General features: G+C 35.9%; 17 protein-coding genes, 1 long non-coding RNA gene, 1 other non-coding gene and 2 pseudogenes across 23 annotated transcripts; 14 read left to right on the top strand and 7 right to left on the bottom strand.

The window, feature by feature from the left end:
• The first annotated feature begins 210 nt into the window (after window positions 1–210).
• On the top strand, window positions 211–2,878 carry LOC108990505 (IAA-amino acid hydrolase ILR1-like 4). The gene is made up of 5 exons (XM_035689052.1): window positions 211–699; window positions 1,079–1,204; window positions 1,520–1,834; window positions 2,014–2,142; window positions 2,298–2,878. Exons 1-5 carry the CDS (start codon window positions 346–348, stop codon window positions 2,664–2,666), a joined length of 1,293 nt encoding a protein of 430 aa, XP_035544945.1. The 5' UTR covers window positions 211–345; the 3' UTR covers window positions 2,667–2,878.
• A 1,280-nt stretch (window positions 2,879–4,158) lies between these two features.
• LOC108990504 (IAA-amino acid hydrolase ILR1-like) lies at window positions 4,159–7,028 on the top strand. Its single transcript, XM_018964496.2, has 5 exons — window positions 4,159–4,787; window positions 5,143–5,268; window positions 5,346–5,660; window positions 6,220–6,348; window positions 6,440–7,028. The coding sequence occupies exons 1-5, from the start codon at window positions 4,431–4,433 to the stop codon at window positions 6,857–6,859; spliced, it is 1,347 nt and encodes a 448-aa protein (XP_018820041.1). The 5' UTR covers window positions 4,159–4,430; the 3' UTR covers window positions 6,860–7,028.
• A 480-nt stretch (window positions 7,029–7,508) lies between these two features.
• On the top strand, window positions 7,509–9,186 carry LOC108990511. Of its 2 annotated transcripts, none has more exons than XM_018964502.2 (2): window positions 7,509–7,809; window positions 9,089–9,186. In XM_018964502.2, exon 1 carries the CDS (start codon window positions 7,595–7,597, stop codon window positions 7,784–7,786), a length of 192 nt encoding a protein of 63 aa, XP_018820047.1. In that variant the 5' UTR covers window positions 7,509–7,594; the 3' UTR covers window positions 7,787–7,809; window positions 9,089–9,186. The 2 variants fall into 2 exon arrangements, with proteins under 2 accessions (XP_018820047.1, XP_018820048.1); XM_018964503.2 differs by having other exon boundaries at window positions 9,092–9,173.
• LOC108990510 lies at window positions 8,835–11,770 on the top strand (annotated as a pseudogene).
• Window positions 11,168–11,703, top strand: LOC108990513. The gene has a single exon (XM_035689915.1). The coding sequence runs from the start codon at window positions 11,353–11,355 to the stop codon at window positions 11,533–11,535; it is 183 nt and encodes a 60-aa protein (XP_035545808.1). The 5' UTR covers window positions 11,168–11,352; the 3' UTR covers window positions 11,536–11,703.
• Window positions 11,771–12,882: 1,112 nt separating the features above from the next.
• On the top strand, window positions 12,883–17,767 carry LOC108990509 (bifunctional nitrilase/nitrile hydratase NIT4B-like). The gene is made up of 5 exons (XM_018964501.2): window positions 12,883–13,619; window positions 14,633–14,812; window positions 15,473–15,766; window positions 16,624–16,905; window positions 17,049–17,767. The coding sequence occupies exons 1-5, from the start codon at window positions 13,139–13,141 to the stop codon at window positions 17,198–17,200; spliced, it is 1,389 nt and encodes a 462-aa protein (XP_018820046.1). The 5' UTR covers window positions 12,883–13,138; the 3' UTR covers window positions 17,201–17,767.
• A 10-nt stretch (window positions 17,768–17,777) lies between these two features.
• Window positions 17,778–20,278, bottom strand: LOC108990508 (uncharacterized protein At5g41620). The gene is made up of 3 exons (XM_018964500.2): window positions 19,437–20,278; window positions 19,194–19,319; window positions 17,778–19,098 (listed from the first exon to the last, which is right to left on the bottom strand). Exons 1-3 carry the CDS (start codon window positions 19,920–19,922, stop codon window positions 17,785–17,787), a joined length of 1,926 nt encoding a protein of 641 aa, XP_018820045.1. The 5' UTR covers window positions 19,923–20,278; the 3' UTR covers window positions 17,778–17,784.
• Window positions 20,279–29,336: 9,058 nt separating this feature from the next.
• On the top strand, window positions 29,337–34,332 carry LOC108990515 (lysosomal Pro-X carboxypeptidase). 2 transcript variants are annotated; one of them, XM_035689842.1, is made up of 10 exons: window positions 29,337–29,906; window positions 30,211–30,400; window positions 30,566–30,699; window positions 30,898–31,010; window positions 31,102–31,222; window positions 31,362–31,517; window positions 33,072–33,227; window positions 33,361–33,429; window positions 33,715–33,764; window positions 33,907–33,977. In XM_035689842.1, the coding sequence occupies exons 1-9, from the start codon at window positions 29,529–29,531 to the stop codon at window positions 33,760–33,762; spliced, it is 1,365 nt and encodes a 454-aa protein (XP_035545735.1). In that variant the 5' UTR covers window positions 29,337–29,528; the 3' UTR covers window positions 33,763–33,764; window positions 33,907–33,977. The 2 variants fall into 2 exon arrangements, with proteins under 2 accessions (XP_035545735.1, XP_018820058.1); XM_018964513.2 differs by having other exon boundaries at window positions 29,338–29,906; window positions 33,350–33,429; window positions 33,907–34,332.
• Window positions 34,333–36,305: 1,973 nt separating this feature from the next.
• Window positions 36,306–41,114, top strand: LOC108990514 (transcription initiation factor IIE subunit beta-like). The gene is made up of 5 exons (XM_018964506.2): window positions 36,306–36,533; window positions 36,834–37,097; window positions 38,204–38,335; window positions 38,480–38,596; window positions 40,475–41,114. Exons 2-5 carry the CDS (start codon window positions 36,840–36,842, stop codon window positions 40,820–40,822), a joined length of 855 nt encoding a protein of 284 aa, XP_018820051.1. The 5' UTR covers window positions 36,306–36,533; window positions 36,834–36,839; the 3' UTR covers window positions 40,823–41,114.
• An 8,284-nt stretch (window positions 41,115–49,398) lies between these two features.
• On the top strand, window positions 49,399–52,066 carry LOC108990503 (B3 domain-containing protein At2g36080-like). The gene is made up of 3 exons (XM_018964495.2): window positions 49,399–50,380; window positions 50,814–51,031; window positions 51,915–52,066. The coding sequence occupies exons 1-3, from the start codon at window positions 49,627–49,629 to the stop codon at window positions 51,963–51,965; spliced, it is 1,023 nt and encodes a 340-aa protein (XP_018820040.1). The 5' UTR covers window positions 49,399–49,626; the 3' UTR covers window positions 51,966–52,066.
• Window positions 52,067–56,789: 4,723 nt separating this feature from the next.
• On the bottom strand, window positions 56,790–57,502 carry LOC118348131. The gene is made up of 3 exons (XR_004801283.1): window positions 57,375–57,502; window positions 57,169–57,272; window positions 56,790–56,999 (listed from the first exon to the last, which is right to left on the bottom strand). It is a non-coding gene; the product is annotated as an uncharacterized LOC118348131 (long non-coding RNA).
• Window positions 57,503–59,660: 2,158 nt separating this feature from the next.
• On the top strand, window positions 59,661–61,820 carry LOC108990506 (annotated as a pseudogene).
• Window positions 61,529–73,030, bottom strand: LOC108990507. The gene is made up of 18 exons (XM_018964499.2): window positions 72,912–73,030; window positions 71,318–71,810; window positions 70,839–70,930; window positions 69,986–70,150; window positions 69,498–69,891; window positions 68,598–68,716; window positions 68,426–68,498; window positions 68,123–68,343; window positions 67,991–68,035; window positions 67,674–67,770; window positions 66,421–66,612; window positions 65,771–65,874; window positions 65,532–65,622; window positions 64,818–64,967; window positions 63,063–63,188; window positions 62,552–62,722; window positions 62,071–62,130; window positions 61,529–61,976 (listed from the first exon to the last, which is right to left on the bottom strand). The coding sequence occupies exons 1-18, from the start codon at window positions 72,950–72,952 to the stop codon at window positions 61,863–61,865; spliced, it is 2,748 nt and encodes a 915-aa protein (XP_018820044.1). The 5' UTR covers window positions 72,953–73,030; the 3' UTR covers window positions 61,529–61,862.
• Window positions 73,031–76,786: 3,756 nt separating this feature from the next.
• On the top strand, window positions 76,787–78,427 carry LOC109004842 (probable F-box protein At2g36090). The gene has a single exon (XM_018983548.2). It carries the CDS (start codon window positions 77,042–77,044, stop codon window positions 78,173–78,175), a length of 1,134 nt encoding a protein of 377 aa, XP_018839093.1. The 5' UTR covers window positions 76,787–77,041; the 3' UTR covers window positions 78,176–78,427.
• Window positions 78,428–78,855: 428 nt separating this feature from the next.
• LOC109004843 (mRNA-decapping enzyme-like protein) lies at window positions 78,856–83,686 on the bottom strand. The gene is made up of 8 exons (XM_018983549.2): window positions 83,414–83,686; window positions 83,119–83,159; window positions 82,932–82,981; window positions 81,991–82,135; window positions 81,573–81,629; window positions 81,103–81,217; window positions 79,632–80,120; window positions 78,856–79,270 (listed from the first exon to the last, which is right to left on the bottom strand). The coding sequence occupies exons 1-8, from the start codon at window positions 83,570–83,572 to the stop codon at window positions 79,214–79,216; spliced, it is 1,113 nt and encodes a 370-aa protein (XP_018839094.1). The 5' UTR covers window positions 83,573–83,686; the 3' UTR covers window positions 78,856–79,213.
• A 1,722-nt stretch (window positions 83,687–85,408) lies between these two features.
• LOC109004841 (casparian strip membrane protein 1) lies at window positions 85,409–86,257 on the bottom strand. The gene is made up of 3 exons (XM_018983546.2): window positions 85,995–86,257; window positions 85,746–85,869; window positions 85,409–85,624 (listed from the first exon to the last, which is right to left on the bottom strand). Exons 1-3 carry the CDS (start codon window positions 86,255–86,257, stop codon window positions 85,409–85,411), a joined length of 603 nt encoding a protein of 200 aa, XP_018839091.1.
• A 1,685-nt stretch (window positions 86,258–87,942) lies between these two features.
• LOC109004844 (probable UDP-N-acetylglucosamine--peptide N-acetylglucosaminyltransferase SPINDLY) lies at window positions 87,943–107,279 on the bottom strand. 2 transcript variants are annotated; one of them, XM_035689396.1, is made up of 19 exons: window positions 107,026–107,279; window positions 106,060–106,497; window positions 104,455–104,616; window positions 104,178–104,353; window positions 103,734–103,809; window positions 96,916–97,044; window positions 96,667–96,786; window positions 96,461–96,529; window positions 96,294–96,375; window positions 95,125–95,219; window positions 94,745–94,809; window positions 93,186–93,384; window positions 92,355–92,549; window positions 91,738–91,832; window positions 91,495–91,630; window positions 91,163–91,380; window positions 89,229–89,356; window positions 88,595–88,792; window positions 87,943–88,516 (listed from the first exon to the last, which is right to left on the bottom strand). In XM_035689396.1, exons 2-19 carry the CDS (start codon window positions 106,468–106,470, stop codon window positions 88,362–88,364), a joined length of 2,709 nt encoding a protein of 902 aa, XP_035545289.1. In that variant the 5' UTR covers window positions 106,471–106,497; window positions 107,026–107,279; the 3' UTR covers window positions 87,943–88,361. The 2 variants fall into 2 exon arrangements, with proteins under 2 accessions (XP_035545289.1, XP_018839095.2); XM_018983550.2 differs by having other exon boundaries at window positions 87,943–88,792; window positions 107,026–107,260.
• Window positions 107,280–109,450: 2,171 nt separating this feature from the next.
• LOC108989575 (vacuolar protein sorting-associated protein 55 homolog) lies at window positions 109,451–112,567 on the top strand. Of its 2 annotated transcripts, none has more exons than XM_018963228.2 (5): window positions 109,451–109,593; window positions 109,950–110,001; window positions 111,690–111,729; window positions 111,897–111,981; window positions 112,139–112,567. In XM_018963228.2, exons 2-5 carry the CDS (start codon window positions 109,969–109,971, stop codon window positions 112,320–112,322), a joined length of 342 nt encoding a protein of 113 aa, XP_018818773.1. In that variant the 5' UTR covers window positions 109,451–109,593; window positions 109,950–109,968; the 3' UTR covers window positions 112,323–112,567. The 2 variants fall into 2 exon arrangements, with proteins under 2 accessions (XP_018818773.1, XP_018818772.1); XM_018963227.2 differs by having other exon boundaries at window positions 109,484–109,862.
• Window positions 112,568–119,124: 6,557 nt separating this feature from the next.
• LOC108989571 (NAC domain-containing protein 90-like) lies at window positions 119,125–121,667 on the top strand. The gene is made up of 3 exons (XM_018963221.2): window positions 119,125–119,556; window positions 120,228–120,529; window positions 121,011–121,667. Exons 1-3 carry the CDS (start codon window positions 119,391–119,393, stop codon window positions 121,350–121,352), a joined length of 810 nt encoding a protein of 269 aa, XP_018818766.2. The 5' UTR covers window positions 119,125–119,390; the 3' UTR covers window positions 121,353–121,667.
• Window positions 121,668–129,090: 7,423 nt separating this feature from the next.
• On the top strand, window positions 129,091–129,184 carry LOC118348381. Its single transcript, XR_004801472.1, has one exon. It is a non-coding gene; the product is annotated as a small nucleolar RNA Z266 (small nucleolar RNA).
• A 1,265-nt stretch (window positions 129,185–130,449) lies between these two features.
• LOC108989570 lies at window positions 130,450–131,706 on the bottom strand. The gene has a single exon (XM_035689372.1). The coding sequence runs from the start codon at window positions 131,485–131,487 to the stop codon at window positions 130,852–130,854; it is 636 nt and encodes a 211-aa protein (XP_035545265.1). The 5' UTR covers window positions 131,488–131,706; the 3' UTR covers window positions 130,450–130,851.
• Window positions 131,707–139,876: the final 8,170 nt, after the last annotated feature.

The following is a 139,876-nucleotide window of genomic DNA, read 5'->3' on the forward strand; positions in this document are numbered from 1 at the left end:
GCCAAAACGATAGGAATCTCAAAATCTTCCTGATACGACACGCGTATAGACTATGGAGAGCATGTAGACTTTTGTACTCCGACTACGAGTCCACGACAAAAAGGACAAAAAAGCATTCACAGAAAAGTTAAAAAGACAAGATGAAGGAGGCGCTTATCCAACGGTGAAACCAAATTAAAATTTAAAAATGACTTGGATCGGTGTTCCTGCTTGTCCGGCCCAGTTTACAGTTTACTGCTTTTGGCGGACGTGGGCTTACATTTGCCCTCTTTCTTGTTAGTGACCGACCAAACTAGACCACGTATTGATCTTCCTAACCTCTCTTTTCTCTTTCTCTGTTCTCCAATGAAGCGTCTGCATTTGTTGTTGTTGTTGTTATCGGTGTTTTTATGTCGTATAAAATGGGCTCTGGGGAGCGGTTCGGGATCGGAACTGACTCAGTTGACCCGGGAGTTGTTGGTTTCGGCCAGGGAACCGGAATTCTCGGATTGGTTGAAAAGTGTTCGACGGAGAATCCACGAGAACCCGGAGTTGGCCTTTGAAGAGCACGACACGAGTCGACTTATTAGATCGGAGCTGGAGTCGCTTGGGATCAAGTACGAGTGGCCGGTCGCCGAGACTGGGATCGTGGGTTCTATTGGGCCCGGGGTGCAGCCCTGGTTCGCTCTTCGGGCAGACATGGATGCTCTCCCTATTCAGGTTTTCTTCTTAATTACTTCTCCCTGGCATCATGCTGGACGCTCTTCCCCACTGTTGGATTTATATTCTCTTCAGAAAAAATGGCACCTCTATACGTATTAATTTTTTCACATTAAGAAGCTTTTACGAATATATTGGCATTCCCAAAATTAATGTTAATCATCTAAAGCTTTATGAATATAAGGAAGATGACTATTTGCATTTTCTTTCATGTTCGCCTTGAATGTATTAAGCTTGATCCAACGCTAACTGCAATCCAGTGAAAAGAAAGTTATGTAAACCTCATTTGAGTCATTTCTATTATGTATATATCAGAATTTCTTATTATGGATGATGGTTTCTTGGCTAATTTATTGAATTTGTCACATTAATTTGGAAGGAATTGGTAGAGTGGGAGCACAAGAGCAAGAACCCAGGAAAAATGCATGCTTGCGGCCATGATGCTCATGTGACAATGCTGCTTGGAGCCGCTAAGTTACTTCAGCAGAGAAGCACTCAATTAAAGGTACATTAGCAATTATACGTACATCTTACAACTAAAGACACGACGGTCTAGTTCTGGATAGACCCTAAAAAGCGTGAATTCAAATTATATTATTCTTTTGAAAATTGAAGAATTAGATAATTATGAAGCGACCACATGCAACAAAATCACAATATTGAAATCAATAAGTAAACAAATCTGAACAATAATTTTGTTGAAAATGTGGAAACTTTTCAACAACATAAAAAAAAAAAAAAAAAAAAAAAAACCTACTGTTGACATGTTGGATTGTTATTACTGTTGACGTGCTGCATTTTTTCAAAATGTATTTGAAAGGGCACTGTTAAGCTTGTTTTCCAACCTGGAGAAGAAGGTCGTGCAGGAGCTTTTCATATGTTAAAAGAGGGGGCGCTTGATGAGATTCAAGCCATTTTTGGATTACATATTGCACCAGCATTACCCACTGGTGCAATTGGTTCGAGACCTGGTCAATTTCTTGCTGGCTCTGGCAGGTTTTTAGCCACAATCCGAGGGAAGGGTGGGCATGCAGCTAATCCCCACAAAACTAGAGATCCAGTTCTCGCAGCATCATCAGCTATTGTCTCACTTCAACATGTTGTTTCCCGGGAAACGGATCCTCTGGAGGCAAGGGTAAGTTCCCTTAAGACTCTTGAACTGTATAATGACCCACGAATGCTCTGTTTTTGTTTTCTTCTCGTTCGAGATGAATAATTCAGAGACTTGGTCTGATCTTCTCTGAAAACTCTTGAAGTTCAGCATGAGAAGTATAAATCTAATCGCAAATTATTTTTCATTTGAACCTTTTGCAGGTGGTCTCTATTGGGTTCGTTGAGGGTGGCCGGGCAGAAAATGTAATCCCTGAGACAGTGAGATTTGGAGGCACTTTCCGGAGCATGAGTTCAGAAGGTTTACTCTACCTTATGCAAAGAATTAAACAGGTATCTACCTGTTTGCCTACAGTTCAAGATTAAAAATACTATGCATATATATAAAATAAGCGGAAAGGGTGGGGAAGAGTAGGTGTTTGTTTTGAACAAAATACAAAAGAGTTGCTATCTAAAGAGAGTATGGTGACAATTTTCATCATTAACAGGTGATCGAGATGCAAGCAGCAGTGCATGGATGCAATGGCACAGTGGACTTCATGAAAGATAAATTGAGGCCTTATCCGGCGACTGTCAACGATGAAGCTCTGTACAAGCATGCAAAAAAGGTCGGAGAACATTTGCTTGGGGAACCCAATTTCCATCTTCTTTCAATGTCTATGGCAGCTGAGGACTTCAGCTTCTACTCACAGAAGATGCCTTCTTCATTTTTCATGATTGGGACCAAGAATGAAACTCTAAAACCAGGTGGACAGTTGCACACACCATACTTGGTTCTTGACGAGGAGGTTCTTCCCATTGGAGCAGCTCTCCATGCTGCCGTAGCAATTTCTTACTTGGATGGCCATCCTGTTTAGACTCCATAGATACTTTGGTGTGTTGCCTCTACGACGATGGAAAACCACCAAAGGAAAACATGTATTCTTCAATTTGTATCTGGTTCACCAGATAAACAAATACTCGATGATACTTTTGAGATAATGTCACACGAAGTATTCTAAAAATGTTTCGTTTTTGTGTAAATGTCAAAACCAAGTGGGATTAGAACGTTTGCAAATTTGCAATCAAACTAAAGGAGCCACTGTTGTACGAGACATCAACATCTATGCTTTCATTAATATTTATGGCCATCGCACAATCCATTCCTACTTGTCAAACGCACTCCTGTTTTGTTATTGATGACGAGGCTTTCCCAATAGGAGTTGCTCTTCACGCTGCTATTGTGACCTCATTCTTGGATAGCCGTGTTGTTCATAAGAACACTTTTATTGGATTAGTTAAAAGTTAAATTCAATGAATATTTAGTTATTAAAGAATAAAATATACTTACATTGGATTAGTCAAATTTTAAATATTTAAAATTTAGTAACAGTGATTTTAAAATTTTTTTCCAAATTTAAAAATTACTATACTTATATCAAATATAAATTTTATTAATTATTTCTCTATTTCTTTCTTTCTATCACATATTTTATCACAATTAATATATTAATTTGACTTAATGATATATTAATTTAATAAGAACATGATTATTAATTAACATATAATAAGTAGAATAATAAAATATGATAAAATTAAATAAATTAATAAATAAAAAAATTAAATATTTTTAAAATTATTAGTTATTTGTTATCATATAATGAATAAATGTATAATTTAATGTGAATAACTAAAACAAAATTTATCTTATATTATTTTATTATTATATAATAAAAAAATAGTTATTCTAATGTGGAGATTTATGTAGATAAAATAGTTAAAAGTTAAATTTCTCTTCTATTTATCAAAACTGTCGTTTAACTTAGACTAATCAATGATAGTGCTCTAAAGTATTCATAAAACTTGAATTTATTCTGACCGGGAAAAACCTAATCATTTTGAAAACCAAAAAGATGATGCCACAAAACATCAATACAAACTTCATTAAACAAAACAACCAGAAGCGTGTTTCAGTCCTATCAACGAAACTCATAAAAACGTACGTAGTAGATATGTGAATGCGAAAGTTGTCCCCCGCTCTGTTTCAGTAGCTCAATTTTTACTGAATATGTAGCAGATTTCTAAAGATTATCCGATGCCGTGAAAATGTGAATTATCTGATCAAACAAATTGAAACCGTATGCAAAAAATTCCTTTATAATGGTAATTTGAAGGGGATAGACATGCCTAGAGATTCTTAAATCTCTAACTTTTCCAAAAATGGAGAAAAGCCAAAAGGCATGTCGTGAGTTTGAGTAATGCTGTGCAATCAGAATCGCACCAAATAGCAAATGCAATGAGACTCGTGACTTTTCAGTTTTCTGGATGGACACGTACAAGAAAAAAAGACAACGTAGATTGGGGTACTAAAATTTTTCATTCGAGAAAACCGAGGGAGTGAAGTGTTGTGTCAGTCAATTATCACTCTACAAATAGGGCATAGCTTCCAAATGAGGGCGGACAATTCCAACACTAGGAGGTTCCCAACCCTCTCCGCAATTGAGAAAGAACAGCTTACCAACGCGTAAGCCTTTCGGTTCAGAAATCCAAGTCGTGTACAAATTTGAGCTATAAAATTTCCTATTCACCACGCGTAAGCCTTTCGGTTCAGAAAGAAGTGTGTTTTCAAGCTGAAACGAACAATGCAAACCATGGGTTTGACTCTGTGCTTGTTACTGTCAGCAGTTTTGTACCAGTCGTGGGCACTGGAGGAGGCTGGTTATGGCTCGGAGATGGAGATGCTGAGTCGGGAGTTGCTGGAATCGGCCAGAAAGCCCGAGTTCTTTGAATGGATGAGAGGGTTGAGGAGAAGAATCCATGAGTACCCAGAGCTGGGGTTTGAGGAGCACCGGACGAGTGAACTCATTAGGGCCGAGCTTGATTTGCTGGGAGTAGGATACAAGTGGCCTGTTGCCAAGACTGGGGTGGTGGCTTTTATTGGGTCTGGGGCTAAACCAGTTTTTGCTCTCAGAGCTGACATGGATGCCCTCCCCTTGCAGGTTCACACACACACACTTTCTTCTAGATTTGATTAGTCGGTAGTAAAGTTTTGTATAATGTTTTTGTTATTATTTTCTCTAAGAAATGGGGCCCCATTACCAATCACCTCATTTTGACAGACAAACACAATCACGTACTTGTTCTATTAAAGGCTGAACACTAAGCCCCTCCAAAAAGAGGCAAAAAACGTTTATACTTGCCTCTGCTTTGGTCATTAGAGCTTGGATAATGGGTCATTAAGCTGGCTATCCCATTATCCAAGCTCTTGACTATGTGTATTTCAGTAGCTATTCATTTAACAATCCGTTCTATTAAACATGTGTGATCTTTAAAATCAACATTACCTTTTGGAAGGAATTGGTAGACTGGGACCACAAGAGCAAGGTTGAAGGCAAGATGCATGCATGTGGTCATGATTCCCATGTAGCAATGCTACTTGGAGCAGCGAAGTTACTCCAGGCCAAAATACATCAATTGAAGGTACATCTAAAACTCTTGCAATTATGGGCAAGGGAAAGCGATAAATTGCTAAATTGCTTTAAACATTTCTTTCTCAGGGAACTGTGAAACTAGTTTTCCAGCCAGGAGAAGAGGGTTATGCTGGTGCTTACCACATGTTGCAAGATGGCGCTTTAGGTGACATCGATGCCATATTGAGTATACATGTCCTCCCATCATTCCCGACCGGTGTCATTGCTTCAAGGCCTGGTCCAATGCTTGCAGGTGTTGGGATCTTCTCGGCAACGATTCAAGGTAAAGGTGGACATGCAGCGGGGCCACATGAGACTAGGGACCCAGTTCTCGCAGCAGCCTTCTCAATCATTGCTCTCCAACAGATTGTATCTCGAGAGACCGATCCTCTTCAAGCAAGGGTAGGTTTTTTCTTCCCCTCTCTATTAGATATATAGGTGGTGCTAATGTGACTCCCAGCTTTTACTGTTGGGCATCCTACTAGTACAATTTTTTATTTTTCTTCCTTTTTCTTTATATTTTTTAAATATATTTAAAAAATAGAAAAAATACACCAATATAGTAATAGTCACTTCCTTAATCAATAAGTAATAAAAAAATTAAAAAAAAAATTAAATGCATAAACGGTCAAAATGAGACGGCATAGTAACATCATTCTAGATATATTGCCAATTAGAGCAAAATAGATTTGTTCGTTGATTTGGTGCATAATGGAGTGTATCTGAGTTTTACATACCGAATTCAAATTTGAAGTATATTCTAATGCAATATATACACATCCAAGTTTATTATTCTAGTCCCTCCAGAACCATGTTCAACAGTTCCACAATCATGTTACAACTAAACGTATGTTAGGATCAAATTTGTCCAATACCCCCACCAATCCTGTTAGAATCAGAACAAATTGATTGACAGCAATAGCCCGGAGTAACTCTAATCAATTCAACTTAAATCATATAGGTGGTTACAGTTGGGTCCATAAATGGGGGTCGAGCATGCAATGTAATTCCAGACTCTGTGAGGATCGAGGGAACTTTTAGGAGTTTGAGCACCGAAGGCCTGTCTTTCATCCAGGAAAGGATCAAAGAGGTAAAACTGCACTCCTCGTTTGTCCTATGTAATTTCTTTCATTATCACACAAGTATCAGACATGCAAGTATGCGAGATGTCCCATTCACAGGTCATAGAGGCACAAGCATCAGTGCATCGATGCACAGCAATGGTGGACTTCATGGAGGACAGACCAATGCCTTATCCCTTAATGGTAAACGATGAAGCACTGTACGAACATGCAAAGAAGGTTGGTGAAATCCTGCTTGGGGAACCCAATGTGCAGCTTCTCCCTGTGACCATGGGAGCAGAGGATTTCAGTTTTTTCTCACAGAAATCTGCTGCTTCAATATTTGTGGTTGGTATAAAGAATAAGACTCTGAAATCAGATCAGCCCTTGCACTCTCCTTACTTTTTTATTGATGAAGAGGCTCTTCCAATAGGGGCAGCACTTCATACGGCTGTGGCGATCTCATACTTGGATAACCATGTTGTTGAGACTCGCAAGAAACAGGGGTTTTTTCCAGCTTCTCAAAATGAAGAGCTCTAAATAACATCAATGGTGTAATGCCATCTATTACAAGAATGATAATAAAACAATGAGTTGTTGTATCAAGAGTTGTTGATGAACATTTAGCATTGTAAATTTGCAATTCTCTTCCGGACAAGTTACAGCCACGTAAAGTATAAACTATTAAGGAAATGATTGACAAGCACTATATCTTCAACTTTTCCAAAAGTGAAAATCAGACCAGGGAAGTATTATGCCTTATTTGTTTTCGTATATGAGATAAGTTGAGATTAAAGTTAAAAAGTTGAATAAAATATTTTTAAAATATATTTTTTTAATATTATTTTTGTTTTGAAATTTGAAAAAATTGAATTATTTATTATATTTTGTGTAGAAATTTAAAAAAATTGTAAAGATTAGATTAGATGAAATGAATTAAGATCAACTATAAAAACAAACAAAACCTTAGATAATTTAGATTCCCCCGGAAATATATTGAATATTGATGGACCCTTATTCAATAAGATTGCTTGTAGCAACTAGCAAGCTTTAAAATGAGATAGGGAAAGCCTTGAAGGACAAAGTTGAATCAGGCTTCACTTAAACAAGGCCCAATCGACATCACGAAAACTGCTCTAACACAGGTTGAAGGAGCCCATTTTCCCCACACACACTCCCTAATAAAATTCGTGCCCACTTCGAGCATCTCAGTCACACTGCTCCCGACTCCTATCGAGACAACTCATCGCAGCTCAGAGTCAAAGTAACAAACAGATGGTGTTGTGGTCGTACCCACCCACGCCCAAGCAGCTAGCCGTGAGCGTCTGCTTCTTCATCGCCGGCGCCTCGCTATTTGCCGCCGGTGTCCACCTCTCCTTCGCCAATATAGGCCCTCAACAAGCCCGTGCCAAAGCCCATAGCAAGTTCATCAAAGACCGCCTCAGGAAGCTAGTCGACGACGACTAGCATTTTTGAAAACCAATCGCTTGGTAAATCACACACACACACACACACTAGAATCATTGCAACTCAGAAGCTTCTTACTATTTTCTATATGTTCTGCCATTACAGTGATCTGGGCCTCAACTTTTGAATTGCCGGCGTTTTTCGGTGTCATCTAAAATTTTAAATTGCTTGCGTTTTAGGAAAATACAACTTCGGGGTCAAGAAAGAAAATTTGTGGGTTTCACTTCCTTCTGATTTTGTTAGATAAAAAAAGGAAGAAAAAACACTTTTTTTTTTTAATCTTGTTAATTGCTATGTTGAATATTCTGCACAATAATGTCGAATAAATGGGATGATGAATTCAGTGATTCACAGACCATCGATCTGGAAAAAATGACTGTCGTTACGAGTTTTCTTCAGTTCTACAATCCCCGTTGTTTTGTAGTGTGCTTGATAGAGCAATATGTCAATTATTCCTTGAAGATTTTCAAACTGTACAAGTTTTCTTTTGTTTTTAAATTTCTATAGTTTTCCCATTTTTGGTTAAAAGAGGAAACAAGACTTCTTTTTTGTTTTTTGAAGGATGGAAACAAGACTAAAGGTGGGTGTGTTAACTTAAAAAATTAGAGCGGAGCTACTCTGCTGTCCATCACTACCGCTAGTTGTTTTTGCAACTCTTTCTTCTTCTTCTTCTTCTTTTTTTTTTTTTTTTTTACATTTTTTTTTTCGCAAACGGTCAAGTAGAGCATTAAGAAATGGTGGCATGGTAGCTTTTTTAATAAAATTATGCCGTCCTGCTCACTGTTGAGAAAAATGATATTGATAATTTTTTTAATTATTATATTTTTCTCATCAGAAAAATATATAAAATAAATAAATAAGGCATCTCAGAGTCGTGGCTTTTCTGGACACGTACATGGAAAAAAAAAAACAACGTTGGACTAATTTGTGAGATGAGAGATAGGATGTGTTGAAATGGTTTGTGAATAATAGTGAAATTTGTAAGTTAAAATTTATGAATAGTAATAAGATGAGTTGAGATTGTTTTTCAATTCAAACCGGCTGGGTATTCTTAAAAAAACAAAAAAAAAAAAAAGATTGGGCAACTAAAGGCTTTCATGGGCGGACAAATCCAACTCCCAATCCCAACCTTCTCCCAAATCGAAAGAACAGCTTACTTAAGGCATGTGTACAAATTTGAGCTATAAAATTTCCTACTCACCTACCGCTACGCGTAAGCCTTTTGGTTCAGAAAGAAGTCTGTTTTCAATCTGAAACGAACAATGCGAACAATGCGTTTGACACTCTGCTTGTTAATATCAGCAGTTTTGTACCAGTCGTTGGCACTGGAGGAAGCTGGTTACGGCTTGGAGCTGGAGATGCTGAGTCGGGAGTTGCTGGAATCGGCCAGAAAGCCCGAGTTCTTTCAATGGATGACAGAGTTGAGGAGAAGAATCCATGAGTACCCAGAACTGGGGTTTGAGGAGCACCGGACGAGTGAACTCATTAGGGCCGAGCTTGACTCGCTGGGAGTCGGATACAAGTGGCCTGTTGCCAAGACTGGAGTGGTGGCTTCTATTGGGTCTGGGGCTAAACCAGTTTTTGCTCTCAGAGCTGACATGGATGCCCTCCCCTTGCAGGTACTCTCTCTCTCTCATACACACACACTTTCTTCTAGATTTGATCAGTCGGTGGTAAAGTTTTGTATAATGTTGTTGTGATTATTTTTTCTAAGAAATGGGGGGCCATTATCTATCACCGTCATTTTGACAAACCAACACAATCACGCACTTTTAGAAGGAATTGGTAGACTGGGACCACAAGAGCAAGGTTGAAGGCAAGATGCATGCCTGTGGTCATGATTCCCATGTAGCAATGCTACTTGGAGCAGATAAGTTGCTCCAGGCCAAAAGACATCAATTGAAGGAACATCTAAACTCTTGGAATCATGGGCAAGGGAAAATGGTATATTGCTAAATTGCTTTAAACATTTTTTCTTCAGAGAACTGTGAAACTAGTTTTCCAGCCCGGTGAAGAGGGTTATGCTGGTGCTTACCACATGTTGCAAGATGGCGCTTTAGGTGACATCAATGCCATCTTGAGTATACATGTCCTCCCATCATTCCGGACGGTGTCATTGCTTCAAGGCCTGGTCCAGTGCTTGCAGGTGTTGGGATCTTCTCAGCACCGATTCAAGGTAAAGGTGGACATGCAGCGGGGCCACATGAGACTAGGGACCCAGTTCTCGCAGCAGCCTTCTCAATCATTGCTCTCCAACAGATTGTATCTCGAGAGACCAATCCTCTTCAAGCAAGGGTATGTTTTTTCTTCCTATCTCTGATCTCTGTTATTTATATTACCAATTAGTGCAAATTAGATTTGTTCTCTGATTTGGTGCATAGTCTTGTGTATCCGAGTTTTACATACCAAATTCAAAACTGAAGGATATTCTAATGCGATATTTACACATCCAAGTTTATTCTAGTCCCACCAGAACCATCTTAAATAGTTTCACAGTCATATACCAACATTTCTGATCAAATCATTACAACTAAACATATATTAGGATCAAATTTGTCCAATATCTTTAGTCATTCTGTTAGAAGCAGAGGATTTCAGCTTTTTCTCACAGAAAACTGCTGCTTCAATATTTGTGGTTGGAATAAAAAATGTGACTCTGAAATCAGATCGGCCCTTGCACTCTCCTTACTTTTTTATTGATGAAGAGGCTCTTCCAATAGGGGCAGCACTTCATGCCGCTGTGACAGTCTCATACTTGGATAACCATGCTGTTGAGAGTCTTGAGACTCGCAAGAAACAGGGGTTCGTTCTAGCTTCTCAAAATGAAGAGCTCTAAAAAAAATCAATGGTGGAATGTAAACTATTACAACAATGATAATAAAAAAATAATAACAGCAGGGAATGTGTTGTCGTTGTATCAAGAGTTGCCTATGAACAAGTACTGTAAATTTACAATTCTCTTCCGGACAAGATACGGCCACGTAAAGATAAACCATTTAAGGAAAGGGTTATATGCTCAAGGAAATGATGATATTGACAAGCATTCAACTTTTCCACTAGTGAAAATCAGACCAAGGAAGCATTAGATAATTAACATAATTTAGATTTGAGTACTGCTACTCGGTTATTTTAAACTTACCATTCAAATGATCCTCTTGAAGTGATACAAAAGGGTGTTAAAAATTATAAAAAGAAGAAGACTGAGATCTTAAGTTTCCTCTATCACTTTTGTCTGTTTTATTTTATTTTTTCAATAATCCACCTGGTATCATGGTACTATGTCTAGAGGATCATTCAGATGATCAAATAGAATTATTATTGAATATTGATGGGCCTTTATTTAATAAGATCGCTTTTAACAAGCTTGAAGGACAGAGTTGAGGTGCTTACCTGAATTAGGGTCGGCTTAAATAAGGCCCAATTGACATCACGAAAACAGATCTAAAACATATGGGATTAACTATTTAAGCCCATTTTCCCCACACTCACTACTAGCTTCCTTGGTCACACTGCTCCCCGACTCCCGTCGAGAACACACCGTAGCTCAGAGTCAAAGTAACAAACAGATGGTGTTCATGTGGTCGTACCCACCCACGCCCAAGCAGCTAGCCGTCAGCGTCTGCTTCTTCATAGCCGGCGCCTCTCTCTTTGCCACTGGAGTCCACCTCTCCTTCGCCAACATAGGCCCTCAACAAGCCCGTAGCAAGTTCATCAAAGACCGCCTTAGGAAGCTAGTCGACGACGACTAGCATATTTGAAAACCAATCGCTTGGTAAATAATACTTGTATACTACAATCATTGTAACTCAAAAGCTTCGCACTCTTTTCTTTTATATTTTGCTATTACAATGATCTGGGCCTCAACTTTTGAGTTGCCGGTGGCATTCTTTGGTGTTATCTCAATTCTAAATTGTTTGCGTTATAGGAAAATACAACTTATTGAAGCAGCATGGGGGTCAGTCAAGAAAGAAAATTTGTGGGTTTCACTTCCTCTTGATTTTGTTAGATAAGGAAAATGGGAAAAAAAAAACTTTCTCTTGATCTTGTTAATTGCTATGCTGAATTACTGAGGGTAGCTCAACTGGTCCGGCTTTGGCTTTGCTTCCCAATGGTCACCAATTCAAGTCCGGCCTTGGAGGTTTACCTGGTCGTTAACTTCAGGCCGGGATTAGTCGAGGTGTGTGCAAGTCAGTCCTGACACCCTCGATTATCAGAAAAAAGAATATTCTACATAATAATTCTAACTTACCAGCAGCGCAGCTCTAAGCTTATGCCAACTGCCAAGACTAAAATCTACGATCACAAGCAACCTAGCGATGGAGAAATTCAATGTCAATGGAAGAGATTCTGAGAGAGTTTTAGAACCTTACATCTCTACAAGATAGACATAATATTCACCCAATCCAACTCTCACAATATCAAACCTTCACAATTTGTATGTCACCCCAATTACATCATGAAATGAAAGCACTCCCAAATGACTTGAATTCAAATCCTTTGCAACAGATGGTGTAGAGAACACTCGCAGAGAAAACCTCATTTCTCAATCTCTTTTTTTGGATCTCTCATTGAGCATACTAATGCGCTATTACTTTAGTGTCACATTGCCAAAAGGATGGAAATAAATTTGTGATTAAAATGTCGTGTATCAGCACAAAGTCAGCTTTGACTTATATGAATAAATGGGATTTGGAATTCAGTGATTCACATACCATCGATCTGGGAAAAATGACTGTTAAGTGTTTTCTTCAGTTCTACGATCCCCGTTGTTTTGTAGTGTGCTTGATAGAGCAATGTGTCAATTATTCCTTGAAAATGTACATGTTTTCCCATTTTTGGTTAAAAGAGGAAACAAGATTTTAATGAAAGGTGGTGTGTTAACTTATAAAATTATGCTGGCCTGCTCACTGTTTAGAAACATGATATTGATAAATTAAAAATAATAATAATTTAATTTCCAATAACATTTTTTTATCATAAGACTGTGCTAAGAGTCTCTAATGGAAGGCTTTAATCCTTTCTGTATTTTTGTTTAGATGCATGGCATCATTGGCATGTCAAATTTTTGGATGAACGGCAGCTTTTCTCCACTGTGAGTTCTCTAAATGCTCTAGACCTTGCCCATCGAAGCTTTGTAAAAGAAAAAAAACGTGACATGGACAAGAGACATGGCTTGGACTTTGGAGACAGAAAATTGAGAAACATAAAAAATACATGGGTCCGATATTGAAAATTTGGAACTCTGAAGCGGACACAACTTGATGTGCCCAGAAACGAAAAGACGTGAACTTGCTGTGAAAGTACATTTGGTGCCAAAAAGCTGGAAAATTTTACAAGACATCTGGGAGATCGATGGAGGTACAACCCCAATCCAGCGCAGAGAACGTCGTCGGGGAGCTTCCTTTAAAGATTATTCAACAACAACAACTATCCCCAGAAGAGCAACTGCTAAAACGGCGGCGTCTCACTGGAGACCGACACACCAAGGTCGAAGGGCGCCACAGGCGGGTCCGGATTCCGATTACCTGTTGCCCCGGTATCTTCCGGCTGACCGAGGAGTTGGGACACCGTTCCGACGGCCAGACGATCCAGTGGCTCCTCAGCCAGGTTCGCCCAGACCTTGTCCTTTCCCCCAACTCGTCCCTTTCTCGCCCGGGTCACCACTCGGCCTCCGCTGACTCCGTTCCTGGACGTTTTGATTTACCAATATGTACGTCGCGTATAGACGAAGATGATTTGGACCAGAAGGCCGTTGCTCTTCTCCAGAGGCTCACGGTCAGGGCCACGGTGGTTCAGGCTTCAACGGTGTTCTACAATACCATTGCTACTTTGGGTAACTGAGTCTCTCTTTTAGTCTCAGCTCTGTTTGTTTCATTTTCTGAGTTTTTTGTTCCAATGTTTTTGTTTGGTTGCCCGGTAAGTGTGAAAATGTGTGAAAATGAAAGAAACTACTTTATTTGTCCCAAGAGAGAATGCTTGGGTTCTGCATCGTGGTTTTAAACGTCTCATCATGTGGGACCAAAGTTTTCCCTCTTCTCTGAGCAACTAAAAAGAAAATGATTGTTTTGTATTTGGTGATTGTCAAAGAAAGGTTCTGGTGTTTTTTATGTGGTACCATTCGAAGATAGATTCTGGTTTTCTTTTTTACCATCGTCAGATAATTGCCCCCTTTATTTCAGGCATGAGTTTAGGGGCTTGCACATTCACGTGTGCCGCATGGCTGAAAAATTCCTGCAACTTAGGAGTCATTCTCTAATTAGTCTGAAAATTTTTAATGAAGGAAGAATGTAAAGTAAATTTTAGGACAGTTTCGCTTGGTTGGTTTTAAGGAATTCACAAATTGCTTAAAATTTGGGCTATTTAAGGAAGACGCCCCAGGAAAAGGATTTTGTTTAATATTCTTCTGAATAATTTACACTCTATTGGAGAGAGCATGATTTTGCTTTATGTCTGCAGTTGAGCTTATTTGAATTACCATGATCCCTCAATTTTCAGTTTGAGAAATATGTTCTTGATGTTTCCAGTCCACAAGCAGTTGGCAGTTTACATCTAGCCTTATGATCATATACGTCCTAATTATGGGTTTTTTCCTCATTTGCTTTGCTGTCGAGGAAACTATTTTTCAATATATCATGATAACAATGCTTTTGAAAGTGTTGGTCATAGTTTTATAATGTACTTTGCATTGTTGATACAAGCATAGAGACAGTCATGTGCTAACATGATCTGACAAGAGCTAGTTCTGTGTCTTTCAAAGCTCTGCCAGAATTTCATAATTACAAGTTAAGATGGGAAAGTCATCGCTTTCTAGTAGCATTAAACCCATCTCCTGTTTCTTGTGAGTAGATAAGGCAGAGAGGTTGATTGCCGGGGCTGCTGCATATGGATCACAGCTAGTTGTGTTTCCGGAAGCCTTTGTTGGTGGCTATCCACATGGGATGATGTTTGAGGCTTCTACAGAAACCCATCTAACCCTGGAAAACAAGGAGTTCCAGAAGTATTTTGCCTCTGCTATTGATGTGCCAGGTGCAATCTCATTTGGTTTATAAGCTGTTGCCTCTGACACAACATTATGTGCCAAAGAAACTTTTTCATGAGATTTGTGATTCTTGATGTAAATTCCAGTAGTGCAGACCCTAAATTGCCATATGCAACATACAAAAGAGTCCTATTAGTGCTTCTCTCTAGCATGTTTTGTTCGATTGTTTCTACCACATGATGTCCTTATCTGGGGCGGTGGGGGCAGGAATTTATATGTTATTCCATACAGAAGGCAAAACCTCTCTCTCACACTCTCACTCAACACACTTGCTCAATTGTGTTTGTGTGGATCAATAAATATAACCTAAAATTAGGTTTTAAGTTTTCTTATACTTGTGAAAAAAGGTTTCAAAATATCTTAGCTGCATAGTTGAGAAATTAGTTTACATAGAAGTTTTGCGTTTATCATCAACACATGGATACATGTATTCCCTCAATTGTGTGGTGTTGCAACCATTTTTATCTGGTCAGTTTTAAAATGATCATTAGTCTGGTGATCAAGGCCGAACAACTTTATGCCTAGCAATATTTTGAGCTTTGGCATTACTCGCAGTAAGATTTTATCTTATAACCAACAGAACTGGCTACCCAATGTTATTATATTCTTCTCGTGGCTGAACTTATTCGGGGAATATGTTTATACAGGTCCTGAAGTTGACAGACTTGCCAAAATATCGGGTAAATATAAAGTTCACTTGGTGATGGGTGTAGTTGAGAGAGTTGGATACTCACTCTTTAGTGCTATTCTGTTTTTCGATTCCCTTGGTCGTTATCTTGGAAAACATCGAAAGCTGATGCCAATGGCATCAGAACGTGCAGTGTGGCGGCCAGGAGAGAAATCATTGCTGCCTGTTTATGAGACTTCAATTGGAAAAATAGGTGGGCTTATATGTTGGGACAATAGAATGCCTTCTCTAAGAACTGAATTATATGATAAAGGTATACCTCTTTCATTGGTACGTTTTTTATCCTTCATAGTTGTTTATAAATGAGCTGCTATTGTTATTGTATGTCTTCTCTGTTGTCATTTAATTTAACCATTGTTATTGTAAATACAAAGAAATGGCTTCTGTGTATTTGAACTGTGTGCGGTAATGTGTTAATGGGTTAGGATAGAGTACACTTTTGATCCTTCAACTTTCATAGAGTTTTCAATTTATCCTGGTCTTTTCAATTGCACCCTTGAACTTCCAACATGATTTTGAGATTGTTAGGTCAACAGGGTACTGATTTAATCGCATTTCCTAGGCCAGCACTTGCAATGTTTTTCCATGTGTTGCCAACATGGCGCATCCATAGCCGGTTCTCCAATCCTAATTATATGATTTTGGCTCAAGTGTTGACAACTTTTGTCAAACTCCAACTCCTTGTCAATTTGGTACTAAAAATCGTGTTAGGTTGCTATTTTAGAAATATATGTACAAGTTTGTTTAAATTACTATTTGAGTCAATTGTGGATAAGTTTCTCAAGAAAAAGTAGTTTGAACAAAATTGTTTTTTTTACATTTTTTTTTACTTTAAAAAAAAAAAAAAACTGTCCATATCGACTGTCGAAATTGACTTACAAGTATATCTGCACAAGGCTCCTTGTCAACAATATAACCATTCATTTTTCTTAAAAGAACAAACGAAAAATCATATGAAAAATAAGATGAATAGATTTTATTTAATCTTTCTTTTATTTTTAGTTAAGTGCGCCACCCATTGAGTAAAAATCTTGGCCCTTCCGCTGTTGAAAAGCTTCCTCACAAACTTTAGTTCTGAGCCTTTTGTCTAATCCCTCTTCCACTCTATAGGCATTGAAATATATTGTGCACCGACAGCAGAAGCAAGGGAGATATGGCGGGCATCAATGACCCATATAGCCCTAGAAGGTGGCTGCTTTGTTCTATCTGCAAACCAATTCTGCCGAAGGAAAGACTATTTTCTTTCAACAGAATGTGTTTCTGAAGGTTCAAATGGCGATATATCCCAGGATAAAATCGTATGTGCTGGAGGTAGTGTTATTATATCACCGTCAGGGACCATTCTTGCCGGACCTAATTACCAAGGGGAATCCCTCATCTCCGCTGATCTAGGTAAGAATTTATAGTTGCATGACTGTCAACAGTTTGGAACTGCCCAAATTGGAAAAAAGTGAGGCATTTTTTTGTTGTTTGTGGAAGAGATTGACCGAAGTTGTTTATCCCAATCTCAAAAAAACTACTCTTTGATGTTCCAGATCTTGGAGAGATTGTTCAAGCAAAGCTAGATTTTGGTGGAATTGGGCATCTCGTGGGACCAAACTCAGTCAAGTGGACTCCGGATAAAAACAATTCTAATTTGTTAAGAACGCCCGTGAAAACAGAAGTTCCCGATTTGCAGCAATGGTGACTTTGCTTAGTAGGTCATTGGAGTTTTGGAAGTAATTTCCCATAGTCTTTCCTTAAGCCAAAGTGGCTAATATCAGCTTCGTATATCACCTTGGGATGTTAGAAGATGTACGTACTGAGGTTGGATAGCGGTCACCATTTTTCATATACGTTTGAAGGAATCACACTCGAATTGTAGTTGCAGCTTGGCCAATTTTGGTTCTAGTATAGTGGGGCTCTTGCTAGGTCCCAGTCTAGATTGTACAATAACAATGCTCAAAGGGCCAAAATTACGATATATATATATATGCCGTTCAAAGGTCTGAAAGAAAGATTGCAAAAATATAAAAACAAAAACAAAAAAAACAACCACCACCCTATAGAATAGACACATTTCTACGAGCAGACAGCGTTCCCTTGAGCAGGCTACGAGGCGTAGCAAGCATACATCAAAACCATAGCCATCGTTGCTATCTCATGTTTTCTCTCGCATTGGCCTTCAATTGATTCTTCTTCCAAACTACTATCTCCAGCGCATTCAGCATCCACAACCGCCAACTATCACAACCTGTCAAGAGGCTGCAAAGAATGAAGGCTGATCATTCTTTACCGCCTTGATTTTCTTGCACCGTGACCTTCACCTCTGGCTTCCGCCAGCCTCGATTTTAAACCAACTCCCATCACCACAGCAGGTCGCTCCTGAGCCGCATTGACATGATCACGGGAAGGCCACGGTGGCCCCATTTGCCGTGTTGGACTGGCATAAACTCTAGGTAGTTTCAAGAATCTCTCCCAGTCTATCCTATCCGTATTGTGTAGTTCAACACCATCCGACACACTCCTCTGCAGAGAAGTGCTGCTCCTGGGTCCTCTCCCGGAGGTAGTAGACTTCCTCCCTTTGATTTCTTCTTCATCGATTTGAACCATTCTTGGATCACGACGAAACCCAGAAGCATGAGTCCACTTATAGCTCTTGTTATGGTTGTCCATATTCAGTTCTATGGAATGAAGATCACTTTCAGCTGAGTCTTCTTCTTCTTCACACTCTTCTCCATCTTCTACTTCTCCTCCATCCTCTTCTTTTTCTTCGCTGGAATGGGTACCAACTCGAGCTCTACTTAACAAGGCAGCAATCATGTCTTTATCATTCGGATGGCTCACAGAATTACGCCCTCTTTCTTTAGCTCTTTTGGTCCCCATAAAGGATTCAAGTTGATTCCTCAATTTATCAACAGCTGCATTTTTCTCCTCGAGCTGATGTTTTGCCTCCGAGAGTTTCATCTGAGCTCTCTCCTCGTGTAAAGCATCGGCCAATTGCATCATTCCCCTTTCCTCCTCAACCTCTTTACGAATTTTTGCAGATTCTCTCTTCATTTCTTCCATGTGGGTTTTATCTTCGCCAACATCCCTGGCTAATTCATCACACACTTTTTCTACTATTTCTCTCGCTCTCTTCTCGCTCTCGAGTTCTTTCACAGCCTTGACAAGTGACGTTTTCGTCTCTGCCAGATCTCTCCCGAGCTTCTTGTTCAAGCTCTCAAGCCGCCGCCTCAGCTTCCTCTCCACCTCGAGCTCTCCCGCAACAGACTCAATGGCAGCCTCAACAACTTCCTGTTCTTTGCTTTTCCACGCCGCCTTCTCTTCGGCAAAACACTTTATCAAGTAGTTGATCTCGGTCTGGTCCAAACGCTGCTCTTGGATAAGTTGATTGACCTGCAAACGTGCCCTCTCTAGCTCAGCATGTAAGGCCGAGATTAGCGACATACTAGAGGAAGGCCGATCTTCGTGACCCCATACACGGTTGATTATCTTGAGTAGCTCCTTAGATGTGGTTAGAGCATTACTAACATCCTTCAAACGGGTCTTCCCACCAACTGTGGATGCACTAGGAGTCTGCGCTCGAGATCTGCTGCTCTCAATCTGCATCAATATAAACATTTTCACACTCGGACCACGCTTACAAAGTGAAAAAAAAAAAAAACAAACAAAAGGAATTTAATTTGAATGATCTGTACCTCCATTAAACTGGCATTGCTAAGAGCATCTACAGCTCTCACATTGTTCTGATCGGAAAGCCTAAGCCTCTGAGAAATAGACGGTGTTCCCCTCCGTCGGCTACCGGTTCCCGACCGATCCATCCTCTACAAAACGAATCCGTTGAGTAACCATTTCCTCATTGACAGAAAATAGAAACAACATCACCCCAACAAATTAACAATATCACGAAATTCAGCGCATACAAAAAAGGGAAATCGGACCTCGGAAACGGGACTGTGCGACGGATCGGACAAATGAGGAGGCAAGGAGCCCGAGTGCATGGACCTGGCCGCCCTCTCTCTAGCTCTCATGGCCGCCTCCTTCCTGAGCCGCCTCTCGTCCGAGCCTTCCCTCACACTCGGAGACGGCATCTCATTCATCTCCCACAGCGTCGCCGCCAGCTTCCTCGCCGACACAGGGGCCTGCAGAGGCGGCTGCTGTTGCTTTGTCCTGCCGCCATGGCCCGGGTACTTGGGCGACTCCATGGACCTTCGGAACGTGGAGGACGACGGAGATCGAGACGAGCTCATCAGCCTCCATGTGGGCATGGGCGTACTCGATCCGCCCCTCTTGCCGCCCACCACTATCGCCCTCTTAAACCTGTAGTTCTGGAGTATCGAAGACGAGGACGACGCGGACGACGTGCACCCTCGCTTTCTGATCTTTCCAGGGATCATCAAATCCATGCCTCGGTTTTGCCTTGGCATTATCACTCTAATGTTTCAGGAGAATCTAGCTAGATCCGCAACTTCATGCTCCGCTCAGTTGCGAAATGATGATTTCGGAAATTTGAAACTCGAAAGAAAAAAGAATACGTTGGTTTTCGCCAGAAGAGCAGGAAAAGAAAAGAGAATTGTGGGAGTGAGTGTGAGAGTGAGAGGCTCTGAGAGGAAAAGGAAATGATCAGCACTTGAGAGTTGAGAGAGAGAGAGAGAGAGAGGAGGGGTTTTGATGCCTCGCCGATCAGTAGTACAGACTACTGCGGGTAGTAAAGTGGTTCAGGGGAACGAAAGGGATACGGCTGGAGGAACAATCAGATGCAGTAGGGATTAGTGAGCGTGGTGACGTGTCGCTGGAAGAGCTCTCGTTAAGACACGGAAAATGGGAACAATCGTGCGGTTGTGGCGAGTCGTTACTCCAGGAAAGAGATTGGGCGACAGGGATGGTTTGAAATCAAAACTGGTGGAGAAGTATCAACGAAAATTCGGTGGAGTTTTGGACTTGGGATGGGCCCCTGAGTTCCAAAATTAGGGCAAGCTTTGAATGAGAATAGACCATAATTTTAGGGAAGTCAAATCTGATTTGAAACTATAGCTGTTTCTATTTCCTTAAAAAAAAACTAAAAATTATGAAATATTTATACTTTTATATAAAATTAATTTTGTTTGTATTTTTAAATTTATCATTTTAAATTAAACGATAAATGGTCGAGTCTTACTGTATTTACAGATGTTGGTATATATTTTAGATAACAATAAATGGTTAAAGTTGGAGCAAAAATTCGTTTGTTTTTTAAAATGAGAAGGTTTGAAATAAAAATTAAAAGTTAAATAAAATATTATTAAAATATATTTTTTTAATATTATTTTTATTTTAAAATTTTAAAAAAATATAATAATTAGATAAAATAAAAATAATTGTGAAAATTAACCATAAACTTATAAAAATTCTGGTTTTAAAGGGAATGATCCTCTCAAATTTTGAGTGAGAATGAATAAAGCTCCTGGTTTATCATTCTACAACACCAATTAATATAGCACAATATGATTGTATGAGGTTTCTTTTTTTATTGTTTTTAAATTTATAGCCAATGAATCATTCATTTCAATAATAAAAAGTTCTTATATGATATTGTTTCTATCAAGCCATATAGCTTGTAACACAAAAGAATGACAAGATCCCCACCACATATCAATATCCTCAACATTCCATGCATTCCTTGCTAATTAATGCATTGCCACATTGCTTAGCTTGCTGACATGTAAAATCTGAACTTGTTGAAAGCCCCTCAACATGCGACGAATGTCTTGAATAAGAAAGTAAAATCTGTTAAATACTTAGTTTGCAAGTTCAGAGCATTTACAAGAATTAAACAATCAGTTTCCACATCAATTTTTGAACACCTCATTGAGTACAAAATTGTAATCTCCTCAACATTGCACTAACCTCAATAAACTCCGAAGAAGCAACTTCTCTTTCTAATTTATTGTAAGCAACAACCACATTACCTTGATAATCTCTAAGAATAAGCCTAATTCCTGCCTTGTGATGATCAAAGCAAATTGCACCATCCACATTTAATTTCAAAAAACAAATGAGGGTGGTGACCAACAAATCAATTTTGTAACTTCCTTGCTAAACCCATCAAAGACTTGGACCTGTTTATATGCAAACTGCATGGATATGGCATTATTAATCACCGTAAAACATTAATGCTCAACATGCTTATACAAAATTTGATTTCTGCAATACCACAAAGCCCAACAAATAACAATAAAAGTTTCTAAAGCTTCAACACCACCCTTATCTTTTGACATGTATAGCCAATTCCCAGGATAAACCAGGTTGAACACTTCTCATAGAAGGCAAATATTGCAAAAAAAAACATCATTTATTATTGAACAAGAAAATAAGGCACGGGCTGCATCTTCAGTAACTAGATTATAGAAACAACATTTATCATCATCCATAATCCTTCTTCTTCTCAAAATTTGAAAAGTAGGCAAATTTTCTTAACAAGCCCTCCAAGCAAAAATTTTCATTTCCATACTTCCAAAAACTCGAAATCTATCCACCTCTTGAACCCTCACCCATATTTTGAAGATTAGCTAGCTGCAACCAACAATTTATAACCACTCTTAACAGAGTAATTACCACATCTTTCTTAAGTCCAATATCAAGAGTCTTCTTGAGATAAACAAATATTAAGTTTTATAATTTGATTTGCCAACGTTGGATTAAAGAGAGCTCTAACAACATCCATATTCCACCAACTTGTACTATCATCAACTAAATCATAAACCATAAGATTATCATCTATTGTATGCCCCACTGCTTGCTGAATCTCTTATACCTGACAACCAGGTATCCAAGGATCTTGAAAGACCCTTACACTCCTCTCATTCTCCACTCTCCACACTCCACATACAACCAGATTTTAATAAAGGAAGAGTACTGAAAATTCATTTCCATACATAAGAAGCATTAATAACACTTTTGGAATCAAACAAACTACAGTTTGGAAAGTACCTTACTTTAAAAATCCGATAGATAAGAGAATCCCGATTTATTAGAAGTCTCCAACCCTGTTTTGCAGGAAGTGCCAAGTTAAAATCACTACGTTTCTTGAAACCCAAACCTTCATGAAACTTAGAGTCACAGAGTTTCCCAACTAACCCAATGAATTTTCTTCCCCTGAGCTTGATTTCCTCACCAAAATTAGGCCATCATCATTTATAACTCACGACACAACTTTTTGGAAATAAAAAGCAACTCATAGCGTATGTCGGAATAAACATAGCTACGTCTTTTAATAAAACTTCTCTACTTCCTTGTGAAATCATATTATCTTTCCAAACATGTAGTTTTTGCCACAAACGATGTTTATTACCAAAGGCCATATGTTTTGATCTCCCAACCATTGGTGGTAGCTCCAAATATTTCTCATATTGTTGTGTAGTACTTCCACCCCAAAGCTACATAATTTCTGCTTTTAAGTTCTCTTTGACATTTCTACTAAATACCATTGAGGTCTTCTCTTTGTTAATACACTGACCCGAGGCCTTTTCATAATTACTCAAGAGTAACTGAATCTTTTCATTTGTAACAACATATGCTCTACAAAAAATCACACTATCATCCATAAATAACAAATGATTAACTCTTAGAACACCTCTACAAATTCTAACACCTTATACCATACCAGGACCTTCATTCATCTTCAATAAACTGCTCAAACCTTCAGTACAGAGAATAAATAGATAGAGAGACAGTGGATCTCCTTGTCGTAGACCTCTACTAGGAATAATAAGCCATTTTGGACTTCCATTCACAATAACTGAAAATATAATAGTAGAGACATACTTCATAATAGTATCAATTAGCTTTTGTGCAAAGTCAAGAGCCCCCGTCATTTTTTCTAAAAAGCCACATTCAACCCTATCATATGCCTTGTTCGTATCGAGTTTTAGAGACAAAAAATCATTTTTCCCATATATCTTATTTCTAAGATAATGTAAAAGTTCATAAGCAACTAAAACATTATTAGTAATTTGCTCCCTAAAACAAAAGCACACTAGGTATCCGATATGACCAAAGGTAGAACTTGCTTTAGTCTATTTGCAATAACTTTAGACATGATCTTGTACAGTACATTGCAAAGACTAATAGGTTGAAAATCAGCTACTTCAACAGGGTCAGACTCCTTTGGGATTCAAGTAATAAAAGTATGATTTAAATCCCTTGGAAAGACTCCAGAATTCAAAGCATGCAACGCAGAATCAATAACTGATTTACCCATCATCCCCAGTATTTTTGAAGAAGATTGGAGACATTCCAACAGGCCCCAGAGCTTTTGAAGTATGCATTTGCTTGATAGCAACTTCCACTTCTTCGACTACATAAGGTCTAGTTAAATCCTCATTCATTTGCTCATTAACTTTGCAATCCACCTCTGGCGAAATATCATCTACATCAACACGATCTGCAGCCGTAAAAAGATTCTGAAAATACCCCACAATCAAGTCATTTCTGTTTCCCATTCTTCCAAATACCCTTCCCATCTTGCAGCTATAAAATTCTGTTCTTCCTCCTTGTTGTAGCTTTTGTATGAAAATATATTGAATTACTATCCCCTTTTTTTAGCCACAAAACTCGAGATCTTTGTTTCCACATTATCTCATCCCTCTCCAACCACCTTTGAACATCCTCACGTGCACTTTTATGAAGTAACATAGACTGACAAGTTGGATCAATTTCTTGAATACTTTGCAGTCTCAATTTGGCACTAGGAAGCTCCATTTGAACATGAACAAAAGAACTTATATTCCATCTTCTCAAATCAGCTGCACATTTCGAAATACACCCCATCGCTTGATTAAGAGAAGCAGCTCCCTCTCCACCAGTCCACACCCTTTCAATTATGTTAGAACAATCATTTTCACCCACTCACATAGCCTTAAACCTATAAGGTTTGTCCCCACCCCTTCTAACTAACCCCCATTAGTATCCAACCAAAGTGGGATATGATCCGAATAAGAGGTCATTTCATGTTAAACCGTCAAATTCAGAAAAACATCACACCACCCAGAATTTGCAATAACCCTCCATGATTATATGAGTTGCTAAGGATAGAAAACACTTAAAATTATGTTCTTTTACAACAATTTGTGTAACTTGGGATAGCAAAACCTATGAAGGAGAAAATCATTTGTTCAAAAGATGAGATCATTCTCATGAAAGTGTAGTATTATTTGAAGGTTTTTACATCACGTATCATCCACATAGCATAATTTGGTTTATAAGATTCAAATTTTAATCAAATTATGTCAGTGAATAATGTGTAATGTAAAGACCTTCAAATAAAATTATTTTTATGATAATTATGCTTTTTAAAATGATTAGAATGAAGTGTGTAATAATTAAAATATGCTATTAATTTACCATAAACGAGCTTGAACTTGCAGGCCTGTCTTCCTTTGCATACACTTCTCGAATTAATTTTGATATTTATATAATCATGGGCCAAGTTAAGCTCAGTTGTATATTAGCTTCAATAAATAACACCACCCGATATTCCTAATAGAACTACTTTTAGCTAAAGCGAAGGTTCGTGATTTGTTAACCCAACAACTCAATCAATTCTGATAAAGAATTTGTGAAGGGAGTAATCCCCAGGGCCGGGCCAAGAGGAGCAGGCTCAGCCCACAGAGCCTAAGGATAAGTGCTAGGTTGGGTAAAGTCGACCCAGGAGGAGAAGCGATCAGGCAACACGCGCTGGCCAAATGATGGAATGAAGAATTGTCTAATAGTACAACTGGCAGACATCCAAGTACAATCCTTATCCCTGAACCCTGGCATGGACAAATCTAAAGAGTGGACGCATCTGGCTTGGGGCCATGCTGCATTTAATGAAGGACGGAAATGAGCATGCCACGACAAGGAGCCATGCCACATTTAATGTATCCCTAGGTTAAGCATGCCACCACAATCAAGCTTGGCAAGTCTGTTGCACAACAGGAAGGTGGCAGGGACACACAGCTCGAATACGGAGCGACACACCCACAATCAAGCTTTTCTAGGATCGCCTCAACCAGGTATATATACCCCCTCCCTTAGCAATGAGAGGTGTTTGAAGATTTATATACTTCATTTTTTTCACAATCCATATAAGGATATCCCATATTGACTTTGGCATCGGCGGTGTCCCCCTACCACCCCGAAACTCTCATTTCATCATAGTTGCAGGTGAGCGAATCGGGTCCCTGTGGAGTTGCTCAGGTAGCAAAACACGACATCAACATAATTGTATTCGATTTAGACCCGACCCCATCACATTAGATTTTCAACAAAAAATCAGTGTTTAAAATAGGAGAAAAATAAATATAGAATCGTATTTATAATTATCAGCATAGAATCTTTATTCAATATTAAATAATTAATAAATTTATTGTTCTAGTCTTAAAGTTTTAACTCCAGAATATCCAATTTCATTTTTTTTTTTACATTGTAAATATTTTAATCATTTTCCGAAAGCTTCATCCCGTGAACATTCACAAAAATACATCGATAACTTTCCTTTTATTTTGAGTGGGGCATAGTGCTACTATGCCGCCCCACTCTTACCGCTGGGCGTACTGTTCAATAATTTTTTTTATATATTTTTTAATATATTTAAATATTTTCAAAAAATAAAAAATACACCAATATACTTAAAATTACTTCCTCAACAATTCAGTAAAAAATATATATATATTTTTGACAAGCAGTCAAATAGAACTATCAAAGTGGAGAGGCATACTAGTTTTATTCTTTTATTTTTCCTTAATCTCGCCTAATTTATTTTAATAAAAATGATAAAATATTGTTCAATAAATGTACCCGACAATAAATATTCACAAATAAAAAGGAGCGTAATATTTTAAACACAACAAGACTCATACGAATAATTCAACGATTTTCACCTCATTTTGTCATCTTAATTCCAGTATAACTAATTATTTTTAGATATATCACCTCAAACAGAAGTGGACACAAAATTATGATCTTTCTCTACCAATCAACTAAATCAGCAAGTTAGTGGAGAATGTACATCAAAAGTCTTATGAGATGGAATACTGGGCATTCAAAGCAAACATTAATTCTAGACTATTTATTTGATTGTATTTATTCCACATGATTTTCCACAAGTATCGTCCAAGTATAACTTTGATTTTAGAGAACTTCCAATAGATTCTTCATTTTATTCTTTCAAACACATCACTAAAACTCATTTTTTCTATTTTACTTACTGACTTTTACAATATGACATACATCAATTTATCTATTTTTTTTTCATATAATTTAAATATTATACTTTTTAATCTTTTTTATTCATTTCAAATATTTTCTCTAACTACTAATGATATCTTCATATCTTTTGATATTTGCAATATCTTCTCATATACAATATCATATAATTATGTCCAATTTTAAATTAATCTAAATTTATAAGTTAAATCAAAATACAAATTAATTCAAAAAATAAAAAAGAAGAGATTATATAATAAAAATATATTCATTCTCAATAATTATATAATGTGAATAAAGATAATTGAAGAAATGCAAAACTTAGCAAGAGGAGGGAAGATAAATTAATTAAAAATATTTACAATGATGAATAATATTCTCTACATCTAGAAGTTTACTGTAGCAAAATGTAGAAATATCTTTAAAATAGAAGATCCAATAAAGGGCATTTTTTAAAATATTTCTTTATATTTTAAAGAAAAATATATTATAAAGGTTATATTGTGAGTGCTCTAAAAGTGCTAAAGTAAAGATATTTTATAAATAAATTTACATATGATTTTACGTGATATATTAAATTTATTTTATAATATAAATAATTTATAATTTACAGATTATTTATAAATTTATTTTTGTAATAATAACATTTTGTACCCAAAAGAAATGGCCAAATAATAATTCAGAGTAAGCAGAAAGCGAGGGACCATCAAAAGAACAGTTGCATGAAGTAATATAGAAGCAACAAAAGCTGTGTACTGCACCGAACAGAGACTACCACAAAACTTTGATCAGTTTGAAGGTCGCAACCAAGGGAACGCAGGACAGAGTGAAGCGTGGAAGAACATGGGGACATATGCGTGGAAAGAGAGACAAAAAAATAACAGAGGCATGCAGACAGCTGCTTTCCCGTTCAAAACAAACTAACGCAGTTATCGAGGTCCTGTCCTGTCCTCTCCTCTCCTCTGGACCGAATGTATACTAGTCAAAGTGACCGATGATCATCGCATGCTCCACTGGCGAGGCTGAAAGTCCAAGAAAATTCCTATATATATACATACATTTTTTTTTGTTTTTTTGTGTAAATGAAAATTCCTATATATAATCGATGTTAAAATAAATATATATTTTTATGATGCCCTGTGTCGGGATCTAACCACATTCCCTATAGTATAATATAGATCCAACTTAGAAATAATACATAAAAATATTGTATGTTACATTCTGTCTCTGATCTCTATTGCTATATACATTGAAAAAATGAGCTAATTAATTATTTAAAAAAATAAATAAATATAGATAAAAGTCACTATTAAAAATATCTATTTTTCACATATAATGTAATATCATATAGATCACACATCTCCTCAAATGAGTGTTAAAAATAATCTAACTAAAAGCAGTCACGCAGATTAAAAAGATTCATCGAAAATAAGAGCTAATAAATTACCAACTCAGATTCAACGGAAATAATAAATCTCACCCAGATTTTGTGCAAAGCTTGATTGGAAAGATTTTGTGCAAAGCTTGGTTCAAGGAACAGTTTCAATTTTTCTGTAAATTTTATTATTAAATACATTGTAACTTTCTTTGCTTAGCTTTCTCAGTTTTCGTATATAAACCAATCATGTACAACAATGAAATGTGTGTTCAAAATTCAAAAACGAACAAGGTACGTCGGGACCATATATACCCTCTTTAAGAGCATCTTCATTAGTTTGGTCAAAATTTAATGATAGCTAAACTTTAATTAATATGTGCCAACAAACTACCACATTGAATTAAGCATTACTATAAAATTTTAGACTTCAGTTATAGTGATTCTCTAAATTTGTATGTGAACAGTAGGTTAGTCAAATATTAAAATATTCAATTCTCACTCCTCTCACAAAATATGTAGATATTTTTTGTACAAAAAATCTACTCAACCTCCTACTATTCATACAACCTCCACACTCCACATTATTTTTAATTTTTATTATTTTTTTCTTTTATTAAATATTTATTATATAAATAATGAATAAAAAATTTAAAATAATTTAAAAAGAATAAACTCAAAAAAAAAAATTTTAAATTTAAAAAATTTCAAAAAGTGTGGAGTGTGGAGTTTAGTGGAGGTTGTGTAGCAAAGCTCTTTTTTGTAATTAAGAAATTTAGTTCGATTTATTATTATTAAATATAAAATGTGATAAAAATAAATTAATTAGTTAATATTAATTAGAATATTACTTATTAAGTTAATTATAATATAATTAATATTAATATTAATATTAATTTAATATTTAATAAATGTGATAAATATTAAATTAATTTAATTAGAATATAATTATTATTAATATTAAATTGATAGAATTATAAAATGCGATATAAATAAATTAAATAAAAAATTATTAAATTAATAATATTTTTTTATTATATAAAAAATAAATGATTAATCTAATATAAAGATTAAATTTAAATAAAAATAAATAAATATAAAAAAATATGATATTAATTAAATTTTAAAAATAAATTTGACCAAAGCAACGAGATGGCATCGAGAGGGAGGAGCTGGCCTACCTTGTCTATTATTGGTTGTCGTTTTTCAGTCCCAGACCCAGTTCCACCAAAATCCACTGAGCAAGTTATCCACAATAACGCCCAACCTCCACGACTCTTTCCTCCTCCCATTGATGTTTCTGTAGACTTTTGAGGTCTTCCTCCACCCATTCTACTTCCTCTTTACGAATGGACTATTCATAACTCTCTCTCAATTTCTATCTCTGGTTTCTCCGCAGAACACAGATAAAGTCGTAAAGACCCAAGGGAAAATGGCAATTGTGTTTGCATTTCTCTGGTTTTCTTTCTTCACTCTGTTGTCTTGTTCCGTCTCAATTGCCAAAATTGGACCTGCATTTCCTTCTTCACTCATTCGGCCGGAGCAGCTCTCGCAGCTTGCAACCAAAAACCAGCTTTACCAAACAAAGTACTTCACGCAAATACTTGACCACTTCAATTTCAATCCCCAAAGCTATCATACCTTTCAGCAAAGGTATCTGATCAACGACTCCTACTGGGGTGGTGCTCATAAGAATGCTCCAATTTTCGTCTACACGGGAAATGAAGGAGATATAGAATGGTTCGCTCAAAACACAGGTTTCTTGTTCGAAACGGCACCCGATTTCAAAGCCCTTCTTGTTTTCATAGAGGTAATTGTGATCTAAACTGAATATACGCTTAAAAGTCATTGAAACATTTCATTACTTACAATCAAAATTGGTTGCTGCTATTTATGCAAGCTTTGATCATTCTCGTCTATGCTGTTGGTAAGAAACCAGATTCAGCAATAGCCCTCTGACTTTGAGATAGATAGATAGATAGATAGATAGATAGATATATGAGACTGTTGGTAAGAAACCAGATTCAGCAATAGCCCTTTGACTTTGAGATAGATAGATAGATAGATAGATAGATATATGAGAGAGTGCCTTGCATATTATTGATCAATTGCAGCATAGATTCTATGGGAAATCCATGCCATTTGGGGGCAACAAAGATATTGCTTATACAAATGCAAGTACACTTGGATATCTGAGCTCGACGCAGGCTCTGGCGGATTATGCCACTTTGATCACTGATCTAAAGAAAAATTTGACAGCAACTGAGTCTCCTGTGATCGTGTTCGGAGGTTCCTACGGAGGAAGTAAGCCAACTGCCAATCCAATCATCTATCCTTGTGATTGATTTGTTTTCGTTTTCCCCCGGCCATACCCACCAAAATAGAAAACTTTTGTAGTTTTGTTCCAATATTTTTTAATTTCTGGTTTTGGGATTTGTGATAATTTAATTGGTTCGTTGGTTTTTGCAGTGCTAGCAGCCTGGTTTAGACTGAAGTACCCGCACATCACCATTGGAGCCTTGGCCTCTTCTTCGCCTATTCTCCATTTTCTGAACGTGACATCCCCATACAGCTTTAACAACATCGTCAGTCATGACTTCAGGGTATATATATAAACACTCTCTTATCTCTCTCTAAGCCACATCGAACTTATACAAAGAGAAGTATTATAATCACAAAAATAAAAAAAATTTCTTGGAATTAAAAGGAACAATTAATTTATTATAAATAATAAAGATATATAATATATGATTTGATATCGGAGCATTAATTTTCTTTGCACGTGAAATCTTAATGATCAGAGCGAGAGTGAGAGCTGTTACAAAGTGATCAAAGGCTCATGGCAACAAATTGAAGATAGGGCAAATCAACAAGGGGGTCTCGACGTTCTCCGTAAATCATTTAGAATATGCAAGTAAGGATCATTTGCATCCATTAATACTTCTGTCTAATCTTTTTATCTTCATTATTAATTTCTTTTTATATCTTTTTTTCCCCTTTTATAGAAAGGTTGATATTGTATATTTAGAGAGTTGGCTTCTTACCGCATTAACTTACACGGCCATGACCGATTATCCAACTCCTTCGAATTTCTTGAACCCCTTGCCAGCCTATCCAGTGAAACAGGTACTATAATTTTTGGATTACACTCATCTATTACATTTTAAATAAGTTTTTTATTATTTATAAAATTCCTTAAAACGTGATAGATTTAAATAATAGGGAATTCTTTATTGCTTTTCACTTTTGCTTTATGGTTGTGCAGATGTGTAAGGCGATTGATGATCCATCGACTGGAAATGACACGTTCGCAAAGTTGTATGGTGCAGCTAACATCTACTATAACTCCAGTGGATCTGCCACGTGCTTTGATCTTGAAGATAATTCTGATCCCCATGGCCTCAGTGGATGGTCCTGGCAGGTACGGGATATTCCTTGACATCAATTCCACGTTTAAGATGCATTTTTAAGACGTTCAAAAACTGGTGTCGTCTTTGGATGTTGATCAGTGCTTCCTTGCTCCAACCTCCCACCGGGCTGTAAGAGCATTATTTTAGTTAGAATTTTAAGTGTTGACTATAACATTTATTTTTGATTAGGTGAATTTATATTAAACTAGATATTTTAAAGTTAAAAAAATAATATAATATTATATATTTCAATAATATTTTACAAATACACTTTATATATTAATTAATAATTTAATTTTTATTTAAAATAATGTAGAAAATAGAATTATATATTAATTAATAATTTAATTTTACTTTCATATTTTAATTATTATTAATAAAATATAATAAGGTAGAAAATAACAAACTATTTATCAAAATTGAAATGAATAATATAAACTTTAAAATAAGTAGATAATATAATAGTTGTTGGAAATGATTAAAATATTACTTTGATGAGTGAATAGTGTCTAGCTAAAGATGACTAGAGAGTTTAATTTACCGTATCTCATATGTTGAACTTTAGTGGTTTGGCTATTTCAATATAGAGAATTTTACTCATACATAGCTAAAATATAAAGATGCATTGGCATTTGACTAGCTCTAAGCGGTGGTTCTATTTTTTCTTTTTCTTTTGAAAAAAAAATAGAATATATTATTAAAAAAATTAAAAATTTCACTTAAATTTATTTTTATATACTTTTTTTTTTTTTAAAGAGTGTAAAATTTGCAAGTCTAAAACTCTATAAAAAGTCAAACTTATGCCTAGTATGTACAAGTAACAACCAATGAATGTGATTAACAATCATCAAAACCCATTGAATCCCGTGAATCAGAGAATTCCCAAAAAAGAAAAAATAGCAAATAATATTGTAAAGTAGATATTCTATGAAGGATGTAAAACACATCCATAAGTATGAATAAAAAATCTTCATCGATAAAGAGAGCAGGTGGAGAATCTAAGAAAAGCATGTGCAGCACATGCAAAAGTTGAGTCTAATTTGAATTGTTAATAATTAGTAATTATCAACATTATCTCTTTGAATGCTGGAGCCGAGCCCAAAGCCATGCATAACGTGGAAATTCCTTTCCCCACAAGTTTCAATAATAAGCTAGCTAGCTAGCTAGCTCTTTCATGGCCCCCCGACAAAAGTTTTGGTATCCAACGCAACTTATAAGAGGATGTGTGTTTGCCAAGCAAGGAAAGTTGTTTACCCTTTCTTTCTCGGAATGTTAAAACTTAAAGTTGATATTATTCATATCATACTGTTTTATATAACAATTATTTTGCCTGCAGAATTTAAGCAATTTCCATTTTTCATATTCTAAAGTCACGCACACGCACATGGTAGGTAAAGATAGAGAGGAAGGAAAGCCATAGATAAACACATGTCTAGGCTATTCGATCTACTGTTGAAGACATTGCCCACTGCATGCTTTGTCCTATGCTTTGTGTCATATCAAGAGTAACAGTAGTTTATTAACATGTCACTTATATATAAGAGTTAATTAGGGATTATGTGCAGGCGTGTACAGAGATGATAATGCCAACAGGTGGAAACACTGAGGAGAGCATATTCCCAGCTTCAGAGTGGCTTTACGAAAATCGAGCTTCTTACTGCAAAAATATGTTCGAGATCGAGCCTAGACCCAATTGGATTACTACCGAGTTTGGTGGCAAGGTGCATGCCAGGGGTTATATCATTTAAAACACGACTTTTTTAGCATCACTCATCATATATATATGTTCCATGTTTGAAACACTTATAATCTGCCCTTTGGTCCATCATGTTATGCTGAGCAGGATATCTACAGGGCTTTGAAAAGGTTTGGGAGCAACATTATCTTCTTCAATGGCTTAAGGGATCCTTGGAGCGGTGGAGGGTACGATATATATCTCTCAAAATCTCTTTTCCTATTTACAAACTCATGATATATAATTAAACACACCACTTATTATATATGGAATCCATTACACTTAATAATAAAAGTAAAAACATAAATATCATTTTGTATTAAATATTAATGTAGATCAAGATTTCCACATCAGCAATGTATTGATGCATGGGTCAATAAACAAGTTTGTAAATACTAGATTTTTTCATATGATATTTATTGCTTATATATCTTACTACAGCTTTAATTCTATTCACATATTTTTTTTTCCAGGGTGTTGAAGAATATATCCAAAAGCATAGTTGCTATTGTTGCAAATGAAGGTCAGCCGGCCTAAAACTCTCACATACTGATCAATTCCACTAGTTCAGACCAAACATCTGATCATGTAGGATTTAGCACTCACGCCTGCGTACTCATGACATGATTTTTCATTGTTGGCTTTGAAAAAACAAATGGCAACAGGGGCTCATCATGTGGACCTGAGGTTCTCAAGTAAAGAAGATCCAGAATGGCTCAAAGATGTGAGGAAACAAGAAGTGAATATCATTAAAACATGGATCTCTCAATATTACAGTGACTCGGAATATTTCCCTTCCTAGAGGTCAAGACTCCAGACCAATGCGTTTTCTCAGAGATCGAAGGTCCATGCGAGGCAAATTTAAATAATTCAAAGTTGACCGGACAGTATGGTCCATTTTACTTTCTTTTTATTTTATTTTATTTTAAAAAGCAATTTGGAATGGATGCAGGGTTAGAAGGTTGCAGAAAAATTTTTACAAATAGAATTAGAAAAAAGATATTTGCAACCATGAATTATGTAATGGTTGCCTAATCGTTTTGAAAAAAGTGAATAAAACATAAGATTCACATGAAAAAAATTATTATTTTAATAGTGGACTTCACTATTTTTCAAAGCGATTATGTGGTGTTTACGCACTTCACAATTTTATGTAGAATTACTCATTTTGCTAGCTACTTTAAAACTCAACAACGTGTAAATACTAAACGCATTATTTATAGTGTGATTCATTACACTTATAATTAAAAATAAAATAAAAAATTCTATATCTATATACGATCCACTCAGCGAGAACACTTTCTTTATACTAGTTAATTTGGATTGCTTTTATATATATTGATAATGGGTTTAATATGCTAATAAATAAATTTGGAATGAGAATATATTAGGAGAATTAAGTTAGGACTGATAAAAAATTCGAAAATCCGACTCCGACTCCATTCCGACTCTGGTCGGAGTTGGAATCAGCTGTTTTTTCTCTTGAGAAGTCAGAGTCAGAGTCGGAGGTGGAGCTGAACTGACTCTAGCTCCACTTCGATCCGACTCCGATATTATATATATTTTATAAATATATCTGTTTTTTTAATATATTAATTATTAAAATATTGTATATAATTATATTTTATATAGTTAGTTAAACTCCATACTATACTAACTTGAGATCATTATTATTAAATAATATATTTATACTATAATATATATGGACTAAATTGACTAATAATAGTTTATATGTAAACATCATATTATTACTATCATGTAACAATAAATTACTAATATATAAATATAATAACAATGTAATACTAATCAACTAAGTTACTAATGTATAATGACATGTAATACAAATGGATAAACACTAATGAGTAATATATAACATCATAATAACATGTAATACTAATGTATAATAACTAAAGTATAATAACATGTAATAGTAATGCATAATAACTAAAGTATAGCAATGTATAACAACTAATGTTCCAAAATATAATATATAATCACTAGTGACTAGTATAATAAATTAAATATAGAATACTAAGTCTAGTCTATAATTAAGTTAAAAACTAATATAATAATATGTAATATTTTAATAGAACAATATGTAACTAACTACTAACATATAAACATGTAATACTATTATACTAATATATAATACAAATTATACTTTAGCTATTAATAGAAATAAGTTAGACATTAATTATAGTAAAAGTATAATGAGTTAATAACATGTAATTAAACACTATTTATAAAAATTATAGTACAAGTCTATAGACGATAACGTGTAATTAATCACTATAATACAAGTCTATAGATTATAACATGTAATTGTCATGCCGGCCGCCGCCTCAGGAGTCAAGCCCTCACCCACACCCATTCAATTTCACTCTCCTCTCTCCCTCCCTCCCTCCCTCCCTCATAATTTATTTTCCTTCATGCTTAAAACAACCTGGCCTCCACCCTGCATCGCCTGCGAGTCTGCGACCGACAGTCCACCCCCCCAATCTCTCTCTCCCTGCGAATCTCAGGCCTCGTTTGTATTCGTAATCCATCTCAACCTACCTAAACTCATCTCATCTCATCATTACAACTTTCTCAAATTCTCACACAAAATATAATAAACAATTCAACTTTTTCAATTTTCAAAATAATTTTTTCAAATTTCCACACAAAATATAATAAATAATTCAACTTTTATTCTACAATTCACAAACCATCTCAATCCATCTCTGAATCCAATCCACTCCTCAATCTCACCCTGCGAGTTGCGACAGTTGTAGGTTACAACATATTTATTGGTTGTAATCTCATTTCATGGTCCTCCAAGAAATTGAAATCTGACTCCATACATAGCCTCAAAGCCCATGAACTCATTTGTGGGCCTGTGGTTTCGACTAATTAACCCAAAGCCCATGACTAATATGGCCCAATATATATTTATCACTATTAGTTAATATTTTATTATTATTTTATATAATTATTTATTATTATTATTATTATTATTTAATATTTTATCATTAATTTTTATTAAAATTTACAAATCATTCGAAATCATCTCACTCGAAAACGTAATTAATTAGAATTTTTCTTAAAATAAACTCTCTCTCTCGCTCTCAAATTTCCTCTGTAATCTGTCTCTCTCAACTCTCGAAGTCGGAGATCCACAAGGACCTCAAAGGCTTCACGCTGATAGCTAGAGCATCCCGACGGTCCTGTTTCGGGCTTTCGGCTCTGCTAGCTGACGCTGCTGACCCCTAATTTGACCTGCCGCATTCGAAAATCCGGATACCCACGAAACGTAAGTTTATTTTTTTATTTTTTTACAATTAATCTACTCAACCTCCGGTCTTCTCCCTCACCCAGACCGGTCTTCTCTTTTTGAGACGAGTAAAAATTTCTTTCAATTATTAATACCGTCTAGTCTTTCTTTGAATTTTCCATGTTATGACACAAGTTTCATTCAAGCCATTTACTCGTTTACATTTTAATTCTTGCCAATTTTACCATATTGCGCGTAAAAGCTTTTTTTCTTTTAGTTCATAGTTTTGCATGTTAATGGTGGGTTGTAGCAACACATACTAAAAGTCAACTTTTTTAGGTTTATATGGCATTGCAAGAACAATTAGATAAATTCAAGAAGCAGCAAGAGAAATGCCAGTCAACCCTCACAAGCATTGCAGCATCTAATAAGGCCACAATAAAAAAATCCACGTTTGTACCTGCAGCACCGTCAGCTAATGCAAGAACCCCTGCTCCTGCTGTCAAATTTTCTAATGACACAGAGAGACTTCAACATATCAACAGCATTCGGAAAGCCCCTGTTGGAGCTCAGATTAAGCGTGTTATAGATCTACTGCTAGAGGTTTAAACCCAACTTTTCCATCCTTTATATATCCATATGTATTGTTACCTGATGCAAATATTTATTCCTATTGTGATATTTGTGTTTCTCATGGCTGCGATGATTGGAAGGCTGTGAGTTTCCTTTAGAAGACAGTCTATAAGTTTTTTCATTGATTTTTCTTCAAAGTTAGATATTTTTTAATCGATCTTAGATTTGTGTAACTTTATTTTATAATAAAAAATGCAAGTTGTGGGATTTGAGCTTTGCTAAATCTTGAGCCATGTTACAATGGATTTAGTGGCCAATGAGGAGTTGGAGGAGACTCCAATACTCAACACTTATGGAAGGGTGACGATGGCTTGTGAATGGGAGGGAGAAGTTCTTGGAGTTGATGTTCCAAGAAGTTTCAATTTTTACCAGTCCACTTGGGAGTATTAGCCAATATGTGGCCTAGCCTTTCATTGCATTGTTACACTATTATTGATATATCTCTTTCTCTGTTTTTTTTTTTTCTTTTGTTGATAAGAAGTGGTATTTCTCTTTATGGCAATGTTACAATTATTTTGCGTACCAGTGACCTGAATTGGGGAAATTAGGCCTTCATAGGTCCTTTTTTGAAGAAATTCAGGCTAAAGTCATGTTTGGAAAAAAAACAAGATGGCTTAGTTCAGAATTGTGTTATTATCTGTGACTCTACTGGTCTCTTTGAGGGTGGTTGTGTCATTTTCCACACAGTACCTTTTTCCTCAAATAATTGGGCAGCCTTAAAGCCTTGTTCGTATGGCCTTGATATTATGGGAAAAACTGATAATACTTGATAGACAGTCGTACTCCCAATTGAAGGTAATTGTAAAGTCTATATATTTGTGGGTAATCTGTGGTTATGGTTTAGTTTAAAATACTTATAGGGTGTGTCACCCCTTGATGCAGGAGGAGGAGGATCGATAGATGCTGAGTCGTTGAGATATCTCAGCATCTGTCAATCCAAATGCATCAGCCCTCCCCCTTCTGATTTATGAGATCATTAAATGTCAACATGAGTTATACTAGTTATACTGTTATAGTGGCCTTTCAGGACTAGATAAAGCTATTAACAAACAATTTAATCCTGTTCATGTTTGCAGACTAGGCAAGCCTTCACACCTGAGCAAATAAATGAAACCTGCTATGTTGACACGAATGCCAACAAAGCTGTCTTTGACAGTTTGAGGAATAACCCGAAAGTGAACTATGATGGGAAGCGTTTCTCTTACAAGGTAAACTGATAAACTTACGTTGTTGCCGCAGACTTTTATAAACTGATACCTTTTTGGCTTTACCATTCAAGCTGTAAATAATCCTTTTTCTTTATATCTCTTTCATGGTTGATGGCATTTTGACTTTTCTTATTTCATATGCAGTCCAAGCACGATCTGAAGGACAAGACTCAACTTCTTCACTTAATAAGGAAATTCCTGGAGGGCATAGCAGTCATTGATCTTAAAGATGCATATCCAATGGTGATGGAAGACTTGCAGGTACATGCAATATGTTTATGTCTCATTTTGTTTTATGAACTTCTACTTCTTAATATTCACATTTTGAGAATACCAACAGAATTTTGTTTATAGTAGTCTCTGGAAAACCAGGGTTTCTTTTAACCTAGGGGTGTGCCTTGAGCCTCCCATTTCTGTAAGGGGCAGTTTTGCTTCTAACACATGGGAGAGGAGGAACTTGGGAGGTGCATGGTTATCCCTAGCCTATAAAAAACTGATTGATAAAGAAAGGTTGCAAGGAAAGAGTCTCATATTTCATGGAAAGCTGCTGAACAAACCTTTGAGTTCTATTGATTTGATTCTCTTTATACAAGTCACCAATTTGGTTCAAAGGTGGCTGGTAACAGTTTAATGGTGGGATTTGAAAATCCCATCAATTAGTGATTTCCTGCATTCCCTTAAGTGTCAGAGTTGCTAACAAGGTGGAACTGAGAACTCTTTTGCTTAGTATGATGAAGCAAAAGGTTCTAGTTTTTGAATTGTCATCAATAAAAAAGGAGCAAATTCTGTAATATTAATGTGTTAAATGGCCTTAGAACTTACCAGGAAAAAAAAGGTGATAAATGGCCTTGGAGATCAAGTCAAGAGTATATCATCATCCTGGAAAAAGCTTACTATATTGGCCTTATATCCTAAAAGTTGCATGCCCAAGGTGGGACTCAACACATATCTACAACAATCCGAATATCACGAAGTATTCCTGCTTTTGAAAGAAGCCATTGAAATATCTATATGTTTTTTACCTTTAAATGTTAGATTAGATTAGTTTCACAAATAGATTTTCCCTACATAAACAGGAAGTGTGGCTTTGGAGGTGTATTTTGGGAGTGAGGCGATTCCTCGTTGATTTTCTTTTGGTTTTTGTATGTCCGCTTATTCTGCTTGTCTTTTAAAAAAAGGAGAGTTGTTTTTTTTTTTTTTATAATATTTCTTTTATTGTCTATCTTGCTTGTTCTCAGTTTCAGCTCTGAGGAAATTCCTTCTTTTATTGATTTTCCATTTATCTTAAAAGCAAAAGCATCTTCAATTTTCAACAAAAAAAGGTCATAGTGGTAGTAATGGACTAGTTTTTTTTATTTTTTATAAGTCAAGTTTAGTAGTACACTGACTTTCCGAAAATTCTAAAAATGTCTATATAGGGGAGCAGGGTGTTACAGTATGCCTTGGATTTCCACTTGACCTAACAAATGACACCAGTATGCCGTCCTTGTCTCTTCCCTAGACCAAAGGGAAAAAGGGAAAAAAAAAGGTTATAACTCGCTATGGTATAGCTTCAAATTTAACTAAAAGTAACTACAACCACTATCTCCTACACCGAGAGCTTCCTCTACGTCCATTCCAGTAGCAACAGCCCATGGCCATCCCCAAGTCCCACCTCCCTCAACCAGTTTCAACGTTGATGACCAAACCAAGCACCATCCAGCCCAAACGCCCTTACTTCATAAACCCGAAATAGAGTAAATCACTAAATCAGTGCCAACCGACCCAGCCAAAAACCAGCGCAAGTCCCTCCATGTGCACGTCCAATACCCTCTTATTCCACACAAGGCCCACTACTTACCGCCTCCCACAGTTGTCTTGAACCAACGAACTGCTGTTTTGCATAAAACCACTCCTACACAACCGTGACCAGCAAGCCTTCCACATATGACCGACATAATGCGTTGGAGAGAAAGAGAAGCATACGGTAAGAGTGAAACGTCGAACAGGGGCTGAGGAAGAAGATGAGAGGCTTAGGGCAACCCTCCAATGGACTAGTTGCCTATAACGCGAAACATTATTTACACATTGGTACTATTACCTATTTCTCTTCCTTTAGGCAATAAAAATTTGTTGAATTTTTTTTTTCTTCCTTTTTAGGCTTTGAAAGCTGCGGGTCAGATTTGGCTGCTATCAAACTTCGATTCACAGGAAGACATTGCTTACCCAAATGATCCCAGGGTGCCCCTTAAGGTGGATGATGACCTCAAACAGCTGTTTCGGGGAATTGAACTGCCTCGTGATATGATAGATATCGAGAGGGATCTACAGAAGAACGGGATGAAACCTGCCACCAACACTGCTCAAAGGAGGGCCCGGTCAGAGGTTCATGGCATTTCCTCAAAGCAGAAGCCAAAGAAGAAGAAGCACGAGATCACTAAGAGGACAAAGCTGACCAATGCCCATCTACCAGAGCTTTTCCGGAACCTAGAGAATAGTAATTCCTGAAGTTCGGACAAGCGGTTGGTGAACCTTGAAAGGAAGATCAACAGCAGGCTGCGATATATATAGCAAATGCTCCTATGCCCACTCGCATGGGGTTATGTTTGTAGATATCAAGTGTTCTAGTACTGATAAATCCAAATTGATTCTCTTTCCAGATTTGCATACAACTGTCCATTGCTGTTGTACTCGAGCTCTTGTTCCATCACTTTGATAGCTAATGTAAAAGCCAATCTGGTCCAAACTTATAATTTGAGATTTCCCCCAAGTAATCGTAATTTTATTCGTTTGCCTGGAACTGGAAGAATGCTGTGGCTCATCATGTTTATGTGATTTCTTTCTTGTCTATTTTGATTCCTTTATGCAACACGAACACGTGTGTGATCCTATTTGAAAGACGAGCAATTTTCCTGTTTTCTCTTTCAGATGGAGAGCGGTCCATTTGGAATGTTACGACAGCCCAATCAACGAGCGTTTAGAGTGCACTATCTGAAAATCTACCATCTTTTTCCGACTTTGACCCCATCTGTCTTAAGTGTATGTATTATTATGCACTTTTCAAGTATGGTTTAGATGTCTGGTTGCACCCAACCAAATGAACCACTTTGATTAAAATTATAAGCGATTTTGTATATTAATACGTGTATTTATTCAATATGATATATCAGAAAGTAAATTTTATTAAAAATAATATTAATTTAAATTTAGAATATAAATACAACAATATTAATATATAAATTAGTACGCAAACTTGTTTATACATATCAAAACTCTTATTCATTCATATCCATGGAAAAAATAAAGTAGGAAATGAAATTTGGTTCTAGAACGTGACAAAATTGCACTTGTTATCTACGTGTCTTTGATGTTGTCTATCTAGAAAAAAAAAGGAGATATTACTGCATTTATTTGTATTTATTTTTCAGACCTGCTAATCAGTGACATATCAGAGTTTACTTTGACATTTCCAAAAAGTTCGCTCTGTATTTATTAATCTTGGTCCAATTAGTTTGAAATCTTTATAAGCTACACAAGAAGGCTAGCTAGGACAAGGAATTTATAATATTATATGCATATACATGAAGAAAAATGGAAATTGGAAACCCTGGGCAATAGGAGTCGTGTTTGGCTCATAATTAGGATGGAACCAGATCATGAGACCCTCGGTTTTCTTCAGTTTGCTATCCAGTTCAAAGTTAGGCCACGATTAAGACAGGTCGGTGCATTATTCAGCATTCGGGGAAAAAGGGGGGGTCTCGATTTGGCACTTTAGTAACTTATTACTAAGTACAACTTTGTGGAACATTTATTTGCAGGTTGTCCCACCAAAAACAAAAAAATCCCTAACAAAACAAAAAAAACACCTAATTAATTGGTACATCTATCTCTTGAGTCCATTCTGTTTAATTGGTCATTTTCCATTTGGTGTTGACCTCCTCAATATTCGTTACCGTCTATTTTCATGGTCGGCAGAATTCTCAATTTTAGATATGTTTTATGCAGTGTTATCACATCTTTTTTAATTTAGACCCACATGTATGATGTCAACAACTCGCTTTATGAGTATTGTTCAACAACATTATCGAACTTATTGCCTGGAATTCGCAATGGGCAAAATGGAAAGTTTTTCCTCCCTCCGTGAATTACCTAAACATATGTGTTAACGCTTAAAAATAGTGCAACAGTCCGAAATGGAAGAAAGATCCATTCTCGGCCCTGCTAAGGTTGTTCTGGGCCTTGACTAGTGTTGTGTGGAGCCCCCGATGATAATTTGGTGTGGCTGTACGATGTCTGTGTGTACGTCTATGGCAGTGAACATGATTTAAATGCAGATAAAATAAATAGAGGGAGACACAGATTTACGTGGTTCAGCACTGGGTCTAAATCCATGGAAATTCGAGGAGAGAAGAATCCACTATAATATACTTGTTTACAATTTTTCATAGTCTCTCGTCCTCACTATACAATGGAGATCTGGTGTTCCTCCTTTCAGTGGAGTCTCTGTGTTGAGGTTGAAGAATGTGAAGTCTCTCAGAAGCCTAGCCAAAAAGTCCCCTCAAGTCATCTGGTTATTTCTTCTTTTATCTTATGCCCCTTGCTTTACGTCCCTTCACATTTTCTTTGTCACTTTTCCTTTATTCTATATTACTTCTCTGACACTTTACACTCCTTCAATTTTTTGTCATAATTTCCTTATCTCTTCTCATTCTTCACTCTTGATGAATTTTTTCCATTGAGCTGGGTTTAAGAAATACCATAAGTCTGTTATATTTTTTCCCTTATAATACAATTAGTATATTTTTTTTTAGATCGTTCAGAAATTCTCATGCTTTATCATTAATTTCATTTCTCTCTTTATCCTAATTGTAACACCCTTTTTATTAGACATTCTTTTTTTCATAAGTGATGACTAATCAATAAAATTGAAATATCATAATCTCCTTAAAAAAAAGCTTATTGCCATAAGCTGGGATTTGATGCAAAATATGACAACGAACTCTTTTGTTGGTGTGGACTTCAACACCATTCAATATACCACGGTATGCAGAACAAAGGGTTGTGAATAAGAGGCTATTGTTGGTTGAGTGCGTGCCGCATGGCAGTACCTCACGTGAATAACAATATTAATACATCTTTATGATATGTGTGTCTTTTGCTTGGTTTTCCTTTTTTCTTTTACACCACGTCTTCTACAAACACAGGGTTGGTATTAAAACATGTTTATTTTTTGGGCGGAATTAATTTTTATAAAAGTCTACTTTTCAAAAGGGCAAAAAAAAAAAAAAACCCTTAAAGTCTGGCAAGCCAAGGTACGGGTGCGGCCTGGGTCGGTGGTAAGGGCAGGAGAGAGAAATGAGAAGAAAGCATGCATGAGGTTAGAATATTTGTTAGAGATCTAGCGCATGCTTGAGAATGAGAGCCCCTCCACAGATAGATAGATAGAAAGAAAGAAAGAAATGTCCTATAAAGCATGCACGCTCATGATGCATTTACCCTTCCCTTTCCTTCCGCCATGCTGTCAATTGAGCTCCTTTCGCAACAAAGGGCCAGCACTTGCACTTGAACTTGCCAAATTAAAGGGACCATTCTACTACTACTACTACTCATCCCTACACTAATATTGGTCCCAACACCTACAATTCCTACATGCAAGCATCACATGCCACGTGCCAATTACCCATTTACTTCACCATCTTAATTATTATGCTCTTAATTAACTACCTAATGTAAGGAAAGCGCGCCACCTACCAACAACAACAGTCAGGATGAATACAACATCTAATTGGTTTGGATTCCTTATTATTTATTGCTTTTTGAATAAAACTTTCATCATAAATATTATGGGATTACTCTATATATTCAAAATCTATTTTTTCAGTGCGATCCATCACACTATAGAAAGAAAGGACCCACTTTTCCCTAAAAAATAAAAATAAAATTGATATTGTGGGCCCCATGCCCCGCATGCATTCTGATGGACTGGAATTGAATTCATGAGCCATTTAGGGCCAGGCCAGAACACCAGGAAAAGAGGAGACGTGGCCTCTTCTATATATTTTTGGTTGCAACCGTTTCTTTTTGAATTATATATATTAAACTAACGGTCTAAATTCCTTGAAAGTTAGCCCTAGGAAATAGTTACTTTGTTTTTTTTTTTTTTTCATTGATAATTAATATATTTTATTGTATTGGAAGTTAGTGATCTATGATGAGCTAGCTGCATTTGGGGTGTATCCAGTGTGCCACAAAGATATTTTGCCTGCTTGAACGCCGATTTTAGAGTGGGCCACGTACATCGTGATAGGGCGGTGTTAGGGCTCTTGAAATATTAAAATAATAATAATATTAATAAAAGAAGACGACTTTGCACTTGCAGACCACTTAATAATTTATTGGGGAAATTCATTCCTTGTCCGATATGCATGCCAGATATCTTGGTGGGGTTCTGGACATGTGTTGCAATTTTAAAGACAACAGTGTTATTTATCAACATAACCTTTCCAGAAATAAGGCCGGCCGCACTGCAAACGCAAACATTATTATTATTATTATTATTGTTGAGAATAATTGACCAATATTAAAGGGGAGCGTTAAATTTATAAAGAGATTATATAAAATTAATTTTATGAATTGATGTGGTTTTATTTGAGTCGTCAAATTTGTATTATAATAAAAATAATTTTTTAATTTAACAGACTAAGACTATATATATATCAAGACATACTAATTTATAAAATTATTTTTATATAATTATTTTATAGGTAAAGTATTTATGATATTAAAGCGATATATTAATATTGGTTGAAAAGTCTAGCTAGCTATCAGTTTTCAAATCACACATTGAATGAATTTCTCTTGAAAATTCAAAGCTACTATTTCAGCTAATAATTTGTTCCTCTTCCTTTTTTTTTCTGTCGCATATTACAAAGAGAAATCAAACTCAATCTCTAAAAGCTGATGATCAAGACAAAAAGTACTGATCTAATCTAATATGATATTGGAAGTAAGTTATTCTGTGCTGAAACTGGAAAGTGGAAAAGAAATTGATCACTAGAAATTTAACTGATGACGATCTTCATTGAATCATGAGGTCTAGCTCCAGACGATGTTAAAATTACCCTAACGACATTATCATCATACACACACACATATATATATATATATATAATACAATAAATAACACTAAAATAGTATCCTATCTAATAACTATATAAGTCAAGGTCTCCTGAAATTAATAATGCAGTTAATGGAAATGAAAAGGTGCTGCAAATGTTTCGGCCACCATGCACCTGAAATTAGTATATATATATATGAAAGTCTAAGATAGCGGCTCCATGTTGATCTCTAGTACGCCTCAACTGTTTGAGAGTCATGTATGGACCAACTCGTGACACGTACGTACGTGATCCCTATCTATCTAGGGACTAAGTTCCCGACGTTATAGAGTTGAAAACGTGAGTATCTAGGACAGTATAATGAGTACTACGCTTGACATGATATATTAATTTGTTCAGGTTAGGAGAAAAAAAACACTTAGGGGTATAAAAATTTAGATTTGGTATTCATTTGCATTCTTGGTCGACATCGAATCATGGATCACATGATCAGGTTGTTGGCGGCCTCTTGGATTGCTAATTAGTTCCTAAATTCAGGTTGTTGGCCAACTTGGTTCGCTACGATTTGTATCAAGGGAAGTCATGTAGGTGATATTTGTGAGAAAATTCATATGTTTAATTACCTTGATTAATCACCCAGGTGTCATATATAGATCATCATCGATTATTCTTGAAATTAATTAAGACTGTAGTACTCTCCTTTAGATTATGATACGTTGTACTTGGAGGCCTTTCAGTGCAAGTTTGGACTGTAATATTGCTAGGCAATGAACTGATACATGCAGCCTGAAGCTGCATTTAACTCACTTGAATAGCATTTCTCACAACATGCATGAATAAGTTCACGTATTTAACTGATCGATCGTCAGGCGTACGTACTACTTTAAAAATATTTCATATCTTTTTTTCAAGGAGAAGTACGTATGTATGCAGTATAAATGGGAGATTCAACTTCAAAAAGAGACCGATCGATCATGGACTTTAATTAATTAATGAGGTGGAAGCTAAGCAAGGTCTCATGCACAGATTCATCTTACGAGCTAAGAGCATTGGCATTGGCTTCATCAAAAACTTAGCCAAATGTAAAATTTGATGAATTTGATCAAAATCTAGCTGCATTGGATTCATCAAAAGGATAGATGGGAAGTTGCGAGCTACAGTAAATTCATAGTATCCTTCAAATTTGAAGTGTTACTATTCATCAAGCAAATGTATTTTTTATTGTGTTTTAATCTTGCAAGTTGAATGCCATTGGAGTAAAATGACTTGACACTCTTCCTCCCATTTGTCATTGGAGTAAAGTGTAACCGAATGATTTTTTTTTTATATATTTTAAATTTCTATTTGAATAAGAATTAATGATTTTTCTAACTGATTTTCTATTTCAAGAAAAAATTGATTGAAAAAATGTATTTGTTGGATAATTAAGTTGAGGAAAAAAATTAGTTGGGAAACAATAATTTAAATATAAATTAAATTATTAATTAACATATGATTAGTGTAGTTCTAAAAAATTAAAAAATAATATTATTAAAAAAATAATATTATATTATTATTTTGATGAATCAAATGATTAATCCAATGTGGAGTTTTGGCTAAGAAAGTTTTAGATTTATGCAAAACATGTAATTTTCATCAAATTTTGAAGATGACTTTGATGAAGCCAATGCCAATGCTCTAACTGGCTAGCAGCAGAGAGTTTTTACGTACTGGGGAATTGAGGAATAGTACTGTACGTATATGGAAATAATAAATGCTCTTTCAATTCTATGACAATATATATGGTCCCAGCTTCATCGATCCGTGTCGTCACTACTAGTACTTTCCTTAGAAATCTCATGGGCCTGGCCTGCATGTCTTGTTCCCCCAGTGATCTCTGAATAAATTACTACAATATTTTTCCAGATTAGAGAAACCCTCCACAAATTGCATGGCAGATTCCTCACACAACTTGTGTGGATTTCTGCTCTCGGCCAAACAATATCTTTGAGAAAGTTTGAAGTAAAATTTTAGGTTACCGTACATTAATATGAAAATTAAGTAGCGTCATGATCATTTGCAGCTTTATTTTTTATGAGGTTATAACTGATAAAACTATTTCATTGATTTCGGTTGGTTACACAAAATCAAACTATCTCATTTCATCTCGTATAATTATTATAATTTTTTTAAATTTTTACATAAAATATAATAAATAATTTAATTTTTTTAAAATTTAAAATAAAAATTATATTATAAGAATATTTTATTCAACTTTCAACAAAATATTTCATATCATCTAATCTAAACTTTATAAACGAATGAACCCTAATTAATTACGTCAAGTAAACATGATAATGTTTGGTACGTACGTATTAGCTCATGTTTGGAACTTTGGACCGACCGAAATTGAAGACCGAGACTTGTAGTTGCCATGGCTCATTACTGAGCTAAATTGCATGATCATGACAATAACACGAGAATAAAAAGGAACAGAACCTCAATTATATAAATGTGATTCCAACATGTACGTACTTAAATTACAAGTTTACAACTGCCAGTCCAGCCTTTTTGTTTGTAGGGATGAAAAGAGTGTCTGGATCTACCTCGAAATTGAGGTGGGTTTTGTCTGGATCTGCAACTCATACAAAAGATATATATAATCTCTCTTGTAATGATAGAATACAAATATTAGCATGCAGGAGGGAAAAACGCCCAGACAGTCAGACGTATGTGACTACTGTTGGTGTGAGAGAGAGAGAGATTGGAGTTTGAGGAGAGGATTCAAACACGACGGCCTCAAAGGATGTTGTCAGCTTTTCTCCCATTGGACAAATCTTATCTCATCTCTCTGCTAATTATTGGAAAGGTAAGGGATCTGTAGATTTTAATATATATTTAATTTATTTGCTCTTCTCTTTCTTTCTTTTTCTAAAAAAATTATATATAGGAATGGCCAAACATAATGCTGTCATGCACGTGACAAATATACAATTAACACAGAGATGGGTGATCCAAAAATATCACCCACCCACCCCTACACAAGGACCACTTCGATCGGAACAATGCCCTTAATAACCATGCAAGTTTTTTTTTTCACCAAATTATAAATAGTACTCTCCATATAGGAGGGGAGCAAAAGTTTTTACCAGACGAATCAGAAGGTAGAGAAGAAAAATGCCTTAAAGAAAAGAGATTTATTATGCATGATCAGTTACTATTCATTCTCACGTTTTTATATTCTAATTTTTTTATAAAATATAGAGATATTTTTTATAAAATATTATGAAGATGTTTTTTTATAAGATATGAGATATGAGATGTAGAATAATAAATAGTGACTGATAAAAATAATTTTTTTTAAAAAAATATAAACACAAGACCAACTACAGCTTGTTACAAAAGCAAGCAAGCTATAATCATAATCTCCAAGACAAGATTATGGCGGGAATATTAGGTCAGAGTACTCAATTTTATCGGCTTAATTTTAATTAATTATTGATCATTCGAACTCGAATATGTACCATAATACGTACCAAGAGATCAAGAAATAAATAAATAATTAAGGAACATCAATCCTTTATCGAGAGATGAATTAGTAAAAAATCATAGACATGAGCCCCATAGATAAGGCTATGATATATCTATGATCTATCTGCAAAACAAAAAGTGGCAGCTAGACGGACTGTAATGTCAGGGCGGTCCCACCATCTGATTTGTTTGCAAATGTAGTAACATGGGGTGTGTTCTACCGAATTCAGTAATTCCTATTATTATAGCTTAGAGCAAAAAAAAAAAAAAAAAAAAAAATCCTTTTATTATATTTGTCTGTTCAAGTTCTTGGGGTGAAAAAAGAAGACACCGATGATAAGAGAGGAAGGATTCAAGAAAAGCCATGTCAAAATTACACTGAAAAGAATGATTGAATATTTTTTCATTACTACTCAAAAAACCTTAAAGTACTCTCGTACTTGCATTTTTCCCCCCCTACTTCTCTCTCTCTCTCTCTCTCTCTCTCTCTCTCTCTCCTTGTCTTGTCTTTGCAGCTGCATCAAATAGTTCCCACAGTTTCCACATCAAACCCATAAGCATCACGCCTCTCCAAGACAAACCACCCCCTCTCTCTCTCTCTCTCTCTCTCTCAAAAATGTCTATAAACCACTTGTCTACGGATCTTCCAGAAACACTCTGGTGACTCAACAGCAACACCCGCTCATGGAGCCAATCCCAAATCATCCTCCATCTTCTTCGAAAACCGACCCTTCTTGGAGCCCCGAACTCTATCAGCAACAACGGGCCTGGCTTAACTTCCACAATTTCCAAGAACCCACGTCCATGTTCCGCCATCCAATTAATACCCCCATCGACTTCAACCTCAACCACGACGACAACGACGACGATTTCGATGACCAAATCCCGGAAACCCCTGCCCACCAAAAAGCAATCTTAGAGCAAGAAGAAGAACCACAACCAGCCGATGAATCCGAAAAAGAACCCATGTTTGAAAAGCCATTGACCCCTAGCGACGTCGGAAAGCTCAACCGCCTCGTCATCCCGAAACAACACGCTGAAAGGTATTTCCCACTCGGTGGCGACTCGGGCTTGTTGCTGAGCTTCGAGGACGAGTCCGGAAAGTACTGGCGCTTCCGGTACTCGTATTGGAACAGTAGCCAGAGCTACGTACTGACAAAAGGGTGGAGCCGCTACGTGAAGGAGAAGCGCCTGGACGCAGGCGACGTCGTTTTGTTTGAACGACACCGGACTAATGGCGAGCGTTTGTTTATAGGGTGGAGGCGCCGAGTGGCCGCTGCGCACGATAGTGGTGGTGACAATGGGACGTTGATGGCCGCACAGCACAGTAACAGTAGTGGAAGTGGGTCGGGGTGGACCAGAGTGTTCTATTCTGCGCACCCTTATCCTACGCATCATCATCATCCTCTCCCATACCAACCTGACTGTCTTCATGCAGGTGTCATGTCTTTCACATTCTTTTCTAACCCTATCTCTTTACTAGCGCCCACAAACATCCCTGGAAAATAAAATAAAAATTTAACTATATATTTCAAAGATTTTTGGAAAAACATAAAACCATTTACTTATTTATCATATTTGTAAGAAAAAGAGCATTATACGAGCACATGAAAGTGCGTGGAGGACACCTTCCAAGTACATCAGACGAAGGTGGTCGTGTAAACTAGTAAAAGTTCCAGTGACGCGTGTTACACACGCGTTACAGTTATCTTCAGATGTATTTTACTTTAAGTTTGCCAGTAAAAACAAACGTTAATTCGAATAAGATTATATATAATACTAGCTGAGTGTGTTTTACAGACAAGAAATGGAGGCATTACATGCACGAACATGCGGTTCGGTTAAATATTAATATTTCTATATTATTACAGGGTCCCCTAATCAGAGCCAAACGACGCCGACGGGGAGCTCGAGGGTACTGAGGCTGTTCGGAGTGAACTTGGAGTGCCAGCCCGAGGAGTCCGAGCCATGCACACCTGACGGCTCGTCTTCGTCGAGCCAGGGTCCAGCCTACCAGCATCATTTTTATAATCACCATCATCAACCAGCTGCTAATTATTCTCATTCACATCCTCACAGTACTCACATGGTATGTACGTACGTACGCCAATTATTTTAATGCGATATTAATTAAAATTGCTATGTAGCCATGACTAGACGTAAGACGTTAATATTTCTCTGCTAGGCTTTCGTTGTTTCCTCTAATCAGACAGGTTAAACATCAACAATAATAAAGAATACTTGAGTACAAATTAAAGCCGTTCATAGAATGTTTGACACCTTTTGTCTCAAGCACATGCGAGTTTCGGATAATCTGTCTTCATGAAATTATATTGTTCAGTTGGTGAAACATTTTGAGAAGATCGAATTATCGGGTGGGTGGGTAATTATATATATATATATTACATCTACAAAACTAAAACGGTCTTGTTTCTTCCCAACAAACAATGTTGCTCGTAATTAGCTAGCTAATTAAAACATATTTTGGTGACTAGAGTATTGGATCTATGAATTGAGGGCCCTATAAAATGTCATTTTATATGATTGCTTACAGTGGCTCATGTTGAATAATTAATGTAGGATCAAAGATATATATATATATATCCATGATTTAAGAGAAAAAAAAACACTTCCTTTTTAACAGAGTGTAATCACAAGGTTGCAGGTTCCCAAACCAAACTTTTACTTTTACTAGTTGAGGTTGGTTTGGTTAATCTGGTAGCTTTTGCTTTCGGCTGGTTACAATTTGGAAAGTTGAAAGTGATAATTCAGGTCACCATTCAACCTTCCAGATTACTTGTATATAGAAACAATAACCAAGCCACAGCTGACCAAATAATTGATGGCCAACTAGATGGGTCATGATAGCTTTGCAGGCAAGCTAATTCCCGATGGATGATAGATATCCTGCACATTTTCTTTGTCAATAAAGTATAATTATGATCAGGTAATGTGTGGGAATATTGTAACAGGATATCACTTTCTCCCAAGATGTCAACCAGATGAGAAATCGCCGAGGATAAAGATCTGTGGATGTGACGCTCTGGAGTTGGATTGATTTATCTAACCTACTTGAAGGGTCCCAAGAAAAAAAAAAAAAAAAAAAGGAAAAAAAAATTATATACAGATACATAAAAGTTGGAAATCCCAGATTTTCCGGCCATCCATCCAAAGGCAACGAGTAAGGAAGGAACCAAGGCGGTGGGAGTGATGGGAAAGAGACTGCAGGAATGCAGACAGGGAAGGAGGAGGGATGGGGAATTTGGGACCCACCAAAAAAAGCTGGGAGTGCTGACGTCACCCATCGCCAAATGGGAAATTTGGGTACGTTGAAAATCAGGGAATGTGGAATCTACTTGCTACTGTCGAGATTCTGCCTGAGATTTTTCAGAGGGTCTCATCATAATAATGGAAGGGTATGGTGGTGGTGATGGTGGTGCTCGGTGGGTGGGTGGGTGGACTTGAATAGATTGGTGACAGCCCAGTTGTACTAGCCCACTCCTCTCCCTCTCACTCTCTGTATATCTGTTTTTAATTATCTCCATCTCCAAGTGTACGTAAACTAGGCTGTCTTGGGTGCTCTAACTGGAATTAGAAGAGTGACAAGCTGAAAGCATATTTTTTTTCGTTGTTGAAAATTCTCGTCGCAACTTGCAAGGACAGAAGGCTGGCTAAATTTTTCTGAACACGGTGTGGGCATGATGTTGATGGGGGTTTGGTAATCTTCAATATTGTCTTCTGCATTCAAATATGTGGATGAAAAGGGATGAGATCCAAATGATAAGGAAACAAATTTATGTAATGAAATAACAGAGTGCATAAAATCCGGCTCATACATGCCAATTGACCGTGGTCCCCATGGAAATTCCATTGCATTTTGTTGATAGTTTCACTGTTAAATTTGAACAAATGAATCCGGAAAAGTAACTGATAAACGATAATAAGGTAAGCAAGGGGTGTACATGTGTGTGTGTGTGTGTGTGAGAGAGAGAGAGAGAGAGAGTAGGGAACAAAGTAATTTCAAGTGCAGGCCCTAACGAAACTGTCTTCATCGTAATAGGAACAAACAGGATGTTCCACCAATCATGGCTAGAAACTAGCAGCAGCCAAGCTGGCCTTTTTTGTCCTTAACTTGATAAAACAAACCTCTGAGCATATTGTTTCTATCACTTGGAAAGTGGTTACAAAGAAGGCAAATCTCAAGTGAAGCAGCAGAACCAACATAATTATGGGAAATCTAATGATAAAACAGCTCGGAGACGAATGAGAAATCAGGTGAGAAATTATGTCAAAATGCAGATAATAAACCACCCCAGAAATGACACTAATGTCACTGGAATTTAGCTTACTGTTCTGAAAAGAAGATAGGCATTTCCAGCCATTAAACCAAACTCCAAACATGCAAATGAAGAGCCTGAGATTGTCTTGAAAGTACTAATATCCGATTAAATAGAGGAAATTTGGAAGGACAGTTGATTCCGGACTCTAAAAAATCCTAAGTTGCCGAATTCCATAATAGCATCTGGAATGAATATTAGTAACTGCTTGACCACGTTTCATTAATCTTCCAAGAGTGTGACTCGCCAGAGTCGTATCTCTACATCTAATAAGAATATATATCCGTCAGACTTCCATGCATGGGGTATGATTCTACTTGTCAAAACTCCTTTCCCTCACAAATTAAAAAATTCCATCACTTCCGGACTTATGGCTACCTTAACTTTGACTGAATTTACCCACTTCAAAGACTATTTGGGCATTGATGTTTAAACACCTTGACTACAGGTTTTTAACTTACATGAATAAAATACAAGAAACTTGAAAAATGGTTGGATGCAATAGCCCTCAAGAATATTGCTCGTGCAGAACAATATAAAGCTTGTCCTAAATGACAATATCGGTCAGCAGCCAATCAAAGATTGAGCACATCAGCTTGGATTTGATCGCTGATATAGTCCGCTAATTACACCAATCTTTTTTGCCAGTTAAACAGCTTGACTACGGGTTACCAAGTGCTGAATACAAGCTTTTAGTTTGTGTGCATGTGTTCTGAATCCTGATTCATCTTGCAAGCATGCTAAGCATATGAAAGCTACAAAGTGCAGAATACCTGTTTGAATAACTGTGTCGTGTGATTACCAGAGCCCATAAGATTCAGACAAGGGAGATTCCAATTGACCTTGGACGGCGATTGTGTCCAATGTTTAGTGGCTCTATTGCTCTGCAAATGAAGGGTCCCCAGATATGCGTTGTTATCATTGGCCTATAGGCAGTGGCCAATCAAAGGAATGAGGGGACGCTTCCTGTATAATGGGGTTGTCCTGCCAGACTCATTCAATCTTGCATGACTCAGTACAGTACAAATATAAAAAGCACCTTGTGAGTATTTCTTCATCCCACTTGGCTTTTCTTCATCTGATACTTTATTGCTTTTGGGCTCTTGGGTCGACATCACCTTCACCTCCCTTTGTACATACAGTAGGAAAAAAGAGCGTCCTTTTGTGACTTAAGTCTAATTCCCCAGAGAATTAAAATCAAGCAATGATGTTGATATCAGGATAGACACCATCAGTAATCCCAAGAAACCAAAAAAAAAAAAAAAACCATGCTAAAGAACTTTTAACTTATTAGCAGTAACTTTTTTTGCCCAGGAAATTTCTTAGAAAAAACTAATAAACATTAAAGAAATCAAACAACAGTAGGAAAGAAAAAGGAGCATCCTTTTGTGTCTTAATTCTCCTTAGGAATAAAAACAATCCATGATGTTGGTATCAGCATAGACACCATCAGTAGTCCCAAGAAAGCACAAAGACGTGCAAAAATATCTTACCCCCCCCCAATTTTGTATAAGAAAAAAATAAATTAAAGATTAAAGAAACCAAACAACCCTTATAATTTTGAATACCATGTAACTATGGTTTAATACCAAAAAAAAAAAAAAAAAAGAGTCCGATTTCTACCTATCTTTGGGAAAAATTAATCTTGATATATAGCTGCTGCCCAAGGATCCATTACTGATTTGTAAAATTAGGTGTAGGCTATTGGTCATTGATCATGAATTCCCATAATAACTTTGTGCGAAGATTTAAAAGCAAGAGCTATGTGCTTTAAAAGACTTGAAGCAAAACCCAGCCGCGAATCAGGAAGGAACTGAGATGTGTCAACCCCACAAACCACGTCACTTAGCAAGAAGCCCACAAAACAGTCTCTGTAACGATGCGGGCCAATAATATAAAGTCGAGATATTAATAATTTTTATTGAATTTAAATTATATTTAATGGTTTATATTGGATAAGTCTATGAGCGATAAATTATTGAGTTTGATTAACAGTTTTAATTAGGCTTAATAATTAGGTTAAATCTCATTTATTATTTATTGAACAAGTTAGACTTATTTTAGAATTTAAAGATTTGGCCATTATAAATTTATTTCAATTTAAAATCATCACTGATTGAAGTCTCCTATGCAGTCTCAGTCACTGCAAATCTTATACCAATTGAACTACTAGATCATGTTTTTAAATTCAAACTTTCTTCTTGAATGATCATGATCGAGTCCAACTCGAACTCAAACTTGTCGGCATCTTGTTCCAACAAGGATACAACTCTATAAGTCATCTTCCCGTTAAAACTCTTTGACCTAATCCAACTCAAATTGGTCGTCACCCTCTTCCAAATCTCTCTATAAATATCTCACTTTCGTATTATTTGGAAAAAAAAAAAATCATAAACCTCTTAATCCAACATCGTGATCAATTTTATGTCGGAAAGTTTAGGAAGCAACACTACAAGATAAGTAGTTTCATCATAAATTAGAATTAGCATACGTTAACTAGTTATATATATTATTATTAAAGCCAATTCTTTCAAAGCTAGTTAGTATTTACGTACCACACATGTTATGATATTTGCAAGCACGTGATTTATCATGTTTCATTCCGCATATTATAGTTATGTATATATTATACATTTCACGTTGTATAAGACACGTAAGTTTTCATAATATCACGTGTAAGATAAGCTCATAACAGTTAATCAGATAATCATTCAGATTCATGGTACCAATGTGATTTATGAATGGGCTTGTAAGCCACGGATCTAAGCATAGTCCACCATAGTATGTTAGAATATTATTAGCGGCTCCTTAAACGGCCGCAAGATGTGGGGTCGGTGCACAACCTTGCACACAAGATTAAGTATGTGAGCCAGTAAGATAAGTATGATAAGTTGGTTAATTCAAGACAATGTATGCATGACATAAGCATACATATGAATGATCATGATTTTAAGTTTTCAGTATAAAATATTTTTTGAAAAATCTTATATTAAGTATGTTTACGTTATGATGAGTTTCTTACTGAGTTATTGACTCATTTTAGTTTGTTTTTATGTTTTTAAACCACTCCAAGTTAGGATAATTATGACAATAGAGTTGCAGGATAAGACTTAGTCCAAGGAGGCATAACAGTTGCCTAGATCATGTATAGAGATTTTAAGTTATGATTTTTATGGTAAGGGCTTTGAGAAATTTTTATAAATACTTCCACGCACTCTCTTTTATAATCTTAGTATTTTAATATAGAATTATTTTATTTATAAAATTTTTGTACCTGACGCTGCTTTTATAATAAGAGAAAATATTTTTAAGTTAAAGATTCAGTAGTAATACTCCGGTCTCAAAAATTTTGAAAGTGACTATTATTAACTGTAGAGAGCGGGATGTTACAGTCCCTTAGTGACATCACTAAGGTGGGTTAAGTGCCACCATGCAGTACATAGAAAGCAAGCATATAAGCCAAAGCATGAAGAAATTTCTAATTGTGGGGCCTTGATTTCCATTCAATCATCCATATCACGCGAAGTCATTTTCAGTATTCTAAAACCTCCACAATGCGTGTACTTAAAAAGTATTCATCCTCACCTCTCATGGCCCGATTTGTCTGCCACATGTATTCTCTCTAAAGTCAAAAATGGTGTCCCATTGTATCTTCTTCAATCTTAAACAGAACTTTCACTGAGAATTCATCTCATGAATCGTGAAGGATCCTTTGAAAGGCTGAAAACGATCCCCGCATGGTAGCAGCAGCAACAAAAAAAAATGTTAGGAAACAATCCTCACTGAAGCAAGATATCTTACTCATAACCCAACCAAAACATCAAAAAAAAAAAAAACATATAACACAGAAGCATGAGTTATTAAGCAGAGAAGGATCAAGAATTCTCACACCACTAATGGTTGCATCTGTCATTATTTGGGAAACAGTTGAGAGCTTTAACTGAGCAGATCCTTCTTCACCCACCTTGTCACCCGAAACTTTAGCTGGAAGTGCTACACATATATACTAGATATTTCACATTCATCATGATATATAGTTGTACAAGCAAGATAATGCCATTACCATTCCATTGGCTGGAAAAAACAAATCCTTACCAGTATGAAGCTAGCATGCAGATCCTAACACCAATTTTCATCCAACTCAAGTGGAAAAATAGATTCCAGCATTACTATGGACGATTGTTCATACGGAAGACTGTCCAGTACTATATCAGTGGCTCTCGAGTTCTGCTTTACATTAAAGTAAAAATGACGACGAAACAACTTCTTTCTGTAAAGCTTGCTCCATTGCTTGCTTCTAAAGGAAAGGTCATGGCCAGAAATGGCTAACGCCTTTGTGACGCACTGTGCAAAGATTTATCGTTCATCATTGCTGAACTGAACTTGTTATTTCTGGCATTGACAAACCTGTTATGGTGAGGGCAAAGATTTATCGATTCGCATGCTGAGCACCTTGATAGCGTATTGCCGATTTCTCCATCGCAGGCCTTTTTTCCTTCAACGGCGAGTCGTTTAGTTTCCATAACAGTGTTCCAGGCTCCAGCAAAATGGCCCGCTGTTTTTGGGCTCAAGGACCGCAACCCTTTTACACGCGTTCCCGATTCGTCCATTTCAATTTATAAAGAATCATTTTAGAGTCATTGCAATTTGAACTTTGAATTAACACAACAAATAATTAAAATACTTAAATTATTTATCTAAAATAGATATAGATATTATCTATTTTAAACAAAATGATACAAACAAAAAATATATTTTGTCTTTTATTAAAATGATCATTTTTCCTCACTAGAAATTTCGGAATTGTATTGTTATTTTATGTGATCTCAATGAATTTTTTATTATTATTTATTTTAGTTGGTATTTGTTTTTCGAAGAACACCCTTAATGAACACTTTTGTGAAAACTTATAATATAGAAAAGAGAAGTGTTAAACCCATAAAAAATATTTTGCAATATGATGTAAACAATATCAAATCACGTTAATCTATATCAAATCATCTTAATTTATAAAATTCATTTATTGTACTAAGCATTTGTCATTTAAAAAAAAATGTGTGTGAGGGAAGGCTCACTCCTGTAGTGCCTATGCAAGCCAAGGCCCATCTCCGAAGGGCCCAAGCCTAGGAAGGCTGAATCACAAAGCCCGGGCCGAGTAAGGAAGCCAAGGGCTAGGGACAAGAGGGTCGGGAAGTCAAGTAAACACGGGACCAGACTATCCGAGCCTGTCCATTCAAGGTCCGGGAGGATCAAGGTCAGCCAAATCAAATAACCGGGCCAGGTGGGCAGCACATCATCAGGCCCCCAACTCCAGAGTCCCGAATCCCAAGCACAAGCCAACCCAGATCGATGTCAGGAAATCCGGCGCATAGTGGAGCGTCCCATGAGTCAAGGACAACTCACCTGCAATCTGACATCTCCTGACATGACAGAGAAGTGGTGGCCGCGTAGACGTAGGACAGCAGACACTGTGCAATCTCTCATTAGGTCGTAGACTAGCCTCCCACGAGAGCGACAAAGATGAGTGGTGGCAGGTCTGGCATCTGACACACCACGATCTCCCTCAACGAAAGGGCCTGATTTAGGTATAAATAGGGATGACCTCCTTACGAGAGGGGGTCGATTCAATTTGGGTAACTCTTATTCTGTATTGTATTTTCTCTTCTCCAGAGAGCATTCAACTGACTTAGGCATCGGAGTGATCTCGGAAGCCACGAGAGCCTCATTTTCTTCTTAGTTGCAGGTTTCTGGAAGCTTGGGCCTTGCGGAACTGTTCGGACTGCGGAACATGACATCAACAATGTGTTTCTAATGTATTCAAACTAGACATGAAAAAAGTTACATGACAACAATTTGATTTTGGAAGGAAAATTCGTTTCTTTCTTATAATGTTCAAATTTGATGTTGGCGATTAATGGATAAAAGAGTATTTACCATCGGTTAACTGGATGAGTCCTAATAAGATAGGTGAGATCATGTGCGTAATTGTGACACTTCAATGAAAAGATAATTTCAATTTTATTTAATTATTTTTTATTTTAAGTAGTGGTAAATTAATTGTAGACTAATTGTGTAAGTTTATCATTTTTCTTATATTGATCCGACTTTTATACTCATTATTCTAAATTTTATTTTATGAAAAATTATAAACTTTTAATTAGTCTATAACTAATTTACCTAAAAGATAATTAAGTAAAATTAAAATTATCTTTTAATAAAGTGTCATAATTATATTGATTAACTTAAAATAAATTATAAAATAATCGTGTAAAAGAGTTTTTAGGTATCATCGTCACCCTCAATATAATTAGCGAGAAAAAAACGCATCATGACGTCGTCACTCTGAGTCTGTAACCTCTTCAACCCCTTCTTCCTCTTCTTTTGGATCTTGAACGTCCCAGCTCTCAGCAGGAATTACCCATTGCACAAAAGCTCCAGCTTCTGATCCTCTTCCCCAATATCTTAATCAAAAGAGAACTAAAATTTGCACTCTTTTTTCTCATTCTCCTAATCTCTTCCGTTGTTATTTCCAGTCTTGTAAGCCCTCTTGACCATCAGTCCATTCTTCGATCGCATCGGTTTCTGATCGCAATTTCTTCAGAACAGACAAAATCCATCTCTAGAAGCTTGTGATTATTCGAAGGGCGCGCAGGTGGATTCGGGACGAAAGCCACCCTCTTCATTCTTACACTGAGAACTGCCCATTTCTTGATCTCGGCTTCGGGTGCAGTCAAAATGGACGAAAAGATGAAGATCGAATACCGAAAATGGAGATGGAAACAGGTGGGCTGTGATCTTCCAAGGTAATGGTTTGAGAGTGGAGTTTCGGAATGCCTGTTCATGCATGCCATGCATATTGCATGGATGGTTGCCCTTTTCTCCTTCTTTGTCTTATCCCTGTTGGGTCGGGTCCTCTTTCTGTATGCTCAAACTCTATAAACCTAGAACTAGCTAGCAAGACTCCAAGAATTTTTGAATGCCATTGTCTGAGAGATATTCAAATTCAAAAATATATTTGTTAGCTCAATCCTTAAAATGTTAGGACTAGAAATGAAGTGTTTTTAAATCATTTTGTTTTGTGAATGGCGTACGTCCCGTTAACTGGCTACTTATAACCAGGTGACTCTGCATGTTATTTTTGAGTCTATAAAATTTGAGGGGAAAGAGAGAGAGAGAAAGAGAGAGGAATCCTTTTCTTATCCTTTTAATTGCAAAATGCTATGCACAAGACCATTTTGGTAAAATGTTGTGTCTAAGCATCTCAGATTCAATGCAAGCTGTGAGCTCTTGGAAAGAAGCCGAAATGGACGTATAGTGTTTGCCGGTGATTCTATTGGAAGAAACCAGTGGGAGTCTTTGCTATGCATGCTTGCACAAGCAGTCTCCAACAAGTCCAGAATATATGAAGTTAATGGAAATCCCATAACCAAACACAAGGGCTTCCTCTCCATGCGGTTCAATCATTACAGCCTTGTCGTTGAATACTACAGGCACCTTTTTCTGGTTATCACCTCGGAACTCCTCAAGTCGAGTTGGAATCACCATTTGGGTTGATGAGTTGCACTGGTACTCAAAACGGTGGATAGGAGGAGATGTTCTGGTTTTTAATGCCGGGCATCACCGAACGAAGATTGAGATCATGTACGTAAAGAGTTTCCAATATTTCCTGCTACCCGTGATCAAATATTCGACATTCAAGGCCGAATTTGCTCTTGCTTAATCTTTTGATGACCCAGAACATGACACTCTTGTAATCATTTTGTTGATAAGTGACAGTCATACATAAAGCTGAGATAATTAATGGTAAATGTTTATGACTGTTCTTCTGCGTTTCAGGGGCTGCTATTTCCAGGAAGGAGGCAAAAGTAAATATGATAATGAGTATGATGGAAGCATTCCGGAAGTCTCTACAAACATGGAAGTCCTGGGCATTACGAAATCTTGATCTAGAAAGGAGTCATATATTCTTTCGTAGCTATTCCGCTGTGCATTACAGGCAAGTCTCGTAAAGCAAATAGATGTATAATCCCAACTAGGGCACATCTTCATTCATGGTATCTGTAGGCAGCAGACTATCTGTGTACACTAATTCATCACCAGTTTCAAACCCCGGAGGCGCCCTTGATTACGCAATGAATCATGAGCTCCGACTCAAATGTTTTGGCGTGTAAAATTGCAGGAATGACATGTGGGATGGCAGGGGTTGATGCGATAAAATTATGGAACCGGAAACAAAAACTACACGATGCTGGAAGCTGAACCACTGAATAATGTATTCATCTTCAATGTAATTAAACAGATGGATAATGGTAACAGGACGATCCATTACTTAAACATCACCTGTCTAACAGACTTTAGGAAAGATGGTCATCCTTCAAAGAATCGCGCGCCAGGGACTCCAGCTCTAGCTTCACAAGACTGCAGCCATTGGTGTCTGCCTGGAGTGCCAGACACATGGAATGAACTTCTATATGCTCATCTGTTGTCGAAAGAATTCAGAACCAACTGAGATTAACGTTTAAAAAAATAATACGACTGCATAATCGATAACACTGGCTGTACATAATTTGCATTGGGTTCTAGTCAGGCTAGTTCCTCTGAATTTTCATTTGGATTTTCTTCACTGGTTTCCATCTCTTTGACTTTCTCAAGTTGCCTCAATAGATCCAATCTTTCGGGACCATACGTAGATGGTATCTGCCAAAAAACATAACAGTTGACTGGGACAAATACAGGATTTTAATCTCACGAAGATTTAAAAAAAAAAATTACTTAGGGTCAAGCCACACACCAGTGCCGGTACGTATCTCTGAATGGCAGCCAACATGGCCGCATGTCCAACTGCAGTAACCTATAAACATATGAAACCACCAATAGATTCTTTTTTTCTAAAGCTGAAATTACATGTGTATTCCGTCATTTAGAATGTACACATACACAATCTGTAAAAGACATGACTATAAACTTTGCAAAAACATTAAAAAAGAACTATTTTCTCATGATCGTAGAATCCCAACTCATCTGAAATGATGTGGCAACAAAACTACTCAAGTTTGTGGGACCAAAAAATGGTCCCACTCACACGAAATGGAAGGAAAAAAGAGGCATGCTAGTCCAAAGAAGTGAGACTAGAAGTTAAAACCTACAGCAAGAATTTTGAGCTATATAGTGAATAAGATATTATAAAAAACCTGGAAAGTGAGAAATAAGAATGCAATGTTTTTTTTTTTTTCCAATGCAATCACGAGGGAAATATTTCATTTTAAACTCACAGGAAGAAGCATCAAAACGCCAATTGGAACAACTGATGCTAAGTCGGTCATCGTTCTTCTGAAAGCTTTCTTTTCCTTTCCAGTCAATTCATCTCCTACTAGGACACGTCTGAGCAACCCCATAGAAGCAGCAACATCGATAGCTAGAAGCTGGGTTCCTTGCCAGACATCCTGCTCAGTAATAGTTTGATTATGATGTGTTAAAGCTGAGACATTCTCATACAAACAGGCAAGGAGAAAACAGTCTAGTTCTTAAATTACAAATAATACTACTAATTCCAATAATCAAAATTCAGTGGCCCTGGTAGCAACAGGGAATCGAGAGGTAGTGCATGTCTAGGCTATCAAAGTAAAAGTAACATCAAAATTTTAAAATCCACATTCTTTAAGGGGGGGCACTTGAAACTGCAAGAACGCATAATGCAAATGACTAAAAAATAGTGGTAGTAATGTATACTGGTTAGACCATGAACCATATTTCAACTGATGAAAAACCATAAGATATCCATACCGTGCTGGTTTCTTTCAGCTTGACAAATGATTTTTCGATGATACTTTCTTTCCTCTGGACCTGGACCAATTGAGAATCTCTTGCATCAGCATGATACTTATCACCATCATCTGTAACGTTATACTCCTGAAAAAAAAAAATCATATCTAATTAGGAAACTTCTTTTATAAGTAATAAAAGATTTTATTGAAACAAATGTATACGTGAAGCCCATTTACACAAGAAGTATACAAAAGAAAACACCTAAATACATTCTAGAAAACGGAAAGTGACATCAGAAAACCATGAACGGAAAGACCATTGTTCCCTAAAACTGAAAGCCAAGACAGTAAGGAATGAACAAAGAAATTCTAGATTTGTTCTAAAGAATACTCTTTATCATTAAAACACTGCTCATTCCTTTCCATCCAAACACGCCACATAAGACACAAGGGGATCATCTTCCACGCCGCACCCACTTGAGAACAGCCATGAATCCCATTCCAGCAAGCAAGTAGTTCGACCACTCTCGTTGGCATCACCCAATCCAAGCCAATTTTGCAAAAAACACCTTTCCGCAAAGCCCTTGCCACCTCACAATGCAAAAGGAGATGATCCACTATTTCCCCATTCTTTTTGCACATGCAGCACCACTCCATAACAATAATACCTCACTTCCTTAAATTGTCCAACGTCAACATTTTCCCAAGAGAAGCTGTCCAAATGAAAAAAGCCACCTTAGATGGCACATGTGACCTCCAAATTCTCTTCCAAGGAAAGGAAGGACTGTCCTCAAAAGACAATAGCTTATAATACGAACAAACAGTGAATTCTTTACTCCCCTTCAAAGTCCACAACATCCTATCCATGACATTACCATTAATCCTCAGTGAGTATAAAAGCTAAAAAAAGTTGAAACTTCATCAATCTCCCAATCTTGAACTGCTCGAGTTAAACAAATACCCCACTGAATCACACCATTAGAGCAAGAAAACAGATCTGAAACAGCAGCAAAATTATCCGAAGCCAATCTAAAAATAACCGGAAACATACTGTTGAGAGCCTGCTCACCACACCAAATATCAAACATCAGCAAACATATCTAATTAGGAAACTATAGCCTCAAACAACACGAATGGCTAGCAAAGAACTAAAATTAACACCAAAGCATCTACCTCTCACTCTCTTGCACCCACCAACACAAATGCATTATAAAATAAGGGTTAGATTAGGTATGCACTTTAGATGCACTTGTGTCTTCATCGAAACTAGCAGTGCCTGTGCATCACATGACTCAAAACAACCATATATTTACTGCAAAGCAACAATTTCTCAGAGAGTCCGAGATAATTATTCATCTTCATCACATGTAAGCAAAGCCAAGGACTTTTGGCAACGTCATGGACCAACAGCTGACCAACCTTAAATTACTATAACACATGGTCCCACCAACCTTCATATTATTCTGAAAATTTTTGGGAGAAGGCAAGGCAAAGTTTTTCAGGAGTCGGCCTTTTGGAATTTATAGGAAGAAGAGCAGTCCATTTTGCTATCAAATGTAAAATCCTGCATTGAAATTAAAGACATCGACACCAACGCATGGCCCAATTGCCATCAGAAGCTCAAAAAGTCAACAGAATTTACTGGGACTGTAGTCACCTTTAACCTAGGCCCCATCCAACATTCACCAATCCAAGGAACTCTACCTCGTAATGGCAGATTTGGCTATATTTGTTCTGTGCATCTGAGTATCTTATTTAAGAGTTTGAGATATACCTCCTCATTATCTGATTGATCAGTACTTCTTTGGACACGATTTTCCAGTTCTATTAGTTCATTCCTTAGAAGTTCAAAACGCCACATTTCATTAGATTCTGAGTCCGGAACATCAATATTGGAAGAAGTCTGCCCCACACATTCATTTTCCTGCATGCAGAAGAAAAATAAAATCAGATAATTTCCACTTCAATAAAGCACACCATCTTAAGCATAATACATTTTTTAGGTACCATATTAAGCATATTATATTAACTACCTAAGGCAATGTTATGTCAAAAACCAAGTGAACAAATTGTTGGGATGCTGGGTTAAAATAACTTGAAAGCTGAATTCATGTCATAGCCCTTTTAGTATTCTTCATTGCTCAGCTGAGACTACTGAGTGTGAAAAGAACCCTATTAGCTATCCTTTTACTTTAATAAGTCAGTCAATAATCTACGCATAAATAAATAAATACAATGTAATCATGCACCCAAACGCATTATAGGAATGGCAGTCATTACAATTTAGTTGAGCTATACAACCTGCCCCTGACCAGAAAGAATAGACTTTTTAAATATGCAAAACATATCTACCGAACAGCAACCATAGTGCTTTCGTATACAAGAATTCCTCAAATGTAAATAATGCATTTGGCTATTCCCCCACAATGTTCTGTGATATATGCGCAAGTAATTCACATCATATACTCGTGTTAAAAGTGGGACATACGGATCCATCCATAGTTGACTCTGGACCAGGCTTCATGGCTGGAGGGCGCATAAAAAATGAGCTCCACAATCCATCAGATTTATTGAAAAGTCTGGAACAAAATATCTTACTGAATAAGTTTAACTTAATTGAAGAAGAAAATACAGTATATCAGGTCACCTTGGAAAAATCAAAGGTGGGGATTAAATTCCAAGCTTGGAGCATGTGAAAGAGCCAAACCTAGAGTAGCAGTTCCATACCTGTTGCTCTTGCCCAGCAATACATTAGTACTATTCCTGTTTTTTACTTTCAAGTACGGTTGCTTCCCACCCAAACTTGTCTGGGAATTACGGTCTCCATCTCCCTGGATAATAAGTACAACAAAGAAACTGAGAAAATATACAAATTTCAACAAGGATGGGTGATATCACACAACAGCTGTATAGACATGATCCTAACTGATGAAGAATGTGACTGACGAGATCAAACAGAAAGGATTTCTACTGAACGTTTTAAAAAAGACATAAAAAAACATTTTAAAAAGAAAGACCCGTGTAAGCTTGGCAGAAAGCAAGGATCGCAATCTGAACATGCAAAGAAAGACACATGCTGAATTGGTGGTTTTCATTTTCAAGTAAAACATTATTCTCTTTTTTCAGACTTCATTGAAATTTAGTGAAGTATAATGTGATCATTTGCTACATTTAAGAGTTTATTTTATGTTCAATAAAATCTTATGACTAACTAACAGATTTATTGGTGATAAAGATACAAAATTAATATCACTAGCCATCCAAAAATTACATCATTTTACTCTCAAACGAATCTTCAAGACAGTGAGAAGGTCAAGTGAAGTGCAGTCACTGGTTTCAGTCATTCTTGAACAAATATCAGATAACCAGAAGAAAACCTGCTGAAGGGAAGCTGCTTTCGCTCTGAAGGATGCCTCAAAAAATTCAGCCTCTTTTTTTAGCTTCCTTATTTTCTCAAGGTCAGAACAAGCAGCTTTTAGATGCTCTTTTCCAGAACTGGAACTTGATACATGCAACTCTTGAAGCAACTTTTCTAGTCTTATAAGAGCTTCTTCTACACTCTCCAATGCCTGAAACAAGAAGTCAATTTCACCATATCAAAAAAAGCCTTTGACCAAATCCAAATACAAGGACATAGCAAAAGAACTTTTCGAACTGGGACACTAATGGAATTTACAAATCCATTTATTGGGCCCATCAATAGAAAGGTGAAACACCAAGGGTGAGATTAACTAAATGTATTTAGAAATTTACCATAATGCAAAGATTGAGGTCCACTAAAAAACAATGCATTGGCACATATAGTGAACTTTCTGTGTATCATGTTAAAAATTAAATTCATAAAGTGTTCACTTCTTTGTTGTGTTAAATCTTTTTCTATGCTATACATTTTTTCATGATTTAATTGGCTTTTCATATACCTGAATGGTGTAATAGGATACCAAGAATAAGTCAGAATGCCAACACTAAGTTAACCTAGGTCAATTGATTCCGTAACTAAGACCCATAAGCAAAAGTGTGGATTCCAGAGTGAAATAAAGTTCACGTTAACAGCAAATATTACCATTGAAACAATTCAATCGAAAGCAACAATGGAAAAATGGAAAAGCAAGACAGTAAATGCAGATTAAGTGATGAAGTCCCAGACGAGCCAAAGTACCCCCCTAAAAAACTCGTGTTTCTGCTCCTTATGATGCAATTAACTCACATTTTCAGTTAAAAGAATCCTAAATGGCATGAAAACTTCTGCGATGACTTTCCACACATAACTCACTGCTCAGGAATAGTCAATCTCCTCTTAATAGCTCTTTTAATTAGAAACTGAGAAGTTCTCAATTTTCTCCATGCCATGATTTGTTCAGAACTGCAAAATCAGTTGCATACTACAGTATCAATATTCCATTTCATGTCTCATTCCTCTGCAAGAGTTGGACGTTTAGAATCCTGATTATTGTTTAGCCCAAGAGCAAGATGGTGACTATTAAGAATGTAGCTAAAGCACACAAAACAAATATAGATCCTTGTGACTAAGGTGTTCCTAGGTAATGCATCAATTCATAAGGGGCAGTTGTGACTTCAACATTAGCATGAAGCCATTAAATACAGAGACCATTGAATGGAAGAAGCCAACCTTGTCAAAAGAATCCGACTCTTTCTTAGTTGGCAAATAAGTCTTAGATCCACTCCTCTCAAAAGAACTCTTATTGTTGCTTTCCACCAAGTTATTCCTGCATCACATAATTGAGAAAATATGATCTACAACTACTTGTTGATTTTTAAACAAAATCCCTTGGTCCATTTGTGCTCACCATACCTTGTTTTACAGGTTTTCTTTTGAATTTTTGACACAGATGAGTGAACATGTGAACCTGTGTGTCTTTGTGTATGCGCACAAGCACGCGTGTGTGTGTGAGAGAGAGAGAGAGAGATCTGCCTCCATTTGCTTACTTCAACATTCCCAAATCTTCCATGCACTCCGTCAACTTGTTGTGCCTAGAGAAATAGAAAACGTGTCATATTTGCATAAACCACATGCAGCACTTCATAGTTCAAATATTGCATAAACATGAGTTCAATTACCCTCTAGACAGGAATTTTGCTGCCTTGACGTTAGAAGGTTTCTCCAGCCATTTACTGTGTTTGATAAAGCTCTGCATCCAATGAGAGCAAACATCAATTATTTGGGAGATAGCTTCAGCATTGGGAGGACCTTCTCTTTTACTTTTATGGCCGTGTAACTGTCCTTGGGTGCCAATGTTTCCTGGATAAAAAGGCAACCAATCCAACTCTTCGCAGACTACCTATGGAATTCAAAGTGTGATCAAATTCCATAACTGAACCATGAAAGATATTTTTAAGATCATAATAACCGTACATCCTAACCTCAACATACAATTGATACGAACTTATTGATGAAAGCTGAGGATAGTATAACACACTGCCCCCGATAAGGTACCTACAAGAAAGAATAGGACAATTAAATAGATAACCAAACCATAGAAGCAATATCAAACTTAAGGGAAAATAAATAAATTTCAAAGATCAGAAGATATACCTAATGAAGCCTTCAATAGGATCATCTATAACATCATAACCACTAGCAGATAGGAAGGACTTTGTACTTCTGCCCAAGGCAATAAAGAATCCAAATATAGCCAAATCCCTCTCCAAAATCTGTTGTAAATTAACATTGAATATCAATAACAGCTTCTACATTATTAGAAAAATGCATTAAGATTTACTCAAAAATAGGCAAGTGGGAATTGAGAACTCCCATTTCTGTGCTATTCTTCTTATCTATTCTCCTTCCTCTACACATCCTATACCATTATATTTCTACCAAACTAAATGCAGATTGGTTATTACTTTGATTCTTAGCCAATCAATGCTATTATTAATTATGTCAAAATATGATTATGGTCCTGAACTATGCTTTAGATTCAAATTCTATCCTTGAACCACCAATTGTTCTAATGTAGTCCTTGAAATTTTGTAAATACTTGATATACCCTTACTTTATCTCACTGTTACTATGCAAAGAAAGTTGATATCAAAGATTATTTTGCAAACGAGCATTTGCAATGTCGACGTGGCATGCAAAACCACAAATTGGTCTCACATACTAGAACATATGAATTTCATATTTATTGAAAGTAAAATAAGAAGAAAATGACCCTCAAATCTGGGCTCTTACTTATTGAGCCACATGTCCCTTCATATGAGGAATTTTAGATTAATATATATACTTAGGTTGTGCCTCCCTGCCCCTTGAATAATATTACCTTCCCAAAAAGACTAAGAGTTATACCTGTGACTTACTTCAAAATGGTGGTTTTAGTCAATAAGTTCATTACCTTCATATGCATCTCAAGTTCAAACTTATCAATCAATAAGCAAACCTTTTAGACGGGTGAAAGGCAGCATGTTGTCTCTAAAGCTATAACCTAGCACTAACCTCAATACTTTCAGATGTCGTCAGTCTTGACCATATTTTCTCCCTATCTATAGCCCGTTGCAGTTGCTTCTGTACAAGATTTACCCAAAAAATGACCTCTTCTGAATTCCAATCATTATTTACCCTACATGCTGCAGCTCGAGGACCAAAATGGACAAGAAATTCTCTGCATAGTCCAATATCCTTCATAGAATGGTAAGCCTGGCGTATAGGCATAAAATCAACCAGCAAGTCCATCAATCTACCAGTTATTTCTGGAATCATGGAAAAGAATTGTGGACAAGAAACTTTTGCCGGTCCAAGTTTTGTAATGGCAGCAATGCAAGTAAGGGCAAGCATGAGGAGTGATAAATCAGTTGCATTCCCTGATCCCAATGACATACCTTTACCACACCTGGAAGCAAAATAGAATGAACATCATTTCTAAGGTAACTTCAAACTCATCATGCAAAACCTCAACATGCAGTAACTTGAAGATGACAACATACACAGCAGTGGCAGCAGTAAAGCGCACATTCCCTTCAAAATAATTGACAAAGGACGTCACTGACACTGGAACTTGCTTGGACCAAAACCATTCAAAAGCTTCAGGTTGCTTGGCTGATAATTTATCCCTGATTAAGCTCTCCAGTGGAGCTGATAGCCGTAATAAACTGCATTGACAAAAAAAAAATAGACAATAAAAAAGCCTAAACAAAAACTGAAAAGCAACATATAGATAAAGAAAGGGGGGAAAGACAATATAGGTACTTAATGCCATAGACTACAATGTTGACGGGAGTCAATGACCTCTTTAAATCAGATATTTTCAAAGAAAAGATAAATCCAACAAAATTAAAAGAATAACACTCACGCACATTATGAAGCCTACCTTTAGAGACCCTGCCTACAACAGGATACAAAATACAAGTTTTCAGAATTGACTTATGTCAAACTTGCCAGTTACTTGAGAAGGGAAAGGTGTTTTGTTTAATGAGTAGGAAAAACAAAGGAAAGTAGATGAAGCTTATCTCCGAAATTTTAAGACCTCGCATTTGATTTCAAAATTGGCTCAGGCTGTGGAAGACCAACAATCAAACCTTGCCACTGATTAGTTGAGATGTAATAAAGTAAATGCCATTACAATCCAAAGAGGGGAAGAAATTTCAGATCCTTAACATGTGACAAGAAACACTATTTTCATTAACAAAGCAGGCATTGATATCCATCAATAGTTTGCCAGTGAAAGGCATGATGGCTTTACACTGACAACAAAAACTCCCAAGTTTGGCATGCGTCTGAAAATCGATAGCTACTGAGCAACATAAGAACTGATGATATGAAACAGAAGCAACTTGCTACCTCCTTTGAACAACACGATTTATATCTCTGTCTCTGCCATCACCTCGGGATGAAATCTCACTTGCAGCTTGCAATAAGGAATATACAGAAGCCTGAAAATTTTCTTGAACCTTCAGATAGCTTATATATTATATCAGTTTGAATTAAGTAGCAATTGATAAATCAGACCCTAATACAAAGGGTTCTGAATTCAGGGATCTCTTATAGTTGATCACATAGAAAATCTAGAAATTTCACCGGGTTACTTTCATGATATATCAACAAGGAATTTCAAACCATTTTATAATGTAAGAAGTAACAACTCTACCAAAGGAAATAGGAAACTTAAATTGCATTTTAAAGGGAAAAACGCTAGTTCTCATAGATATGGATAACAATTTATGAAGAAGAAACATATATCAAGCCACTGCAAGAGTACACACACATAAAATGAAACATTTATCAAGGCATAAATTCCAAAGAAAGTTTCACGGCAACACCTGATAAGACAGTGTTTTCATCCATGCATTCCTGTCTACACCAAGCCAGGCAGTTGAAAGCCAAGATATTTTTAACAATGAATCCTGTTGTTTGATTGCCAACTCAAAAATCCTGGCAGCCTCATGCAAAGACTGGACAAGTCCATCACTATAATCTTCACCTTGAAGTGATTGACTTAGTTTGGCCCTCATTCCATCCATCTCACCACTCGTAGTTGCTTGGGGACTTCCATTGACAGTTACACCATCATCAGCAGATGCAAGAGGACAGAGGTGTCCCATTTTTCTTGATTTATGAGATGTTAAATAGTTGTTCCTATATCCCACTGACCGGTGGTTAAAACTGTAATTATTCCTCTCCAACGAAGCAAGCCTTATAGCGTATCTCTTCCTCAAACTACCCCAGTTTACCAGGAGGTGATCCAAATTAGCCACTTGTTTAAAGGAAGTGCAGGTTCTAATTGGCTTCCCCGATAGCCATGGATCTGAAGAGCTGCAAATACATAATACGACAATAAGATGCAATGTACACAAATAATTTAACAACAGGTGAACTTTGAGGGGATAAAATGGGATGCAAACTAAAGGGATAATGGCTAGTCCTGTAGCTGTGGGCACATAGCTTTCAAAATATAAGAACTTGCAGCTGCTTCAAGAAGTTATCCTTGGTGTGCTTATCAAAAGCCAACAAATAAGTCGATACCATTTCAAGAAATTGATTTAAAAAAATTAAGACAGAACTTGGTTACCAACAGGCTACAGGGTAAAGCACTCTAAAGAAGCCGCAAAAAGCCCCACAAAACAGGGTCTGAGTCCAAATCTCATACATTTAGACCCACAGTTAAACCTTTTATAGCATTTCGTACTTTTGTGTAGAAAAAAATAGGTAAATCCTTCTTCTTATAGGTTTTTCAAAGTAGCAAATGGAATGTCCTGTGATACATTACTTTAATATCAATGCGGGAAGCATTACAAATACAACGTTGTTTTGTTTCAGCACAATCTCTCGTTCAATCAAGTCACTCGAACTTGCCCATAACCCCAGCAAAGTTCCACAAAACATCCCAAGTGTAGTACAACAGCTAACAACGTACATTACAAACCAAGCTTTAAGAATACACATTATCTCGTTTGATCTGAATTTAGTCCCAGATTAATTCCAAGACAACTCAATCACGAAAAATTAAGGGAAAAAAACCTTGGAATTCACGATTTTCGCTTTGGTCAATAGGGGACAAAGAATCACGAACGAAAAAACTCAGCCAAATAATGCGCAATTAATTTCGAAGCCAAATAATAGGGAAAGAAATCAACCAAACTAGCTCGCTCAAGGGATCCTAGACACAAACGTACAGTAGGAAGTTGTATGTCCCCCCTTTTTACTCTTTTACTCTCAGCCAGTTTCTCAGCAAACAAACTATAAAACTTCAAATTGGAAAATATTAAAAAACATATAAAGAGTGAGTGAATTATTCTAAATCACATGACCAAAACCCAGAGCTTCCTTATATTACTTAGTCCAAAGGAATTGTAATTCCGTGAGTCATTAAAACGACACAAACACCCCTGCAGGAAGAGAAAGAAAATTGAGCACCTTGAATGGAGGAAGCTGTCATGTTGCAATTTAATCGACATATTTGAAAATAAGAAGGCAAATCTGCTCCGTTGCGCAGGAGCAAAAGCAAAACAATCTAAAATAAGAGGAGGTCTGGGGAAAATACGGGGATGAAGGTGTTCTTGGCCAGAAGAAAGGAGGAGGGGAGGGGGGGCGACGTGGCAAAAGGGGTTTATCCTACTACGTGGAGAATCGAAAGATCACAAAACAAAAACGTTGGGTTCGAATTCGGGGAATGCAATTTGCATGCACTTCTTCTGTTACTTTTTAACCACTCTGCTCGGTTAAAATCTAACTTTAGTCAAATTTAACTAACAATATATTTAAAATACCCGATATTAAATTAGATATGTCTATATAAATTTAGATATTAACTACAGTAATTCGTTAAATCTGTGTATATTCAATAACATAGCTCATTTCTCACTCCTCTACCAAATATCAGGTGTTTTTTATAATTAAGATATTTGATTCGATTTATTATTATTAAATATAAAATGTGATAATAATAAATAAATTAATTATTATTAATTATAATATAATTATGATTAATATTAATATTTAATATTAATTTAATATTTAATAAACGTGATAAATATTTATATTAATTTAATTATAATATAATTATTATTAACATTTAACTAGTAGAACTATAAAATATGATAAAAATAAATTAAATAAAAAACTTATTAACTTAATTCTATTTTATTATATAGAGAATAAATAGATAATTTAATATAAGAATTAGATTTAAATGAAATAGATAGATACAAATAATGTGATATTAGTTAAAATTTAAATTTGTATTGAGCCAATTAATGAGAAATGCTCTTAATAGCACATTTTTTCAGGCCTCGTCTCGCATAGCACCTCACCTCCGCCCAAAACCCAAAGCCCAATATTGGGAGTCTCTATGACGGATATGCATTATCTCGAGTCCTTTTGGTTTGTAAATTAATTTTTATAAAATATTTTCATAATTAAAACATTTTTTTATATTTTCTTTTTCTCTCTTACTGTACAGAGAATGCGACACCAACAATTTAAAATTTTGGAGAATGCCATTATGCCACCCTGATTATATGAGAAATGATATATTGTGTAAGTATTGTATAGTTATTTTAAAAAAAATGAATAAATATAAGATTTACATAAAAATATATTAATTTTTTAATAGTAGACTGTACTCTTTTTCAAAACGACTGCACGGCGTTTGCGTATTCTACAACTATATATAGCATTACTAAAAAAAAAAATAGAAAATTGAAACCGGAAGTTTCTTCTACTCCTTTTATGTTTGTACTGGTTTTTTTTTTAATAAATCATGTAACACTACGTGATGATACCAAATCAATGAAACAAAATTAGCAATTTAACTGTAGCATTTATCTAAAAAATTAATATCAAATCTAATCCTTGAGATATTTATAATTAATTATAATTTTGTTGAAATATATTAGGATTTATGCTTTTATAGAACTATAAATAGTATGGGACCATCATTTTTAAATCTTCGGGTGAGTTTGGATCTCAAACTCATCTCAACTCATCTCAATTCATCATTACAATTTTTTCAAATCTCAACACAAAATATAATAAACAATTCAACTTTTTTAAATCTTAAAATAATAATAATATTAAAAAATAATATTTTATCATCTCAACTCAACTCAAATCACTTCAACATCCAAACACACCCGATCTCTAAAATCTAATCAAAGTACCAATTCAATCTACTGTGCAAAGCATTAGTCAAAGTTGATTGTTTCTTCTCTCCACCAATTTGATTGGAACAATTCGCCGCCTCACCAACTGTCCCATGTCGTTCACTTATTTTAATAACATTCAATGCCTTTATTCCACACTTTTTTTTTTAATATGCTGGTTAAATTAGAGTCTAATATAAATATATTACACATAATATTAAATATTTATATGAATTTCGTATTTATTCAAAAATCTCATGTAAACAGACTTTAGACCAGTCCTCATGACCTTAAGTTAATCGCTTGCTCGTAATTACTTTCTCTTTTCGCTTTCATTTGTGAGCATGCATCATTTTCAGGATTTATCAATATTAGATTATCTTTTTTATATTTTTATATTAATGGCAGTTCAAGAGTCATCTTCATGTGATTGAGGACAGAAGCAAAGGATCCAGCTAGCTAACTATTTGATACGATCTGCTCGGAAGAAAAAAAGACTTCAACATAATTTGATAATAGAGAAGTGATATAGCTACAAACATATCTCACAAAAATAAATTTACAAGCTGTCATGACTTCATATGATACGTTAGATCTATCTTACAATACAAATAATTTTACAATTTAACATACCACATAAAATCTTGTCAGTTTGTAGATTTACTTTTATACAATTTCATTGTAGGCACTTGCCATATAATATTTTTTACATGTTTATTTTACTTTTCATGTGTACACAAATATTGAATACATCACATTAACTCACAAGTAAAATATTTTGATTAAAAATATTTGAAAAAAAATAAATTATTTTTAATGGTTTTTATTTTTTATTATTTTATCAAATTTGTATTTATATAGGAACAAGCTGCATGTCATCCTAATTAGTAGAAGTAATGACAGCTTAAAAGTCTACAACCATATGGGCGCAAGCAATTGACTCAAACCTTACCTAATATATACCAAAGATAATAGAGAATACAGATCTTTTGCTTGGGAGTTAGGTCGATTATAGTACTAATCCTGATATCATCATGATCCACGCCCTAATCCTATCCTTTCTTACAAATATTGAAAACGTCTTCGTTACTGAACCGTAATTGGTCATGGATCGGGTCGCTATCAAATGAACCGCCACGATTTTATAGTCCACTCTCACGTGGATCTTAAGATAATAGAAAGATGTATATGACAAAACTATATTCATTTTTATTAGCTTATTATTATTATTATTATGGCGTGTAATATATTTTAATCTATTATATTTGCAATTGCGAAATCAAATAAGAGTATGATTATAATTTATTTTGAAAAATAAATTTTAAATTTTATAAATTAAATATTATGATGTAAATAATATGTTCTAGACATACTATTTTAAAAATATAATAACTTCTAATAGAACTAACAATATTAAAAAAGAAAAAGAAAAAGATTGTAAATAACAGCTAGAAAAAACCAGTTTAGAAGACAAACCAACCCCTGCTAATATATATAAATAAACTTCTCAAAGTGAAAACTGAGGAAGCAGGCTGAAAATGACCTCTGACCATCTAAAATGTCTTCATCCACGAGTTTCTTATTCAAAGTTTGAACCAAGAACAGCCAATTTCCTCCTAAAACGTGTTCTTTACTCAAATATATATATATATATATATATATATATGCATTGCCCAATCCATGTCGAGTACATACGATAAGGTTCACCAAATTAGTACAGAACATAAATAACACGATATTACCATAATAGAGTATTAAATCAATCACAATCTGGTTAATGAACTTCTGATCCAGTGGTACTTGTCCCCTACCCTTCATCTCAGTACGATCGCCAATACCCTCCCTACACGTCAATCCTTTAATAATAAGGGTATAGAAATGTTGTTAGATACAATAATCAAATGTTGCAATGTTGTGCAATTATTTTAAAAAATAAAATTTTTTATTTTTATATATTTTTTATTTTTTTAAAATAATTATACAATTTTTACGATTATAAATATTATTTTTTTAATAAAATAAATAAATTTAAAATTTAGGTAAAAAAATAATTTTTTAATAAGAAATCTTATTTGCAAAATTTAGGTAGTAGCTTAAAACTCAAAAATGTATCTAACCTTACCAATAACAATAACAATCCCAGTCAAAAGTTGTCGTATTAAACACTATTATAGATTTCAAACTTTCCATTATGCTTAGACCTAATTAATAGTTTTGTTTAAAAAAGTCAAAACAGTGTGTACAAGGACCAACTGCAGTCTGCACTGAAGTTGGGGCAGCAGCCTCGTGATTCATGAGAAACTGAGGAGACATTCAGTTCACAACAAAATACCAGTCCTTTCAGTCTCTCACTCCTTACGTACGTAGGTTCCAACTTCCTACATATATAAACCCTTCTTACCCATGTTTCCTTCCATTCTCCTGTCAATCCATTTCCTACCAAATCTTGTGTCCGGAAAACGGTGTATTCTGCATATATATATGGCTACCTCGTCCACTTTTACACCACCCTTTCACTCCACCACCACCGTCGATGACTGCGGCACCACCACACTCTCCGCCGTCCATCCGGATATTATTCAGACTAATATCTTAACTCGCCTCGACGGGCCCACCCTAGCCTCCGCTGCCTGCACATCCTCCCAGTTCTATGCCCTCTCTTCCGAAGAAAACCTTTGGACAAATATCTGCCACTCCACCTGGCTTTCAACCAAAACGCCGCTTCTCCTTCACGTCATCTCCACGTTCCCCAACGGGTCCCGCTCCTTCTTCTCCGACTCCTTTCCTCTCCTCACCAATTCGGACTCCACCCCTGCCGCTGATTATTCCTCGCTTAATCCCGAGTACCATCCGACCGAACTCGTCTCTGCCATCGATGTTTACTACAAAGGAAAGGTTGTTTTCTGCAAGGTCATCGAGACCGAGACCGTGACCGAATGGTTCCAGCGCTCGCCTTTTCGGCTCGATCTTCTGGACCCGAAAGACGTCGTCCCAACGCCGATACGGTTCAACGGCGGTGAGGAAATCTGTCGTGAGCTTACGGATGACCTTACGCTTAGCTGGATTCTGATCGACCCGAACGGACGGCGGGCGGTGAACCTCTCGAGCCACAAGGCGGTCTCGGTGGAGCGGCACTGGCTGAGCGGAGACGTGCACGTACGGTTCGTGACAATCCTGGCCGGTAAAAGAGGCACCGCCTCGGAGTTGGTGCAGTGCGGGATTGTGGTAACATGCGGTGGGTCCGAGGGAGGGGAACTGCTGGTGAGGGAGGTGAGCTTGCAGGTGGAGGACATGGATGCGATGCATTTGAATGGGAAGGACAGTTTGGTAATATTGAAGAGGAGTTTAGAGGGCGCAAAGGTAAGAAGGGGAAGGAGGGAATTAGACGAAGGAAGGAAAAGATACCAAGAGTATTTGGAGAGGAAGAAGGAGAGGAAAGAGAGAAGGTTGAGGACTGAAGGGGCATTAGACATGTTGTGTATGGCATTAGGGGCCTTGGTATTTTCCGGCTTCTGGTTGTATGTCTTGTGCAGATAAAGTAAACATTCCTGATTCCTCGTATGTATTAAAATTGTGAAAAACGAGTAGAATGCGAAGAAAATGAGTTATTTTGTTGTTGTGAAGGGACTGCCTTCTGATTGTTGTGAAAGACTCTTGGTCGGTATGCATGAAAAAGGCGCTGCGGGTTACGTGCTGATGTGGCAGTTGTGTCACCGCCATGTAATTTCCTTTTATTTAAAAAATAAAAATAAAAAAAGACAATCGGGACAAAAGCATAAAAAGAAACATTAGCCATTCTTTTGTCCGATTGGGTCAAAATAATTTCCGAGAAGTGATACAACATCAACAACTAAATCAGGCTTTCTTAATATAATAATATTTGTTTAAAAAATTTATTCATATCAAATTTAAGCAAAAGTAAAGAGAAATTTGAAAAAAATTATTACTTCATCGAGTGGTTGTTCAGAAGTTGAAGATAGGTTTGTGCTTTATCATCTGTTCCAAGAAATTGGGCGTCACTGTCATGATCGTGACCCACGAGCTATTGGGATACGACGCACAAGCCATTAGGATATACGACCCCTCCCTAACTCACTCATCAATGCTCGTCCCCAATAAGTTAGCGGAGGCTTTGGACACCGCTAACACGATCCAATACAATCTAAAGAACTGGCGTCAAACAAATAAAGCTTTGCTTACCCAAAAAATGGACCGACTTCGAAATGAAAACAAATCTCTATTTCAGCTGTTACAAACATTCTACTTAACGGAAGATAATGACATGAACAGAACCAATCAAGAGAGTACCACCACCCTTCCAATATGCAAGGAAACGAACTTCTCAAAGTTTACAAGCATCCGAAAGCCTGAAGTTCTAATGATGTTAGTCCAGAAGATATTATACTTCCCTCATTTGTGAAACTCGAGTAAACAAGCTATATACAGAACCGACCCTACACATATTTTAGACCCATCGACATCCAGAAGGAAAAATCACTACTGCTCTAATGGTACTAATGGATGGTTCACCTTCAAAATCTTCAGAAGGAAAGCTCACCAGTTCTCCGAAGGTACTCATGGATGGTGCACCTTCACCAATGCTTTGTAAAACATATCAATAAATTGATCGTCCTGGCAAAAGAACCGTTACATGAGTCAGCTGGTAATTTCAAAATTTTAAGCTAAGAGGCTTGGCATGTTGGGATTGAAGACATTCAAGAATAAAGAAGCACGCGCCTAACCACTTGCTAAGTTGCAGGCTACAGTTTATGCACTAGGCAACTTATCATAAACCAATAACCCTCACCATATGAGCACATTAATGCCTTGGCATTATCCTATATAACATGGTCATCTACAATGCGTTCCAAAATGGTTGACTTACTATATGAGCAAAATTATCACGTAAATATTGGACCAAAATTATACAGTAAATATGGGAACGAATTAGATAATGGGGGAAACAAAGAAAAAAGAAGCTTAATGGAAACACCTGAACAAGCATCAGAAGGGCATCACGAACTTTATCTCTGCTAATAAATGGTCCATCAATTTGAGGCGCAGAACTAGGAGTAAGAGACAGTGGTGGAGTGGGTGGTGGAAAGGGCTGAAGCATAGGAGTGCCATATGGGCGCTGCAAATTCAGAGGAGGATGCAGAGGAGCTGTTGGCACTGATGAAGAAATAGGTGGGATCATCAATGCAGATGAGGAGGAAGTGGTGGGTGAAAAAAATGAAGAGGGCTTCAGAAGATTAGTGACTTGATTGCTGCTTCTGATTGGATCAAGTGTGTCTTGGAGGGGGGTTGGATTGGATGAAGCCAAAAGAGAGAGTGATGGTACTTGTGGAGTTGGTGCAGGAGAGGAAACAACATTGGGCAAGTGAGACGATAAAGGGAGAGTTGCAGAAGAATGATAGATGGGCTGTGAAGAAGGTCTTGAGTTAGCTAGGTTTAAACCACCGCTTCCAATATTTGTAGCTGCCTGCAATAGTACGAGTGAAAAAATCTTGTCAGAAACGAGACCAAACAAGTATGATATTCATTCCAAAGGAAAAAAGGCAAGAACGAGAAAATTAAGAGCATCTCATGTTAGCATGCAAGCATACAGTATCATGATTGAAAAAATAAAAAAAACTTACAGAATATAGTATGGAACATCCAAGCCAAGCCATGATTTTTATGTAAACCAGGAAGGAATAAATATATTTATGGAACCACATATCTTTATAGCAATAAATTTATTTTTCTTTTAATAAGTAATAATACTTGATTAGAAAAAGAAGAAGCAAAAGGCACATCTAGGTATGCGGTGTGTATACATTGTATACAAGAAAATCACCTATCTAGAAGAGGAAACGATAAAAGAAAATCATAAAAAGAGCTGGCACATTAAAGTCTACAGAGGCTGTCCAGAGGAATACGGTATTAAAAAATAAAGAAAGCTTTCAATCACTCCCAAAAATTTATGCATTACATCCACCTCAGGCTAATTCAGTGTCTTTATAATGCATGGAAAAGCCCAACGACGGATAAACTAATTTTACAGTTATACCATATAATGCATGGTTTTTTCTTTTATTTGCAAAAGCAGTAAAAGCTTTCAGGACAATCTGAAAGACTATCTTAGATCCCATCCACAATCATTACACACTTATTTCATCTCAGGATGCGAGCGAGCAACAAATTCTTTTGGCTAACAAAAACAAGTTCATTTGACATCTTCACTACAACCCCAAAAGAAAAGAAAAGAAAAAAGACTATAACAATGTGCACGAAAAAAATCCTTGACAATAATTAGAATTAGGCCTTAACAGAAAAACTAATGATTAGAGACTAACTCTCTAGCTACAAGTTCAATATTCAGAAATGGAGTTAACTGTCTCAAAAAGAACAATACCACTGCTCCAAACTAATGTTAAAATTGAAGAGAGAATATTAAGAATCAATGGTAAACTAGAACATACACCAAAAATGCTCTGAAAGGAAGAATCTTCGGGAGCATCAGGGGCAGTTGATGATGGCTCCAGAGGACCCTCCATCACCGACATGGTTGGGACTGCTTCAAGTTCCTCAAACTCACTGAGTGTAGGAAAAGATTGAGGGGGCCAAAAAGAAGAAAGTAAGAAAGAGAATTAGTCATGATATTATGGCCAGCTTAAAATCAACATGATCAAATTATGGATACAACTAGCACCGATTATTGCTAAATAATTTCTTTTAATAAGTAATTACTAATATTATCAATGAAAAGTTATGGGGATGTTACCCAAGTACACACAGAGTATAGGAAAGGCACCTAAGATTATTACAAGTATTATCTGGCAAACACATTGTGAGTACCCAAGGACCAACATAAAAATCATCCTAATCTTAGCATCTGCCTCACTTTGAAAAGGAATACATATAATAACAATTTTATGACTCATATGGTCACCTTTTGCTTGGAGATACTTTTGACTTTGAAGGAACTTTCGAATATGCATTGAGAATCCTGTAGAAAAAACATGACAATGTCGGTCATAAAGCATCTACTTAACATCTTGATCTCAACGGCAGAATTGCAATGCAATTCCTTTATACAACATAAACATGTATAGCATCCAAGTTTGGTTTTAAAATAAGAAAATACAATACAAACATACATTAGCATAAATGAGAAAGTGATATAGGGAGTATATTCAAATCCAAACACACAAGCATCCCAAGGCACTCTGGTAATTTTCAAAAAAACCTTGCATCTAAGTTATCTACATTGTTCTGTCCATCAATATGCAGTACAAGCTGGGATGTTTAAAAAAGAAGTTAACAAGCAACAACACAACTAACTGAGCCAGGTAAGGAAAAAAATGTACCTAGTAAATAGATTTGCAACATCCTCACACTCCCGTGGATTGTAAAACCAAATACCATTAACTTCTTGGGATGCATTCCGATACAACAGGTAGGGAACCTGAACTTCATACTCAAAATCTCCCAATAGATTCTCCACTAGGTTATCTGTTAACAAAAAATAAAATAAAAAAGAGGTTAAAATGAAAATAGAAATAAGCGATAGAACATGTGTGAAGACCCAGTTGAGATCCATCTGGGCATTTCGAAGAAATCAAACTAGGAAACAAAAACTACTGTAGCTTTATTTCCAGCAGGTAACCAACCACAGGTGTCTTTTAACAATTAAATCAAGTTATCAGCTTGCAAGAAAACTCTGGATAATCATGTGATCACGCACTTCTTTCTGGTGAATTTCTCGGTTTGTTCACTATGGTATGATCCCAAGTGTAGTAGAGAAGGTAAGAGGCTAAAGAGACTTCTTTTATATGGTTATGGCAATACGTGCGTAGCCCTATTCACCATATTGTACAACATCAAATAATCCGCCATGCTCCCTTCATATCAAATGGGCCTTGATTTTTCTATTGGACCATGCTACTCGGACCGATATTTAACTGAGTTAGTCGACTAATAAGTGCAAATGCACTTTTTTTATTTTTTTCCCTTTTCTTTCAATCATTTTTTATACATCTTTAAACATTTTTAAAAAAAAAATACCAATTCACTAATAGTCATTTCCTAAATCATTAAATAAAAATAAATAAAAAATTCAATTGGTCACTTTTGTCTGTTCAACTAGCATTTTCCTTTTCTATTCTATTCAAAGAAACTACCAAGATTTACCACGGAATTGGAAAAAAAATCCATACACCTGCGATCAATATTGATTGAAATACTTCATATCCATTTAAACAGCACAAACGTTATCATCTTTAACGTTATAAAACTATAAAATCCGAACCTGTGTTACGCCGATTCATTACAATGAATTGGAACCGCGGTTGAGTGTTCCTAAAAACAATAACAATGGCAACAACAGCATTAGCAAGGCAGCCAAATTTGTGCACGTGATCACATAAAGTTTAACACGAAACTATATGAACGGCATAAATATTAAATCTTCACCCCGAACATAACAAAAATATCACCTCTTAACGACAAAAAGAGATCCTTCAACGTCTTTGCGACTCTGCAACCGCCCAATTTATTTTTTTTAGAAATAATAATTAAACAAATGGAAAAATATGTCGCGTAATTGCTTTAATAAGAGCTAAGAAATGGCATTAAGTAAGCCAAACAACGGTAGCAGGAATAGTTACGTTGAGGTTTTTTTCGATCAACAGATACGAAAAAATCTAAGATTCCAAACTTTTAATTTTCTTCCACTTTCCCACATTTACGTAGCAAGAAGAAAGAGTGGAATAATAAAATTGAGAAGCCCACCCATTGGTTGCTCTCGATATTGAACTCGTAGAACGTGACATGCGCCGCGGTGATCAAAATCTCTTCGATGAAGGGATCCATTCTCTGGAGCACGGTGAGGTTGAGCATTTTGGTGCTCTGCTGGTCGAGATTCGGCATCAATTTTCCGGTCTGAGACATATTTTCACTGCACGGAGAAAAGCCCTAAATCCTATAGTTTCCTTGCGGAGTTTCCTTTCTATTTACTTTCCCGGGAAAGTTGAGACAGCAACGTGAGTTCTGCTGAGCTTGCAAATTAGATCTGAGTCCTTGTAGTATGCTGATTAAATTACCGTAATAACCCTGATCTCGTTGGATTTTCAGTCTTTTCATTTCTTTTCTTTTCTTTTGAGAATCGCTTTAGCCGCAACTGAATTTTGAAAATCTCGGACGGTGATTTGAAATTTTGAAAATAGAATAACTTATATACGGGAAGAAATTTTTTTAACTGTACTCTTATTTAGCTATTCTCCTATACATACTCATTCTTGTTTTTTTATTTGTTTTTATGGCAATATATAAGGTTGTAATCAGCCTAATTTGGTCCCATTTTGAATAAAATTTAGAATCGAATTAGTATATACCGATTTTACATTTTTAAGAACTAATTCCACACCAATTATCCCATAAATCGATACTTTCAGTTTTATCAATTTTTTCGATTTAGTTTCCTAATTTTAATATATTATATAATATAAATAATAATATATTATAATATGAAAAAGTCTTCTTACAAGCGATTTTGAGCACCAAATCGCACACCAATATTGACATATAAGGCATCTATTTAATGAAATAGATGATCTTTTTTTCTCTCAAAATTTTTCTTTTTTAATTTTTCTTCTCAATAAAAAAATGTCATGTAATCGTTGGTACGTAGTTTTGTGCGCTTGTACCTAGCAAGGCTCTTATATACTATAATATTATAGTGATAATATATTGTAGTATATTATAATATATATTATAATTGTATTATAGATTATAATGATATATTATAATATATAATGATATATTATTAGTATAACTATTAATACAATAAACTATAATGATATAAGATTTTAAAATTAAATATTATATTAATTAGTAATTTATCATATTATAAAAAATTATTTTATATATAATTATATATTATATATAAAAATTATATATAATATAAAAAATTATAATATATATAAACCGGTTCAGTTTGGTTCAATCTAATTTTAGAAAAAGAAAAATCAAAACCGAGCCTATTATGACCGGATTTAAGAAAAATAAAACTGGTACTGGACCAAACCAAACTTGATACCGGACCTAACCCACCGGTTCGGTCCAATCTATTGGTTCACTGATTTTTTTTTAACACCCCTAGCAGTACATAATAGAGATGCCGATCTCTTAAGGCAACCAAATTATCAAGGCCAATCACTCCGGGACATTTTGACTTGGATTAATCTTGTTAAGAACACATATAAACATGACAAAACTCCCCTCTCATGGAAATTATGAACAATGGACAACTCCCATGTTCAAATTCAACATTATACATTATAAATCCTTTTTATTAGTTGAGGAAGTGTTAAGAGACATAAGTATTGTTCGGTTTTATCCAACAGTTGTGCCTCGTGCTAGTCGCTACGAGTAGTTCTATAAATAGGGACCAAGTGTGCAATAATTGCACTATTTTTTTTTATCCTCTGTCAAATACTAACTCAGAAGACAAACACCCTAACTCCCTAAGGGATTCTCACCAAATTGATCACAATCAAACAGATCAGACATCAAAAGGAAAAAACAAAGCATGGGTTGGAATAGTTACTTGCACTCAAATATTCAAATGTGCATAAATAAAATACAATAATTTTCATTATAACGCTTGCCATGCACACAGCGAAGCAAGTTAATTAACACTTACCAAAGAGTTCAAAAGAAACATCGAAATAACTTCATCAGACAATACAACACTCAAATATATTTAAGCACTTTCCCATGATCTTCTTAAGCCTTTCGGATGGCCAAAGCAGACAGAAGAATAAGGAACATGAACACAACAACCGAAACAAACGATGCCACCACAGCCCCACTGACTTTCTGGCAGAAATCACCAAATTGCTGGCAAATAGCGAGCCAATTCGTGTTGGGATTGCCATTGTGAGCCAAGTAGACTATGGCAGCAGCCGCAGCACCAGCAGAAGTGTTTAGAGTAAGTGCCACCTAAAATCGAATTAAGGCCATAGATTTTCAGTACTTCCAAATGAAAAAAAAAAAAAAAAAAAGTGATGGAAAATGAAAATTGTTTATGATGCCAAGTTAAATGGCTGAGGAGGTAACTTACTGTGTCCAAAATGAGTAGCAGTAGTCTTGGTGCGACTGCATGGGGACGAACAATGGATACTATGGAAAAAGGAAGGGAGAGTACAAGGTAGCCACTAACTATTGCCATTGCAATGACGAAAAACCTGCATGTTTTGAATGTCATGATGAGCATTTTGGTCCCAATTGTTCGTCAAAACTTGATTATACAAACCAATAGCAAAGGAGAAATAGCTAGAGAGAGAGTGAGAGAGAGATGAAAAATACGTACTGAAAAGTGGGTAAATCATCATAACTGGCTTCGAACTGGAAGAACTGTGTGAAGAAGGGAAGAGTCTCATCACTAGTACCCATGGTGGATGCGGCTGCCAGAGCAGCCACTATAGCTCCTAACCTCAAAATGAAGTCGAAAATGGCGACTCCTCTTTTCCATCCGCCTTTCTCTTGCTTGGCAACTGCGATAAGAGGCGCTTTTCCTTTGGCAATGGCGCTCGACTCTGGAACATCAATTGTGGTTGAATCACCGCTCCTCATTTCTGTGACGAAAACGAGTGATAAAATAATACGTAAAAGCTGGTGATGAGAAATGTTGATTAATTGAGAAAGACTCTGAAACTGTTGCTGATGAGAATGGCTAAAATAAAGAACATTATATAGAGTCTCACAAAGATATTGGCTCATGAAGAAGACTGATTTTATTCATGGATACTAAGAAACTAGTTGGGGGAGTTGCTAACCCTTTTTCATTAAATCGAGTTTTTAATCAGAAAGTAAGTACTACTTGAGAATCATGCATGACAGGCAGATCAACGTAAAATTAGTTGCTCCAACTTCAATAATCAAGTCAACCTTTTCCACCTTCATAAAATAAGTTTTTGACTACAGTTTCCTAGCTGGCTTTTATATAATTTAAATAAGTCCTCTATTTTATCTTAAATTCTTTTATTTTCGATCACAAATTAAGTTAATGTGTTGCATTTTCCGATATGATAAGGGATGAAAAAATATACTATAAATTAATTGGCAGTATTATTCGTTTATTTAAATCAAAATTGCCAATGATCTATTGAATCTAAGAAAGTTTCTTATTCTCTCCCAATCAGCCAACTAATCCACGCAGAGTCTCCCTAATCCAACAATGAATGTCCGGATGATCTTAATTCCCAACCCACTTCTCCCGTTATCGATCCTTATTTGTTTCAGGTAAAGCCACATTATTGAAGGAAGAGGGAAAAAAAAATATACTAATATCCTTACACTATTCTCATTTGGTTATACGCAGTTCAGATAAGATGAAATGAGATATTTTGTTAAAAGTTGAATAAAATATTGTTATAATATTATTTTTATTTTAGAATTTGAAAAAGTTAAATTATTTATTATATTTTGTGTGAAAATTTTAAAAAATTATAATAATTACATGAGATGAGATGAAAGGTTACGCCTAAAGGCCAGCCAATAATCGAGTGCTTTGTCATTTTTTATGTTGAAAACAATACGTTTCATGACATTATGACTAAGCCCCGGCAGATTTCCTTCAAAGATCAATAGACCCGAAAAGAAAGAAAGAAAGTACAAATGTTTATTCTTTTCTTGAAGTTACTGATCCGAGACACAAATCACGTAATAGAAAGGTACGATGAGATTAAAATAGGTACCTTAGAAGAAATAAGATAAATTTTAAGGAATTTGATGATTTGGTGAAAGAGAAATGATTGTTACAATTGTGAGCGTATAAGCGACGTATAATCATTTTGAAAAAAGTGAATAAATACATGACTCATTTGAAAAAAAAAATTAATTTTTTAATAGTAGACTCTTCTATTTTTCAAAGTGACTGTACGTCACTTGTATATTCCACGACTGTATATAACATTACTTCTAGTAAAAAACGGAGAAAGGAAAAAAGAAAAATAAAAGGAAACAATGCCCTTTTCTTCTAAAGAGTTTTTAGATAAGAAAGGTCCATGGATAACATGCCTTGGGTAAAGTTTTTGCTTCATCCTTTAAGACTCAACCCCTCCCATGCACCGGCATTCCCAGGGCTTTCCAAATTCGTGTCGGGTTGAGTTTCAACGAAAAAAGACTACTCAACAGTACAAAAGTACATATAAAAGTTGGACTCGTTGAAAACAATTGGTAGATCGAATTCGGGCAGGTGTTTTTCTTTTCCAGATCACGTTCACGAAAGTGAACTCGAGTTTACTTACGCATACCTATATATAATGGCATCCGTAATCAGAGAAGCATGCCATGCATAAAACATAAACAAAAACTCTCTTCACAATATACATGCCACCACATTAGTTCCTCCTATAGTTCAGGTTAAAAAATGTCATTCAGCTAGATAAGAGTAGAAGCTAATAGCATCTTCACCTCTTTCCTTTCTCTATTTCTAGTTCTTGCACAGGAGAAAATAAAAGTAAAAATTAAGGGCCATTGCCAGAATTCTCTCCCCGAAAAATGTCATCCTATGCAAGGATTGCCCCTGGGTTGCCGCAACAGTTACCACCAGCCTCAGTTTCAGTAGCAGCGGCCAACTAAAATTATACACCACAGGAGTTCAACCCCGACAAGGGTAATGCAGTTTCAAACGGTAGATACCACAGATCATATGCAACGTCTATTAAACTCAAGTTCATCTTGGCTTGCCTGATTTGATGTTTTGAATCAACTGACCACCGTTTTCTTCAGAAGTGGGCACATTCGGCAGGGATGGTAGAGGCGGAGTAAAGCCATTGATCTTGACACGTCCAGGAGGGCTTTCTCTTGAATTTCTATTCTTTGTTGGTTCTGAAAGTTTAATAGATGATTCTTCAGCAACCACTGGCTGTTCTAGCATTTTCATGTGCCTTAAAGATGGTACGTCACCTTTGCAGTATCTGTGCCACATGTTTCGGTATGCTGATTCAAGACCATGGGTAAAGTTTGTTCCATCACATACAGGAGACTTGGACATAAGGCCACGGAGAGACATCCTCAAATTTGAGAGTGCTGTTATGTCAGAGGCCAACTGCAGTGCCAATTGGACATATTCATCTTCATTTTTGGCAATGAGATGTCCCAAACCTAAATCACATCAGGGAGAAGCTCACTTTAATTGGGAGGTCAGAATAAAAATATACCGAAAGAAACAACAAATACAGTCACCACTGTTAGTGCAATACCAAAAGGCTGAAAACCCGAACTAGCCAGCTTGCACTGTTATTCTTTTTTCATTAAATTACAATATTGATATTTATGCCCCCACTAATGAGTTGAATCGTTGACACGTGGCATTTTTGTGCTTTGGACTACCAAGAATTAGATCTTTAGAAGATATCTACATTTAAAATCTTGGGGATGACTGTAAGGGAATGAAAAGACAATTTTATCTTTGTGCTCTCCTTCCTATCCATACAACTTGCCCACAGATGTTTAAATATACCACAGTAATGTTTGAGAACACGCAAAAGACAAGACACTAGATGCATATTAATCAAAGTGTGATAGGGAACTTCCTCACCAACTTTGCCGAGAAGACTCACGCCAACATTGTGAGCATGCACTGAACCAGCCATAGTGATACAAGGGACACCCATGTACAAAGATTCGCATGTTGTAGTCGTTCCAGCATAGGGAAAAGTATCCAAACTGCATACAGAGAATGTGTAAGAATCTATAAACAGGATGCATAGGAGAAGCCACAAGAAATTTTTTCCTTATAAATAAGTGGAGATTTTATTAAAAAAAAAAATACAAAAGGCATAGCCTAAATATACAAGAAGCAAAGCATCAAAAAGAAAGCGGAGATTTCACTCATGATCCTCAAAATGTCTATCATCCGTTTCCCTCCAAATACACCAACTAGACAAAGGGGAACATCTTCCACATTATTGCAATTTGTGGACTCCCATATAACCCTCTCCAATTGACAAAGAGATCTACTATACTTCTGACCATAAGCCAAGCCAAGCCAACTTGATTGAAAACATCATTACACAATGTAATGGCAATCTCACAATGAAGGAAAAGATCATTTACATATTACCCACTCTTTTTTGCACATGCAGCACTTAATCTGTCACAATAACAGGAAAAGAAGAGATGGTTAAGAGATTCCTCTTCCTGCCCACACAGAACATAGCTATGCACTATTTCCAGTTCACTGATAAGGAAGATAGAGTAACAAATTCCCACATTTAAATCATGTGGCAGATATACTAATACCCTACCCCCATCCATCTGGAATTCTTGATCCAAACCCTTCACTACCGGGTGAATGAGAAAGAATAGAATCAAGGGCATGCTCCTTGTACAACCCAGCGAAGAGTTAGTGAGGGCCAGAGTGAATATCATATGTAGTGTACTTCCACCATCAAGCAGGACCCCAGATATAAGAGTGCACTAAATCAGAAAGAGAAGCAGAAACAGATGTATTAGACTTCATACATTTTGAATGCTTTCCCATTCAAGACATGCACTACCAATTTATTGTCCATGGTCAGGGTTTTTCCTAGAGCGGCTGTCCAGGGGAAAAAAACTGCTCTTAGGGTGCCTTGGTCCACCAAGTTTTCCTCTAAGGAAATGGGTTACCAACTTAAAGTATAAGGGCCTTATAAAAAGATCAGACAATGAACTTCCCTTTCTTGGTAGGAGCCCAAAGCATTTTGTCTGCACCTCCAAGACGCAATCTAGTAGAAAAACTCTTTGAAGGCATCAACCTCTTAGTCATGGACTGCTCTGAAAAACAAATTATGATTCCATTAAGAAGAGCCACGAGAGAACTCCAATATCAGCAACGGAATCCTCATGCGTACGTGGAATACTATACACCTCCGAGAAAGCTTTCTTAAGGGCATTGCTACCAAACCATAAATCACGTCAAAATCTAGTCCTAGAGCTGTCAACCACATCAAGTCTAGTATGACCATAAAACACCCCCCACTCTCTTTTGAAATTCTCCCATAAGCCCATCTCATATGACCATGTATCTCATTAGAACACCATCTACCCCAAGCACAACCAACTGAAAGTCTAGAATACTTGTTACTATCAAATCACTCCCTTCTGCACTCACTTTGTCTCACACTTAAAAAAAAAATTCACATTCAAGGCATCCTGGAGAGCCACTCTGGTCGAATCTTAGCAGGTATTGGATGCAGTCACTAAGATAAAAACAAATTAAAGCCAATGCAGGCCAAAACAAGGAGTATATGGTGAGGTCACGAGTTCAATCCTATTGAGGCGCATGAGTTACATTATTACTGTTGGGGAAAAAAAGCAATAATGATTAGTGATGAAAGATACAATATCTAGTTTCTACAGATAGCAAAATGTGAACAAATAAGAATTAAGTTTTTTTCACCAGACTTTTTTTTTTTTATCGATAAACAAAATTTTATTGAGCATTTTTTTTCACCAGACTTAGAAGTTCAAGGAATGCAAGTTGAATTTTACCTGATGTCCATCAGAGAATATGCTTGCAAGTGATCATGGTTAAGAAGAATCAGTGGCAGAAGATCAACACGTAGAGGTTCTAATCCCAGTTGCTCCAGTGTTAGAAGAAATCTCTTTCTTACACTATCACAACAAAAAGGCTTACATTTTACCACAAGGCGAGAATTTGGAACAGCACATAGAATCCTTGCCCAAACTTGCAACACCTTAGGTGTAATCTGATGAAGGACAAAAGGAAGACATGGATAAAATCAAAAGAAATAAAAACGGTTGATCTTCATTTGATTCACAGTTCCAAGTAATTCAGTTATCTCATTTCAATTAACAAATACCTTAGCTAGATTATTGAAGCTACCAAATGTAATAAATCCATTGGAAAGAGCAGGAGTAGTGGACACTGGCCCAGCCTCGGGGGAAGGTGTATAACAAAGGAAACATTCTGGTAATCGAACTAACCCCTCAACATGCCTGCCATAATAACAGTTTCGTAAATAGAAAAAGTTTGAATATAATACACCACTAAGATCAACCTTAGCACATTACTTAATGCACAGAATGTCAAAAAGGAGATGTACTTCTGCTCTGTATCGGGAGGGTCTGCCAATGAATCAGTAATTCTGTAATCAATTGTAGGCAAACCAGTTGTATTTGGGTAGCCAATCCAAGTCACCTACAAACTCAGCAACAGCAGAATATATAAAGAACATCATACCACCAATGCAAACCATGGTCACATATGCATAATACATCCTTCCAACATCCTTCCACTCAGTAAAGATACAAAACTTTTGAATAAGTTGAAGGGCATGACACCATGGGCCATCAATGCTTGCCATTCTCCAAAGTAATATACTAATAATGCATGAATAATCAGACGGAAAACAGTATGAAGCAATCGCTTTTTAACAATCGTCAAAATAAGCAAGCCCCTACGTTTGGAGTTGCATGATACTGAATTTTAGAACATAATACAAATCAAGTACTGGCTTTCCATAAGACAGCAATACTCGGCATCAATTCTGCAGAGGAGTTCTTCAAAAAATTCAATCAATTGAGCTCCTTAAATACAATTAACATCATAATGATATACAAATAGCTTTAATTTAAATTGTAGTATATGATAAGAAAATATTTTCAGCAAAAAACATGGATAATTTAGAAAACAAAAAAGAGACAATAGCCTCTAATATACCTGAACAGGTGCAGGCCGACAAGCCATCATTCCCAATTTATTGTTAGCCGTATGACCAGTAAGTTCTACCAAGATGTCAACTTTATCTTCTCTAACCATGCTTGCCACCTTCTTTTCATCAATCCCATATACATCTCTCCATATCCCACCCTTTTTTATGACTTTCTCCTTAAACTTAATAGTTTTTGCATCTGCCTGTAAAATCATTTAAAAATCAAATCCATACAGTACGAGGAAAATCTTATATTTGAATCATGGAAACAAGTACGCGGTATAAACATTGAAGAATCCACTCAATTTTAAAAAATGTATATGTATACAAATGCATACTCACTTACATAGAGTCAAAACAACATTAAGTTACAGGAAAGCTAAAAAATTCAGACACTTAAGGGCAAGTATAATTAAAAGCAATTCCAAAGCCACTCTAAAATAAATAAATAAAATACCAAGGAAATTAAAGGTATATTTTTTTTTTTTTTTAAGGGGGGGAGTTCACCGCTAGTCCAAGTGTTGAACATTATGATGATGGAGGCAGCACTGCTGTAGCGGTGACAACTGCAGGAGAGATTGCAGCAGCTGCTGATGGTGCCTCTAGTTTTCAAAATAAGCTTTTTTTTAGCTTGAAAACAAGCAAACCTTCTGAATAAAAATGAAATAACAAATTCTTCATGCAATATTTGGCAACTGAATACCCAGTCAAAATCTTCTTTGGGCTTCCAAGTGGATATGGGAATTCAAAGCAAACAAAAATGTATAAGATAGTAAAACATCACAACAGCAGGCATAGCACTACAAATAGTTTGGGCTTTTTATGTCTGAATATAATACCTTCACAACTGCTGAATAAACAACCAACTTGAAATTTTCATTGTCATAATGGACGAGGGGGGCTTCTATAAAGTATGACACAGAATGAGTAAAAAAATCGGGAGATACATATCCAATCACAAGCGGCCTTTCCGGATCCTTCAGATTCTCCCACGATGTGTACTGTGAATATAACCACATAAAGCGCTTACCCCAGTCCCTGCATGTAGACATTTCAATCTAGATGAAACTGGGGAAAGCTATAACTTTCTGAATGCATCCTGTGCTAGAGAACACATTAATGCTCAGGCAACCTTAAATTGTGAAACAGAACATAGATTAGGGGCTGTGTGTGGAATGCCCACGAGCTAGTATAAAAGATATGCAATTGAACAAGATAAGGAACTATCACTTGCAAGCTTAAAGTAAGGTTCTCTATCCTAAACCAGATGGTGTGAGCCCTTATGCCATTCATTGATAAGTCTCCAAAACCTCCAACTGAAATTTTCATATAGGTTAAATGATCCATCTTGCACAGTAAATTGCATCCGTATTAGTCCAAACAGATGAATTCAACATAAGATTTTTAAAGTTCCTTGGTTTAATTTGAAAACTAACAAATATTTTGCCTTGTAATTTCAAACTAAGCTTCTGGTTAAAGTTAAACTAGTGAAAAGAAAATATGGAAAGATCAAGTTTAGGTTTGAGAACACTCACCTTGAACCAAACAGCATAAGTCAAAATGAATATAGGTTGCTCCGACACATGCACACAACAAAATAAATTGACTTTCCAGAAATACAAAATACTTTTAAGAAAATAAACTCAATTCTAAAATATGTCAGGTGAGATGGATCTCTAGATTCGATTCTCTGCAAAAGGAGGAAAAAACAGGCCTCTCTACATCAGTTTTAAATGAAAAATTAGATTGGAAAGAGAAAAGGAGACAATAGAGGAATACAAAATTACATAAGTTGCCAGAAAAGTAGGGGCAAAAGGGGATCTAGAAAAGTATTCTAACAGCCAGTAGACATCTGCAGTAGCATACCAAGCTTAACAAATCCATTATACCAACCATGCACTTGTTTTGTATCCACCTAAATAGAGAAAGTAAGGAGGAAGAAGTATAGATCCGCAAGATGCATCTGGCAACCCATAAAAAATACACAGTTGCACTCTTCTAGAACAAGTTCATCATATTTTATGAATGCTTATACCCTCTAAAGACTTCTTTGCAACTCATAGGACAACTTGACTATTGAACAGGATACTACCAACAAAACTTGTTTGATTAGTAAAACATGAAACAGATGCTTCCCACCCGATTGAGCATCCGCCCGAGACCCCAGAAAACAACATAAAAAAAATCCCAAAACACCAGAAGTTAAGATATTGTAGCAAAGAATGATGATATATAAATTGGTAAAACATTTCTGTGAATGCAAGAAATAAATTATCTTAGCGTGCTCCTGAAAACAATTCATTAATACCATAAATTTAAAATGCATTAATCTAAGTTTGACTTAGATATCAAATAATGAAGAGCAAATGCATGATAGTTGATTAGAGATGGCTAAAACCTGTGAGCCTCAAAAAGTTTATCATCATGTCCTTCATTTATGTAATTCATCGCAAGCAATCGATTCTGTCAGGAAAATACAAACATAGATATATCAACAACATTGTTCAAAAAAGGGAGTCCAAAAACTATTAGGGGAAAAATAGGACAAATCTAACAAAGAAACAACACAAAGGCATTCACATGGAGTGGTCCCACAACTTCCCCCTCCCACTTCCACAGACATTAAATTCTTTTTAATTATTAACTAAAGAATTTAGTAATCAAACCAATCCAAATGATACTTTTTATGTGATGAAAATTGTAAAGCAATAATCATCCCAATTACTGACAACACTCAACAAGTACCTGACATGCCCAGGAGCTCAAGAGTAATCATACCTGGCCTGCATTTCGAGAGTCGGGATCTATCTTAAGGCATTGCTCATATGCATCAATAGCAAGAGATATATTGCCAGCATCTCTGTAAAGAACCCCTACATAGAAAGATGCAGAGGAATGAACTTACAACAGAAGTACTAACGGAGGGAATCTATAATAGAAGCTTCCATGTGATTTTAGTAAAAAGATATAAATAAAACCTGCCTTGAAAGAAAATCTGAAAGAAAGTGAAGCAGAAAAAAAGGCAGGTAACAAGCTGTTTTTTTCTTTTGATAAGTACAATAAAAGGCAGGTAACAAGGTACCCTAACCAAAATAACGAATGTGTCTAGAAACTCCAACACGCTAAAAGTCACTGTGACAAACCTTGGTATCCTACTCTACATTTCAATTTTTTAAGAAATTCAATCTACACTGATCATTTTTTAAGTTCATTATGCACAGCATCAGCCTGGCCTAACTTGATTCTTACCATCCTTATACTCAAGAGGAGAGGCTTTTGAATCTATAAGGAAGCTGTAAGCAGCACTTACGTCCATCATCATACAATCGAGTTACTGCCCCTCAGATCCTCCAGCTCTCAGTAAGCATCCCCCTTTTCATATTTGCCTTCTCGATCTATATATAGATGGATCAGGATATATTATACTAATTCTTGACGGGAAAAGGCCATTACCCAGTTTTGGTCTTCCAAAATCATAAAGATGTCATGAATTTGTTGATGGTTTAAGGTAACCAAACCGGCATAGACTACCTTATTTCTTAGTTGAGAATGATTCTTGTATATATATATATATATGTATGTATATTTGATTAAGTAGAGTGATTCTTATAATTAAGCCAAAAAAAAATTCCAGTGACCAAAGCTAAATTTTCGAAGTAATATGCCGCTCAGGTCATTAGACCTAAAAAATTCATTCTCTCAGCATGCAGAAACCATCTTTTACACTAATAAAATGTAACTGCAAAGGTGCAACCCAAGTATGTAGAAAGTATACAAGAGGGCATGCAAACACCTAAAAGTGGCAACATTTCTAACATGATTTAACTGACACTTTCATGCAAAGGGAAATGAACTTTATGAAATCAAGCACATTTTCAAGGGTGAGATGTAAGTGAAAGGGTTTCAGTAATAAGAAACAGAAGACAGACATACACAGAGTGAGAGACCTAAATTATTATATGCCTCTGCATATGTGGGATTTGCGATGATGGCTTTCTCGATCAAGCTTGCTGCAATATCCATTTTACCCTGTCAAATAGAAAAGAAGATATGTGACTATCTCAGACTATGCACAGTTTTACACATCATTCATAAGGAAACATTCAAACCAAACCTGGACAGTATAAACCACACCAATATTGTTCAAAGATTGTGAAAAGTTGGGTTTGATCGACAGAGCCAACTGCAAATGATCATAAATAATGAGGATAACGCCAAGGATGTTGATGATAAAGACAAGCACTTTATGCATGGAGATGGGCGGGAGGAAGGGTGAGGGGGAGGAAAAAAGAGGCATCTTGCACAAGTATTGAAAAATGCCTGATAGCACTCCACAGCTTTATCAAGGTTGTCTCGATCTTTGTATATTACTCCTAGATTGTTGCATGCCTCCGCACATTGGGGGTTGAAATGGAAAGCAAGTTCATAGAAGACAATAGCCTACACAAGTAGAAATTGATTATAGGATTCAAATTTTCCAATGACTGCAATAAATATAACAAAATAAATGGACAATTAGGCTACGCATAGAGATAAAGAGAACATAGTTTACCCCCAAGAGTCACTTACCATATCAAACTTAAGCATTTCCCCATAAGCAACCCCGAGATTATACATAGCATCAGCATAGTGCCAATTATAATACAAAGCCTTCTTGTAATATGCCACACCTTGATTAATGTCTCCCTCCAATTTAACCTAAAAAGACAATCCAAAGCTAAATTTATACAGATAATAACTTAACAGTTACTAATAAAAGAAAACAGAAACCTATGAACAAATATTTTCTGACATATAATCTATTTGGAGGTTGAATAACACATTAAAAGAACATAAATCTATAAACAAAACTCATTGGAAGTGCTTAATCAGCGCGCTTACTGTTAAGGACTTTTTTCTTTTTGAATAATTTTACCATTATGGCCTAAATCAAACAAAACAATCCAATTTGAACAGGAAAAAGGAAATGGCATGTGATGCGAAATGCAATGTTGAAGTGAAGAAATTTGAAATGACCTCGTAATGGAAGAGGTTCTAGAGTCTTGCAAGATGTTGATCTCAACATTGACAAGTATATGCTGATGGCACTAAGCCACAACTTATGGTACCCATTGTCTTGAGACATTCTTTTTTTAAGTAAAATAAAATTTTATTGAAACAAGTAAATAGGCATAGCCCAAGTACACAGGAAATATACATCAGAAAACAGCTAGTTACAAGTTGGGAACTAGAAAGTGATACAAAAAAAGTCATGAGGGCTCTATTTATCCATTTAAAAAGTTCATTTCTAGCGAACAGTTTTGGTTTTCCCTTTTTCTGCTTTTGTTTACAAAGCTATTCAAGATGGAAGGTGATGGGAGTTTTATGGGAGTGAGCAAAATGGGTCTCTCTAAGAGTTGGTCATAGACTCAAAATATTTTACTCTCATTGGGGTGCAATTCGGTTATTATAGAGAGGAGTTGGAGGGTGGTGGCTAATCGGTGCAGTGGCTGGCTAAGGCTAAGGCTAAGGCCATGGAAGCATGCTCAAAGGAAGAAAAAATGGATTTTTACACCACAGTCCGGGAAGGTAGCGCTTTATAGCACAACATTGTTTGAATGATCGAGGCCGCTATATGGCGGTGGTGGAATTTGGTGGTGGAGGGAGGAGGAATTTTATCTTCGTTCCTGAGGAAGAGGGTAGTGGCTGGAATAGGATGGGGGAGGCACTGCGGGACTTTTTCTTTGACAGGAGAAGCACCCATAGCGACGAAAACACGAAGAGGAAGGTGGCCACGGCTCAGTCACAGCACCATTCCTGCAGGGAGGCACTGATGGTGGAGCAGACCCGTGTGTCTCGGAATGGGAACGACGACATGCTAGGATAGAGAGGTGTGACTATAGGACATGGCTCTGGTAGAGAGTTGCGTCCTGTACAATGGCAGGGTGGTGGTAGCAGACAAGTAGGTGGCGTCGCAGAGGGGGAGACTCTGAAATTCTTGTTGGAAGCTAAGGCTCAACTGGAAGACCTGCAAAACAAAATAGACTGGTTAATAAGGAAGGAGATGGGCTCGGATGGTAATGGGCCCTACGTGGGCCTGGATGGGGGTGCTGAGCAAATTAGTGCTAGACCTCAGGCAGATGGGCGTGAGATCACAAATGTTAGGCCTCATCTTGTGGGGAACTCAAGGGATAATCGGTTGATGGGGCTTAAGCCGAAAAACACGGGCCGCAGTGAGCCTGTTAATTAGAAGGCTCAACCTGTAATTACAAGGCTCCAACCCGTTAGGCATAATACCACTAGGAGAATCCGTAAGGAGGGAGACCCGCGACCCACCGCCAACGATAACTCTACAACCGTGCCGAAGAAAGTACTGGAAGCACCACGTTCAGTGGTGGGCCCTGTGCCAGTGGTCCATACAGCTCTAACGACGATGGTGGAGCAGATATTACTGTCACGTGTGAGGAAAAAGAAGAAATACTGCCACCGCTAACTTTAGTCCCTGAGTTCTGCACACAGAACCTGCCGATATTCAACATGGAAACAACACTTTCCCAGATGGAGGCTTCATTTGCTTTTGTCGAGCATCTTGAGGTGTTATCAGAAGGTGGGGACGAGATGAGTTTGGATTTTGAGGAGGATAGTGTCGTGGAGCTACCTCAAAGGCTCATAGAGGTTAGTGATGATGTAGTTTTGGTTCCTGACACCCATGCGATTACCCATCTCTCTAATAATGTGGAGATCAACGTGGGTACTGTGGTCGAATGGGAAGGACGTAACCTTTTGGGGGGGGGGTGGGGGGGAGATGCTAGTGAAAGGGATCCATTCCCACTGAACTGTCTGTTACCAAATGAGTTCGAGATCTTTGACTAGGTGCTCAAAAAGGTAAAGGACATCCAACATGTTGTGGGAATGGACTGTCTGTTACCAAATGAGCACCCAGTCAAAGATCTCGAACTCATTTGGTAACAGACAGTTCAGTGGGAATGAATCCCTTTCACCAGCATGTTGAATGTTGTGGGAATGGAGTGTGTGGGTTACGAAGAGACAGAGGGAGCTGAAGAGACTTAACTGGTCATTGAATGAGGGTAGCTCAAGCCGTGATAGGTCCAAAGGGAAGGGTACTGTTGTTTCTTTATGAAACCGAGAATTGTGTCTTGGAACGTGCACAGGCTGAATGAGGGTAATAAGTGCCTTCGCATAAAAAACTTGCTTCGGGAATGGAAGGCGGATATTGTTTGTTTACAAGAAACCAAGATGAAATTGGTGACCAGAAAACTAGCGAGAAGTGTGTGGAGTTGCCCGTATGTAGATTGGGTTTATCTGGCTTCAAATGGGGCATCGGGTGGTATCCTTGTGATGTGAGATAAAAGGGTGGTGGAGAAAATAGAATTTGTAGGGGAATACACAGTGGCATGTTCCTTTAAGATGGTAGAGGATAATTTCTTGTGGGCTTTTGTAGGTATATATGGATCGAATGTTGACAACATCAGAAGTTGTTTGTGGGAAGAACTTGCTGTAATACATAGCTGGTGGGACCTCCTTTGGTGCATAGGTGGTGATTTTAACTTAATAAGGTTCCCTAGCGAAAGATTTGGAGACAATCGTCTACGCCTAACCATGACAAATTTTTCAGATTGCATTTTTTACTTGAACCTGGTGTATCTCCCATTAATAGGTGGTCCCTTTACTTGGTTTAATAGTCAGATGTGGTCTCAGCTGGACAGATTGCTAATATAGCCGAATTGGGAAAGTCATTATCCGGAGGTATGTCAGAAGAGATGGAGACAGTATTCAAGGAGGTCGTCGTTATTTTAAGTTCGAAAACATGTGGCTTAAAAGCGAAGGCTTTGTGGACAGGGTAAGGCATTGGTGGTTATCTTATCAGTTCCATGGTACCCCCCTCTCATATTCTTGCAGGCAAACTAAAAGCTTTAAAGAATGATTTAAAACTTTGAGATTTTCAAACATTTGGTGACATAGGGGAGCAAAAGAAAATCATGATGGAGGAATTACAGAATCTTGAGAGGATTACTGAAGATAGAGTCCTCACCTCAGAGGAAGTGTCACGTAAGGCAGAGCTAGCCTCAGAGTTGGAAAGAATATTATCTTTAAAGGAGATCTTTGGCGACAGAGGTCAAGAGCACTTTGGTTGAAAGAAGGGGATTGAAGCACAAAATTCTTCCATAGAGTGGATAATTCTCATAGGAGAAATAATACCATTGAGATGTTGAAAATCAATGGTAGAGACTGCACGAAGGCTCCTTTGATCCGAGAACATGTGGTGAGTTTCTTTGAACATTTATTTACAAAATGAGAGGGTTGGAGGCCAAAATTAGATGGACTCTCGGTTTTGATTCTATTGAGCCACAGAGAGCGTCTTGGTTGGAAAGATCTTTTGAGGAATAGGAGGTATATGATGTGATCAGAAGAATGGTGAAAGATAAAGCACCAAGTTCAGATGGTTTTTCAATGGAATTTTTTCAAACATGTTGGGAGGTAATGAAAGAGGACATTATGAATGTGTTCCAGAAATTATTCTTGGCTGGGAAGTTCAAGAAAAACCTGAACGTTACTTTTATTACTTTGATCCCAAGGAAGACCGGAGCATCAGAAGTGAAGGACTTTAGGCCCATTAGCCTCATAAACGGGGTATACAAAATCATTTCCAAAGTGCTTGCAAACAGGTTAGGATGGTCATAGGTAAGATAATTTCAAAAACCACAAAATGCTTTTGAAAGGGATGGCCAAATCCTGGATTATGTCCTAATGGCCAATGAATGTCTGGATAGTAGATTAAAGTCTGGTATTGCAGGGATTATATGTAAGCTAGATATGGAAAAGACATATGATTATGTAAACTGAGACTTCCTCCTTTATTTATTGAAGAGATGTAGCTTTGGGGAGAAATGGTGTATGTGAATCAGATGGTGCATTTCAAAGGCAAGATTCTCAGTTCTGATCAATGGCAGCCCTGAGGGTTTTTTCAACAGCTCTCGAGGCCTAAGATAGAGAGATCCCCTGTCCCCTCTTCTTCTTGTTGTCCATGGTGTGAGTAGGATGTTATAGGCTGTGGTTAGCAATAGTTTTATGGCTGGATTTTCAGTGGGTGATCCGAATAGGGGCCTTATCTCAGTTTCCTACTTACTATTTGCATATTACACTAATTTTCTGCGAGGCAGAGCAAGACCAACTTAGAGCAGTGAAGGTGATTTTTCTATGCTTCGTAGCAGCGTCAGCTTTGAGAGTGAATTTTGATAAATCAGAGTTGGTGCCAATTGGGAACGTTAGTACTACTCGGCAATTGGCCAACACACTTGGGTGTAAGGTCGCTTCTCTTCCTATGACATATTTTGGATTACCGTTGGGGGCTGCATCACGGGCCTTATCTATTTGGGATACAATTATTGAGAAAATAGAACGAAAATTGGCAGGGTAGAAGAGATTGTATTTGTCGAAAGGAGGCCGGGTGGCTCTTAACAATAGTACTCTCTCTAACTTACCAACTTATTTTCTAGCTGTATTTCCAATTCCAGCTTACATGGAGGCGCGGATTGAAAAACTCTATCGTATTTTTTATGGAGTGGGATGGGGAATGAATTCAAGTTTCACCTAGTCAGCTGGGATAAGGTGTGCAGACCAATTCCTTCAAGTGGGTTGGGTATAAAGAACTTGAGAATGTTTAATCGGACAATTCTTGGGAAATGGCCTTAGAGACACAATATGGAACCGGAAGCCCTTTGGAAATTAGTGGTTGATTGCAAACATGGTAGTTTATGGGAGGGTTGGTGTACTAGAGAAGGGAATGGATCATATGGCGTGGGGGTTTGGAAGCAAATAAAACAAGGGTGGGGGTGTTTACTCGCCATACTAAATTTATGGTGGGGTCATATAAAATTTTGGAGGGACATTTGGTGTGGGAGGAGGCTCTAAATGACTCTTTCACATCTGTTTTCTGAGTGACATGTGATCAAGAAACTTCGGTGGCGGACCTCATGGTTCGTTTAGGGGACCAAGTCCAATGGAATGTCACCTTTAGTAGAGCAGCCCAAGATTGGAAAATAGACAGTTTCGAGACTTTTTTCAGCCTAGTGTACTCTATGAAGCTGAATCGATTGCACGACGATAAGCTGTGGTGGACACCTGCAGGTAAGGGTACTTTCTCGATTTGCTCCTTCTATAAGTCTCTTACACTTCTACCAAATACTCATTTCCTATGGAGAAGACTGTGGAGGAGTAAGGCGCCTCCCAAAGCACTTTTCTTCTCTTGGACAGCAGCCCTGAGTAAGATGACTATCGATAATCTACAAAAGTGCCGGGTAATTATCTCAAACCGGTGTTGTATGTGCAAGAAAGTTGGTGAGACAATGAATCATCTCTTGCTACATTGTGAGACAGCTAAAGCCGTGTGGAGCGAAGTGTTTAGTCGAATAGGGTTAAACTGGGTGATGCCTGCTATAGTGATTGAGTCATTGGTCAGTTGGGTGATGCCGGGTGGCGCTCCACAAATCAAAGTTGTGTGGAAGATGGTCCCTACCTACATTATGTGGTGCATATGGCAAGAGCATAATGAGCGAACATTCGAAGACAAGAAGCGGACACTAGAGGAGCTTCGAGCTTTATTTTTCCGCACCTTATTCTTTGGGCAATAGCTATAGATTTTAATGGCCTAAGGAGTTGTTTGGATTCAGAGATGAGTTGAGATGGTTTGTGTGGGAATTTGGGAAAGTTGTAATGATGAGATGAGTTGAAATGAGGTGAGGTGGGTTTTGAATGCAAACGAGGCCTAAATGTACATGATTTTCTTGTTTCTTCAATAGCGACCTAGATAGGTCGTATCTCTTGTATACCTTCTTTGTGTACTTAGGTTATGCCTATTCTTATTAATACTACCGTTTACTTATATAAATAAAATAAAATAAAAAAAGGTCATGAAAGTTGGCTCCATTAAAAACACTGGCAGAAGCCCAAAGAAAAGTCTTGAGACATTCCAAGCCATGAAGAAAAAATGTTACACACTTTTGAGATAAGCCTCAATAAAGAGCTAACCCCAGCCAATGTAAAGTTGACAATTTAATCTTAAGGAATGATCATTTCCAACAATTTATCAAAGCCCTGTATCTAAAAGGTCCTTGGTTCGGTATGACTAGGCAGGCCTAATTTGCCTGTATCCATCACTAGTGCTTGATGGTTGCAAGTTGTATCATTTATACTTCCTGTGTACTTGGGCTATGCCGTTTTCTATCAATAAAGTTTTCTTCTTATAAAAAAAAAAAGGGGTATCTGTCAATTTAATATAAATTGGCAACGCACTTTGTGACAGCTTAAGCTTTTAGAGCTGATGGTTACTAGCACAGCACGAGTCATGAAAAGACAAGTCAATAAGTTAAATCGGGATGAGAAACCACCTTCGTTCCTAAATCTGTCAGGGCTATTGCCATATTGTTCTTTGCAATCTCAAAGTTTGGTGAAACAGCTAGACACCTGATACAGGAGAGCAAGCAAGGACACATAACATCAGCACAGAAAAACCTGTGGAGAGAAAATAAAGAAATCACATGCTATGTTCAACTTGGATCCGAAAAGACTGAAAAAATAAAATTCAAGTCCCAGCAACCAGCAAGCCAGAAAGCTTACTGGCAAATAACCTCGTTTTTTTTATAGGTAAAATAAGATTGTATTGATCAAGTAACAGGCAGAACCCAAGTACACAAGAAGTATATGCATGGTACATGATAACACCCAAGTACCCAAGTACACAATAAGATTGTATTTATCAAAAAAAAAAAAATATATATATATATATATATATACATGATAACACCTTTTTTTTTAAGTTACTGGAAAATTACCTCTCATAACAAGCAATAGCTGACTCTAATTCACCACGATTTTTGTAAATGACACCCATGTTGCAATATGCTTCAGCATACATGGGCCTCTCTAATGCAGCCTTCTCATAGCAATTAAGGGCCACATCAAATTGCATCATCTCGGAATAGACAACTCCAAGATTATAATATGCAGGCTGTATGTATCAAAGTGTATAAGAATATATTCTTGGGTTATGTGTTGAAAGGAGAAGCAGACAGCATCAGAAAGTGTGAAGAAATAATAAAATGAAATTACCGCATAGAGCGGATCTATTTTGAGAGCTTCATAGTACTTCTGAATCCCCTCTTGAACACTTCCAGCAAGCTTTAAGCTGGTTCCAAGATCTGTTAATACAATGGCTAGGCATTCTGCAGCTAGTTTGTATGATGGGTCCGCTCTCAAAGCCTTCTGATATGACTGCACAAAATGAAATTGATCAAGTCTAGAAACAGAATTCAGTAAATGGCTAATAGTGTACTTTTTCAATGGATTACTCAAAAGTGCAATGTGGGTCTAGTTCAAAATAAAGTAACCACTAATCCTTTTTTTCTACTTTTAATAGGTAAACTCAACTCTTTACCCGGACCTAAACAAAGGATGACTGACCATAAAAAATTAAACCCTCAACCTTAACCCTCCACCCTTTACTTATGGGGCCATCGGTATGACCACTAAAACTTGTATGCACAAGAAATTACATTAAAAACTGATATATGGGTCAAAAAGGTCAAGCTGATGATGGCTTGAGCTCATCTAGAATCATGACACCTAAGAGCAGTAGTATCCAGATCTGTATAAGCGTCAAGTCGCCAAAATATGAGGAAAAGTGAGTAACTTTTGTAAAATCATCCTACATCCGGTTGCCTAAAATAAGAAATAAGTTTAAGCTTTCAACAGTTGTTCCCTAAATTTGTTCAACAACAGTAGCTCCCCAAACTTAATTATATTAATATTTTATTAGTGAGTAGTTGATTGTAAAGAAAAGTAAAAGTAAAAATAATGAATAATGAATAAAGAATAAAGAAAGATTATTTTAATAAAATAGAGAAAGAATAGGGAGTGGGATGTAGGAAGTTTTGAAAAGATGAGTAGTTAAAATAGAGAGATGATTTTTAGCTAAAATTTGGAGAAAAATTTGATGATCAGGATGAGGATGCTCTAACAGCTCTAGCCCTGTTCAGCGCAAGTTTGATGCACAATGGTCATCTACCCCTACTATGTACATAGACAACAGTTCATGTCAATGGCCTGTGGATAATGATCTTAATAATAAATCATACAACAGCAGATGAACAGAGAAAGATGCGGTCAAGAGAAACTCTGCGCCCATTGATGTGGTGAAGAACGACAATGACAATCAAAGGAAAATAGCGGGTTTGTGATCCACGGCGGGAAAATTGGAACATCTAGGGAGGCGACTTGCGCAAGCATCAATAACATAGGACACTATCAAGGGTCACAAAGCAGAGAACATGGAAGAATCATCAAGGCAGCACAAGGAATGCATAGCCAACAATTTACAAATGATCATTACAATGGTATTCAAGCAAAACTAATTTTTTCTTTGTTGAAAAATACAGTGGGGGAGATTGATAGAAATATGGATCCATGTGTATCTGCTACAAGCAAAATGTTGCACGTCATTCAATCACATCACACCCATAAAATGAAACTTTGTTGCACACAGATAGTAATACTGCAAAATAGTCTCCATTATTAGTGTATACTTCATGTGTACTTGGGTTATTTTCCTATCAATAAAGTTTTACTTTCACTTATCAAAAAAGAATCTCTGTTATTTACTCCCCTGGCCCCAGAAAAAAAGGGTCTATTTCGTTACCATAAAAGAAGTGACTATACCTCAGCAGCCTCTGCTAGACAACCCTCATCTTTGTACACAATACCGCAGTATGTGAGGGCGCAAGCATTCTGTGGGTCCAATTTGATCGCCTCAGTAAAACTGTTAAATGCAAGCTTTGGCATGTTCTGCATTTGGAGGCATATCCCTTTGCCAATGTGTGCTTCCACGTTGCTGCTGTCTTTCTCTAACACACCATCATAAAGAGCAAGAGCCTCAACGAACTTGTTCCTTGATCGAAGAATGTTAGCATAAGAAATGGCATCTTTCCCTTCGAACCTCTTGTGCACCGAAGCAGCATCTACAGGAGAGTCACCACTACTGGGAGACAGCTGTGATCCGTTCAAGAAATCATTATCTCGTATTGTGTCCCTCTCTCCCCCATTACCAACAGCTTTTTCAGGCCACGCCATTCAAGCACAGCAACAAACTCACTTTACCTGAAGTTAAAGCATCATACACAAGCAACATTTATTCTCAACAATTTAGTTCAAACCATAAATGCGAAAATTTAATCTTTCATAAAATAAACCAAGTTACAACCCAGCATTTTTTTATAGGTAAGTTACAACCCAACATTTGGAACTTTTAAAGTAAAAAACAATACACTCACTTCAGTTCGATCAAACTTTTTTTCTGTTTCGATAAGTAATTCAGTTCGATCAAAATACTACATCGACATTCGTAACATTGCTAGAACGCGTAAAAATCCTAAGCTACAGCAGGATCAGAAGCTTCATTCTATTAGCTAGCTAAATTCTCCAACACAGACTGGTCAAGGTAAATAAACAAGTAAAAATTAATTTTAAAAAAACACAAGTGAACAAATAAAAGTAACGAACTAGCACTAAAAGCACGATAGCACATTATTATAGCGGGTTAAATATTAGGAAAATATAAGAAATGGGTTTCAATTAGAGCAAAGGGAGAGCGAGAATTGAGCGAAAGATTAGGGATTCGGGGCTTACAGTCAAGGTCGATGAGGTAGCTTCTTCGAGTAATCGAGGCACATGATTAGAGTCGGAGCAGGGTTCAAGTTTATCTTTGTCGGCTCGGAGAGAGTGAAGTTTGTCTGAGAGAGTGGAGACGTCCTCACCCTCCCTCCGACGAAGTGCTAACGATGTGTCCCGAAAACCCGAGAGGCCCAGAAGGTCCGGGACCCTGACGTTCCGTCCGTTATTTACAACGTCGGGCACAAAGGAAACCTACGGTCATGTTTGGTTCGTTGATGTTAAGAGTAGTTTTTATTTTTAAAAGTTTTATTTTCCGCTAATTTCAACTCCTAGTGCTTAAAAATCATAACCGACGTGAAAATGTAAATGTATTTAAGAAAATTTTATTTTTTTACTGATTTTATAAGTTATTGATATGATATAAAATTTAAAATTTAAATAAAAAATAACAAAATAAATATTATAAATAAAAATGTAAGTATACAATAACGCATATTATTAATAATGGAGTTTGTCCTGCTCGCATCCCTTGTAAATTAAGTTTGCATATAAAACTTACAATAAAAAAACTATAGTACTGCCACGTCATTCATCTATGTTTCAAAAAACTATATGTTTTTTTTTTATATTACATATTTACTGAGTATAATAATTTATTTTTTTAAATATATATACGTGTGTGTGTGGTGTAAGAGTAGTGAATACAATTTTGTTTTTAAGTTATTACAACCGTTCTTGACGCCACATAAAACAATGAATAAATATTCATAACTTCTTCATATTTTATATTTTATATTTTTTAAATTTTTTATTTTTTTTTATCAAATATTTATTATATAAATAATGAATACAAAATTTGAAATAATTTAAAAAGAATAAACTCAACAAATATTAAAAAAAAATTAAAAATATGTGAGATGTATAATGTAATAAAAGTTGTGTAACAAGACTCAAACGGGTTCAATAAAACTTCATGGGATTGAAAACTCTCTCTCTACACAAATTTTTGGGTTGATAAAAGTTTCAGCCTATCCAAATGATGATGCCATCTTATTAAAGGTTGGACTTTTTTATTTTTTTGAAAGAATTAAAGCTTGGACTTGAACTAGCATGATAAGAATATTTATACTATTTGATTTGTTATTAGAAAATATAGACAAATTTGTGAAGAGGAAAGCACTCGTGACGCGCGTGCTTTTTACACTTATAAGAATAATTTTACTTATAAGTCCCACATACTATATATTATATTTATTTTAATTTTTTTTTATAATAAGTATATAATATATAGATAATAAATATAACAACTCAATTAGTTTAACGATAATAAAATAAAATAAAAATAAAAAATAATTTAAAAATCTGTAAAGTGTGTAGTGTGAAATAATAGTAGCATCCCTTAATTATTTATAGTTATTCAATAAATTCATTTGATAGTTATAAATATTAACCAGTCCACTTTATGTGAATGTTTTTTGTTTCTACATTAGATCTTAGAATTCTTGTAAATATTTTAGAGAATTTAACAAGATGCTTAAGGAATGAGATGATATTATAAATATGTAAATAGTAATTAAATGATTTGTAAATAATAATGAAATTGTTTGAATTATAATATTTTATTGAATTTTGATAATTGAGAGAAAAAAAAAATTGAATAAAAATATTATTAACTTACAATATTATTCTAAAATGATTTTTATTTTAAAATTTGAAAAAGTTGAATTATTTTTTGTGTTTTATTTAGAAATTTAGAAAATTTGTAATTATTAGATGAAAAAATTAAAAATTTGAAATTGAAAATTATTTATATTTGAGTGATGTTTGAAAAGGAAATAATATGAGATGAGATAAAATGTAATAGATTAAAACCTATTTCCAAACAACTCCTAAATCTCAAATGATAGTATATAATAAACAAAAATTTAATGTACAGCCACTTTTTATTTACGCTTTATAACAAACAAAGGAAAAATCTTATTGCAAGTAAGTTTGTGCACCAATTTGTACACCAATATTGATATGTAATACATATGTTTAACGAAATGATGTGAATTAAAGATGAAAATAATTTTTATGATATAGGAGATTTTCTTCTTCTCTTAAAATTTTTATTTTTATTTTTTTTAAATAAAAAAATCATTGGTACGCGATATGGTGCACGAACTCGCTTGTATCTAACAAAGCCCGTTTCGTGAGATAATTTTATGCAAGAAAAATGATATATTTAAATTTTTGTTTTTTATTTTAATAGATGATAGTTATATAAAATTGAAATTATTTATATGATATATTAATTTGTTTTTTATCAGTATATTGCGAATGACATATCAATTTCATTATTTTTTATTTTTTTGAAAGAGATATATCAATTTTATTGATTGACTGGAAAATAAATTGTTTTTTTTTTTATAAATTGGAAATGAGATAGAGGAAAGTGTATAGAACAGTTACTGGATTTGACAGACCGGCAGTAAAAGTAACCATACAAGGAAGGTCGCAGAACCCGTTTCCGTTTTCGCATCTCTTCCCTGGGCGAATTCGAGTGCTTTCCTCTTCTGACAATGGCGATGACCATCGAAGGTACGATTCTCACTCCATAGAATTTTTGTTTAAGATGATTATCGCGGGTCTGGGCGGGCTTAGCCAAAAAGGATTGGACTAGGGTTTCAAAGCACTAATTATTTCTGATCTGGACGAGCGAAACTATGTGGTAGTTAACGCAACGGATATTAATAGTCTTGAAGCTACTGATAGTTTATTGATATGCATTTACTATCATGACACTAATCATTTCTCGTTGCGGTGCGTGGATGCGCTTGGATTGCTGAATGGTTCCTGTTCTATGCAGTGTGAGTTGGAAATCTTAATTCTGTGATTTTGGCCCCGTACGCAGTTAAGTAAATTAAACTTATTCTTTTCCACTTGTTTCTATGCAGACTTGCTGGGCTTGCTTTTATGTTTTCCGCTAGCATCTTGCTTCAGATCCTGGTATGTTTTCGTAACTCACCGTTTGTAACAATATCGTGTTTTTGTTTTTGTTTTTGGTTTTTTTCCCCGGGGGGGGGGGTGGTGGGTGAATAGTCATGCTTATTTGTTAATCGCATAAAGTAAAATGGGGTTTGATAACCATTACAGTTGTTTGACATGCGAAGCGTATTACCTCTATATTTTCCTCCTGTTTGTTTTGTATGTATGATATTCCAATGTGAGGTTATGATCAGTGCCTTTCGGAATAATTTTCCCGGTTAGAGTTGGATTGGCATAGGTTATGTCCAAAAGAATAGTTGTGATGCCGCACTCACTAAGTCTCATATTGAGTGAGAGAAGCATGATAGAGGTGAATGAGTATACTAGTTCATTGAGTGCGAAGTTACACATGGTTCCTTTATTAGGAATTGGGCTATATAATGATTTTCAAGGAGTTCCAGTTGTAATCTTGACTACTAATTTTGGAGTTAGTTCATATGTGGCTTGAACTATCATTGGGTCATTACAATATTAGACCTTTTTGACAATTGAAGAGGATATATGGCTGCCCACAAATTGAAGCAGTATGTAATCTTCATCTACTGTGGTGTATTTAGAGGAGAAAGAATATAAATTTAGAGGATCACAAGCGGACGGTGGAGGAGTTTTAAACTCTCTTTTCAATAGTTTGTTCTTTTGATCATATGCTATAGATTTTAATGGGCTAAGATTTCATGATTCTCTTATTTTATTTTCTATTTCTAGTTATGTGTTCCTCTTGCATACTTCCCACTAATTGGGCTATGCCTTTTGCATCTTTCAATAAAATCCTTGAGTACTTACCAATAGAAGATAGGATACGGGCACATCCAGCTAATAGAAAGGGCAGCCCTTATCCCAGTATGGAGGAAATAATACATGTAACTGTATGTACTAATAAAATTTTGATTTTGTGAATTGTAACTAAAAAATCAAAGGATTAGAGTAATATAAACAATGTAGGGGGTACTTATAAACTTCCTTGTCTATTCTCTTGAGCTTCATCAGGGTTGAATTCTGATATTAATTGATGCATGTTCATGCAAAATGGTATCCTTGAATTCTGTTAGATGTACAATATGAAAAATATATAAATTCAGTTAAAAGACAAGAAGTTTAGTGATATTAAAACTCGCTATCCTTGTTATAGAGCATTTCTATATGACAATTATATATAGGGCGTTTCTATCCTTGTTAATTTCTATTCATGGCTTGAGGGAACTATGGATTTGGCATTGAGTTAGATTTGGTATTTCCTTGTTCTTTTGTTCTCTGTTTTGGGTATTCGGTGAAAGACCCATGTCCTTTTTAGCCCGGATTCTATAACTAGAAAAGATTTGAAGGATGTGAATATTGTTGGTTCTTCAACCTTGTCTTTCTGACAAACTAGTTAATATGTACAGTTTGATGTAAATGTTGAGTACATTACCCATGATCCATTCAAAATGTTTAATTGAAGTTACATATCATCTCATATTCAAAGTCATTCTTGCAAGAATGATGTTAGTGCATTTGCACGGTCTCTAGGATTCCTCATCATAAAAAACAATGATGTATCATCAAACTGGAGAGTAAATCCTACAATCAGCGAAATGCCTTGAGCATTTTATGCCAAATGAATTCCCTCTAATAATTTGTTTATTTATTGCTTTTTTCCCCTCTGTTGATAGGCGTGTGCTGTATACAACAATTGGTGGCCAATGTTATCAGGTTAGTTACTGTTAAGGGTATCGCAATTAGTTGGTCATCAAATATGTTTAGATCACATTTTGAAGAGCAATGATGTGAATTTATTTTCCTGTATCCTACCTGGTGGGACCCTAATAGCTTTTCGTTAGTAATATTTTTAACTTCTTACAAACTTATTTTACCTGCAGCTCTCATGTATGTATTGGTACCTATGCCTTGCTTATTTTTTGGAGGTGGTTCCACTCAGTTTCTGACTAGCCGAGACGGTGGGGGGTTAGTATTCCTTAATCTAAACTCATTTAACATATGAATTTGTTTTCTTCATGTTAACTATATATTGATTTGAATTGTGTGAAACATTGATATACACACTGACACTTGAGTCGTTTTAATACTCTACTCTCTGTTTGTTTGTCTATTTGATAATCAGTTGGATTGATGCTGCCAAGTTTTTGACTGGAGCATCAGCTGTGGGTAGCATGGCCATCCCTATTATCCTTAGGCATGCACAAATGATTCAGACAGGAGCTATGCTTATCGAGTTCACCTCCTTCTTCATATTCGTTTGCACTGTCATGTGTTTCCACCGTGCTAGCTTAGAAGACGATTGGTAATATAACCATCAAACTGGCTGTGTACTCGCGTGATCATTTATGTTATAACAAGTATCAAAATTACGGTGCGATAAATCTGCAGAGATACTAAATTATTCACCATGTAAAAATATGTTGGATGTATATCTTCACCAAGGCTGTTTAATCAACTCTTGTCTTTTGCTTTATTCCCGATCCCCCCAACTTCGGGTTCTTTTTGTAAAGCTTTTTTATGTGATATACCTCCAGAACTAATTATTGTTTTACTTGAATATTTGGAAGTCGACAACAGAATGTCGGTAGAAGAATTCAAGTAAACTCAGTCGCCCAAGTCTTCCATTTTAGGCGTAAACTACATATGAGATTGTTTTTTTCAAGTCAACACGAGAGTCATAAATTTTGCCTCTCACTCTCAGGCTAGTATATAGGTGGTAAGGGTAAATCCTATATATAGTTTTGGAATACGCAATCTTCGCATATTTCTTTTGAAAAAAAGTGAGGGTCACTATGAAAAAAAAAAAATTTTTTTGTATGTGGGTTTTAAATTTATCTATTTTTTTCAAAAGGAGTATGCAGTGACTATCTTTTAAGATTGTAAATAGTGACTATCTTTTAAGATTGTAAATACCATTTCTCTATTGATAAATGTCTTTAAAGAAATAAATATTAAATAATGTTAAATATAGTTATGGGTTTTGCAAATATCACTTATTCCTTTTAAAAATAATTGTGGTTCATTATTAAAAATTAATTTTTTTATATAAATTTTATAATTAATCACTATTTTAAAAAAAAAAACGTTATATTTGTATAATCTACTATTGTAAATATCATTTCCCACTTTGACGTAAAACTAATTCATTGACCCTTGTCCTGAAGTTAACGAAGCCCAAAGTGCTTCTACATCGCTTTTAACTTTATTCATTTTCTTTTCCTTTTCGCCGTAGCAAATTCATATTTCTTTAAAATTCAAAGAGCTGAAAACAATTGATAAAATAATTGTCAATTATGAGTTAACTCGTAAAATTAGTGATTAACCCACATTATCTGTATAGACCAAAATAATAATATTGTTATCAATTTAACCTAAGAACTTAAAAATCCTTCTACTTATGTGTTTGTTTGCTTGCTAGCTAGGATTTTATTAGATTTTAATATCATTCTAATTAACAACATGTGTACCGAGATATTCACGTGACACATCCTACAACAAATATCTATATTCCTCCGGCGAGTTTTTTTCGCCATAAAAAGTAAATTTTTGTCACACATCTTTTTTCGCAAAAATTGTTTGTCAGAGATTTAAGAATTTGATAAGATCGAACCATATAATCTTATTTACATGTACTTAACGTGACAACATGACTCAAATTAACCCGACGCAATAACTCGAATTACCGTTGACCCATGCTTAATCAGGACATCACGAGTCATGGACTAGTACTTACGTACCGCGCCTAGCTAATTCCTAAAGAAATCTCCTTATTTTTCAGCCAACAAGAAAAATGCACCCGTGATGATGTTCGATCGATCCGGCCAAGAAAAACTTGAAATTAGAATTAAGTCTCCTAATCAATTCCAAGATGTTGGATCAGCTTCGTGACAAATTCTTGTCCATTGCGAGGAAAATGCGTACTGAATACAGTGTGAAAAGGCCGAAAGGACGAGAATTTCTCAGGAATTAATGACTCATGAATGAGAGGATAATGCCATGTAAGTTCCGTTGACACTGAGTTACGGGTAATCTCGATTCATCATTATAATTTTTTTAAATTTTAATATAAAATATAATAAATAATTTAACTTTTTCAAATCTTAAAATAATAATAATATTAAAAAATAATATTTTAACAATATTTTATCAACTCAATTCAACTCACTTCAACATCTAAACACATCTAAAGGATATAAGACATGACTGGCCAGAGATAGTCTATCCCACGTTAATTATATATATGGATAGTGCTACAGCCCCCGCTGGGAGCTCCCGCTGGGGGCTGTAGTAGAAATTGTATGTGTTTTTTTTTTAAGTTGTTTTTTATATAATTTTTTTTTATTTTTTAATATTTTTTTAAAAATAAAATAAATTTAAAATATCATTAAAAACACTTTCTTAATCAAGAAGTAAAAAAAAAATTATTTAAAAATACTTCCTTAATCACGAAGTAAAATAAAAAATCATAAAAAAATATTTTATATTTTACTTCATGATTAAGCAAGTATTATTTAATAATATTATAAATTTTTTTATTTTTTAAAAATATTTAAAATTATTAAAAATATTTATATAAAAAAAAATTAAAAAATACACATTTTAAAATACACTGGAGGTCCAGCGGGAGCTCCCAGCGGGAGCCCCCAGCGGGAGCTCCAGCATTTTCCTATATATATATATATATATATATATATATATATGTTCTTTCCAAGACATGACAATGACCTTAATTAGACACACACATGCAGTACAGGACAAATCCGGCCCACATGCATGCATGATCATGCATCACAACGTACGACACATCACATTCGCTTTCCTGCGACCTTGCCTTGAAAGGTTTTTTTATTGTGATTAACATATAGCGAGAGTCTCGGTCGTTGAAATAACTATATATTAATTCTTCCATGGTTTGGCGAGAAACATGGAAAACTCTTTAACTAAAAGTAACCTTTTATAAAAAAATAAAAATTAAAGTAACCTTGTTTGCTTTTTACGAAGTCTAGATCAAAAAGCTAGCTTATTGCAGAAAAGATGGAAACACGTCCCAGCAAGTTCAAGGGGAATATTACGTTTGTACTTGGCAATGATACCCAGCTAGCTAGCTAGCTAGCATTGCTGGGTATCAATTTATATATGAAATATCGATCATCTTTCCAAGCTGATCATGATGATATTGTTGAAGTCAATCCAGCGTGGTCTGCGCGTAGGCTCGTTCCTGATGATTCAAGCCCGTTCTTGTCAAACTGCGCGTGCACGGACGATGACTTCATTAATATTCATGTATTCTTGAGGTGGGTCAAGTGCTTGTTGACTTTATCTTGACTCCATTATTTCTTCTAACCTTTTGTTACGTACGAATTCGATTTCATATAATATGAATAGAAAACATCTTCCTGATCCTGACGAACAGTAGTTATAGATCATCAACGTCTCTCTGTTCTCCAAGATTTCTAACCCTTAACGCGGTAATCTTGACTCTTCACAAAATTATAAAGAAAACTGGGAATATCGATCATATATAGTTTACTCAATATTGTTATTGATTGATCATGGACGTGCTGCAATGTAATTCTGATGACCTACTGACGAAGCTTTTGTATGCGTTAATGTACGTGGACCCAAAAAAAAGGGTTCTTCAGTTCCTGCAAATCGATCGATTGCCTCCTAGAGACTCCCTGATCTGTTTTCCATATATATTCAACTCGAATTATTTAGGGAGCCATTATTATTATATAATCATACAGGGCACATTTTCAATGTCAAATTATTTTACATGATCAGGATCATGATAATCATGATCACCTCTTTGTTTCTAGAACATGATTATATAATCTCTCTTATTTTTTCAACGTTATTATACATCCGAGCTTGACTATAATTTGCAATAGAAGAAAATTAAAAATTGGGGGGAGGGGGGAGTTTTACATCATGTATATTATCATATACACGGTATAATTAAAGTGTAAAAATGCTTGAAGAATAATATGAGATGAGAAATTTATAAATAGTAGTAATGAAATGATTTGTGAATAGTAGTGAAATTATTTGAGTTATAATGTTTTATGAGATTTTAATAAAATATTGCTACAATTTAATTTTTGTTTTAAAATTTAAAAAGTTAAATTATTTTTTATATTTTATTTAGAAGTTTGAAAAAGTTATAATAATTAAATAATAATTAAATAAAAAATTTAAAAATTTGAATTTAAATAATATTTGTTTTTGAATAATGATCGGAAAGAAAATAAGATAATATGAAATAAGATGAAACAATTCCATCTTTTAAACAATTGTCTAATTGAAAACTCAAAGAAGTCATTTCACACAATATTATTAGAAAAAGAATAATACTAGATACAGTTATGAGTTATGTAAATATTATATATCTATTTTTAAAAAAAATAAAAATTTATTATTAAAAAATTAATTTTTATATAAATTTTATATTTATTTATATTTTTATAAAGAACGTGATGTATGACTGTACAAATATAATTTCTCCGAAATTTAAGGAATTCACGCATGGTACGCAACCTAGCTAGCTAGCTGTTACGTAGTACTCAACCAATAAATGCTAGCCAGCTAAACCAAACTTAATGATCAAATCTAAGTATTTTTCGATCAAAATCTAGTTGTACAAATTAATTTCTTGCGCAAGAAATTAATCCTATTTCGGGGAGCAAAATTATAAGATGTATACATATATATATATATATCCTGCGTATTTACGAGTAAGGCTACAAACCATATTTATATGGTAATTAAGTACGGAATCCCATATGAATCTATGATTCCCACTCGATCGAGCTATATATATATATATATAGAAAATGATTTACATACAATATTTTTTATAATATTTTATACAACTATGCTTTAAATGAAGAGTATTTTTATAAAATATATTATAAAAATAACATAATTTTATAAAATTATCTTCATTTTATAATATTGTTGTGTAATATATTATACAATGTGTTGTGTGTATATAATGATCATTACTCTATATGTATATGGCCTAGTCTTAATTAGTTTCTCTCGATCAAAGTAATTAATTTATGATAAGCTTTTACTGGGAAATTTCCAAGACAAAATATAAACAAGTTGATATATATATATATATAGGCACCAATCAAGTGGGTTAATTTTGTTATTAATTTAATTACCTGCAGCTAGCTTATGAATTAATTAGCTGTTGAGAAATTTCCAAGTTGATCAGCTAGAATTTTATATCCACACATCATGATTATTATTAAGTCATTTGAATTTCTACTTTTATTTACTTGATCATGCATTGCAGATGATGATCGATATAACAAGAAGGCAAATCTAGCATAAATTTGCGTTAATAACATAAATAGATCATCAGAGCTACTAAACATTAATTTACTATCAAAATATTATAAATTAGTTTTAGCTCTTGGTTTTCTCTTTTCTTTTTTTATAAACGAGTTAGCGTGTATATATATATATATATATATATATATATATATATTGCCTTGGTTGTATATGTGTGCGTGTGTGTATATGGTAATTAATGCATGCCTTGGTTTTGGAACAGTGTAGAGTTGAGAGGACCCAAAGAATTCGGCATTTTTCGTAAGAGCTTATAAGAAGTGGATCTATTGCACTACTCGGAGACAAAATATGTGCAAGTTAGGTATGGGCCGGCAACTATATATGTATATATATAAACTAGCTGTTTTTTTTTTTTTTTTGATGGAATATATGAACTAGCTAGCTGTTAAGCATGCATGGAGAACCTCAAACACATATATAGGAACAAACACTAAGGAACATATTATAATGTGTGTGTATATATACTTATTTATTTATATATGTACATGCACACATATATAAATATATAGGTAGGGGTGGTAAATTGCGTTAACCGGTAGTGTTTGTGTCGTGTCAGGTTGTATATATTATACGATATGGGTCAATCCAAACACAATTCGTTAAATTTAATGGGTTAGATTTTCAAACCCAGCTAACACGACCCATTTTAACCCGTTATGAATTAACTAAAAATATATTGACACATCGGTTTCAACCTGTTTATGTAAATGGCTTAAATTGACCCAAATAATCTATTTTACTTGATTAACATAAAGTTATATAAAAGTTAAAATCACAATATCTCTAAAAAAATATAAAACTAACTAGATAAATCTAAAATTACAATCAAAATAATGAAAACACCAAAATTACAATCTAGATGAAGTGTAGGAAGCAGCTGTGACTTGTGAGAACTGAGAGAGATTGAGAGTCTGAGAGAGAGTAAGGAAATACAAAATAGCTAGAGTTACGATTTTTTTTTAGGTTAAAAATGATATCGTTGTAATTTTGAGTAAAAAAATTTAATGAGTCTAAACGGATCACTAACAGGTTAAGCGGGTTGACCCGTTAATAAGTCGTGTCTTAACGGGTCAACTCGCTTTGACCCGAATCTGTTAACATAAAATTCAAACCTTTTAATTTTATATCGTGTTCATATTAAATCAACAGATCGTGTCATATATTACTATCTCTATATATAAGTGAGTAACGTTAGGCAATCAGATTCGTCCTCGGCAGTTTCATGAAAATAACGCGTGTAATCAACGTTGTTTCATTATCTTGTACGAATCCAATAAGGCATGAGAAATCATACCTTTTTGGTCATAATATAAACACCTGCTTGATTAACGATCTGCTTAACTTTGTGTGGTTGACAACAAATTAGAATTATAGCCTTAATTATATATGAATTTGGGTCGTAAATATTGGATGTAAAAGGTCTCAAATCAACGACGACACGGTTGTAATGGAAGAAAGCTGGCTATATATATATATATAAATATTAACACGCGCGCGCGCGTTAATTGCGTGGGTGCAGAAAATGAAGAGGTACTTGGGATAACATGCACTTGAACAGAGGAATACGTTGTTTGACTGACTTCAAAAAGATCATTGGACATTTTATAAAAAAAAAAAAGATCATCGGACATTTTATAAAAAAACAAAGATCATTGGACATCATTTAGTACGTACACCAACTTTATTCAGCAGGAGAATCTTTTCGCCCCAAGCGCGTTGAAGTTTCCAAGCAACACCGGAGTACTGTCGTCTCTGATCCCTAGCCCTCCCTGCTTTCTTTATTATTTTACTCGGTTTGCTCTTTCTCATTTCTCCATTCTGCAGTAGTACTATTCTTGCCTAACTTCCATCCTTCTTCGACAACGCACGCTTTTTTTCCATAGATATACGCACGAGCAATTATATATATACACGGACCACAATATATAACGAAGTTACAAGTTCCCGGTCATTTGGTATTTCTTAAACATATATAGTTTTCTAGCTTTGAGAAGATCAAGGAGAGGGAGTAAATGGACGACTTGCCGCCTGGGTTTCGGTTCTACCCGACGGAGGAAGAGCTGGTTTCATTTTATCTGCATAACAAGCTCGAAGGGAAGAGAGAGGATTTGAACCGAGTTATGGACCGGGTTATACCGGTAGTGGATATATATGAGTCCAATCCATGGGATCTCCCACGTAAAAACTCTTCTTCATGATTCTTTGTAATTTATATGTGCATGTCTCTTTGATCCTTCGTTTTCGTAATAATCATATTGCTAATCGTACAAATGGTTGAAGTTGATCAAAGCTGTTCTTAATTAATTACCAGTTTTATGTCACTTTTTTCGATGCTTTCAGCCTCTAAAAGAAGTACTGCTGAAGTTCATTTGTTCATTCCCAGTATTCTTTTTTTAACTTTCAGTGTTCCATGCATCTTGCAACTGAATTTAAGTTCGCCGATGATTAAGATCTCTCTCTCTCTCTCTCTCCATTGACATGGATAAAACATCTCTACAATTTGTTTTCTTTTTCCATTGAGGAATGAGGAGCATTAATTAAGTGCGAGGATGCAAATATAGAAAATCTCCGAATCATATATACATAAATTAGCCCAAAAAGTAGCAAGATTCTTATTCCCCGTCTTGATATTTTTCTCAGGAAAACAAATTAAGCTAGCGGATTAACATTTCTTGCAATTACTTAGATGTTTTCTTAATTTTCTTTCCTCCTAGTGTTGGTAGTTTGATACAGTGATCGAGCTCATAACCTGTATGTTGTTTTTTGTTTTCTTTTATCTTGGGTGAATGTATATTAAAAGCCTTTTAATTTATTTCCATTATTTCTCAAATTTTCTTTGTTGGAATCAGAGTATTCTGGAGTGCTGTGCTATGGTGACCCTGAGCAGTGGTTTTTCTTCGTTCCCAGACAAGAGAGTGAAGCCCGCGGGGGAAGACCAAGGCGACTCACGACAACTGGATACTGGAAAGCTACGGGGTCTCCTAATTATGTCTACTCTTCCAACACTAGTCGCATTATTGGTGAGAAAAGGACCATGGTTTTCTACAATGGAAGAGCTCCTTATGGAAAAAAAACTGAGTGGAAGATGAATGAATATAAAATCAGTGAAGGAGACGCGTCCTCATCTAGCAGTACTACTGCAATTCCTTCGGTATATTTCTATATTAGGGCTAGCCAGTTAGAATCTCTAGCATATCCTAATAAGTTTTAAAAATACCTCCTGTGAAAGCATGTTCTTAATTTGGATGATCTCCATGGCGGATCGGTATGTTGGAATTAGTTTGATTTGCATGGCTACTGATATCAACAGTACTCCGTACGTCTTGTTGTGATTCGTCATGAAACCCTAGATATGTAGCATGGATAATTAATGATCTGGAAGAGTATGCATATTGATATATATATATTGTATCTCATGCATGCAATATTATATATTAATTTCTGCTATGAATGGGAGAGTGTTTAATTAGCAAGATCACCAGCGCGCGCAGTTAATCAATGATAACGTGATAATACAATATTACTTGCTAATTATAATAAGAATCATTATATTTTGTTCATCAATAGATTCAATACCTCGAGAATTTTCTATTCTGCAACTAAATTTTCCTTTTTGCTTTTGTCTTATGCAGTTACAGCAGGAATTTAGTTTGTGTCGAGTCTATCAGAAATCAAAATGCTTAAGGGCATTTGACAGACGGCCGTCCGGAGTAGTAATTGGTGAGCGGCCAGCAACAGCACAACAAGGTCATCATCATCAGGGTCTGAATTACCGTCCGATCACGGAGAGAATTAGAAGCTCACCCGAGAGTTCATCCTCTGGAGACCATGGCGGCCATGATCCCAGCTCTCTGCAGCCAGCTGGGCAAAGTCATGATGATCATGAGAACATGGGAATGGCCGTTGATATTAATGATACTAATTACTTGTTGGATTCTGAGCAGTTGAATTGGTTCCAGGGGATGGAAAAATAGACTGAAAACAGTACCATTTCATCGGCTGAATCAGGTGTACGTGTCCAAATATTCGTCGGAATGGATCATGATCCAAGCTGTGCTTAACCCCTGGCCTTTAGGAAATGGAGTACTTAGTTTGTTGGATGTTGTAATTCTCATGATTGCCAGAGACAGAATAAAGTCGAGTTTGAGGGTGGTAATTAATAATTATCTAATTATTGCTTCCTAGCTAATTGATCATCACTTGTTCATGATATCTATTAAGTATACAATATTTGATTATTGTAGTATCCATTTGTTCAGTTATAATAAAATTTATTCATCACGTGGCCATCTAAGCCCACCACATAATAATTAAACTACAAAAATTTTTATATGCAGTAACTTTTGCTTACTCTTTTGTGCATTTTATTAATATGATTGACTGCATTAGTTTTTTAATATAAAATAATTGGTTTGGTCAATCACATTAATAAAATGTATAAAAAATATGTAAAAATAACTATACGTAGCAAAACTTATTAATTAAACTAATTGATGTGCCTGAATAATCGATCCATCGATTGGCTCAGTACTATCGAATCATGCACATCATTAAAGTGGCATGAATTGTCACACATGGTAGTCATGCATATTATATATATATATATATATATATATTTATATATATATATATATATTTATAGATCATATATATGCTTCTATTATGAAAACTAATAAATAATGACAATTTATAAGGCTAGGATCAGGCCAAAACAGCCTAGCTAATTAAGTATCTAAATGAAGTCTAAAATATTCCACCCCTAGTCAAGTATGAGCATCAATAAAGCCTAAAGCAGGCAAGATCCGTCGAAGATATCATGAGCTTGAAGTCATGTCCAGATCATCAAGCGTGAAGATATCATGTCTATGGGTATATACTAAGCTCCAAAAAAGTAGATCGAACAGATTAACTTGCGGGGCGGTCTTCATGACTACTGGACGACCAAAGAAAGAAGTCTTAATTTGGATCGAACAAAACTCACTAAGTTGTGAGATATATAATACCTACTAGCTAATTGTCTGATCTCAAACTTCTCCATAAATAACTTAATAGTAAGATAGGCACAAACCCTAAATAGATAAGTCTCGCGTTGGTTCTTTGTAAAAATATGGATCCCACTAAACAAATTAGTTTTTTTTTAACAGTTTTTTAAGATAAGGTCTACTTTTTTACAAAAAACCTATACAGGACTTGTGTGGGACTTATACAAATCATTTCAAATTTAAAATACATACTAACCAGTGAGAATTGAGATTCAACTTTCACACGGACGTCATTTTCACGAATTAAGAAAGTTCATGCCCATAAACTCTCCCATCATTTATTAATTAGGATCATGCAATCTTTGTCCTTGGAACTAGGGCTGAAAAAAAAAGTCGATGCCTAATCATTCCCTTTTTCAACCCAACCAGTCCCATTCAACCTCAAACTCGGAAACAAAAATTAACCCTAATACATCGAACCGTTCCAAACAAACTCGGTTAATAAACGATACCTGAATTAACATAGAAAAACAACGTTCATTTTTGCTAGTGTATATATATATATCATGGTTTCCACCCGTCTACCTCCCTCTTCTCTCTCCCTTGAACCGAAACTCGTTACGCCTCTTGGCTCTTGCAGACTTGCAGCTAACAGACTCAGATCTCTATCTCTTTTGCATTATTTGCATCTCTCTCGTAGACGTAGCTTTCTCTCTTGCATCTCTATGTATCTCTATGTCTTGCAGCCTACTCTCTCTCTCTCTGTTTCTCACTCTCTAATTCAGTCTCTCTCACTTACTCTTTGTGGCAGTTGGATCATGGAAGCTTTCTCTACAAGCACCGAAAAAAGCTAATCAAAGGTAAGGAAAAACACTGGGTGATTTTATTTGATTAGATGGGTTAATTTTGTGAGGTGCTAGGGTTAGGGTTGTACTGGGTTTCCAGTAGAATGGATTATCTCCAGATTGTGGAGTTTACTTTGCTTGTAACCAAGAAATGGATTATCAACCATTCAAAATAATTATTTCTTAGATATTGCAACTTAATTTCTTTCAATTTTGATGGAACTCCAGTGCAGTATAATGTAAATACTGATCCAATTACACACCAAAAGCCATGGTAAAGGACTATTTGTCCTTTTGGAAAGTAGGGCTATAAATGAACTAGTATGTTCAATAGCCCGCTCGGTACTCACCCGGTTAAACTCGAATGGAACTCAACTTGTGGAAAAAAAAATCTCGCTTGTGAAAGCAGATATATGCTTGATTAGTAAATGACACATATCCAACAAAACTCTACTTGACTCGGCTAAAACTCGTTAAGGCCAACTTGTTTATGTCCGAGTTGACTCGTTAGCTTGACTCAATTAAAACTCATTTACATATTGATAAATATATACATACACCTATGTATATATACAGATATATATGTATTAGCTAATAATATAAGCATATCACTTTTATAATTAAATATATAATATATATCCTAATTACTTACTTCATAACTATTTTTTAATTTGTACAATAATTAGTCGATAAGATTTAATGATTTCATATACTAATATGTGGGAACCATAATGATTTCAATTAGTTATATATGAATTATTTATAGATTTTTAAAGATTTTATAATTCAATAGAGGTTCTACTTGTTAGTTGTACAAATTCAATATTATATTTTTATTTTTTTATTTATCTAATTTATTAATTATTTAATCTTATTCAAAAATAAAAAAAATAAACAATTTGAGCCGAGCTCAAGTTCGACTTAAGCTCATTTGTAGGATAAGCTCAATATTAAGTTGAGAGTTTAGCTTATTGAGTCGAGCTCGTGTTAATCTTACAACAGAACCCTTGTTCTGATACCACTTGTTAGGATCAAGCGCTTAACACTAGACCAAAAGCAATTGATGTTAGCAGAAGTGCAACTTTATTTTCTTATATATTTTGACAGATTGCTATATATTCTGCCATAATCTAGCAGTTTTTGTTCGAACCAACAACTTGGCTTCTAAAAGTTCATAGACTTTTGACTTGCTTTCATTTCAATTTTACTTTCATTTCAATTTTTCGTGGAAGAAAAACTATATATTCTGCCTCCACCCCCACTTTGTTTGGTACTTAATTCAAAAGAACATTAATACAATGAACAACGTGCTTGAAAGAGGAAAAATTGAGAGAATTAAAACGAAGGTCTTCATTTATGTCATGTTTAATAAGGTGGACTTCTTGAAAGGAGAAAAAAAATAGAGAGAGAGATTAATAAGGTGGCATGGACTTATGTAGATCAACATAAGTCGTCACGTGGAGAGATTAAAAAAGTCTAAGAATTAAAATACTATGCATTTTGATGGTAATCAAAACGAGTGTACAACTTCGAGTCGACTTTGTGTCCCTAAGAAATTATCGAGAATTGGTTAGAATGATTTTTATTTTTTTTCTATAGAATGGTAATCAAAACTTTTTTCAGTATACTGATTTAAAAAAAAAAAATTTCGGAATACCCAATTCTTCTGGAACCATTTTCGGATCGGATAATCGGGATGCACCTGAATCGGTGTTGGTTTGGAATATGCATCCCGATCAGATTCGAAATTCAAAATGAATATTTAATTAATTTCGATGCTGCTGGCCGAAAAAGAAAATAGTGGGGGAAAATGATCTCAATATAATAATAACCTGCCCTGCCCTTAATTTGCATGCAGAAGTACCTCGATGGATCGTCATATATGTTAAGTGTTAACACAAAATTAGAAAGAAAGTTATGGGAAAATTCTGCCATGCAAAACAAGTACAGGCAAACATTAACATATATATTATGAAATTAAATATATATACATTAACATATGAGTAACATATATCATTACTCATATATTATATTGTAGCCATAAAGATATTCTATAAAATTAAATTTATAAATTGATATGTTTTGATGTGATATATTAAATTATAAAATTATATTTATTATAAAATAAATATAACCTATTATATAAAATCATATTAATTTATAAATTTACTTATTTATTTGTATATTATTATAAAGATAACACTGCAAAAATAATATATACAAGACAAGACTGATAATAGGGTTCTTATTTTCAAAAATGCTTGTTGCAAGCGCCTGCTGCAAACGGCGTATAAACGTGGCTGACGTGGAGACACTTAATGAGAGAGAGACTGAGCTGATGAGAGAGGAAGAATTTATTTCAAATCTAACGTGGCATGAACGACTGCACACCAATTATATCTAACGATTGTATATAGAATAACTGTTTTACTTTTTATCCCCTTTTTTGTGAACATGAATTTCATATCATGGGAATACGTGATATTAATGGTGGAGTATCCCAAGTAAAGGATGTTTTTTTTTTTTTCTTAAATTCTATTTTAATTTATTTATTCCCATATACTAAATAAATAGGCGTCTTTGGGGCATTTTTCTTACCGATGGTTCGTTCTTGTTCTTACTTCTTATTATTCACGACATTATCATGTACTTAATGCATACGTAATCACAAAGTCATGAATGACCAAGACGTTCACCGTCTCTTTTGGTGGCTAATTAATTAAATAAATCGTTAAATAGTAATGCTATTGGGAGGTTTACAAAATTTAAAATTTATTTTTTTAATTAAAGTATATCACATAAAATATAATGTATAGTATAAAGATTTTTAAATAAAATATATATAAAATAATTCTACGCCATCCACGTGATAATTTTAATTGCAAAGACTTTTTGTAAGAAAACAAATTAATATAGCGCCATGCATTGGCAAAGAAAATTATTTCGCACTCATGTACGACGATAATTAAAGCAGTGATGTCATTGCTTACAGTATTCAACAATGACAAAAGTCGTTAGCGCCTGCACTTTAACCGAATATTACGCTTACTTTCAGACTTTGAGTATATCTGTACATGGGAAATGCTATATCTCTTGCTTGGAGCTATCGTTGGAGATTAATGTATTTTTTATATATTTTTTTAAAAATTATTTTTTATATAGATTTTTTTAATAATTTTAAATATTTTTAAAAAATAAAAAAATTCAAAATATTATTAAAAAATATTTTCTTAATTACGAAGTAAAATAAAAAATCATAAAAAAAATATTTTTTATTTTAGTTCGTGATTAAGAAAGTATATTTTAATGAATTTTTTTTTACTTTCTAATTAAGGAAGTATTTTTAATGATGTTCTAAATTTATTTTATTTTTTAAAAATATTTTTTATAATTTTTTATTTTACTTTATGATTAAGAAAGTATTTTTTAATATATATTTTTTTACTTTCTGATTAAGAAAATATTTTCTGAATGATGTTTTAAATTTATTTTATTTTTTTAAAATATTTTAAAATAATAAAAGATCTATATAAAAAATTACTTAAACAAAACACATGTAAAATAACACTACACCCCCAACGGGAGCTCCCAGCGGGGGCTGTAGCATCACCCATCTGTACATTATAAGAATTTTCATCGTTTTCAAAATTTATCATAATTTTATTTTTAAATATCACTAAAATACTTATTAATTTTAAGTTTTAAAATTTTTTATCGAATTATTATTTAAATACAAAAATCAATGTAAATTTTACAAACTTTAAAACAAAAATAATATTTACACAATCTTTTTAGTTTATAATAATTTTATTCAATGTTTTCTATCACATTTCTCAAAATTCAATAAAATATTTTTTCTCAAACTATTTCACTATTATTCACAAAATTCTAAGATATTCTAAATGTCTGAATTACATGCCTTTAGTTCCTAAGTTTTATTTTTTAAGTATTTCATATTTTTAAGAGTTGTTTGGTTAGTGAGACGGGATGATATGGTTTTATATGAGTTGAATAAATATTATTTTTTAATATTATTATTGTTTTAGAATTTAAAAATATTGAATTGTTTATTATATTTTGTGTAAAAATCTAAAAAATTGTAATGATTAGAAGAGGTATATTGAAAGTGTTTCTCAATCCAAATGACTCCTAAACGTTTCACAAAATCATTGTAAAGTAAATGTTATTTATGAATCTTTCAATCATTGTCATTTTATTTTATGTTAATGTTGGAGAGGGTAAAAAAGCTCAGCCCAAGAGTCCGAGACCCCATGATCTAAAGGAGGCACATAGGTTTGGCAAAGCGAATATAACAACATGCAATGGGCTTGTCCCACCAAGTAAAGGCCTGTTTGGTTTGACTAAAGAGTAATGAGACGTCGATAGAAGTGACTAGGGGTAACATACGCCAACCTATAAGCTACCTTGAATCATCACTAGCACGTGGCTACTAATAAGCGTGCGAGAGAAGATATAACCACCATTCACCTGAGAAAATGAAGGTGAGCGCCACCAAGACAGGCTGAAGGGACGCAGACTCTTCAAGTCCCTAAAACACAACCGTTGGGAAACGTGCGAAAGGGGTGATCATGACTCACACACTAAGGAAAGAAAGGTGGGCGCTACTGCAATAGGTTGAGAAACAACTGAAATGATGGTTGTGAAGCAGCAACTATGAAAATGTGTGCCGAAAGAATAACCATGGCTCTCCCCGTAAAGAGAGAGAGAGAGGGACTCGTCTGACCTGATTGAGGGGGCGTTGAGACGTGAGTTAGAGCTCAATGTTGCATTAATTATTTCTTTTAAGGTATCACGTGCACAAAGCATGAGGCACAATGGGACAATTCCTCAGGAATGAAAGCAACATCACTCCAAACTACCTAGTATAAAAGCCCACTCAAGGTATGATCAAACTCAGAATTAAGGATAAAGAAAACACTTCCTAAAAAGAAAAAACTAACTTAAGCATCGAATGATCCTCTGACCACCCCCACGCTCCCTTTTTTTATTTGTATATTTGCAGGTCTCTTGGTCCATCTTCCAACTATCTAATAAGTCCTCCCGACACGTCCGAAACACGACCAAAACAAATGTGATACATTTTATATCAGAAAATGATGATAGGCTTACCATATCAGCCTGTATAGCTTGTTTCTTTTTTTTGGGCTATTTTTTGTACAGCTTATATTATTTTCGCACGAGGCTTTATTTTGCGGCATTTACAACGAGAATTAGGCCCGTTTTCAACCATAACTCACCGGGCTCAGCCCACCTAAGAAATCCCAACTCAGAAAATCCAAAAACGTTATTCATGAAAAAGTGCAAGGGCATATATGTCATGTAGGTAAAATACTACAGCTATATATTTGCCCTATTCTCCTCTATCGCCTTCCCCGGCTAGCAGCTGCCGACCCAGCAGCCTCTAGGGTTTCTTACACTCGTAATTTAAATTTAAATTTTTTATTTTTGTTTTTGGTTAAACTATATGTTAGCGCGGCCCTTAAGATCGCCTTCCTCAGTGAAACAATCATGGAAGCGTGTCGAGTCATAGCCGCGCGAAATCATCACGCACGGTTCTCTCTAGGGTTTTCCTTTTGAGTCCACTTTTCCCACCTGAGCCGTATTATCCGTGAGGCATTTCCCTTTGCCATTGGATCTGTCACTTCCTTAATTTTCTTTGGAGATTAATTGGAAGATTTCAGCTCCATTGGTATGTTTTCAGTGTCTCACTCCATGGCGGGGAACAGTTACTACTACTCATTGAATATTATCAGCTCCACTAAAGATTATCAGCTAAGTTTATGTTTCTTCCTCTTGATTAAGATTTTTTTTGTTAGTAATCAACATCTACTTCCTTTTCATTAAGAGAGAGAGAAACAATGCGTTGGCACGAATGATGATTCAATTAGATGTGTTAAAGGAGAATTCCTTTATGAACTCACTTTTTGAGGCATATTTAAATTGTCTGACTTATTGCCACTCGCATCTTAAAACTTAGCTCGTTTTTTTTGTTTCGATATGTTTGTTTCTCTGTCTGCATTTTTGGACCGTTTCTTTGTCTGCATTTTGAATTAGCCGGTCCAGCTTTGGAATTTGAATGTGTTGATTTTGTATTTTGATTCATAATATACTTTTTTATTCTAGGGTTTTGCGGTTCCGTCACATCCTCGTGTGCGTTTGAAGTATGCTCTATTCCGTGAATTGATTCATTTGAATGAACCAATCGAAAACTGTTCTCGAGAAAGATAAAAATCTTCCATCGATTACTTTTGATTGCAAAGAACCTGTATGATGTGCATACGATCTTGATACTGGGTAATGATTTTGCTGCGATTTGGGTGGATAAACTTTTTGGTAAATGGCTTAACTTGAATTGCGAGGTTGTTACAGAGGTAAAAGTCTTGCGTGGAAGAAAAATCTTATCAATTTTATTTTTTTATCTATGAAATACGAAATACATGGATAAAAAAATAAAATTATATATTTTTAAATAGTGTCCAATATGCGTGATTTCGTAGTACGACTCTGTGGAAAAGCTCTCTCATAAAACCTTTTCAATTTGCACGATAATACCTTATTTAAGGAGCTCTGCTACTTATTTTCTCCCCCACATTATATTTATATTTATTTTTATTTTATTTTATTAATTAAATTTTTTTTCTCATCATACAGAAAAAGAAAAATTAAAAATTATATATAATGTGTGGTTAGAATTTTTTTAATTTATGTCGGTTAATGTTATTTTTTTTTTCTCTTTTGGTGTAATTGTTGTTCTTGATTGCATTTTGCTAAGATATTATTTCTTTAGACCCTTTTTCGTTCAACCTTTCACTAGTGGGTGTAAATTTCTTAATAAAAAAACAAATGGGTCTGAAATTAATAACGGCTTCGTTCATTTCCAGAATGGTGAACGCGATTTCTCATTTCCTTCCTTAATTTTGTAGCATGTCAGTATGTGGGGTTTTTTTTTTGGAGTCTGTATTTCACTTTACGTTGGTTCAAAAGAACGAGTGTGATTAAAGTTCGTAATACATGGATCAAATTTTAAGCCATTAAGCTTGGTTGAATTGCCTGTGAAACACGGAAGGGTAAAGAGATGAATTGTGGAGAGCCATTTGAAACAAATGTTAAAAACTAATCATCACGGAGCCTTTCATATTTCAATGTAAAGTTTCATGCTTCTGAAAAAAAAATAATGTCTTCAATTAATTTAAGCACATCCGTGAATGTATGCGCCGACGATATGTAATAATGTATGCTGCACAAGTTCATGATATCCTTCAATTAATTTTCAAGTTCATCGCATCCAGCAAACTGCCAAGTGCCAGCACTTCTATGGAGTATTTGACTATAAAATTAATGACGACGATGCAATGGCAAAACAGCAAGCACCCAGTCACTCACTCAAACAATGGTTTTACTTCAGTTTCATCTTCTTCTACCTTTCCTTGTCCCCAAATCTGTAAATACCATAATATATGTAATATGTATATTAAAAATAACACCGACTCGTCCACTTAAAAGTCTCAAATCAATCAACAAACTCTCGGAACAAAACCCCTCTATTTTTCATATTCAAGAGAAAACAAGAAAGAAAAAGTGGCTAAACCATAGTCAGTTATGTTAATACCGAGAATGAGGGAAAATCAATCGAGAAAGCCAGTTTTGCGCCAGATAGCATTTCTAACCTGGCGCAGATCCCTTCCCTTGAGAGTCCTTCCAACACCTTCCAGAACCGAAAACGTCGTCTTAGGCGACACCCCGGAGCCCCTGGCAACGATCTCGTGAGGTGGTAACATCTCGGCGTCTTCTCCGTCATCGTCTTCCACCTCGAGAAGCAGTACGTTACTCCTCTTCGCCGTGGCATTCGAGAGTACCGGCACCTTCATCGGCGCCGACTGATGGTGGTGCAAGTACTCCCTCTCCGGCGGTCTCGGGATTGATGGAATCGCCTTCGATGACGACAAGGACGTGGATGATATTGAAGGCTTGCGGCACAGGACTGGTCCCTCACGGAGAGCCTGGTAGCGCAATCGATGGGCTTCGGGTAGCACGGAGAGGATTCCGGATTCCATCGATTGCCCGAAATTCAAGCGGCGATGGTGATCATGGTGGGTATCGGAGCGGTTAGGTTCGGTAAAATCAGCGGTCCAGAAGACTTCTGCTTCGTTGAGCTCGTGTTCTCCGGGGGATTCAGTGGATGATGGCGTCGGAAGGGAGAAAACGCCGAGGAAGCGGTCGGAGGAGGGTGAACGGCGGTGATGGTGCCTGGTGAACTCCATTTTGATTGGGTCTGACAGATTCGCCAAGTAACAGAAAGAGAGGGACGGGGGGAGTGGGGAACTGATGTGGCGGAGAGTCGCAGAATGTAGTGGGGGGAGTAGGGGGAGGTGGACCGGGACGGGAATGAGAGTAGGAAAAAAGTGTAATGATATCCTTCTACTCGCTGCTACTCTTTTAGTATCCAAGTGCCCACATGGTTTTATTTATTTATTTTTCTCCTCCTCTACTTTAGAGTATTGATAATGGACTAGCTAAATGTCAATATAAATTTAAATTTTAGCTAGATATAAGAAAAAACCTTCACATTAAACTAGCCAATAGTCCAAAACTTAAGATTTGATGAATAGTAAATCTTCAGTTCTCTCTAAATATGACTAGTTACTATTCACAATAGAAAATAATATTTAATTATTTAATCACTTCTCTCTCTTTGAATGGTAAAACATGCATGACATGTACATTATTTCTATTGATTGATAGAGTAGACACATTATTTCTACAAAGTATGAAGATCTAAAAAATATATAAATTGTATTTGAAAAAATAAAAAAATAAAAAAAAAAATATTATATTATTATTTTAACTTTATAATGACTAGTCTAATGTGGACTCACCTAGTCAAAAATTGATATTATAGCCAAAAATTAAGATTTTAGTTAAATTTTAGACTTGGCAATGGCTAGACCATTGCCAATGCTCTTATGCATTACCTCTGCCCAAGATCTAAAAATTACGAAGAAGTTTTTGGGAGAAAGTAATGCTATATGTATTTTGGAGTGTGTAAGTGTCATGTAATTATTTTAAAAAAGAATAAGATTTATTATTAAAAAAATATTTTTTTATATAAATCTCATATTTATTTACTTTTTTTTTTAAAGTGATTACACGATACTTGCACATTCACAACTATATACATCATTTCTCTTTGGGAGAAATATCCTGTTCGCTCGCCCAAAATCCATGTCTCCAGAAGCCCAGCTCAACCAAACCGCCCTCTGCTTTGACAAAAGCTCTCTCCTCATACCAAAAGCCACTCAAACTATGTCGAAAACGGTACCGGTCTATTCTCTCTCTCTCTCTCTCATAAACCCCCATTGTGGCACGCCTCCTGTAGTGGCCAACCACCATTCAATGGCTATTGCCGAAACAGAGAGGCCAAAGTGGGAAAATTGGCGGCACGATAAAACTAAGAACTCTAAACTAACTTGAGACTATGTATCGGTATATCTTAAGATACAAGCATCATCTTTCTTAGAATTTGTCATTATGCACTCGAAATAGTAAGTGATGAGGGGAATTTAATTTATGGCAGGTTTGGGGGATAATATGAGAATTTTGTGTTTTGTTTTAATGTTTAAAATATTATGTTTTAGTATTATTATTGTATTAGAATTTGAAAAAGTTGAATTGGGATTTGAAAAAGTTGAATTGTTAATTATATTTTGTATGAAGATTTGAAAAACGTGTAATGATGAGATGAGATGAGATAAGAATTTTGTATCTTATCCCACCCCCCAAACCTGCCCTAATGTTTCCAATATGATTCTAGTAGTTATTAAGGAAACTGGTTATCGCATATGTTTTAGTGCGATCTGAATATTACTTTTTACGCTATATATTTGATTCTATGGTGTTGGTGAAAATTGCAAAAAACATCCATGACAATTTGGTTCCTTTTTCCTTCCTTATGTTGTCATTTTATCGCTTACGAGTCTCCATGAGAACAAAGTGATGGACACTTCTAAGTTGTTGAGACATTTAGGGTTTATTTGTTTTCACAATCTTTCTCATCTCATATCATCTAATGATTACAATTTTGTTTTAAATTTTCATACAAAATAAAATAAACAATTCAATCTTTTCAAATCACAAAATAAAAATAATATTAAAAATACATATTAAAATAATATTTTATTCAACTTTTGACTTTTATCTCAACTTATCTCATCTTATCTGCTAAAACAAACGAGATCTTCTCAGAAAGAAAAGCTTAGATCATGAAGTTAAAACTCAGGGTGATGAAGTTGTTCCATTTTCAAAGGCCAATGAGAACTCTGATCAGTTTAGGAGAAAGAGAGAGAGTGTATGTGCTTTCTCTATCTTAGGCCTAGTTTGGATATTAAAAATATTTCAGTTGTTTTTAAAATATCTCATTATTATTTATTATTTCTTTTTATTATTATTTATTATTATTTAATATTTTTTCATTATTATTCATTGAATACCTAAAAATACATCACTATTCAAATGCAATCTTAAGCGAGTGAATGGACCCAAAAGAGACGGAGACTTCTGCCACAAGTGTATGACATTTTTCGAATTTTGGGCAGTTGAAAGCAGTAGGCAAAGGAGGAAAAAAAAAATAAAGTCACGTGTGCGCATAGGTAGTAAAGGGTAGGGGTGAAAAACCGAACATTCGACGCTGTGTTTGGGCAAAATCGACGCCGGTTGATGAGAGAAAAATGGGTGGAGCAACCAACTGTAACCGGTGGATGAAGAGTGGTAAAATCGGTCAATGTAGTTTCGGTCGGTTGCCGTCAGTTCATCAGCGTGAGCATCGGTTCCAACACTCAACAAATTTCTCAACACTTCAACAATACAGATTATAGATTCAACAACAAACATCAACTTTACAGATCTAGACAATAAACATCAATTATCGAGAGAGAGAGAGAGAGAGAGATAGACGAAATGGAGATGAGTCATGAGAGATCTGAGAGGCTGAGACAAAGGCTCTGAGAGCCCGAGAGGGAGATGAGAGGGAGAGGGAGATGGCATCACCCCATCGGAGAAGAGATGGCATCGCCACATCAGAGAGGGAGATTGTATCGCCGCATCGGAGAGGGAGGCTGCCGTTAGGGAAAATCTGAGTGAGGGAAAACAAAAATTTCGAAAGGAAGAATGAGGAAGAAGGGTCGTAGGGGTCTTACATATATTTGAAAAATATATATATATATGACATCGGCTGGTTCAACGGTTTTTTTTTTCTGGGTCGAATCCGGACCGAACTGGTGGACGTCGATTTTGTTTAATTCTTGTAGCTAGCCAGCCGACCGGTTCTCTATTGGTTTCGGCTAGTTCCGTACTCCAATGGCCTATCTAAGTCAGTGTCGGTCAGTTTGCACGATTTCTATACAACCCTAGTAAAGGGTAGTAGTATGTAGATTGCTAGGAAAAAATGGAATTAAGGTTGAAAATATAGGAATGTGGGACCTGCGAAGGGGTCACACTCGAGCTCTGACGCAGCCGATGCAAATGTGACCTCATTTTTTCGTGAATGGGTCCCACATGCAAATAACAAGGTCGAGGAGTCGTGTCATATCCTTATCTGGCTGTGGGAAGATTTATCTATGCTGCTGTGTAGGTTTCTGGCCAGACTCTTTTGCATTCTGACCCATTTTAGTAATTATGACTTAAAAAGAAAAAAAAAAAGTAGTACAACCCATAGTAGTTGAATCAAGTCAATAAAGTTATTGTTTAAAACAAAAAAGTCAATCAAGTTATCAACCACCATGGTAAACTAGGGGTGGGTCGCGGAATCAGCCACCCTGTCCTGCCCACCCGGTCTAGCCTTCGTTTGGCAGGGATGTAGCTCACATCTGCACACATATGTCTGCAAGCTTTAGGTCCTGTTTGGATTCAAATATGATTTTATCTCATCTTATCATTATAAGTTTATCAAATTTTCACACAAAATATAATAAACAATTTAAATTTTTTAAATTACAAAATAATATTAATATTAAAAAATAATATTCTAACAATATTTTATTCAAATCATCTAAACTATCTCATCTCATCTTACTATCCAAACCAGCCCTTAAGTTGATGGGGGACGAGATTCGGACTGGGCCCAGACCTGTAAAGGATTTATCTTGTCCGCTATATCCAAATATATATATATATATATATCTATATACACTGATGCACACACATATATATATAAACAAATTCATAAGTCGTTTTGTACTACGCATGAGTATATAATTCAGAAACCATAATTCTTATTCTCTTATATTATATCTCTCTTTCTATTGTTCTCTCATTCTCTCTTATTTACCCCTTCCTCTACTTTTCATTTTTTCTTCTCATTCTTGAAGCATAGTAATGGGTTTGTTTGTAGACCCACGATTATTCGTGGTCGTAGTTATTTGCTCAGATCCATGGCCACGCTGTTGTCTTGCTGTGACAATGATTTTTTTGGTGTATGTTCAACTGTTTGTATTTTATAGATTCTTGGATTTTATTGTTGGATGATAGATCCGTGAATTTTATGGATGAATTTGTAGTTTTGTGGTTTTGTTGTTTTCGGTGGTTTTAAATTTTTTTTGCCTTTTTTAGTTGTTTTTCGCTGTGAGTTGGCAGTGGGCAGGGTGGAATAGACGGTCGTGAGGCCAATCTGCCCTCCAACATCGAGACAGGGGCAACTGCCAACATGGGAAGGTACCGGGTTTAGGAACCTAAACCCTCCCCCCCCCTCCCCCCCCAATGCCCTTATGATAATCAAATCTCTCTTTTCATATTATTACGGATATAGAAGGATTCACAAGATCCTCCTCAAACCATGTTGTATCTTTTATCAAAACCCAATCCCATGATTCTAGGCAATCCCTTGATTATAGACAATAGCTATAGATGGATATGTTGACTTTGTATGTAATTTTCTCTTGCTGTAATATTACTCTGTAAATTCTATAAATGAGACGTGCACCACCAGAGTACTTTACGGTAGTTTTTCAAACCTTCTCGTGGTATCAACAGTCCTCTAAGGATTCACCTCTGTCGATCCAAATGGCCTCTGAAACTTCGTCCCCTACCCTGTCTTTCAACTCCATGGTCCTGACCATCAAGTTATCTTCTTCCAACTTTCTCCTTTGGCGTAGTCAAGTGCTACCATTGTTGCAGTGTCAACATCTTCTTGGATATGTTGATGGCTCCATCAAACCTCATTCTGTAACTACTTGTTTTGGTGCCTCTACTACTGCAAATCCAGCATTTGCTGAATGGTAGCAGACCGATCAACTTGTACTAAGCCTCCTCCTTGCTTCGTTGATGGAAGAAGCCTTGTTTGTTGTTGTTGGCCTGACCTCTTCGCATGCAGTCTGTCCACTCTGGAGACCACCTTCAATCATCGTTCCAAATCCAGGGAGCTGCGTTTAAAAGATGAATTGCAGCACATGAAGAAAGATGTTCGGTTTATTGTTGAATATTCCAGCGAGTTCAAATCTATTTGTGACCAGCTTGCAGACATGGGCCTCTCCGTGGATGATCTCGACAAAATACACTGGTATTTACGTGGACTTGGCTATGCTTTCTCTACTTTTTCTACTACACAGTTATCTCTCTCATCTCTCACTTCCTTTACTGAGATTGTTCTCATGGCAGAGAGTTATGAAAATTTTGTTAAATCATTTGAGCTGCTTTCCACGGGATCCACTTCTGCTGCCTTCACTGCCTCTCGCAATAACAAACCAGTCGCAGCCCGTGGGGGTGGTCATACTTCTCGTGGGGGTCGTAGCTGTGGTGGCGGTTGTCATCAATGCAACCGTCCTATTCGTTGTCAGATTTGTCGTGGGGAAGGGCATTACGTCACTTTTTGCCATGACTGCTACTCTCATTCCCCAAATGGCATTATATGCCACTTGTGGAGGCTTTTACCTTATGCACACTCAATGATAATCAGGATTCTGATTGGTATACGGACATCGGAGCAACTGTGCACATGTCTAATGATGCTGCTTAGTTGGACAAGTTTGATACGTACACTGGTAAGGATCGTGTTATGGTAATGGTGCCTCTCTTCCCATTTCTCACACCGATACCATCTCTCCCACCTCTTCCTTTACTTTAAAGGATGTCTTAGTTGTGCCTGGCTTAACCAAAAATTTGATTTCCATTAGTAAACTTACCTCTGATTTCCCCTTTTCTATCACCTTTACTAATGATAGCTTTATTATACAGAACCAAGTCACAAGAAGGGTGGTGGCAACTGGACGGTGTGAGAACGACCTTTATGTGCTTGAACGTGGACATCAATCTTTAATTTATGTTTTCTCTAATAATTGTCCTCGGGCTTCATTCGATGTTTGACATGCTCGTTTGGGTCATGTGTCTCACTCTATTATTTCTCTTTTGAATAAAAATCGTTAATTATGTGTGACTTCTTTGCTTCCTACTCCCACTATTTGTTCTAGTTGTCAACTTGCAAAAAGTCATAGACTTTCATTTCAACATAATGACAAATGTGCATCTCACGTTTTGGATTTTATTCATTGTGATTTATGGGTTCCATCTCCCATTATGTCCAATTTGGGTTATAAATATTATGTCATTTTTGTTGATGATCATTCTCGATTTACGTGACTCTATCATTTGAAATTAAAATCAGATTTTTACCGCACTTTTATTCAATTTCAGAAATTTGTGGAAAATCAGTTTTTAGTTAAAACCAAAGTCTTTCAAAGTGATGGAGGCACTGAATTTACCAATCATATTTTTTTGGGATCATTTACTCAACTGTGGCATTCATCATCAAATGTCTTGTCCTTATACACCGGCCCAAAACGATCGTGCTAAGCGCAAACATCATCATATAACTGAAACTGGTTTAGCGATGCTCTTTCACTCACATGTCCCTCTTAAATTTTGGGTTGATGCCTTTAGCATAGCTGGTTTCACTATTAATCGGTTGCCCACGCCTACTCTTGATGGCCTGTCTTCTTTTGAGCTATTGTATGGTAAACCTCCCATTTATTCAAATTTTCATCCTTTTGGTTGCCTTGTGTTTCCATATGCGATTATGCTTCTCACAAATTAGCCTCTCGCAGTCGTCCATGTATTTTTCTTGGCTATAGCATGTCTCATAATGGCTTTCGTTGTCTTGATCGTTCCACTAATCACGTCTTTATTTCCAGGCATGCTATTTTTTATGAACTTAATTATCCTTTTAAGGGAATTCCTTGCTCTGGCCCCTTGTCTAACTCTCCCATTAGTGCATTTCTTGAGCCTACTACCATCCCAGTGGCCGAATTACCGACTCAGCCCGATCCCGTACCATGTCTGTGTGGTTCTTGCCTAACTGAACCATATGTTAGTTTTGTGCCTATTTCTGTTTTGCAGGCCCCCAATGCTGAGCCTGCTATCCCTTCGGTGCATGAGCCTTCGCATGCCTCAACTCTCATGCCCGATGTTGACCCAGATCATGCCTCAACCTCGGGCCGTCCTCCACAAATTGGCACTCATCCGATGCAGACCTGAGCTAAATCAGGCATTTTCAAGCCTGCCTTCCGATCCCATGTGTGCATAGTTCCTCACTTCGGCCTGCTCCATTCTCTTCTCACCATGTGCGAGCCCAAAGCCTTCAAGTCTGCTGCCAAACATCCCGGTTGGATTGCTGCCATGGATGAAGAAATTCAAGCCCTTCATAAGAATTGTACATGGGATCTGGTACCTAAACCACCCAACAAAAATGTTGTGGGCTCCAAATGGGTTTTCCACATCAAATATCTATATGATGGCACTGTGGATTGTCTTAAGGCTTGTCTTGTTGCAAAAGGCTACACACAACAACTGGGCCTCGACTTCACTGATACTTCTAGTCCTATTGTCAAGGCTTCCACAGTCAGAGTTGTTTTATCCCTGGCCATCTCTAATAATTGGCCTCTCAGGCAACTTGAAGTAAAAAACGCATTTCTTAATGGTCTTTTGCAGGAATAGGTTTATATGGATCAACCGCCTGGATATGTTGATTCTAAATACCCCTACACATGTTTGTCGACTTCGCTAGGCTCTCTATGGTCTCAAGCAAGCTCCACGTACTTGGTTCCATCATTTTAGCTCTTTTCTCTTGGCCATTGGATACATTTGTAGTCGTGCTGACTCATCTTTATTTGTTTTCTCCAAAGGTGCTGACTTAATCTATTTATTACTCTATGTTGACGACATTGTTGTGACTGGCAGCAATTTGGCACTCCTCAATGGATTTATTGGCAAGCTGACTTGTGAATATGCCACCAAGGACCTTAGCTCTTTGAACTATTTTTTGGGCTTGGAAGCTCATCGCACTTCTACTGGTCTTTTTCTTAGCCAAGCCAAGTACGCCTATGAGATCTTACAGCGTGCACAGTTAGTTGACTCCAAACTGGTGGGTACTCCCATGGTGGTTGCTCATCCACAGCAGGCCCAGATTTTGATGATCCATCCCTTTATCGGTTGCTTGTAGGTGCCCTTCAATATCTCACAATCACTCGTCCGGATATTGCTCACGCTGTAAGTGTTGTTAGCCAGTTCATGCATAAGCCATCTATTTCTCATTTTCAGGCTGTTAAAAGGATATTATGCTACATTAAGGGGACTCTTTGGCTTGGTTTATCTTTCACTCCATCTTCT

Source organism: Juglans regia, chromosome 4 (assembly GCF_001411555.2).
Source record: "Juglans regia cultivar Chandler chromosome 4, Walnut 2.0, whole genome shotgun sequence".
Lineage (NCBI taxonomy): Eukaryota > Viridiplantae > Streptophyta > Magnoliopsida > Fagales > Juglandaceae > Juglans > Juglans regia.

What these genes read in the sequence shown, in the direction of transcription:
- LOC108990505 (XM_035689052.1), top strand. Translation starts at nt 346, where the DNA reads ATGAAGCGTCTGCATTTGTTGTTGTTGTTGTTATCGGTGTTTTTATGT. An exon ending in TGGATGCTCTCCCTATTCAG is followed by an intron (nt 700 to 1,078) that starts GTTTTCTTCTTA and finishes TTAATTTGGAAG; the next exon opens with GAATTGGTAGAGTGGGAGCA. An exon ending in AGAGAAGCACTCAATTAAAG is followed by an intron (nt 1,205 to 1,519) that starts GTACATTAGCAA and finishes TGTATTTGAAAG; the next exon opens with GGCACTGTTAAGCTTGTTTT.
- LOC108990504 (XM_018964496.2), top strand. Translation starts at nt 4,431, where the DNA reads ATGCAAACCATGGGTTTGACTCTGTGCTTGTTACTGTCAGCAGTTTTG. An exon ending in TGGATGCCCTCCCCTTGCAG is followed by an intron (nt 4,788 to 5,142) that starts GTTCACACACAC and finishes ACCTTTTGGAAG; the next exon opens with GAATTGGTAGACTGGGACCA. An exon ending in TCCAGGAAAGGATCAAAGAG is followed by an intron (nt 6,349 to 6,439) that starts GTAAAACTGCAC and finishes TCCCATTCACAG; the next exon opens with GTCATAGAGGCACAAGCATC.
- LOC108990511 (XM_018964502.2), top strand. Translation starts at nt 7,595, where the DNA reads ATGGTGTTGTGGTCGTACCCACCCACGCCCAAGCAGCTAGCCGTGAGC.
- LOC108990513 (XM_035689915.1), top strand. Translation starts at nt 11,353, where the DNA reads ATGGTGTTCATGTGGTCGTACCCACCCACGCCCAAGCAGCTAGCCGTC.
- LOC108990509 (XM_018964501.2), top strand. Translation starts at nt 13,139, where the DNA reads ATGGAGGTACAACCCCAATCCAGCGCAGAGAACGTCGTCGGGGAGCTT. An exon ending in CTCTGCTATTGATGTGCCAG is followed by an intron (nt 14,813 to 15,472) that starts GTGCAATCTCAT and finishes ATGTTTATACAG; the next exon opens with GTCCTGAAGTTGACAGACTT. An exon ending in AACTGAATTATATGATAAAG is followed by an intron (nt 15,767 to 16,623) that starts GTATACCTCTTT and finishes TCCACTCTATAG; the next exon opens with GCATTGAAATATATTGTGCA.
- LOC108990508 (XM_018964500.2), bottom strand. Translation starts at nt 19,922, where the DNA reads ATGCCAAGGCAAAACCGAGGCATGGATTTGATGATCCCTGGAAAGATC. An exon ending in CGCACAGTCCCGTTTCCGAG is followed by an intron (nt 19,320 to 19,436) that starts GTCCGATTTCCC and finishes TTCGTTTTGTAG; the next exon opens with AGGATGGATCGGTCGGGAAC. An exon ending in GCAATGCCAGTTTAATGGAG is followed by an intron (nt 19,099 to 19,193) that starts GTACAGATCATT and finishes ATATTGATGCAG; the next exon opens with ATTGAGAGCAGCAGATCTCG.
- LOC108990515 (XM_018964513.2), top strand. Translation starts at nt 29,529, where the DNA reads ATGGCAATTGTGTTTGCATTTCTCTGGTTTTCTTTCTTCACTCTGTTG. An exon ending in CGGAGGTTCCTACGGAGGAA is followed by an intron (nt 30,401 to 30,565) that starts GTAAGCCAACTG and finishes TGGTTTTTGCAG; the next exon opens with TGCTAGCAGCCTGGTTTAGA. An exon ending in CTACCGAGTTTGGTGGCAAG is followed by an intron (nt 33,228 to 33,349) that starts GTGCATGCCAGG and finishes TATGCTGAGCAG; the next exon opens with GATATCTACAGGGCTTTGAA.
- LOC108990514 (XM_018964506.2), top strand. Translation starts at nt 36,840, where the DNA reads ATGGCATTGCAAGAACAATTAGATAAATTCAAGAAGCAGCAAGAGAAA. An exon ending in GGAAGCGTTTCTCTTACAAG is followed by an intron (nt 38,336 to 38,479) that starts GTAAACTGATAA and finishes TTTCATATGCAG; the next exon opens with TCCAAGCACGATCTGAAGGA. An exon ending in TGGTGATGGAAGACTTGCAG is followed by an intron (nt 38,597 to 40,474) that starts GTACATGCAATA and finishes CTTCCTTTTTAG; the next exon opens with GCTTTGAAAGCTGCGGGTCA.
- LOC108990503 (XM_018964495.2), top strand. Translation starts at nt 49,627, where the DNA reads ATGGAGCCAATCCCAAATCATCCTCCATCTTCTTCGAAAACCGACCCT. An exon ending in ACCTGACTGTCTTCATGCAG is followed by an intron (nt 50,381 to 50,813) that starts GTGTCATGTCTT and finishes ATATTATTACAG; the next exon opens with GGTCCCCTAATCAGAGCCAA. An exon ending in ATCCTCACAGTACTCACATG is followed by an intron (nt 51,032 to 51,914) that starts GTATGTACGTAC and finishes ATATTGTAACAG; the next exon opens with GATATCACTTTCTCCCAAGA.
- LOC108990507 (XM_018964499.2), bottom strand. Translation starts at nt 72,952, where the DNA reads ATGTCGATTAAATTGCAACATGACAGCTTCCTCCATTCAAG. An exon ending in CCTATTGAAGGCTTCATTAG is followed by an intron (nt 68,499 to 68,597) that starts GTATATCTTCTG and finishes TCTTTCTTGTAG; the next exon opens with GTACCTTATCGGGGGCAGTG. An exon ending in GCGTTTTGATGCTTCTTCCT is followed by an intron (nt 62,131 to 62,551) that starts GTGAGTTTAAAA and finishes ATATGTTTATAG; the next exon opens with GTTACTGCAGTTGGACATGC.
- LOC109004842 (XM_018983548.2), top strand. Translation starts at nt 77,042, where the DNA reads ATGTTTCCTTCCATTCTCCTGTCAATCCATTTCCTACCAAATCTTGTG.
- LOC109004843 (XM_018983549.2), bottom strand. Translation starts at nt 83,572, where the DNA reads ATGTCTCAGACCGGAAAATTGATGCCGAATCTCGACCAGCAGAGCACC. An exon ending in TCTCTTTTTGTCGTTAAGAG is followed by an intron (nt 82,982 to 83,118) that starts GTGATATTTTTG and finishes TATTGTTTTTAG; the next exon opens with GAACACTCAACCGCGGTTCC. An exon ending in GTTGCAAATCTATTTACTAG is followed by an intron (nt 81,630 to 81,990) that starts GTACATTTTTTT and finishes TTTTTTCTACAG; the next exon opens with GATTCTCAATGCATATTCGA.
- LOC109004841 (XM_018983546.2), bottom strand. Translation starts at nt 86,257, where the DNA reads ATGAGGAGCGGTGATTCAACCACAATTGATGTTCCAGAGTCGAGCGCC. An exon ending in GATGATTTACCCACTTTTCA is followed by an intron (nt 85,870 to 85,994) that starts GTACGTATTTTT and finishes CAAAACATGCAG; the next exon opens with GTTTTTCGTCATTGCAATGG. An exon ending in TGCTACTCATTTTGGACACA is followed by an intron (nt 85,625 to 85,745) that starts GTAAGTTACCTC and finishes ATTCGATTTTAG; the next exon opens with GTGGCACTTACTCTAAACAC.
- LOC109004844 (XM_018983550.2), bottom strand. Translation starts at nt 106,470, where the DNA reads ATGGCGTGGCCTGAAAAAGCTGTTGGTAATGGGGGAGAGAGGGACACA. An exon ending in GTCTAGCAGAGGCTGCTGAG is followed by an intron (nt 104,617 to 106,059) that starts GTATAGTCACTT and finishes CATTTTGTGCAG; the next exon opens with TCATATCAGAAGGCTTTGAG. An exon ending in AGAGGCATATAATAATTTAG is followed by an intron (nt 95,220 to 96,293) that starts GTCTCTCACTCT and finishes CTTTCTATGTAG; the next exon opens with GGGTTCTTTACAGAGATGCT.
- LOC108989575 (XM_018963228.2), top strand. Translation starts at nt 109,969, where the DNA reads ATGTTTTCCGCTAGCATCTTGCTTCAGATCCTG. An exon ending in TTGGTGGCCAATGTTATCAG is followed by an intron (nt 111,730 to 111,896) that starts GTTAGTTACTGT and finishes TTTTACCTGCAG; the next exon opens with CTCTCATGTATGTATTGGTA. An exon ending in ACTAGCCGAGACGGTGGGGG is followed by an intron (nt 111,982 to 112,138) that starts GTTAGTATTCCT and finishes TTTGATAATCAG; the next exon opens with TTGGATTGATGCTGCCAAGT.
- LOC108989571 (XM_018963221.2), top strand. Translation starts at nt 119,391, where the DNA reads ATGGACGACTTGCCGCCTGGGTTTCGGTTCTACCCGACGGAGGAAGAG. An exon ending in CAATCCATGGGATCTCCCAC is followed by an intron (nt 119,557 to 120,227) that starts GTAAAAACTCTT and finishes TGTTGGAATCAG; the next exon opens with AGTATTCTGGAGTGCTGTGC. An exon ending in GTACTACTGCAATTCCTTCG is followed by an intron (nt 120,530 to 121,010) that starts GTATATTTCTAT and finishes TGTCTTATGCAG; the next exon opens with TTACAGCAGGAATTTAGTTT.
- LOC108989570 (XM_035689372.1), bottom strand. Translation starts at nt 131,487, where the DNA reads ATGGAGTTCACCAGGCACCATCACCGCCGTTCACCCTCCTCCGACCGC.